The sequence below is a fragment of the Callorhinchus milii genome, unplaced genomic scaffold, assembly GCF_018977255.1.
Source record: "Callorhinchus milii isolate IMCB2004 unplaced genomic scaffold, IMCB_Cmil_1.0 Scaffold14, whole genome shotgun sequence".
Classification (NCBI taxonomy): domain Eukaryota; kingdom Metazoa; phylum Chordata; class Chondrichthyes; order Chimaeriformes; family Callorhinchidae; genus Callorhinchus; species Callorhinchus milii.
The window spans coordinates 3026916-3158272 of NW_024704755.1; the positions used below are offsets into that span (position 1 = coordinate 3026916).

A 131357-nucleotide genomic window follows, 5' to 3' on the forward strand; every position below is an offset into this window, starting at 1 on the left:
TTCATTGGACCTGGCCTTTTCTTGCATTACAGCTTCCTAGTAAAAAATCTAAACACAAAATGCCAAAATAAATGCTGATGTCTGCTGGAAGTTGTGTGGTCAGGTTTAATGAACAAGATGTTGACTTTCACTTGACATCTGCACAGTAAGATATAGAAATGGCTCCAGAATTCAGAGACTACATTTTCCACATTGCACACAAGGAAGCTATTACATCCATTAAGACTATGTGTACTCATTTTCACCATAAGATCACAAATTGGAAACAGTTGAAGACAATAGGATAGTGGTTTGCCAGTTTGAGCAATTTCCGAGCAAATCTTGTTATGTTGGAAAGGGCCAAGTACTTGGTTGTGTGTCAATTGATTAAAGTCTAACTTGCAAGCAACTCTTGGAAGAAATGTCCTATGTTGCCCTTAAAGTAGATGGTAATCATATAAAGCTGTGCTTTACACAAACCCGGCTCGCAATAACGTGTGTTTGGGTGTGAGGGTGAAGAAATAGGATGACTGTGTGAGAAGACTTCATGGCAATCAGAGCGACATCTATGTATAGACAGTTGTGTGGGTTTGATGAATAAAAACAAGTTGAACCACAGTTTTAGGGTCTAGGTTTAGTTATTCTTGGAATCTTTAGCCTGGATTCTCAAGACCAGACATGGCACCATTGGTCCAGAACTAACTAGTTGCATTGCTCATGTGAAGCCATAAATGCAGCCACAAAGTGTACATTGAACATTTATTCAATGGTATGTTTGGAAGGGGATTCAAAACAGAACTGACAACCTCAAGGCTTTGAGCAATGAAAGATGCCTTTTCTTTTTTGGTTGGGTTGTAAACCTTAGCAAGCAAGACAAGATTCAAAATCTTACATGGCTGGACCTAGACATCAGGGTTAACATGTCAAACCTGTACAGTGTTCACTAACTGTTAAACAAAATTAAGCTAATTGGGAAATTTGAGATGGAACCAAAATACTTCTTAATAAAGTGCTGTCATTTTGTCAGATCTGAAGTTCATTAATGGAGTTCTATAAACAATGTGGGGAAATCTTAGTCTGATATAAATGATGTTCGTTATATATTCAATGACTTAATAATTTAATGACTTGAGCATAATCTCTGGCAGATGGTTTTATGGCAATTGGGTTTTAATGGCTGGTTTACGTTGGAAATTCCACCAATACTTTCCACGCTTATTTCCACATTTCCGGCCATTCATCAGTAACGAGCAATTAAAGATGTTATGCAATTGCTTCATGTAATTCAAAGAGTTGGCTTTTATAGTGAATGTCTAAGCCAATCATGCAAATGCAGTCCTCTTAAGAGTTGCCACCACAGAGCGATGCTACCGTGTTCCAACAGGCCTAACTGTCCTCACACTCCACAGCCTCGTGTCTAATATTGCTTCAGATAATAATCATCCTTGAACCTGATGTAGAGCCTTTCACATCGGGAGGATGTCTCGAAGTGCTTCACAGGAGCTATTGTAAAACAACTGTGTATTTTGTAGGCGAAAGCGGCAGTCAGTTTGCACACAGTAACCATCCTATAAACAGTCATGATCAAATTTCTCTGGAGGTTTGCTGGGCAGGACACTGGGAGAAACTCCCTTTTCTTTTGCAATAGTGCAATGGGATCTTTAATTTCCACACGAACAGATAGATGGGACTTTGGCTTAATATCTCATCCAAAGGACGGGACTTCCTACAATGCAGTTTTCACCCCGCCCCCCCAGCAATATATTGGATGTCAACCTGGTCTGTGAGTTCAAAGCCCTGAATGGGGTGGGGGGGCTGAACCCACAACTTTCTGACTTGGAGGCACCTGAGCCAGGCTGGCACCAGAGAAGCGGAGCTCCGTCAATCCAGATGGTTGACCCAGTGCTTGAGAAAAGAAGGCAGCGTGATTAGCCAAGATTAGATCTGTTCGTTTAAGCTTCGAAAAAATTCAGGATCTTTAGTGCAAAACTGATAATCAAAGCTGAATACGTTTGAGTTTCTGATTATTGGGATAGGGCTAAAATGACACTGACCAATTGAGACTATTTGGATTGCATTCCAGCCTTTGATCGCTGGGCTATCTTCAAGCGTTCATCTCGAGTGATTAGTTATTTTTCAAAGAGTCACAACAGCTGCCTCGATACAATGAGACACGTGAGTAACTGAGGAGCGGGGCAGCTTTCTTAGATGTTCTCTCTTTGATTTGCAGACTTCAGCTTGTGAGCGTCTAGCTGCCGGGTTAACTTACAGTAAATTACAAGATACCAAGATTACGAGATAATTACAAGCTACAAAACGTTCAGAATATGCATTGCTCCCACCTGGATGAGAATGTCTGCTGTAACTGAGCTTTTACTGAGATCACCTGCAAACTCGGGTGGGGTTTCCACGTTCTGCCTTAAGGAGACAATTCGGGCATAAAGTGGTCATAGCATTGACACTGCAGAATTCTGTTTTCTCTGCTTCTCCTCCGTTTCCCTTGTATTCAAATCCTCCACTCCTCTGCTCCCTCCTACCTCTCTGACCTCCTCTCGCCTCAAAACAGTACCCGTTGCCTTCGTTCCTTCGGGTCTGGCCTCCTCCTCGTCCCCCGAGTCCTCCACTCCACCCTCGGCGGCCGTGTCTTCAGCCACTACGCCCCGAGGCTCTGGAATTCCTTTCCTCACTCCCTTCGCCTCACCCCCTCTCTTTCCACCCCGGGATCCGTTACTGTAAAGCGCTCTGAGACGCCGCCCGGCGTGGAGGGCGCTATATAAATCCAAGTTGTTGTTGTTCCCAACACGAAAGGATCGAAGGTGGCGCAACCTGGAACACAACAACAACTTGCATGTACGTGGCGCCCTTTCACATACGTAAGATCTTGGAGCTCTTCACAGTGGAAAGAGTTTCATGCCGAGTAAGGGAGAAGGGGCAAGGGTGAGGGATAGGCAGGGGGATAGAGGCGGGCAGTTCCGGAGGTGAGTTGCACAGTGACTGAAAGTTCAGCCACAGATGGAGGCATGGCGGGGACAGGGAAGGCATTAATGTGGGCCTTTCCCCCTGCTTTTTAAATGAATTTCAAGCCCGCGCGCCTGAGGAGATTCCAGGGCTCCGAGCAGATTGAGTAGGTTTGCCGGTGTGTGAGTACACATCAGTGGGTGAATCAGTTGCCTTTTGAGAACCGCTTTGACTGATCTTTGTGCTGCTAATACTGCCCTGATAATCCAGCCAGCAACAGGCTCATTCACTCGCTCCGAATCACCCCTGGTGACCTGCCCACATAGTCCTGATAACCCTTTCGTAACAATCCACCCAACCTGAATTCCACGCTGTAACCTTTACGCTGTTGTGGCAGAACATAGGGGTGAAATCTGCAACATTTCATAACGGATTCGGAGTGCGAAATTATCGTTTCGCATCTGCAGTGAAATGTCACAAATTTTTAACCCGTTGAGAACAGATCCTCCCAGTGCAAAAGGTGCGATATCAAATGCAAGGACTTTTATTATTATTGTCATCATCCAAAAGTGTGTGTATGTGTGTGTGTGTGCGTGTGTGGGTGAGAGAACCAGAGAACATGTATATCTCTGCCAAAAATGTTTTGTACATGTGAAAGATAAACACCAAGGCTGACTCGATGGGAGAAATGGCTTGTTCCTGCGCTGCGGCATTTCATGATGGTTTGAGTGTGAGAAGCGAGGGTGGGCGTTTAAGTTTGTCTTGATCAAAATTTCAGAGCTAAACCTTGCCAGCAAGCAGGGGACAGAGGTAGATATAAACCTTGGAGGACGTCACTCCAAGCCTACATCGTGCTGAGTCAGCAGGCTTTATCTGGTTGTCGTTAAGCATTACTGATTGTCTGGGTTGGGCCACTGATAACGTCAGGAATTGTACAGTGAGTGTCTTTGAACGGGGATATTTTTCTCAGGAAGCTATTTGCTCAGGCAGCAGTTTATTTGCCGTACATACGTCCATAATTTTGTTGTTGTATTTTGTTGTTGTTGTCCAGCACCGCTTACTCTTGCAAACATCGCACAAAGGGCACGCGGTGCTTGACACGGCCCTTACCTTCCTTGTTAAGGGACTTTTACTCCCGTAGCATCGAGTACAGAGGAGGAAGTCCAAACGTAGTTTGTTCTGGGTTTATAAACCAGTGAGGTGGTTTCCATTTGAGTTGCAAAGACAAGTCACGATGAGAAATGAAATGCTTTCGTTTTTTTTAGAAAGAAGGTGGAATGTGGGATTGAAGACAGGATGATGTGCTCTGCGAGGCTGAGAACCAGGTGTGGAAAGTACTTGACTAGTAAAATAATTTCTCCAGTTGCCCAGGCTGTGCAGGAGATGAATAATTCAAATCCACATAACCATCAGATCCAAAGACTTGCCCCTGCTTACTGGTTAGGTTTAGTCCTGAACATCTGACCTGGTTCTGAGGGATCAATTCTCATTGTACCCCAACCCTCCAACTCCTGCATGCACACACACACACACACACACATCCCTATTAATATTCTCCAGCAAAAACAGGAAAGCGAATGTTTGCAGGAGGCAGGGGAATCCTCAGCTCCCTTGAAACAAATGAAAAGGCTCCATTGAAACGGACCTAATTACTGGATCTATTGATTCTATATTTTTCTTTCCCTGTGAGTAAATGCTCTGGATCGTGCTTGGAAAGGTGCCCCCGGCAGCCAGGCTGAATGTCAGGCTTTAATTACAGCCCAGTTTGTACACCTGCCATCAACTGAATTCCTTTTGTCAGCCAGCGCTTGTGTTTTCCTAACTACAGTATTTGAGATGTTGAAGTCCTATTGAGGTGGATGTTTATATTTATGTCTGTGCCCCTCTGGGATTGCGTACAGCTGTTAGGGAAATTCCTTGCTTCCCTGCTCTCTTGTAAGCTGGGAATCATCCCTGTTGCTGCTTCTCGTCCATGGGCAATCTCCTTATGTTGTGATTACCAGAACTGAAACCAATACACCACGTATTTAAAAGAGAGACAGGCAAGTGTTTAGAAAGTAAAGATATTCAAGGACGTGCAGCAAATGTGGAACAACACTCACTATCCAGAGCCATAGGAGGCGGTCGGTTTAATGTCTCCTTAGGTTGAGAGAATGATACCAGGAATGAGGGTCTCCAATTATGTGGAGAGACTAGAGAAGCAGGGATTGTTCTCTTTAGAGCAGAGAAGATAAAGGGAAGATTTGATAGAGGTGGTCAGTTGTTCTGATAGAGGGGAACAAACCAAAGGCAAGCAACCAACTGGGAAAGAAAGAACATAATAATTCACCGCGAAAGAGAAGCACACCAGAGGCAGCGGGGCTGTGATTTGACTGTCGAACGCACGGTTTATTAAAATGAAGTGCAGCACCGCAACTTCTCGAAGAAGCAATTTAACTTGCAAAGGGCCTGAGTGGGAACAAACGGACTCCTTAGAACTCACATGGCCTGGAACAACAGCAAGGGCTTCAGGGCTGCATCCCGAGATTTGAGCCCGAGTCAAATAGAAGTGCAAACTGTATGAGGTAAGTCGGGGCCAGCTGTTTCAGTGCAATGGTAATATTGCTATGCCAATAGTCCTCACAACTGGGTCAGGATCTCAAGTTTACACAAGAGCTTTACAATGCGCCTCTTCTCTGTGCTCTGGAGATCAGCCAGTCTAGAAACAGAACACATCTGTTAAGGTGAAAGTCAAGCCATAGTGTGGGAAGGAGGCCTGGGTTTCTTCGCTGGTGTCTGTGCAGATTTCTAAAGAGGACGTTGTAATAATGAGCAAACGCTTCAGACTTGACGTGCCTCTCTTCGAGCAATCATTTGTGGTGGTTCTCTCACGTCTTTCCCAATTGCTTGTTAAAGTGCTCCTTGCACTGTGCTCACTGGAAAGCTCTGCGGCAATTTAACAGGAATTCGCACTATTTTTCTTTCTACATAAAGGACTTGAGATTCAACTGGAACGCAAACCAACTCATTCTGTTTCAGCATATTTTGCTTCAACGTAATTGAAGACAAATTAGTCTTAAGTAACCCAGGAAGGAATCACAACGTGAAAGGCGTTGTTTGTTTTGTTGTTGTTGCTGTCTGAGCTCTTATTGGTTACTCCCTGGCAATAGTTATTTCAATAACCTGCATTTTGCCCCCAAAATACAACAAACTTGCGTTTCGCCCATAAAATACCCAGTCAATCCACTTGACAGTATATCCTGTGAAGCGGTTTGAGATGTTTCGACGACGGCATAAGACGCTGTATCAAATGAAAGGAATGTTATTATTATTTTGCTCAACTGTTTGACGACCAGCAATCTTCGTGCCTGTGTGTACTACACGTTTGAAGTAAGGCTTAGATAAATAGATACACACACACACACACACACATACATACATACATACATACATACATAAAGTTAAATAAATAATCCTTGCATTTGATTCAGCACCTTTCACTTTGGGGAGGATCACAGGATTTACTGCCAAGTGTAGTGACTGTGATTTTGCAGCCGAATGCGACAGGCACTTTAACACACAGGAGCGTCCCACAAACAGTGATGAAGCAAATGATTGTGTTTATCGGGGGATTGTTAGCCAGGACACAGGAGAAACAACATTCTCTTTCGAGTAGCGCCGTGGCAGATACTGAAGCAGCAAACGGGATCTCGACTTAACGTCTCATTCAAAGGATAGTACCTCCGACAGTGTAGTGCTTCCCCCAGCACTGTGCTGGACTGTCGGCCTCGACTGTGAGTACAAAGTATAGAAGAGAGGTTTAATCCTACAGCCTTTTGACTCAGAAATGGGAGTGTCACAAACTGAGCCAACCTGAAACTTGAGATTGTTAAGGGCATCAGTAGCAAAGGCACAACCAGTACCTGAGAAGAACAAGTTGGTACAAAGCAGCCTGGCACTCGCTACCATCTGACTATTATATCTGTGACTAGTAATATGAACCGCTTTAAGATCACAGCTTTCTGGATGAAATTTAACAGAATTTACATTAATTTGAAATTGAACTGCAGCCCGGCCTATTGCCGGGAATCCGTATTTATGTTTCACTATGAATAAAATATGAGTCACTCTCCATATTAAACACGCAAACAGAACAGTCTGTATATTTAAACTCTGCCCACTGTTCAGAACGCGATGGCCGCTCATCGCAGAGGTCTCTGTTTGGTCTGGCGCGGGTTTGGTTTGTTTGTTATTCTTGTTATTAAACTCCCAAAAGTGAGTGCATCCACTTGGAATCCCGTAGCATAGTGATCAGTGCACTTGCCTTGCAAGCGAGAGAACCTAGGTTTAATTCTGGGATGGGGCAAAATCTTAGGCAAGTTTCCTAATTCACACGTCTCTGTTTAAGTAGCAGTAAGTAGGAACCTGATTGCTAATCAATTGGCGGATTGCTCTTCGGGGGTAATAATCCCTTCAAAAAAAATGGGGTCACTCAGTCGTGGATTGTTTGTGGGACATTTTTGAGACGTGATAATTGTCGGTTACGAATCACCACAAATTTCATCTCACATGTTTATCAAATTGGTAAGGTTTCACCTCTTTAAGCAACCTCCAGATCAAAGACGATTCCTCAGCCAAAAGGGTGTGTAAGTGACTGATGCCAGGGCTCTGCCAAATCCTGGATGTTCTCAGGAGCCAGGGTTTGAGTCACTCTTAGAGATCCTACTCTCTCCCTTAAGGAGATATCTTCAGTTGGCATCTTCCTTCAATGGCCTAGTCTGGGAGTCTTTATTCAACCACACACCGCATTGGTCCATCAGCGTTCTGCACCAGTCAGCCAGCAAGCCACCGAGCCAGCCAGACACCACATACAATAAACAATACTGGCTTCTTGATCCCTCTCAATAATTGGCAGCAATGAAAAAGGAAACATGGACTATTTTTTCGGTTCCTCAAAGTTGGCCTGAATTAGACTGACCCTTTGCTCCTGACCCGTTCCCTGATCACAAGTCGCTTTCGATTTTATTTCAGACTCTCATAACTAATAATTACTAGAATATGCCGGGAATCGAACCTAGGTCCTCTCGCTTGCAAGGCGAGTGCTCTAACCACTGAGCTACAGGACTCCACTATTCCACTTGCCTAATTAGCGGCGGGAAATAATATTTCACAAAGAGAGTAAAGTTCCCTCTCTTCCCTTTCCCTACGCTAATTCGGTAAGTTCCGTGCACAACCCAAAATAAATGCCTGCTCATCAATGACATACTGCTGCTTTCTTTAAATGATGTCCTCATGAGCGATCCTCACTCTGGTCTTCAAATCCCTCCACTCCTCTGCACCTCCCACCCCCCCCCCCGACCTCTCTGACCTCCTCTCTCCTCACAACTGCGCCCGTTGCCTTCGCTCCACAAGGTCTGGCCTCCTCCTTGTCCCGGGAGTCCTCCACTCCATCATCGGCGGCAATGCCTTCAGCCATTACGCCCCAAGGCTGTGGAACTTCCTTCCTCACTCCCTTTGCCTCGTCCCCTCTCTTGTTTTCAGGTCTCGGCTGAAGATCTTTCTTTTCGACCACAATTTTGGTCGCCATCCTTCCCCCCTCCCCCCGGCTCGGCCCCGGGATCCGTTACTGTGAAGCGCTCTGAGACGCCGCCCGGCATGGAGGGCGCTATATAAATCCAAGTTGTTGTTGTTTCACTAATTTAAAGCGGTGTCAGCCTGGCTCAGTCGATAGCACTCTCACCTCTGAGTCTGAAAGTATCAAGCCCTAAACTGAGGACTCTGGTCCAGTGCTGGGGAAACCCTGCTTTGTCGGAGATGTTTCGGATAAGATGTTTAACCAAGCTCCCGTCTGTCTATATAGGGTGAACTTTAAACATCCCATGGCGCTGTTGGAAAAGAGAAGCATGTTTTTCCTGGCCAACAATCCCCCAGATAAAAATCGGTCATTCACTCCATGGGATATTTAATGTTCATGGGATGGGCCTTTGTGCAAATCGGCTGCTGCATTCGCTTATAAAATACAATTAATCCTGTGAAGCACTTTGAGACGTCTTCCTGCTGTGAAAGGCGCTGTATCAAATGGAGTAGGTTGGGGGTGGAAATGATAAAACAACAAACAACACTGTGCTCTGAGTGATAACTAAGAGATGAGTTTTGATTGATTGAACTCTTTGCGCTGGTGACTTTGACGAGAAACTGTGAATAAACACACTGGAATTTTGTCATCTATCGGTGGCCAGCAATCAGTCATCACCGTTATACATCGGAATCGAGCCAAAAAGGAAAATAAAAATTGTCCCTCATCAGAATCCCTGCATTTCTCCACTTCAGCTAAAACAATACTGATTTAATCGGGGTGTAAATTATCTCTATGTAACTGGATGGAGCATGAAACATAATCGTAGTCTTCCTTGCGCTCCATGGAGCAACTTTGCTGCCGTGGTCTGCTCAGCTCCATTCAAAGGCTTCGCACACATGTCCCTGTGCATACATGACGGAGAAGAGAATAGGATGACAACAACTTGGATTTAGGGATTTAGGGATTCATGCAGGGTGGTGTGTCAGAGTGCAAGTTGTTGTTGTTGGATTGTCAAAACATCTTAAAGCGCTGCACGGGTAACTGCTAACCTGGCACTGATATAAAAGTAAATCCTGGTGAATAAACAATAAGTTGAAACATGTTAAAGTTGCGGCAACGAAACGGAGAAACTGCTAAAATCTGAAGTGTTCTCACCAAAGACCTTCTCTCATAATAGACAGGACTTATCCCAAGTCTGCTTTCCTCTGGGACAAGGGAGAAAGCAGAGGACTAAGGATGAGGACTGTGCAGAACCTGTCCCACATCACCTTCAAAAGTTGCTTCCCTCCAAATGGCCTTTCACGTTTAGCACAAAGTGCAATAACAGAGACCACAAAGTGCGTCTATGGCTCCACGTCGTCTTCTCGGCTCATGCAAACTACTCTTGTATCAACCAGGTGGTTTGGATCATGTCCACATTGCCAGCGGCTGCCGAGTGCTGAGTCGGCAAGATTCCAGCTTGTCACTGTGTGTGACTCAGCACCAGCCCACGCTTGTTCAGCCTCGGTCGACCAGTGCTGGGGCTTGTCAGGGGAAATTGACATGGTTTGCTGGATCTACCAGTGTGGAGGGATTTGGGTCGTTGCCTACAACAGCAACCACACTTCCCAAGAGAGGTGTGTACGCTGGAAGCTCAGATAGGCACAAGCAAGGGCAGTGATTTAGTTACGCAACCACACCCTTATCAAATAAAAATAATTCCTTGCACTTGTTAATAGTACCTTTCACGCCGGGAGAATTTCTCAAAGCACTCCACAGGATTTTACTGTAAAGTGCAGTAAATGTGTATGTTGTAGGCAAACCGTGGCAGCCAATTCACCGCAGCAAATGTCCCACAACCAGCCGTGAAATGAAGGACTGATTTGATCTGAAGGGATTGGGAGGAGTTGTTGGCCAGGCCATCAGCAGAAACTCCCATCATAGTCAAAGGCAGGTCAATTGAACCTTGTTTTATTAAGGGGATTAAGTCATTGTGCTTTCTTGTTACCTAACAAAGTAGGGATCCAGGTAAGGTAAGTGTTTGCTCTGAGTTACACTGAAACAAACCTTATAACAGTTTGAATACTTACCGCCCACCCCCACCCCACCCAGTAAGTGAAGGGATAAATACCATCAAATAAAAACTATTTCCAGTACGGAAGGTAAGAAGGGAAATTTCTGATCAGAGTTGAAACGTGCATTTAATAATAAATAATAAGCCCTGCATTTGCTAGAGCGCCTTTCAAAGCGTGTGGCAGGATATGTTGCAAAGCGTAGTGACTGTGCAGTTTGAGGGTAAACGGCTAGATTTTGCGATCTTGTGCTGAGAAAGTGTTGCCAAATATACTTATCCCGGGTTGTGCTGAGCTAAGGGGACTTTTGTGTTGTCCGCATGACTCTCAACTGCTAAATAACCAGATGGAATTTCTAAGAATTCTTGTTTGCTCTTTGAAAGCAGAGCTGGGGGTGGGGTCGTGATGCTGTGCGAGCCCAGGAATAGAGTGTTTTAACGTTGAGCTCTGATAATATAAAATCTCATCAACCTCCTACATTGTAAAAGTGTCTCAAACTTACTGGCGGCCTATCCCTTATCCTCCTCTGCCCACTCCATATCCCTGTGTTTTGTTTCACCGCCGGTAAATCACAATCATTTCTAAGAAACATGCTTACGTTTATTATTCATCCTTTGCAATGCAGTACATTCAGTATCAATAATGGGAGAATTATGCCATGAAGTAAGCATTTTACGAGGACGATTTGAAGATGGCCCCATTCTTCAACAACAACAACTTGCATTTTACACAGCACCCCTCACGCAGGTTAGCGTCCCCAGAGCGCTTAAAGGTGTTCTTTTTAAGAACATAAATTAACACTGTGTCTTTAAGAAGGGGGTGCCCTTAACGAAGGATCTACATTTGGCACGGAAAGCCAGATATAAGGAGTCTGAAGACATAATTCATCCCCCTCGCAAGAAGGCAATGCAAAACTGAATCGTTGTACTTGTTAACCCTGCAAGCCAAAGCCCTAACGGGGGTTGTAGTTGGCCAAGCAGCGGGAAGCTTGTCAGAAACAGGGCTCTCAGTAACAAGCGGTGCATTTTTAGCCAGTTAGGCTCCAGCAGGTACTCTCAACGCACACCTCTGAGGTCTCCCAAGTCTAGGGCTCTCGCCAACCTGCACCCCAATGCTCTCCGGATTCAGGTAGGCAGGGTGCATGCCTCTGGGGAGAGAGGCACAGTTCCAGACCCAGGGGAAATTTCCATGTGTCGGTGGCTTACACATGTGGAACTTCAGTCTGGTTTGGATCTTTGGGAAAATATTTTACTTGACTTTAGAAGGCGAGTCATACTTTACAGAGTGAACCTTTCGATGCGGATTCTCCCACAGGGAATCTGCGGACATTGAACCAATTCAGAAATCTGAGCTGTTCAAATCTCAGCAACGTTTCCTTTTTGAACGTGAACTTTCTTTCACTTGCTTTGCGCTTTGGTTAGAAAGCCAACTTTATTTTTTTTGCAAATCGTGCGTGATATCCAATTCAGATTCTTACAGGTTTCGGGCTGGGATTTAGTTCACAGGTGGCACGCTTGAGGATCGTAAAAACTTAAAAAGAAAAAATAATCCAGCTTCAAACAAAGACTGAGGAACGCACACTTTGCGTGAACGTTAAGATGTGTAGCAAAAGTCAAGACAACATCATTAGTTCAAACAGTGTTAAAATACTTTGCACACAGTGTTGGGAAATTCCACTCAACAACTACAGTAGACTGCAGTGGCTCAACATTCCAGTTTGGGACGGAATGAGACAGCTTGCAAATATCAGCAATGTGTTTATTCCCCCTCTCCCCTTCTTTCACGTCCTTCAGTCGGGTAAAAACTACATTATTTCCATGCTACCTGCTCTTGCTATTGCTGCCGATCTTGAAATAGCCTGTTTCAGTTTTCCCTAAAACCACACACTGGTCTCTTGTTTGTATCAAATGGTGCATTGGATTCCTTCCCTCTCTCTCCCCCCTCCTCCCTTCCTTTTCCTTTAATTGAAATTTAACAAGGTTCATGATGAACGGAAAGTTCACTTAAGTAAATTCGACATCAAATTGTAGTCAGCAACTTTTGGAAAACGTATTTTTTTTCCAGCGTTGATTCTCTAGAAAACTTTCCTTTGAATTCTCCCTACGGCATCTGAGAGCAAACAGAAGGGTAGGTGCCAAATGTAATGCTGAGCTCCACTTTACCTTGAGCGTTTAACTGTTTAACTGGACAGGTCTGTAGTGTGTGTCATTTCAGGCTCTATGAAAAGTTATTTTTAATAGTGCCGTTAGACGCGAGTACGAAATCGGGAATGAGTTACAAGTTGAAATACAATGAGGGAGGTTTGAATATCATACCCTAAACTATGGTAAGAAACCTCAAGGTTTTCACATGGGGGGTTAGTGCATACTACAGCATTTGTTAACTGTGGCCAAGTTTTCATTGAATGCTTATGATGCGAATTATAGCCGTGTACGCGCTGCCAATTACGATTTCTCTTTTTCCAAAGGGGATTTTAGAAAAATAAAAGAGATCAGAAGGCTCATTAAAGGACAATCTTTAAGCCTCATTTACTGAATATCCTTGCCCCACCCCCCCAAAAAAAAGTCTTTTTTCTCTTTTTTTCTTAGAAAGAGAACGAGGAAAGATGAGGTGAGAGACGACTTCACTCAGCTCCAGTGGTAAAGAGTGGGATTGTCGGATAATTGTAAATCAACATGTCGGATTTGTTAAGGAATACCACAAAGATCCATTCCACTCTCTTCGGTTGGCCTGGGACAGCATTTGAGAGTTATAACAGGAGACGAGTCTTACCTATGTGTGTAACGCCAAGCATCATTATTTCATTTAATATTTACAACTGCCCTCTTTTTGCCTCACTTCATACTAAAATGGTCACCGTTTCACCAGGACAACTTGGCTGTGCGGGTGACGAGCCCCTTGGCAAGAAAAACGAGTTATTGAGCGCAACATCCTGACGGTCATTAAACACTGCTTGCACCTTCAGGGCAACAGAAAGCAAGACTCTTGGAGCTTGCGGACATTATAAATTAATAATAAGATTTGTTCCGAGGTACTGTACCGGATAAAGTGTGCGTTTTGCAATTATCGAAGCCAGCCTCCCAAAATGCCTTCATTCTGGTGCAGAGGAAAACAAGCACCAATATGGACCAATGATCAAAAGGTAGCTAAGTTAAGGAGTTAAGAACAGCTTTTAGCTAAGGATAAGGCAGCCTTGGCTTCCAGAGATCTCTTCTGTGCACCCATTTGCTTTTTTTTTTTTATGAATCGTCCTCTTGAACTTGTTCCAGGAATGTACACACGCACAGTGCTCGGGCCAGGTTAAAGGGAAACAAGTCGAATAGGAATGGAGTGACACACACCCTAACACACACTCACAACAAATTTCACCAAAATACACATTGTACAGTGAGTAAATATTGAACTCTCTTTATGCTGAGCAACTTAACTTATAGACTTACCAGCACAGCTGTATGTAACTATACTCTGCATTTAAAACAAAAATATCAAAATATTATGTACAAAATGATGAGGAGGGTTGAGGGGTAATCTTCACACTAGAGGTTTTGCTCGATTTTCTTGACGTATGAGATGTAGGGTTCACGGTCTGAGAAACAAAACGTTGACTGTCCTCTTGGAGTGAAGGTGGTGAAGGCTGTTATCGGACATGCACAGTTAGTTATGTTCATGTTTCTCATCCTAGTGCTTCCTACCCTCGGAAGCCAGTCTGGGAAACCCACTGGAGTTCTGTCAGAATCATTCCCTCACTCAGGCCACAGCAAACACTCTGAAGGCTTTCCCGTCTGGAGGGTTCTTCATACTAGAGGAAAGAATGATAGACATTGTCAGTGTCTCTCTAATGTAACGTGGTCACTCGAAACAAGTGTTAAACCCCCCCTGACAACAATTTGCTTGATCGACCGTACAGACCCCCGCTGAGGCTTTCCTCTCTGACAGTGCCTTCAGTCACACTTGGTGTAAGCATGCAGTCTTAGTAGTAGCAAACCTCCTACTCTTTATCCTCATGAAACACTTAAAACAGATTGAGTTTCAAACATTAAAATCTCCCCCAATTACCATTCCTGGTGTCCTCCCCCATATCGAATGAAGTCATCACTCTGCCAGATTTCACTGAGGGGCAGCAACACATTTTTGGAAGCAGTATCTATTCGCAGAACAATACGTTACTGTTCCGTGGTGTCCCGTCTTTGTTTGGGTCGAATTGCTGAGTGTGTGATTAAACGAGATGTGGTACAAAACATTTGCTCATTGCCTGTTTTATCTGGCGTTCATAAACATTCTGATCCAAACCAAAGAAATTCCTTGGCATATTAGCAATCAGGATTCAGCTGTACTGGAAGATCTTTGCAAGTTCTGAAGTGCGCATGACTGTCCTTCCAAAGCCGATCTTTGACAACTTCATTTAAAAGCAGTTTGGTGGGGATAGATAGGAAGGTGGGTAATCTGGAGGGATCTGGAGATTGGACAGGGTTTTCCTCATTCCAGGCCAATTTCGTGAAATCGTCACAAAGGAAAAAATCTCAAACGACTTCTGAAATGGTTCAAGATTATTTTTCGCCATTGGGGAAAAAAAAACTTCCTAATACTCGAACGCTGTCTTTTATTTTAACCTCCTGCCTTTGTAATGAAGAGTGGAACCCAGTCTCTGCAATCGACCAAATCAGACATTTACCTCTCTGACTGGATCCCGTTTTTGAAAACTGACGGATATTTGTTCTTTTTCTCGACGGACATGACATCTACGAGGCCCCCGATGTGGTTCTTAATGATGCCGGCGTGCACTGCCGATCGGCATATACTGGATCTCTGGAAGCCAATAAAAGAGAGGAAGAAAGATATTAATCCCTCGATGCTGTGTGTGTAAACTCATCCCTTGGCAGTTACTCGTACATAGAAATCCCTTCTATATATGGCAAGGCTAACACCAGCCTTTATATTTAGAATATATTCCTTTGACTCACAAAGAGATTCGCACAGTGTCTTACTTGTAGCTAAGACGTCTCAAAGAGCTTCATGGAATATCTTGTAAAGTAAAGCGGATTGACTGTGTGTTTTACAGGTGAAACCTGGCAGCCAGTGACCCGCCAACAATCATGGATTTTTTTCTGGTTGTTTGTTTTGGAAGGATTATTATCGGAAAGCCATCCGCCAATCAACTAACAACGGGGTGGTCTAGAAGAGTCCTTTTATGGGTTAAAGAAGGATACTGGAACCAGACCAAGAGGGCAAAGTAGTTAAGTACTTTTGCTGAATCTACAAAGTTCTCATTCCATTCTAATGGGATCACACTCCTTCCTCGTGTGGTTTGCCATTAGAAGAGCAGAACACAAGGTTCTCTGGCTTCTACTAACGGGGCGTGTGATGGTGGCAGTGGCTATTGGGTCGTTAATGGACCATGGAATGTCAGAGAGCTGTAAAGTGGGAAAGTGGAAGTGAGTCAAGTGCAGGTGTGGCAGCAGGAGGAAAGTCAGAAATTCCAGTAAAAACGTTTAATAAGAGAGGTCGCTGTGACGGTGGGGAGGGGGGAGAGGAAGCGGTGGGACATGGAACACAAGAAACAAAAAGTGGAGATGCCAGGACGACATCTTTAAAAAAGATACAGGAATGTTGAGCGGATAAATCCTGGAGAAAGAGAGAAAGAGAGAGAGCTGTTTCTCAAGTGAGTCCCAGCATTCTGGCTTCAACCACCTTCCCTGGTAATCTGGTCCACTTGTTAATTACTCTCTAGGTAAATAAATACTTCCTTGGGCAGTCACGCCCTGCAACCCTGAACCTTTGTCTTCTTGTTCGGCTGTCCCAGTGTATTTCAGTGAAAGTCTTTCTCAATCCTAATTAAAACCTTCTTATAAATATCTGGAAGGTGTCTCTCTTTTTTTCCTCCCCCCCCCCACAAGAATAAAGCTTGTCTAATCTGTAAACATTTAACGTACTATAACCAGACTGTCAGCTCAATTTATTTGCTCATTATGATTGCATTAAAATAGTTTCTGCACATCTGGGAACTTTCCACCTACAGTGAACACCAGGCATTGGCTGCAGATGAGAAACCTGGTTACTATTAATACCCATTGATCCATTTATACTGCTTTTATTGCCATATGCTTTTTTGAGTCACAGTGCGTTAGTCACAACTGGTGTTTCACCCACAAAATACACAGTCAATTCACTTTACAGTATATTCTGTGAAACGCTGTTGAGACGTCTCAACGATGTGTTAAGGCGCTATATCAAATGCAAGGATTATTATTATTAAAACAAACTCTTGAAGCCGTATCGTGCAACTATTTAACAGAGACTTGCCTTAAGACAACATAATATTTGAAGCCAAAACCTGACCTTTAGGACAATATGGAATCCTCACGAGATCACTAAGAAAGCTTTTTCTTTGTCTTCCTGCATGTGTAGTGACTGAGGACAGTGCACAGACTTTATTGCTGCCCAGCTCTGCTCTTGGGAACAGACACTCTTTGTCTGATCAGCCCAGCAGTGGCAAGGAAAGCAGATTCATTACAAGACAAGTGTAGCATCTAATATTTTCTCCCTCCTAACACACACTCACACTTTGCACACGCTCACGCACGGGCGCACGCGCACAAACACGAGCCAAGACACATTTAACCACAACAAAACCCCCACCATAGTTTTGTCTAGAAAACACAGTCACAACATTTTGCAGTAAATGCTGAGGTGGGGAAGGAGGAAAAAGTTGTACTCAAGTCACTGGCGTTTTTCCACCCTTCAGCCTCGATTTACTGCCCCCGGGCAGAGGAAAGCACTCTGGAGATGCGCAGGAATGTGTTTACTCTAGCCATAGAGTCTCCGTGCGCAGCGTTTACAGAACCTGGCTTGTTCCCGAGTCACAAGGATTTATAACGCTCCTAACCCTTTCTTTGGGAACTAACTGTATGGCCTTCACATGACAAAATGGAATCCATTTGACTTAAGTTCTAGGCTTACGTGTTCTAAATAAAAGGATTTAAAAAAAAAGGGGGAACATTTTTGATTTTAATCATACGTGGAACTCATCCATTAATCCAAGACTATTAAGAAAATGATCTGTTTATAATGTTACTTTTAGGTGCTTTTTTCTCCTCTTGTCTTCAAGGTTCTGGAGAGCAAGTCACACACAGGTAGTTGTGTTGTATGTGTATATTCGCGGCTGAATTGGCAAATGTGGATAACAAGCCCACTGCCCTCGTAAGAGGGAGTTACATTTTAATTTTAATTAAAAAATTGAATTTTAAGTGAATTGGCTGCTGCGTTTCGCCCACAAAATACCCAGTCACTCCACTTTACGGTATACCCTGTGAAGCGCTTTGAGACGTCTCAACGATGGGATAAGTCGCTGTATCAAATGCAAGGATTACTATTATTATTATTCTCTTTGAAGAGAGCGAGGGAAACCAGCCCGAGCATCTAGCACCCGACCCCGTAGACGATTTAGCAAAAGAAAAGGTCAGGGCGTTCTGACTTTGAGAGTTGTTGGTATCAAGCTTGTCCTAACTCAGCCAGATTACGGGATCTGCCAACAAGTAAAATCACATCGGGCAATTCGGAAACTCAGCCTTTTTTGGTGAGGAGCTTTTCCAGGAATCGGCAAAGCTTCAAAGCTGAATCGCACGAAGATTAACTCGTCCCGGGCAATGCTTCGTGTTCTCACTTGCTCACTTTTCTCTCACTCTCTCTCTCTATTTCAAATATGTGCCTCTGTCAGAATATGGGATGCTCACAAGAAACAGCATCAAAAACTTTTTCGGAGAACCTTATGCATATATATTCCTTCCCCCCACCCCCACCCCAATCATCCTCCCCCACCCCATTCCACCCCCCACCACCCCCCACCCATCCCCCACCCCGAGCTGGGCTCCCGGTCACCTCTGTAAAGCGCTTCGAGAGAAACTTGATGTGAAAGTGTGCTGTGTAAAAGCAAAATTGTTATCGATGCTACTTCATTCTGACTTTATGATTTTCTCTCTCTTTCTGTCTCTCTCACTCTCTCTCTCCCTTGCTACGCATTTCCCCCCCTCGCAGTTTCTAACTCTCGGCCTGTTCTCTGCAACATTAACCCAGTCCCACTTTAAGCTCGTGGTCACGCAGTCTAACATTATTCTGCGGTTCCCGCTTTTCAGTCAAACCACGAATGGCTGTGGTTCCCGCACATAGTTACTCATTCTTTTCATCTCCGCCAGATTCCCTAATGCAGTGCGTCACATCATTAGACCTAACCCTGTGAAGGGTATTCAATAACCCCGGTGGAATCGGGACACACTGGATTTATTTAGGAAATCAGTTCTGAGTTTCTTCGGTTCAAGAGCAGGGCTCGCCCCAGCACAGCGTTCCGCAAGTGGCTTCGCTACGACAACCCTTTTTTTTTTACTGTACAAACTCCCTTTGGCGCTAATTGATCCTGACCCGCTGAACCCTGTGGCTGACAACACCAGAATGTGTGCAGCCCAAAGCTGATTCCGCCTCCAACCAGCAAACCGTACCCGAACACTGGATTTACGTGCGAGCAACACACAGTGGGGAACTCGGGTTTAAAACGGCAGTGGGTGCGGGGCTGGTGTTGACCTGAAACAGTTTGAGTTAAACCGTGGATTCCCTCCCTCTCCCTCCTGTCTCGGGGTCAGGCTCCGGCAATGTTAAGCGCTCCGGGATGCTGCACGGTGTGAAGGGCGCTATATAAATGCGAGTTGTTGTTGTTGTTGCCTAAACGCTGCAAGATTTACTTTAACCCAGCGCGGCTGGACAAGAGACTGCGAAGGGGGCCATTAACTGGCTACATCCACATTGGCAACTGGTGAATCACCTTTTCTGGTCAGACGGTTAAATGAAATTAGTAACGATTTTGAAGTTGGGTTTGTGCGAACTCATTAGGCTCAATGATTAATCCAACCACATCAGGCTCACTGTCTAAAGGAATGCTCATAATATTCTGGAAACCCCACAGTGGAACAGTCACCCCACTGTGGGAGATCTCGTCTGCTAATTATTCTGCGTTTGTCCAAACGAGCTTTGTTCTGCCTTCAAACCTCCCCACAGACCAGGGATGTGATTGCTGAGCCAAAATTACTATAATTGAAAACCGAAGGATACTCAACACAATAAAACACTAGACAATTTCCCTATTGTTTCGGGGGTCGACCTTGCTTGCTCAAACCTTTCTCTGAATGCCCTCGTTCACTCACCGCCCCCTAATTTGGCCCAATCGTCACTCTCTCAGATCCTTTCTGGTGTTTCGCCCACAAAATATGCAGTCAATTCACTTTACAGTATAATCTGTGAAGCGCTTTGAAACGTCTCGAAGACGTGATAAGGCGCTATATACCAAATGCAAGGATTTTTATTATTTTATTATAAATTTCTGTCGAATCTTTTTGGTTACAAATGAAGGATGTTTTGCCAGCGGTAATCTTTAGCTCCCCCCCACCTCCCCCAAAAATCAAACGCTTCAGAAATTTGGATATTTCTTTGTTTGGGGAGAATGTCTGAGGTTCGAATTGAGGCATATTGTAGAGACAGAGCAGAGGGAGATTAACCCACTTGTCTAAACCCAGGCTGTCTCTGATTTGTTATTACTGGGTGATGACAACACATGGAGTTGGGCTGCATTGCTCAATTCCACCACTACAAATAGGCATCAACTGTGAACGTGAACTAAAAGAAGGTTTAACGCTGTGAGTCCTGAGCGTTTAAAGCCCTCCGCGATGCTACCCCACGTGAAGGGCGCTATTTAAATGCAAGTTGTCATTATTATCCTGAAAACATGCAGTTTGCAGGGCAGCTCGAACCGTGTGAATAAACCATTACTGATTTACGCCCAAAGGCTGACGGACTCGGGGTTAGATGTACGACAACCGCAACAGAAGATTCCTCCTCTGCTTCTCATTTTCCCTTCGATCCCTTTTTTTTGAGAAGACGGTTGTGAGATTAATTGTGGCGGGTAACGAGAAGCAGAACACCCCCCCCGATGGATCTTGTGCAGACAAACAATGTCCTTGTCTTCGGGCATGTTGTAACAGATTAATGTCAAACACTGGGTAGCAGCGCAAGATGGACTATTTGCCCGTACAACTCAAACAGGGAGTTGGTGGGGGGTGGGGTCGGGTGGCAGGCAGTGGCATCCACATATGAGACACTTTCAGCAATACCTGCTCCCAGCATTTGGCGCTTTAGTTTGAGCTAAAGGATTGACTCAGTAGCAGCCCTAAGATACACAGCATGCTCCACATCACACTCACCCCTGAGCTTCTCAACTCTGCTGCCTAAATAAATGCCAGTTACATGTTTAATTACTAGCAGCCTGACCGCCTGAGAACTTTACAGGCGTCTGGTTTTACAAAGTTGACTTTGCACCAGCTGCGGTCAGTCAGTCTGCCTGCCCTGAGCCCAGTCCAGTGTTGGTGGGTGGGGTGGGGACTGTGAGACTGAATCCTGGAGGTCAAAACCAGCTCTGGGCTCATGAAACTGTGCTCGCCCCAGTCCTGGCCAACAATACTGCAGATTAAAAGAAAAATAAATAACTTGGCGGCTGTTTGCGGGACATTCCTGCGTGCAAATGGAACGCTGCCTTTGCCTACACAATGCACAGTTTCTACGCTTTGTGGTAGATCTGTTGTGATAAGGTGCAATATCAACTGCAAAAAAAAAATATTATTATTATTATACAGTGGAGTCAGTGCAGAGTCACGTGAAATGGACACAAGTGAGTCTGACTGTCCCTGTTGCTCTAACAGCAAACACGAAGGCGAAAGCAGAAGCAACGAACTTACGTCAGAGTAAATGTTGTTTCCGATGACCCGAGCCCAAAAGGGAAATTCTTCCATACAGTTTGGGGGGCAGTTAATCCTGCGAACGAAACAAATCTCCCCGTGAGTTACGCACGACAGAACACATCAATGGCTATTAATTGTCTAGAATTATTTATAAACCTGCCTGCCCCCTCCAAGTCCTGCCTGCCGATGAGGGCCATCATTAGCTGGGCTCTGGAGTACAGCGGGCACAGGAACTGGCTCTAACGAGACTTGTCACAGAGGCCTGACTCGATTCCGACATACCATTGCCAATTGTGTCACCTTGGTACCAGTGTTGGCTGTCAGCTCTTGGCTCATGCAACGCTGGTTAAATACAACGCTCATTGTACATGCACAATGCATGTCCCCTATGTTACTTTCATTCTCCCAGCATCGGACCAGCACTGTTGGATCACCCCTTACGCTACCCTAATGGCCCGCTCTGAAATGCTTATTAAACACAGCTGTCGAAGAGGAAATGAAACGCATCTGTCGGAACTGAATACAAATCAAAGCCTCGAGAGGTTAAGAGGTATAATTTTAGCAAACGTGGTTTACTAAAATAATACCTATTCGCCATTCAAACCTGCGGGCACTGTTCATTACTTTGAAAGGGTCTTGGTAATAACTTGGTAAGTTGTGTGTGTGTTTGTGTGTGTGGAGGGGGTGGGGGAGCGAAGGTGGAAATGAATGACTAGTAAAAGGATCTCACCTGGGACAGTGAGAAGCCGGCTTTCTGAATGGACACAGTTGAGCAACTGTAGCGTAGCAATCCACTGTCCGTGCTGGTAAAAAAAAAATTACATAACATGTTCAATTGAACCGAGTAAGGATGAGTTAAGTTCCGTTAAGGAACCGTAACTAAAAATGTGCTAGGACTTAAAGGAAAACTAAACTTACTGGTCACTCTGGAAAGACCGAATCCATTGGCCGGCCTGAATTTGCTGTGAAGTAAAAATAAACAAAATCGCTTTCAGGTCAAAGTGAGACAGCTTCATTTTTACACAAGTAATTATGAGCTGATATGCCACAATTGCTGATGTTATTACATCACTTGTATTTGTATGGCCAATCTGTAAAGCAACTGTTTGCTGTGAAATGTGCTGAAACTTGGTACGTGGGTTCTTTCAAAATTCACTAATGCGATTCATTTTTGCTGGAGGAGTGAGGTCAGCTCTGGTAGTTTTATCTTTCTTGTCTAACGGTACGTGAATGTCACAGTGACGGATGAATACGCAGCAGCGAATGTCTCAATCTCTGTCCCGTGACCTCTCAGAGTGAGTTCAGCATCGTTGTTAAACCACATGAAGGGCACTTTTGTACTGAGAGTTAGAATAGTGATGGTGAGGCACATACAAGCTCCCTTCTGTCTCAACAGCATTCATAATTCACAGCCAACAAGGGAACGGCAGGGGTAAGGACGTGTGGGGAGTATAATCGTGGAATAGTTGTTTCCATGCTGGAACGATTTGTGTAAATCTATGCAAGAAGCCCAATCCCTATATTAGTTTTGCTACAATTTTAAGAATTTCTTGCTTTACATTATATTAAAAATAGCGGGAAACTAAAGAGAGAAGCCAAGTGGGAGTTACGCCTCGCCGGATCACAGCCAAAGACAGCAAGCCCTTGCTCATCTTCACACAAAGAACGTTCTCACCTTATGGACTGGATGCCGTATTTTGCCGACTTCACAAAGAATGGGATTTTTCCTTTCCGAGTGATATCCACCAGCCCGCCTTCCTCGTTCCTGATTATTCCGTAGTGAATGGCAGCTCGGCAGATGCTCGATTGCTAGAACGTCACGAAGACAAAATTGTTGTAACGCAGTTTGCTGCTCTACACACGGCTCCATCGCGAGCGGCGTTTTTAAAGTCAAGTGTATGGGGGTGAAATAGATCAGGTTCCTTACCACTTCGTAATAAAGAGTTCCAATCACTTTAGCCTTCGAGCTCTTGCAATACACTGGACATAGGTACCTGCTCAGCGATAAAAAATGTAAGATGTCAGCAAGCCTTTGTACACATATACTGTACATCCGACATGCCCCCTATCAACAGGCACCTTTTAATTCTAAATTGCGAGGAATAGATGGTTCACTTAATTGTTATCTTATCTTGAACTATGTGTGCAGTAAATGGCTCCCACTTGGTGTTTTTATTACCTTCCCGTTGCTTGTTCCAATTCACATTTCCTATGTTTTACACCGATGTGCACAAGGGAATTTGGGAATACTGTGAGTAACTAGCAAACGAAGCCGCACAAAATCCCCTCTATCCCGTTAACATTTAAAAAGGGTTGCTAATAAATTGAAGGAAGATATAAATGGGTATTTCAGGAAAAAGGCAGGGGAGTGGGACTCTTTCGGGAGCTGGTGCAGACATGATGCCTCTTAGAACTACGAAACACAGAAGAGTTTACGCCCACAAAATACATAAATCAATCCAATTTACAATATATTCTGTGAAGCGCTTTGAGACGTCTCAATGACGTGATGAGGCGCTGTATGTAATGCAAGGCTTTTAATTATTATAAGGGGAAATTTGTTGATGATACCTGTTGCATGTTGTCCCCTTGCACTTGTCTCTCATTTTAGTGTCACACTTGATGACTTGAGCTGCAAAGGAAGAAGAGAATCGGTTCGATGCAGCAGTTACAGTGCTCAGTCCTACAATATTGTGATTTTAGGGCTGGGAGCAATGCATTGCAGACGTATTTATACTTTGATGTATTTTATACTTTGATGATTTATACTTCCTGCTCTACAATGTACCGGAGCCATTAAAAATCTCACACCTCATTCTAGATGTAGAGAGACGCCATTTCTGATACGCGTGTGTTACATTCCAGTGGACTGGATGTACAGCTTACTTCACCAGAACTTATTTTACTACAGTAATTATAACTTTACATGTGTCAGGTTTAATCCTGGCCATTACATATTTGTCTTCTTTCAGTTGAACTGGAGGCAAGCCAGATCGCTGCGTTTCAGTGGCCTAGAGAGATGAAATCATTGCACCTTAACACAAGATGCTCTGAAACTTGAGAGGTGGACGAGTTGAATCAATGAGCTATAAGGCTGAATATCAATCGCCAGTACATCAATCAAGGAGAATTCCAGATGCTTCCTTACTCATGTATTTCTTGCTGTTGAGCATCTCCTTTGAACTCGGCTGCATTATCCTTGGCATTATTGTGTCGGGGTTGATCTCATAGGGCTCCACTTCATTGGTTTGCTCAGGCGATTGCTGTCTTGTCAAAATATTTTCTTCGATCAGTGTATTTTCTGCAATCGAATGTTGAAATAATTAAATAATATCCTGCGTCCGTGGGGCACGACATTAAGTTATAATAACAATACCACGAATTGAAAGGCGCGATGCAAATGTGATTTTGCGTTGTATTATTAATAATTCTTAATAGTCATTATGAATAATAGGGATTTGAGAGCCAAAACAGAAGGTGTCATAATAGCAGCACAAGATCACCTGTTATTATGAAAATAAGATTTTGAAGAAAATTATTGGCCTGAAATGTCAAATGTGCCATCAAGCACCAGAAACAGTACAATATATATTGCCATAGCTATTGATCCTTGACTGAAAACCACTTAAAAACTACCCCTGTGGAGCGATCTAAACTGTAATAGTGTAACAACAATAATAATAATACTTGCATTTAATGTCTTTCAAAGGATTTACTGTAAAGCGCTGTAAAGTCACGACTGTGTATTTGGTTGGCAAAATGACCCCTAGATGCCAGCAGGTACCAAGTACCAGTGAGAGCCAGGGACAAGCAACAGCGCTCCAGATTTAATCCTAATCAACATCAGACTGAGTGTGGGGGTATAGAGCGTTCAACCAACCAGTTTCTAGATATCATCACCGGATTAACGTACGTCAGCTAAAACCAGACCCAGAACCTCTTTGACATTGGCGCTTCCAAAGAGCTAGAATTTCCCGCAAAGACACTCACTGTGCCTTTTCCCCAATGCTTTGATTTCGAATCCGTTTCGTTGCATTCGAGACGGGCTCGACTAGTCCTTAATAGGGACATGATTGAGTGCAAAAGTTCAGTGCAAAAGCCGGTGAGGTTCATCTAGTGTAAAATCAACTCTTGTAAGAAAACATCTGGCAGCTTCAAGTGAGTGGAAAGTTCTGTTAGAAACAAGTGACTATTCATTGCCTGAGTGGGTCACGTGAGCCAAGATCAACTGGATTAAGAACTTAGAATTAGTTGAGCGAAAATTGCATTAATTTAGACTAAGTAGTGAGAAGCAAACATTCAAATCTTTCACTTTGCAGCAATTTGCGTTTTTTTGAAGAAAACTGAAAACCACATTATGTGAATACAAATTGCACCAGGAAAAGAAATAAGTCTGGTCACTCAACTACATTTTGAAACCCTACTTAGTACACAAATATTATTGCCGCTGTAAAGCTACCGTTCCAGTGCTGTAAGAGGAAACCTAACAAGAAAATGTAATGAAAACAGGAAAGCTCATTGCAAATGAGTGGCTGAATTCAAACATAGCTGAGTTCTCCTTAAAAAAAAATGATGTGTACCATTGATGGAAGTGACCACAGAGGCTAGTGCTTAACCTTGATTGCCTGTGCATTAAATGGTTCCCTCCATCCTCCTTGTAGTTTTTAATATCATCCTTGTGAGCAGTTCTCAAATGATACCACAAGTGCTGTGTGTTTTGTAATCGTGATACAATTCTATGTAAAGTAACACAGTATGAATATTACGCCCGGTCCCATACCCCTCTGCTTCCCTTCGCATCTAATCTCTTTTTAATGACATTCCCTCCGGCGCTGAGTGTTTGCAGCATTTTCCGCAGTCGACATTTGAACTGTGTGCTACATCCCAACACCTGAGGTCACTTATATTTCTACGCCATAACCTTTCCTCCCATCCTATCACATCATACACATTCCATACAGGTCTCAGCCTTGTCACTCATCTCCTACCCTCCTGATTTGTGATCTCCTCATCTCCTGTCCTCCACCTAATTATTTCCTTTGTCTTTCTTTCCCCGCCCTCTTCTCCGTTTGTCCTTATTATCTGCTCCCTTCCAACATGTCCCCCAATTCTGACTAAAGGTCATCGACTTGAAACGTTAGCTCACTTTCCTCTCTCTCCATAGGTGCTGCCTGACCTGCTGAGTTCCCAGCCACTTCTATTTTTATTTCAGGTTTCCAGCATCTGCAGTATTTTGCCTTCTGTTGTTGTTATTGCTGGCACAGCGCTTTGGGTAGTAGTACAGTAGTTGGACCTACCTTTGTAGCAGAGATTTTCCCTGCAGCCTCCACCGTAGCTTGGCGGGCACTCAGAACACGGGCGTCCATGTTGGTAAGGAGCCTCTCCAATCCAGTTACCCCTGGTTAGTGAAACAGGAAGGAAAATAGATATATATATCACTGATTCCAACTCAGTTTCAATGAGTGTTTGTTTCACTGCAAAATAGCGACGTGCAGGTTCACTTTGATTACTTTGATTACAGAACACTTCTGTTCTGTGAAGCGCTTTGAGACATCTCGTAGACGTGATAAGGCGCTATACCAAAATGCAATGGTTATTAACACTCACACTTCAACCAGAGTAAGAGCCAAATTAACATCCAGCAGGACGTATATATAAAAAAAAGTGCAACCGTTCGGAGAAATCTACAATGCAGTGTTCCACTCTACGATCTCCGCATTGCATGCTGCTTGAGTTTATACTAAAATAAGCATCAAAGTTGATTGAGTCAAGAGATGATCAAGCATATTACTTTGGTGAATAATTGCACACTAAGTAGACGGCGTTCTCCCAGATCTCTCCCCATACGTTCATCCTTCTGCAGACGTTGACAGCACAACCGACTCTGTTAGTTGTCGCCCACACCAGCTGAGAACAAACAAGACAATGTGCGTTAACCTACAAAATACACAGTCGTTTCTCTTTACAGTATATTCTGTGAAGCGCTTTGAGAAGTTCTCGAAGGCGTGAAAAGGCACCATATCAAATGCAAGGATTATTATTATATTTTTATACTTGTTTAACGTGCCACTTGTGCGCAAGTGCTGTGCGGGGAAGAAAGGAGATGCCACCAAAGTGCACGTAAGAATTGGCGATCAACCTGTTGCAATTGAGGGGTGAAAGAAATCTGCAAATCCAACTCTGGAAACCCTCGTTCTTGGCCGTCGAGACAGGTAGAGAGTGTTGAAAAATCATGAGCAACTTCACTTAGTGTTTAGTTTCCAAACAACCGCGGAGCTCGATGACAAATGATGCACGTCTTAATGAACGATTAACACAGTGATACCAAATTGCTCTCAATAGTTTCCAGCTAAGTATCACCTTCCGATGGGACATCGTGGCTATCGAATACATCATTCATGTCTGGCTGAAGGCTGTTGATCCAACTAAAATATTGACAGTAAACCAACCATCCAGAAAATATCCTCCATGTGTCTATTGTATTGAAATGCAGCCATTGTTGGGTGCAGCACCCAAAGAGAAACAGTGGGTCGTTTCATTTTTAGCTGGAAAGCACAGCTGATCAAATCTGGACTGAATTGCAACAATTTCTTCCACATCACCAACAGTGAGTTAACTTGTTGACTGCAATATCTCAAGCGCTCTGGGACACTACCCTGCGTGAGGGGCACTATATATAAACGCAAGTGAAAAGCGCTCTATCAAATGCAAGGATTATTATTATTATTATTATTATTAAAGTTGTTATTGTTGGTGGTGGTACTGTTCCAATGCTATCTTTTGACTTCAAACTGGTGCTTAATGATCAATGTCAAAAATAGCTTTGCACCAAAACCACCTGTCTCCGTGCTCATTCCTTCCTACTCTTCTAAACTCCAATCGTCCTCACGCACAAACCACTTCTCACATTCACGACCATCCAAAAGTCATAATTCATAATAATAATAATAATAATACAGTAATGCCATAATAATCGGTTTGCTTTTACTATATTTGTGTGAGGTTCCAAACACCGATAGCTCAGAACATTTAGACAACAACAACAGCAACAAGAAATGGCATTTGTACAGCGCCGTTCACATCGGGAGGACGTCCCAAGGTGCTGAAACCAGCTGAGCTCTAGACTTCGTAGGCATTGTGTGCTGAATTGCCCTAAACTTGAAGCGCTTTGAGACGTCTCGAAGACGTGATCAGGCGCGGTACCAAATGCAAGGATTATTATGACACAAGGGGAAAGGCAGCCAGGAATCCCGCCTCCTGATCACTGTCCAGTGCCCCCTGCTGGTGGCGAGAGTGTGTACAGAATCGACAAACGTGAGCTTGTCTACGTCACCGCAGCCTAATTGATCTTCTTACCTGTGTGTAATGGGTGCACATTGGACCGGAACATTTTTCAGGACACCAGGGATTGCACTCGTGTGGGTATGGGTAGGTGTAATCCTTCACCTCATCGTACCACGCCTGTACATGGAAAGCTGGTGAGCGATATCTGAAACAACAGAAGTTCTTGTCATGGTCGCTGGCAATCGCTTACGTTGCTACTGGGGAGGTGTTAAGACGGTCTCATCGAATAGTAGCCCAGCTCAGGGGGGGAGAGAATGGAGATGATAAAAGGTTGAATGCTGATAATATTACATTTTCCCTACAAGGAGAGCATGTGCTCTTGTTACCCAGTAACACACCACAGTTGTGTATTGAAATAAGCACAAGTATCATATGATGCTGAATCCACACTGGAGTCTCACCTTCCCCAATGCACTGCCAGGTTCTGACCTATCGATTTGAGCAGCTGCGAAGGACCATGTTCCCACATGCATTCATTGGCCCAGCTTTCCGCAGATCTCTCCAGGTCTTTATCCCACTCCTACAAAACAGAAAGATTTAAAGAGGTCACAGGTGGCAACGGATCACAGCTTAAAAAACACACACACACACACACAACCACCCATCAGAACAACTCTTGTCAGATATATTCTAGTATTTTTTCCATCATAGAACTTGGCACAGTCACTATTCATTCATTCATTCATTCATTCATTCATTCATTCATTCATTCATTCAGGAATGATGTTCTTATTTTATTTCAGAACGGAGAATCAGCACCAACTTGGCTCATCGGGAGTGCTCTCATTTGGGAGTCAGACGCTTGTGGAGAGGAGACAAGGCTCATACAGGGATTTTTAACTCATTGGTGTTGGCTGACACTCTAATAATATGGGGCTGAAGGAGCTCTCCATTGTCAGAGGTGCCTTCCTTAGGATGAGACATTAAAGTCTCGATGGCAGGGATTTACAAGAACAAAACTCAGACATCACACAGCGTGTGAGGTACAGCTCCTGGCTCTCATTGTACACGTTCACTTGGGGGATTTTAATCTTTTCTTTCAACCTTTTTTCATTTGCCGGTAACTCTTGGCTTTACAGACTAACTGTACTAACTGCGTGTGACAGTGACTGTCACAAGGAAGGACCTGATTCCGATGGCCCAGGAGTGACGTGCGAACGTATAGTCAAGGCGGTGATGAACTCACCATGTGTTCCATGTTGGAGGCTGAAGGGTAGACCTGGCCCCTCAGCTTGTTATGAAGTTGTAAAACTTCCTCTTTGTCGATCTGGAGGATGGCTCGCTTGGTTCTCCAGTGGCTTCTGTACTTGAGCAAACTTTCAAAGTGTGAGGCATTCTGCAGAATGAAGCAACACGTTTCCTGCACCATCACTACCAACGCAGCAACAGTGACCCAGGAGGAGAAGGGATTCATCGCTGTAATGTTACGGATCTTGGCTATAGGGTAGAGAGCGGTGCGTATACTCTAATAAACTCAATCTGAAAGCAAGACAGAAAGAATCAGAGGCTTGTTTATTGCTAAAAAGACATTTGTCTCCTTGTTATACATTCTTTGTGTCAATTTTTTGGAGGAGGGAGTGAGGGGATGGTTTTCCTTATTTATACATGAAAAACGCAATTTATAACATACATTATACATTATTTCTGTTATATATTGTATATGTAGATGTCAGTCGCAATGGAATTTCATATCGAATTATCAAGAGAAGCAAAAAAAAAGAAAAATGTAACATTCACGCTTGAATCTTTCAACCTAAAAGTAAGTTTATCCAGTACTAAAAGCCAAATATTATTATATTATTATAAGTCAGGCAGAAACAGACACGGGGGTTAGTTTACAGGCTGTTTCTTGGGTCAGGGACTGGAGCAGGCAAGCGTTGCGCTCTTCTGAAATCATCTTCCTTGAGTTATCTTAGTTAAGTCAAAGCGATCTCAGCATTTCTATCCCCCGCCACCCCCCCCCCGCGCCCCACCACACACACACACACGCACACACACACAACACACACTTTATTTGATTCATATTGTCCTTCGATTTCGACTCCGAGCATTTGTTGTTTAGTTTTTTCCCCCCAAAACACACTGAATTCCTGACTTTGTCTTTAAACTTCAATCCTTCAGTCAGTAAAACCATGGATACATAACTTGTTAAAAATCAGATTGGTGGGAGGTGTGTGTGTGTGTGTGTGTGTGTGTGAAGTGGGGGGTGGGGGTGTATTTTGGTATTTGGTACATTATTATACAACCAAGAGATTTGCAAAGTCGATGCAGTGTTTCCAAAGGGAATTAACCCTTTAACACTTTGCATGCCACAGGTTGGGGAATCCACATCACCAGCGTTTGTGTGTGTGTGTGTGTGTGTGTGGGGGGTGGGGGGGGTGTGTGTATATGGGGGGGGTAGGGGTGGGGGATAGATTGCAAAAGGGAAGCAAGAGAGAGACTGATCCTGGGCTTCACAATGTTAAGGGAGAGCATTAAACAGACTGGTTAACGTGTTTGCTGAACCCAATAAAATTTCTAACACAGTTCTTTTTTAACTGGAAAGCAACTCACCATCGCAAAAGAGGCTTCAACACTCACCTTACTGCAGGCAAATCAGCCCCAACGGAGGAGGAATCCTCTTGTGTTTTCCTAAAACTTTTTTCTTTCTTCCTTTTTCTCTCTCTCTCTCTCTCTCTCTCTTAAAAGTTGCCTTATTTTCTTGGAAAAGCGTATGGGGAACTCACTCAAAACACTGCCCCAACTCAAGTCAAGTCGATCAGATTATGCACAAGAAGCTCACTCTCACTCACACAAAAAAATATATAATATCACTGAGTTTTTTTTTTGGGGTGGGGGTGTTCAGCTGCAAAATATTCTAAGGCAGTCTGTGCTGATTCGATGTCCCCTGTTCTCTCCCCACCAGCAAATACGAGGTGGAGGATTTATATATTTTTTGATCAAAGCAAAAAAAAAAAAAAAGTTGCTCTGGTCACATCCTGCAAACTGATTCTTGGCTCTGACCCTCAGTGACGTTGGGCAGAAGTGACGATGTGTGAAATGTACATTACTTGTGGTTGGATCGACGTAGACAAAAAAAAAACATCTGCCAATTTAGCAACCCAAGGAACCAACTCGGATGAGATCTTTCGGAGTTTTCTGATCCGCACTCGCGCAACTTCTCGGTGTGTGTGTGTGTGTGTGCGCGTGTTTTTAAGTTGAAAGTGAATTTGAAAAGCAGAAGGAAAACGCGCGGAGAAGCCATAGGAAGACGCTTTCTTCAGTAGTCACGACCCGATTACAACGGCGACGATAATAATGATAACAATAACGATCGTGATAATAATCCTTGCAGGCGACACAGCGCTTAAATCGCGTCGTTGAGACGGCTCATAAAGCGTCTCGGCGGAATTTATGGTCAAGTGGACTGACTGGGCACTTTTGTGAGCAAAACACGGCAGCCAATTGCGCAACGCAATGTCCCACAAGCAGTCGGAGGTTGAGTGACCCAATTTTTTTTTTGGGGGGGGGGAGGATTACTCCCGGAAAGCGATGCATCGATTGACTAATGGGGGTGGAGTCCTGTAGCTCAGTGGTTAGAGCACTCGCTTTGCAAGCGAGAGATCTGAGTTCAATTCCAGGCAGAGGGCGAAACCTTGGGCAAGTTTCCTTACTCCACACGCCTACAGTCTATTCTGTGAAGCGCTTTGGGGCGTCCTCCCGACGTGAAAAGCGCTATATCAAATGCAAGGATTATTATTATTATTAACGACCAGATTCCTACTTACTCCTAGGTGAACAGAGTAGGCCGTGGAGTAATGAAACTCGCCTCGGTTTTAGTTCCCACCGGAACTATTCAAACCCAAACAATCTCACTGCACTAATTTCACGCCTGGTTCGTTATACGATATTCCTGTGTCTTACGAGGGTCCGTCAGCCACTTTGGGATATCATTTATAAAGGCAACACGGAATCATTAATAGAACGCAGCGTGTATTCAATGTAGTCCTTTTTCCAATAGCGGCTCAAGCAATGCGTTGCGAGCGTGCACCCGAAACTGGCTGGTGAAAGACTGTACAGCACTTTATTTTCGTGAAGGATTAGATGATAAGAGTTACAACCACATGTTTTCCTTTTCATAAATAATGCGTAGAAATCTTGGTACAAAGTGTCATTGGTATTGTTGCCACACACCTGTTGCCAAACTACTGTTTTTCATCAGCATATAATTTAATAACAGGAAATGTTGCGGCACCTTCGCTGACCAGATCTGAAAACACGTCTTTATCTGTTTAATTCTGTTGCTTATGACTTTTACACACATATATATATATAAAATTTGTAATACATATTATATATAAAACAAGTTATAAAAAAACATTGTATTAGATCTAATCAATCACTCTGTGTTGCAATCTGACAAAAGTCATAAAAGATTAAAAATCATCCCTTGCCTTCACAATGTGCTCATTTCATCAGCAACATATTGGGAATTGCTTCACAGGATTTTACTGCCAAGTGTAGTGACTGTGTATTTGTAGGCAGACGAGGCAGCCAATTTTCACACATCAACGGTCCACAAACAACCACGAAGTAAATGATCAATTTTATTTGGAGGATAGTTAGCCAGGACACTGCCTTTTCCTTTAGAATAACGCCTCGGGCTCTTTAACATCCACCGAAACGGGCAGGTGGGACCTCGGTGTATAACGTCTCACTCATGAAGAACATCTTCAGCAGTGCAGCCTGTCACCCTCCCAGCACTGCACTGAGGCGTCAGCCGAGCATGTGAGCTCAAGGTACCAAGGTGGGTCTATTCAACAAGTAGGAGATATTGAACAAACATTCCCGGTGCAAATGTAGAATATCTGCAGAAGTAACTCGTTCCTTTACGTCTCCGTTGGCAGCGTCGAGTGTGATGCTGGAATGGGATTTTGCAGCCAGGGTTGGGAGTTTAGTGCAGAATTGTCTAATGGTTTGGTTCATTGGAACCCTATGCTTTGGAGTTCAACAATGATTTGACGGAGGGAACTACTCCAGGTCTTAATGGTTTGACTCGCGTCAACGTGCAAGCTGCTGTCGCTACTACCACCTAGTGGTGACAACTTAAACGCACGCTCTCCCCTGTGCATCCGAAGCTCGGCAACTCATCTTGGAATTTGTTTACGCAAAAGCTGAGAAAGGGTAACGAGATCGAAACTGTCGCTTGACAACCTGGAGTGACCAGTAATAATAATCCTGGTGTTTGATATGGCACCCGAGTACAGCGCTCGTCGGGAATTTCTTCCCAAATCCAAAGGAACTGAATAGGATCAGGAAATGTTTATTTTATAAAACAAAATTGAAGAGTGCTTTACCCCCCCCGATACTTGAATACATTTCTGATGTTCAGGTACCTTGACATTGCCTACATGTCTCAAGTTGATTTGCTTAAATTCCATAATTTCAATTAAAGACTGTATACCAAGAATGGAAAACAACTCAAAATTATGTGCACCTCGAAACTGTACTGTGACAAGTTCGGTACTTCGATGCCTTGCAATTGAGATTCGGTGTGGTAATCTAGTAACTAACCATCAATTTTATTTTTGTCTGGTCTCTTGCGAATCTGGAAAACACCTCAATAACTTCCCCGTGAAGTAATGCTTCCACGAATTTAGATTCGACTGCAATCTTGCACTCTTAGTGTTTATTTTACATGTACACAAAATAACAGATCTGAATGTGCGCTTTTAAGGCAGTGGTTTATTCGAGGCCTCAGCACTCTCATCGATTCCTGCCTTTCCCCCACGAGCATTGGGTATGGGCACGAGTAAATTTACAATGTGGTTGTGCATATCTGTAGTTTTGCCAGTATTTTGCCTCCAGTACGTAAGCACAAAGGGACAATTTGCACTCAGCTTAGACTCGCGGGTCAGCCATGTACAAATTAGAAATAAGATACACTACGTGTATTTACACACTACGTTCCAATTGCCTTCACCACTGATCCAGTTGAGTGCAGCCATTGTGTGGGGCCAAATATTTTGAAAGGAGAGCATTTATGAGACAAGTGGGCTTCAATTTACATGAAGTCAAGAATGCAGCTGCTAACTAAACACTTATTAATAATTCCACTCACCAGCTGATCAATAGTAGACCAGACACTTACCCGTTGGAAACTACCTCCAACTCCAGCCAAAACATACACAGAATAAATGTGATCATTGAAACGGCCTAATTAACATGTACCTCAATGCAAGGCTAAAATCATCTTGCTTAATATAAAGCTCTTCAAATGCTTCATAAGTCTTTTCCTTCCTTCGACAGAAGTGGACATCCAAGTTTGAATCAACTGCAACAAAAGGCAAACCCGAGGGCAATGGACCTGGTTGGGATTTGAATCGGTGAGTATAATTTTTGCTTTGCGTTATTTGGATTCTGTGGGTTTCAGTGCCTTGGGACCCTGCTCCCGATGTGAAAGGAGCTATATAAATGTAATTTGTTGTTGTGCAATGCCACCCCATTTCCTCTCGCTCTCTACCCCACAAGTGAAATATTACCAAATGTCAGTTCTAAAAGTTTTTCTTTTGTTTATAGACACTTTTTTCTTTTACAAAACCCTCTACCACCAAACGCATCCACCTGTGACAATGGTAGGGTATTACAATTGGTCTTGGGACTTTGGGGGGGAAAATCAAACAATTAACTTGTGCAGTGGGCTCCTCTGGACCTGATGTATGGAATATGTTATGCTAGATCCCCAAACTGGTCATAGAATTAAACCTTCAAAGTTGCATTTCAAACACTATGTCCTCAAAGCACCACTACCAATACTTTGGTTTATGGTACCCTTGTTTGTGAGTAGAATGAGGTAGAATATAGAATCCGCCAATGAGTAACGCCACTTCTCAGTGAGAAACTTGGAATGGTCCAGAGGTTTGTACATCATATAAATGAGGACTAGAATAGAGGGCTAAACTCTGTTTCAAGTAGAGATTACACTGGGCAATGTTCCATAGTAATAGACTTTTATTCAATGTAGTTCTTCTGCAAGACAACAAATTAACTCATAAGTTCAAGTTCACAGAATCTAGAAGCAAATCATTTAGTTACCACGTATGTATAGTTCTTAAAAAGCTCGGAAAATTATCTCACATTAAAATGTCAGCCATGTTTGGTCATTTAAGAAAGGATTTCGAGGTACTGGGGAAAGTTTTATTAGGGAATGCACAAGTTAGAGAAACCACCGTCTCAATACATAAAAAGTTGGGAAAAGAAATTTCTCAATAATATGAACTCAACAGATTTTTTTGAAAGCAAAAACAGACACTTGTCCATCAATCCCTGGAAACCAAATATGGAAAAAAGGTTTTAAAATCAACGACCAATCCCCAGAACCAACTCCCTCCAGCCCAACAGAAAACTCTATTCTCAAAACCAATAGTTAAAAGTATTTGCCTTAGCCTCTAAGTGGCTCAATATGTGTAATTTCTTACGGCAGTAAAAGTCCAGTCTATTAAAAATGCTGTAGCATTTTACATTCAAACTGTTAGCTTGTGGAAAGTATGGCAATAATAATGCGATCTCTTTTTTGATGTGAAAGTAACTAGTAGTTATTGGTGAACGAGGTGGTAACATTTTGTTGAACCAAACAGGCAACTGATTCCACTGTTTATGAGCATTATGTTTACTGTTTTTTTTTATATACTTTTGGGTGACAGAAGTGGAAAGAGTTGTTAGTTGACTGCAAATTTGTAAGAATGTTACAAAAGCAAAAAAAAAAAGTACTGCATTTGCTAACTACAGGAAAGAAAGATCACAGGCAAGNTTTTTTTTAAAGTTACAGCCCTGCAGAAGTTGCACAAAGAACAAATAAAACCAAAGCCGGTTGAACGATTCTGAATGGGTAACTTCTTACCTTGGAATTCTAGAACTACAGAGGGGTCTTAAAGTTATACCACTTTCTTGCATCGATATAGGACAAACCGAAATAGGTTGCTCTCTTCGCTGGAAATCAGTGTTTCTTTGCACCATTATGACGGCAATTTCAATTCAGCCCCAAACAGCTATTTATTTGAAGAGCCTGCATGAATTTATTGACTGATGGGCGACAACCTCAATTTTTCTATAAATATCACTATGTTGTGTACAGTTCCATTTCAACAATTAGAGAAGAGCAAAACTACGGAAAGTAAACAAAGCCGGACTGAACTGTTAATGGAATTATATCAATCATCTTTTTTTTTTATGAAGTTTCAATTGTGTACACAGAAGCATAATTGCAATTAGAAGTCTTAGTAACTGCATTAAGGTTACAATCACCCATCTATGCAGACTCAACATCTCAACTCAAAAAAAAAAAAATGTGGGTTTGCAGGTTATTTTTGTAACGTGCAGTTTTAAGCTTTTTCATTAAGCATTTTTAAACTGTTGGCATCCTATTGCTACTCAACACCCAGCAATCACACACGCAAGTTTTTCCTCATCAAAACACCAAAGCATTCAGCACGTAGGAACACTTTTCATTCCCCCTCAAAAACATCGGCTCAAGTGTTACCTATTATCAAAAGCAAAAACATTAGCAACTGATCGTTTCGAAGTTAAAGGTTATGAAAGATGTCACATAGAGACATAAAATCTACAAGATTTGCTGCTGGTGCACGTTTCCAGGTTTTTTCCATTTAAATTCTAATCCAAGGTTACCAAGAGTGGATTTGGAAAGTTGCAGTGAGAGAGGGAAGGATTTAAATGACAAGTTGGTGCTCTAGGAAGCAAGATGCCTGCACGACACAGCAGTGACAGTTCACAGCAGATCAACCCGGCGATAGTACAGGAGGTAGGCTGTACGTTCAGCAGAGGGCTTCACAACCTGGTACTGATTTATCACTTTGACTAGCTGATCATCGATGCGCAACCATCCATTAAGACCAATGTGGAAGACATCTGTAGTGTAATGCCCGCCAGTCGCACTGTTTCCGTGGTGATAGACAACTAAAAAAAAAGACAAGGCATTGAAAAACATCGTCTCAAACCATCTTAAACTTTGAAATCGTCAATTTTCTGTAGATATAGTTTTATTTTCCAAATGCACACATACACAGTTAATGTCAATAATAAGTAGAGGTATGAACTTTAAACTTTGTATGCTTAGTGGCAGAAAAAAAAAGTGTCAAATGATTTATACTAGAATTTAACATCCAAACAGTTTATATTCAAGACATTTGGGAGTTAAAATACTACCAGATACTTTATAACAAACAAAGAACTTCACAAACTAGTGGGCATCAATTTTTCACATTCATTTCCACTCATCAATTTTGTATTCCACTTTGAAAAAGATGATTCAACATTAGTCTTACACTCGTTCAACCCACAACACTATTGCTAGCCTTAAACAGCAAACTAATCGGTTTCAGAATAAGCCATTGTGCCATTCTTGTTAACCCCTAAACAATTTACATTTATATAGCATTTTTCACGTAAAAAGACGTCTCAATACTTCACAAAAAATAATCATTTGAAATGAAGTGACTATTATATAGCTTAAATGAGCTAATTTGTGATGGTAATAGCCCACAAACAATGAAATGTGTAGTTTTTTTTTACGCAACAGTCATATTGACCAGCAAAAACACAGGGTATATGTATCCTGTGAAAGTACTGTCCAAGTATTCAAGTTGTACTATGACAAAAACAGATTACCAAGAACTGTCCTGTTGAGAAATGTACTCACAATATGTTCCATTACCACTGTCCAGGATAACAGGGTAAAACAAAATGGAAAAATTCAACTTGCTTGTACTTGGATTGACCCAAGAGATTTCATTGAGAAATGAAAGCACTGATTCACAGAAACCTTATGCAACGACAGACGATTGAAAAGCATATGGGCAAAGTTAGAATAGTTTCAAGGAAACAAAAAAACCTTCAAGACTTCAAAACAAAGGTTCATGTACCGGGGGTGGGACCAATCAGTGCAAACTACCTTATGAAAGTCATTTCCGTTTAGAATGAAAGTCACAAGATTTGCAACAACATAAGCTTTTTTTAAAAACATTTTAGGACCATGACTTTTGGCATGCCCCAATTATTCATTGTACTGCTTTGTGGTTTCTAACCAAACACTGTTGAGCAGATGTAAGGCAGACTGCACAAACATAGAGACTCTGTACTCACCACAGCAAGCTATGTTGACATTGGGACTAATATGCCTTTATCAGCATATGCTATATTATAACCTTCTGTTTCGAAGTCCAAAGCATACTCAATACTTAGTCAAGCACTGAACAGCTGCGTATTAAAACTGGGGTAAAATCCTGATTATATGAAACTGCATATTAAAGCAGTGTGGCTGACAACTAAATGACTAGAAATTAAGATACGCTTCCCAGTTTGACAAATCTCGGGACAATTACCTGCATGCCTGTTTTACACACATTCTATATTAATACAAAGAACTTCTGAACGGAAATTCAAACTCGCCAAAGGACTAGAAAATTGAAGTACCATCACATGCTATAATTTTGTGAAAACTGGCAATTTCAGTGGAATTCAAATCCCAAGTCAATGCCAGTCTTCACAGCTGGAAGACAGTGTGTATAAAAAAAACAGAACTGCAGCTGAAAGAACAAAACAGCAAACCCTGAATACAAACCCATTCTTTCAGTGTTGTGAATAAACGTCACCTCAATGTGCCTAAATGTTCTACAAACTCAAAAAACTCCAGTTGAGGGAAGTGCGTGCCCAGTGCTGTAAATCATTGCTGCCAGTCGTAAATATGATACCAGTCGTATCATAGCTCCAAAACAGAAATATATTTTGTATTTTAGTTCTTTAAAGCAATAGAGAACATGAAATGGTGATCAGGGATCAACGAATATTAATCAGCGGGACTTCTCTCAATGGTTCTGAGAGCAAACACACATAGTGTGGTACCAAGCCATAAAAAAAACAGGACAGCCAGTGGCTAAATTGCTGGATTGTTCTTAGGTTGATCACAGTCAGGACTAAGGTGAGAATAACATAGGAACAGGAGGAGGCTATTCAGCCCTTTGAGCCTGTTCCGCCATTTAATTAGATCATGGCTGATCTGTACCTCAACTAATCCTTTCAATTCCCCAATTTCTCCCCATATCCCTTATGATGACTGGCGGTAAAATTGTTCAGTGTAAATACTGTCACTGTAAGAACAAAGTAAAATGAAAAACTTTACTAAATAAAGTTACCCTATGATAGAAAATATAGGACCGAGTGCCCAGACACATTATTCAAACTTCACAACTGTATGCAGGCTGGTCAGGACATCCTGACCATGACAAACCTCAACCTTCAATTGAGTTAGACCTCTAATAGCTGCACAACCAAACTGCCTACTTATTTCCTTTTTAAATTTATATAAATAACTAAGTCTTCAAGGCATGTAATAGCACCCAGTTTGCTGCCGGCTCATTTCGTGACTCACAGAATCCGTGCCCAGAAGTCTGTACAGGCAGCACCTTTGTGTTGGTATCTAAAAACAGACCTATAGACTATAAGCATTTTTCAGATATATACTAACTTTTCCACGGAGTTTAACCAGCTTTACAAGAAAGGGCAAACACAAAAAAATTATTTTGAAGGCTCCTCAAAAAGTTTCTCACTTGTCCAATATTACCGTTATATTACACTGAAAACACAAATGGTCGAAAGAGATAATAAAAGGGAACGAAAAAATATTTGATTTGATGCCCTTAGAATAAAATGGATTAAAAGAAAGCAGATTTAGTGGCAGACGCTTGCCAGCCTAGGTGACTTGCCTGTCTTCAGTTTTGTTACCAGAATGCACCAGAGGTATTATCTAGCGGACGAAGGGACTAAAGATCAAACAGACTCCTGACTCATCCCAGGAGAAGAAACACTCCTACTTAGAAAGGCAGGCAATTCCATATCAACCGGTGGCTACATTGACACATTGAAGATATGGAATACTTTACTGTACTAATGTACTGTTTTTCTGTGGTCTGGAAACTTTACAGAACACTTTATCCCTTCCACTAGAACTGCAAAAACAAACATTCAGTTATTTCCCCCCCCCATATGAGTTTAATGCACTGAAAATAATTAAAGGGAAAATAAAGTATCTATTATGCAATCGTCCCTTTGTCTTACAGTTCATGGCCTCTAATAAAAAGATAATTCTCTGATTCAAATATTTGACAGGAGCAGGTCTACCTTTTTTATTTGCTGATGAACGTGTCTGGGTCTTGCTTTCTCATAAAACCATCAACTGGCATCCACAATAGAAATACCTATTACACTCCCATCTCAATTTCTTTAGGAAAATCAAGGCTGTTTATGTAAGAATCTCTGATTCAGCTATGGATTTTCCCCTCTACAGCCTCTGCACTCTCACTTCATACAACTTGCAAACGCAACTTCTTGAAAGGTAGACTTTGTACTGTGTGCTCACTGGAACGCAAAATGAAAAGTAACGTAGTCAGATTTGCCAATAAAGCAGCCAGCCCCACAAGTATTGGGGTAAAGTCACCAATCAAGTGTCTCAGGGGAAAGTGCAGCCTCAATTTCATGATAGTTTGGGGAGCAGCAGGAAGGAAGTGAAAAATAAAACAAAACTCTGTGATCTGAGTTTAAGATTGTTTTGTTCCCCTTAAAAATGTTTATCAATTCCAGTACAGGCTGTACAGATTTGTCTCTTAGCTATCAACCCAATGAGGACAACTTGCTTCTGCTGGTAACTACTAAACAATGCTGTAAACCAGTTATAGCAATTAAGTGGTTGTATTGCTTTTACAGTGCTATGGTTTTGGATGAATTATATCTAGTAGACAATCTCCTATTGGCTAAAGATGTGAAATGTGACAAGCAAATTTCATCAAGATCATGGCTGTGTTCCCAGCCATCAGCACAATGAAAATCAAAGCCACGTTTCAATTTTGTGAGGAATGCTTTCACTTGGTTATTTTGCACTTTTTCTCAATTGTGGATAGAAATTCATGTCTGAAAGTAAAGCCCTAATTCCACCCATTAATCCTACATACAATTGCTTGTAAATTAGCACATCCCACTACAAGCTACTGTCGCCAAACAATAACTGTCCAAGTCCAACAGTATGTAAACTACCATCACCACATGCTTTCCGTGCGTAATTCACTTTGAATACCAACAGTACATCCATAAGAAGAATGTAAGAGAAGCTTCGAAAACATATTCTCTGTTAATCATTGTTTTTCCATATGAGCATTGTCAAGAGTCAAGACGGTTCAATAAACTAATGGAAACTAACACATGGAACAAATGAAGAACTAATCCCTTCTTGTTTTGATATATACCTGGGAGTTTCTTTCTTGGAATTGTATAATCAGCCGCCCCCCCCCCCCCCCCCATTGTAGTTCTGCATAGCATGTTGCTCTAAAATGTTTTAAGACATTATGCAACCCAGATTTTATACAAAAAAAAATTAAATGTGAGACAAATTTCTGGGAGACGGAGTATGAATCATGAGGAAGTTTGTTGGAGCTGGTCGTTTGTTTACTGAGGCCTGCTTTTAACTTGCAACTTCACCGTGACCGACTCAACAAATATATGTGATAACTATTACAAGGTTTCACTGATGCAGATAATAAATCAATGAGGACAATTCTTCATTCCATGTGTAGAAAAAGTAAGCGAGTCAAGAAAAAAAGATAATGACTTCTAATCAATATAGGGTTTAGATTGAGATCAGCAGACACCGCAATGGTTGAAGGCAAGCAATACACTTGTAAATATCTCGATTAACCTCAATGCCTGTGTAAGGAAAAGTCAATCTAGAAAGCACTGATCCAGATCTCGATTAGGCAGGGTACTGGAGTCTCAACTTCACCTGTAGGTAAATGTTGTTTTTAAAAAGATTAAGACATTTCAATGAATTAGAGGCAAATAGACCAAAAGAGTTTCCACCTGCATCAGCAAGACTGCACATTTCTGTGTGATGTTTACTATATATTGTTACTCAGTTCATTTCACCCATCAAGGTTACTGCCAAGAATGCACTACTATTTTATTGGTTTGGTTTGGGTTTGAACCAAGGGCTTAACAGCTCAAATCCAATCCAGACAAGGTTACAAGCCACAGTGCTATCAGGTCCCTTTTCTTTTGATTTTGTTCATTCTTGGAGACTGATTTTCCAAAAGAATCAAGTCAGTGAGTGCTCTGGTTTCTGTTCAAACGAGAAACGTGCTACAATAACAATTACTGTAGCTCCTACCACCATCCCACTAAAAACAAACTACATTAAGTAGAAATGGCTATGTGAAGAACTTTGTGAGAGAGCTTCTTCATCTGAAAGGTACCATACAAATGTAAATTGTTGTTGCTAGTTTTTAAAAATGGCAATTTTTTTGATGCACAGGGATTTTGTTGGAACTTTTTCATTGCAATAAATTAACTCCCAGAAGTTTGGATTTTCAATGAGTAACTATCATCCTAATAAAATACTCACTATTCTCAACAATTAACATACCTGCAAAGAGCCTATAGGTTCTTTGGACTTTGAAAATCTTGCTTTTCACGCCAGGAGAAAGGAGATCTGAAATAAAAAGTGTTGATATTAGTGAAGGATAGCTTGTTAGTCTGACTATACTTTATCACGATAGTTTTTAACATTATATCGCAAACGAGAATAAAGAGAGATTTTAAAATCTAGCTGTTAGCGTGAGAAATTCACAACATTCTCAATTAGTTTTCAAGTGAAACTAATCAAGGGAATGTGGAAAAAAACACCTCAATAATGGTTACGCACAATCTAATAAAATGCAAGATTTATTGTACATGATTCAGTTTCAACACTTGGCTTTGTGTTCTGCCAAAACCCACAATTTCACATTAGTGCCCAAATAAAACTGTCAAACAGAACAGACACACGTAAATCCTGAAGCATCAAAACTTCATGCTTAAGCGTCTGAAAACTCTAAGAAACTGAGCCATTAATCATCGACTTCAGTGTGGGTTTTGTGGGACGGAGAACAAAGACAAAACTATATCCGATACTGAAAGAGAAACCATTATAAATGCGAAGCGGTTATGCTTTATTTGTCCCACGATATTTGGTTTGAAACCAAACCCATCGTAAAAAAGGTGAATGGCTCCTTAAACTAGAACCCGGGAAAGTGAAAAATTTCACTGATAACCGACTAAGCGAGTGCCATAAAGCTAGTCCATAATCCAGACCAAGTTGCTCTACGATTATTGTTAAAACATGCATACAGAACAGTTGTACAAACTTAAATCCATTAACAAAAGCAGTACAGTATTTGTGAGTCCCTTTGATTCTATTCAAGCGATGGGAAACGTGGAAATATTTAGGCATTACAGTCAATAAATAGCCTGCTTTCAAACCTACCACATTCAAATACCAATTTCATTTAATATAATGTACTTAAAATACTCTTCCACCACATCAACAAACATCCTGTTTAAAAAAAAATGAAATGGGAGGGCAGTTTATAATTAATCACAATTATGGTTTTCATGGTTTGCATCAGCTCTTAATTTCTCCTATGTGGTTAGGTGCAGACTACCCTTTACTGGCGCCTGCCTGAGAACTCCCTACCCACATAATTTTGAATAACCACTAATCAAGCGTCACTTCTCCACCTTACCTTTACTTATTTCAAGGTCAATGGGGTAATCAATATTTTTGATCAGTTTCTGGCATCCTCCGGTCTTTTCATAAACAAAGCGTTTAAAATGCAAAACGAGAACAGGAGGCACCTCTTCCAAGGTAACACGGCGACAAATCTCAACCTGAAACAAGAGGAAATCAGTGGCCTCACAAAGGTGGCAAATAAAAGGGATATTCCCGCTTTCTTCCTCTTAATTCAAGTTTCATTAAAGCAATGCCAAATCGCAGGCTAATTTGATCTCAAGTGTTTTGGCACAAAAGAGTATTAATTTTATTTTAGTGTCTGCATTCACTCGTTTCTTTGATAACCAATTAATTGCAGGCAAAAGTAGCCTTCGGCCACCATCTAACTTTCCACAAAAGAACTTTATACTTGGAATCCATGTTAATTAAAAAACTCACATATTATTATTAGATTTTATTACCTCTTGCTTGGTTTTAGTGGTGTATCCCTGGACAGACTCCCTAGCCACCAAGCTTTCCAGAGCATCCTGCACTGTACGAATCTTCTCGGACTGTATATCAAGCTGCAGTGAGAAGAACAGCTGGAGGGTGGCAGATTCCTTGGAACTTTGCTGGTATACTACTGACCTGAGGTAAATATAAAAAGTGATCAGATCATCAAAACCATGCAAACCACCATTGGCATCAACTACATGAAGGTCTTAAATGTTTACTTAAAATGGCAAAGGTTAGCTCAACTGCTGCTATTTGTGTCCTAACCATGCTCATAAATTACACCCGATATAAAATAGATTTTTGACAACCTGCCACCTGATCAGAAAAATCACTGGTAGGATAAATTAGGTGGATCAAAGCTGAATATGGACTACAGCATTAAGAACAAACCTTATTCTTAAATATTGAACAATTCATTAACCTGAGGGTTCAATGGTACATGACACAATGTTTAATGGGGTTTTAATACTACAGTGCTAAATAACTTATGGGGAAAGCACTTTGATGTGCTAAGGCTCTATGTCGAAGTATTTATGAGTGTTTATTCTATTATACTGTCTTAGCTACAGTTTGCAATATTAAGTCACACTGTATGAATACAAACTTTAGCAAAGAATGTTACAAAATGAGATGCAAATTAGTGAGCGTTCTGTCAGTAGGTTTAACTCTAGAACTCCAAAACTGAATCTCAGCAACCAAAATCCTATTGCTGAATTCATACATTTCAAGCCGCATAGGAATGACAAATGGTAGTCAGTACACATAATACAATGCATACACTCCATCTTGAGACAGGCTAGTGGATTAATACAGAATATGGGAAAACAACAAGCCGGACTAGAATTGACCAACAACAGCTTAGTAACTAGTGCCTCTATTCTTTAGAAATGTGATCATGTTCAAAACGCCATCGTCTTTTAAGCTCACTGGGCAAACCAAATCAATTGTCAGATATTTCAACTGATTAACGAACTGTATGAATGCAAAGGAGTCGCTGTACATGTAATTGGTAAGCGACATGAAATGCTACATATCCACGGTCAAAAACATTAAACATTTATCTCACTTTACATAACCTGATAGTCAAAAATAGACAGTCGTTATGAACTACCTGATATGCCCACCAAAGACGTCGGTGATGGGGGTTCGGATAAAGTCAGCCTGGCGAGTAACAGAGATTTTATTTCGGGGGCCAACTTGTTCCCATTCATCTTCACTACCTTCCCCTTGCTCCTCCTGGTTTTCCTCAGTACCTTGTTGTAGCTCAGGGCCATTCAAAACAGCATTTTCTGTAACAGAAAAGGATTTTAGAGAAAGACATTCCAGTTGCGTTTTACCATTCACAGGACAGCACGATTAGAAAATTTATGAATGTTTAAATAGCTCTGTACAACCTCATAATGCATTCATTCAGATTTTAGTGACAAGTTAATATTGAGATCAGGCTGGTAACAGAATATTTATCAGCAGAAAAACGAACTTTAGCAAAAAAAAATCAAAGGTTGACAGATTTAAACAAGTGTTTTTTAAAAAACACATACAAATATCAGATTTTACAAAACCCCAAATAAATCACCATTTAATATTTGATTTTCCAGCTATATTTTTAAAAGCCATTCATATTCAGCAACATACCCGATGTTATGAGTTGCCCTGGCTGGCTACAGCATGAGTAACCATTCAACTTATAGTAATTTAGATGAATCTGAATTAAATTAAATGCACTAAAGACACTTTCGCAACCAGCTTCAAAGTTTTCAGACTTGGAAATCATTTCAGTATTGCTGTAACTCCACAAACACACAGGGAGAAAATACTAAAGAACACTTACTTTCATCCTGAGGAGTAATTAGTTTTTTCAAAGATAACATTTCTTCATGAAGACCGTTTAGGATAAATCCAAGGTACTCCTCGGCATCCTCTTGTCGGCCCTGGCAAGAAATGTAACCCATCAACTAACAGTACAGACTTAAATTAAGAAAAGTAGACAGATAAATTAAGTGAAAACTGTTCATAAAGGTAAGATAAGTAAAATAGGTAAAATTCAAATAAAAAAGGACTTAGGTACAGAAGAGAAAGGGAAATAAAAGAAAACTAATTTGGTTCCACAAAAACGCTTTTTGTATTTGTTTTAGTGAGGGTAGGGTACTGTTACAGTAAGTTAGTGGATATCTGAGCAACAACAAAAAAATACCAAAATTATATTTGTACAACGCCTTTCACGTCACTGGGACGTCCAAGGAGCAGGTTTATTACTACACGAACAGGGACTGTACTGAAACTGTTAGTCCACAGGGCTTTGTGTCTCCAAAACCGTAACAAAAGAGTCAAGTGTGATCATTTTTAGAACCAGCAAATACATAGAACTAGAAAATTACACTCACAAGCACAATTAATACGCTAACTTACCTTTTCAGATAGACTCGACTTGTTAACCGTCAGCAGTCTATAAATGTAGCTAGGTTCGAAGGGAATCCCAGTGCGAATATCTTTAACAATTTTATCGCCAATGCCTTACAAAAAATAGGAATGATTAGAAGTCTTAATGTACAACGTAGGAAAATTAAAACAAATTTCCTTCAAGGCTGTATACTGCAACCTAAATTGCAGGTTCAAAAATACTAAAGAACTTCTGCATTCCAATCTGACGCCATTTACAAACAAGGAACATAGTTCTAATTTAGGAACCCAAATAGTAACTAAATAGTCCCAACTTAACTTACTCAACTACATTTTATCGTACAACTCAGAAATTGAGCTTTCATTAGCTCACTTTCAATCCAGACTTATCTTAGAAAACATATACCTGGTTTTGCCTTGGAAGGTACGGGCATTGTATTGAATTCATTCATCAGTCGAACACTGTAAAAGGCAACACATTTTCAGGTTTAATTTTAAAAAACAGTTGACGACGGTTAAATACACACAAATCAATTTCACCCCAATAAGAAGTAAGCTTGGGTAAAGGTTACTTATTGTTTTGTACTGTATGTGTGACAATTTATTTATTCAAGAATCACGCCCACTTTTTTCTTCCATTTCTCCTCGTGGCGATGACCAAGCTAGAGTGAAGTTTTACATAGTTACAAAGCCTCACACGTTTCATTATACATTACAACAGAGATCACCGCCTAATGGTACCCTGTCCAAAACATTTAGCTGGATATGAGGAGGTTTCACATCAGTAGGTTTCACACTGAGCTCTCAGAGAACTCATTTCACCGTGTTTATATATAATGTTTACAAACGCAACGCTAACTGCCAAAATATTTTGCTCCGCACAATTTTTTCAATTGAATATAAACGTGTGGGATACATACAAGCTGTCAATCATTGGCGTAGAGCTGCGGGGTCTCTGCGTCTCATTAAATATCGGAATGGCCTTCATCAGGTGAAACATGGGTGGGCAAGCAACCAAAGCTTGCAGAGTCTGTCCCACCAGTTAAGGAAAAAGTTGACTGATCACAATGTCAGATATATAGGTAATATTTTCTAAAGGAAGGGTCAAAATACATACTGCATTTATGCCACACTTTTAAACACACACAAACTTATTCCCCCTTTTAATGGCATAATTGTTACACAATGGCCTTTCAAGTTATTTTCAGGGCTATTTAAAAGGATACAGCATTTATGTAGCACCAGTTGCCTTTGTTGATCAGACCTCGCGGTTGCAGAGACACTGGTTTATGTACCAGTTTCACAATCTCCAAAAGTTCTGCAGATTTGAAAAAAGAATGGTAAGATTCTGTGCTCGGACTTGTACTGGAATGTCCCTTACTAATGTGGTCCTTAAATCGAATGTTTTGCATCTTATATCCACGTAGCTCCTTAAAAAAAAAACTAGAGGTTTGATTTGATAAACTTTTGATTTTTGAATAAACTTTTGAATAAACTTCAGGTTTGATTAGGAAATGGCTAAACGAAATTGCGATTTCACACTCCCCTATAATCGACATGTGCCCGCTCCATAGATTTTGTTTCTCGAGATCATTAACTGGTCCAGGGGATGGGAAAGATGCCAACTTCCAGCCCTGACATTGTATTTCAGTAACTCACCACAATGGGAGCAAAAGCAGTACAGAATGCCTTTCACATTCTCATTTTCTTTCTCCACTGCATTCTCTAAAGGGGTGGGGAAACTAAAAGAAAAGCAACAAAGTCCATGACAAGCGGACATAAGTATAAGATAGCCACCAGCAGATAGATCTCAAAGGGTTTAGGCGGAACTCCATTACATTACACAGAGGGTGGTGAGAATGTGGAGCAAACCGCCAGAAGCTGTGACTGAAGTATAAGAGCATCAATATATTTAAGAGGAAACTCAAAAGTATTCCGAAGGGATAAGAATAGGGAAATAGGATACGTGGAGGAACAGCATATCCTGTTTCAGCGCTGTAGTCTTTGTAATTCTATGTAAAATACATCAATGTGGCCAAACATTGCAGATGAAAAAAGGCACTCCCACTCCAAAAACATTGGTTCAGTATATTGAGGGACCACACCTTTTAAGCAGGGTTGGATAAAGTCACTGATAAAAAAAAAATCTTTCAAGCACAGAATATTTAGTTGCAGCATCTGAAGCACTGATATTTACCAACAAATCTAACTTACAAACACAGCCTACAAACAATTGGGAAGGAAATTACTTTTTCAATTGTCACAAAGACGGTGAAACCAACTTCTATGCATTTAGATTCACACGAGTCTTCCTCCTGACAGCCTCCAATTCGTTCAAGACTTAGCCAGGCAACACATTGCTAGGCAACTTAACTGATTTCTTGGTCTCCCAAGGCCATTTTATAGCGAGGTAAGCAGTTATCACAATAACATAGTAACATCATCTCCACAGTTCATTTCGATAAAACGATTTTGCAGTGAAGAATTCAAGGCGACATTTAATTTACTACAAACATAGTAGCCGCTGATGCTTCAGATTTGCCTCAAGTCCATGACATACAATATACTACAATGCATTGCTAAACCCAGCAATTGAACATTGGAGATTCTACTTAATACAAAAACCTGTATTTATATAGTGTCCTTCACACAAGATAGTGTCTCAAGAGTACCGATCTCGATAGGATTCAAATGAAAATAACATTTTACAACAGAAATATACAGCGTCTCTGGTGGTTGAGTGGGTAAAGCTCCTGCTGGTGGCGGTATACAGACCAATATATGCGGTACGTTTCCCAGTCTGTGCTGAGTTAGTTCATCTCAGCCAGTATTTGGTGCCTAAAATTGGCTTCAGAACACCTTGCAAAGTGGAGGGAAAAAAAGGTTCTGCTCCTGAAAGCTATCCAATGACCCCTGGTGGAAACTGTGCACGTGTACGAACACTGAGCGAGAAATGGATTATGCTGATCTGTGATCGCTTTCTCACAGTTGAACAATCTCCTAACACTCACAGAGAGAGCACATACATGAATAGCCACTTGGAGGAGGTAGCGAAGGAACATACTGGAGCATTGAGGACACGAAAACACGGGGGAGGGGGAGGTTCAAGAAACAAACAAACTACACATTTATCTATTTAAAGCACTGCTGGAAATGGTACCATTTCAGACTAAGAATGGATTAAGGATGGAATAAAAGTCTGTTCCCCATTAAGATACAAGAGGTTTAAATGAAGAGTTTGCCGTGGTTCATAATGCAAGAACAACCTTAGTTGCACAGAATTTGGCAGTCTCACTTAAGAGATCAACATGGATGGATAGGGTGGGAAGCGGAGGCTGCTTTCTTCTCCAGCACTGGTGGCTCACATCCATAAAACAAATATTCGGGTTCCTTTTTTTTTTGAAACCTAAACATCTCTGAGGTTTCGATCAGCAGACATTTAACACAACACAGTGGAGCGGAACAACAATAACTTGCATTTATAAAGCACCCTTCAAGCGGGGTAGCATCCCAGAGCGGGACAGCGGTTGTAAGAGAGAAATTGGAGCAGTAAGATCATAGGTGACAAAGGAGGATTAATGAACACCATCGCGCACTAACTGGAGGAAGAAAACGGTACCTCAAATAAAAAAACGTTTAAAAATCAGTGCCGACAAGACAGGCTATAGGGAGTAATCATGAATGTCTAGCATCACCTTGTGGCGATAGTCATTTATTGCAATTCAATCCTTTAATTAAAAAGCATTTGAATTTTACAATATAAACGCAATTGCTATAGTGCAATAGGAGCAGTTAAATCCACTGCCGGCTACCCTTTGAAAACACCACAGGCTAGTGTCTCAAGTCCTCTATTCCAACTCAAAATTATATCTTTATAACAGAACTGAATGGTCCAGATCTTCATGAACAGGGGCAAGAAATGATCCCACAACTTAAATACTTGACTAATTCAGATGGATAAGAGACAGACACTTCTCCCATCGGCTTCGATGGTTTCCTTTGACAGTACTTGTTAAGTACTTGTTAAGAATGCACAGAGAATGGAGATGTTTTTCAAAAAAACGTATTTGCACAACAATGACATTTCACTTTGAATGACAACAATTAAATGCATCGAACATAACTATCAAACATAAAATCTCCCTCTAGGAGACTAGAGATGGTTGAATTCTTAACTACCATGCAATTCATAGTTATTATTACCTGCAATCTTTGGAGCTGCAGCATCCTCAGACACTGGGACAGGTATATCCATTCTGGCTTCAGGCTGTTTCTCAGGGGCCTGAACAGGAACACTGGTAGGTACACACTTCACTTCAACATAGGCCACAGGTCCTGTTGAAGAGGGCTTTGAATTGTGGAAGAGACTAGCCCATGATTTGGCAGGCAAAGGAGCAGAAGCAGCAGAGGGAGCCAAGGCAGTCTGCTCTGGCTCAGTTGAACATACATCCTCAGGCTTGTCCTGCTCAGATTCTGTACTGTCATCAGTATGCAATCCTTCCCCATCAGCAGCACTAGGAAGTGTCACAGCATTGCTATCACCAGAGGATTCCAGTGTTTGTCCATTGTCGATTTTACCATCAACGGTAATATCTGTGCCTGCACATGACTGTGCAACAGCTGTCCTTACTGGGCTACTCTTTCCAGTCTCCGAGAGCAGAACAGGCTGTTCAATGGAGTTAACCTCAGCGTTAGCCTCATTATTGTTAATCTCAGTGTTGGCATCAAGCTCAAGTCCAGGCTGCTCAGCAGTCCTGGCTTCATCTACTGCACTGGAGACAGTGTCATTACATAAGGCTCCACTAATGAAGTCCGCATTATTCTCAGGGCTTTCACAAGTCCTCTGAATAGCCTTTGAAGAAACAGCTCCTGGAGATTCAGAAATCTCCTTCTCACTGATTAATTCAACCTCCTCTGGGCTGATAGTGTTCAGCCCTGAATTCAGTACATGTCCATTAACAAGGCCCAAAGTCTCAGAAGGGCCACCGGCATCACTCGCACCTTCTTGATAGTTGTAATAACCAGGGGGTCTTTTCTTCTTGTTCCTGCGTTCCCTTTGGCCTTGCCCACGGTAGACCAGATCATCATTCCCCTGGCAATTGCCACTATCCAGAGAAAGATTACCCTCTCCAAACTGGCAGTCAATGGAGCTGTAGGCAGTTTCTTCAGGCAAGCTGTCTAAGGATTTCTGTGCCGGTTGATATCCCAGTATAAATTCTGGTGCCTGCGGATTCAGCGTACTGGAGACTTTGTAAACGTTGTCCCGCAATTCAGCTTGCTCCGACTCGTTCTCTTCAGTGTCAGAATCATTCCGGTCTCCTGTTTAAACAAAACGTTAGCCTTTAAAGTGCCTTCTCTAGATTTAAATTTTTTTAAAAAACTGGAACAAAAGATTTTTAATTACCTTACCCCTGCACCCTGAAAAAAGTCACATCAATATGAAGTAATAGAACCAAATGCAAGTTTGCATTGTACATTAAGGATACGAGTGATTGTAAAAGGTTTCATGACCAGATGCGGTGAAAAATTGGGGCATATCCATTTTGGACCCAGAAGTATTGGTGAAATTCAGCCAAAAGCACTGAGTGCAAAAAAAAGTTACACAATCACAAAACAGATGAATTCTAATTAGTTTGTCAAGAAGTCTGCTCGGATCAAGATTTGCAGAAACCATCTTGGTCAAGTTAAATAATCTATTCACCAAATCAATGAAATGTGGTAATTTAGTCTGCACGTTAAAAAAGCTAAACATTTATTTCCATGTCATTCAATGGGAGTGAATAGAATGCAGTTAATGAAGGAAAGTGAAAACAGTACTAAGAACAGAGAAGGACATATGATCAATGATCTTCCTTTAACTTACAGCAAATGAGAAAATACTACAAAGAATATTTAGCAATTCTATCACAGTGCTCCCGCATAAGCAAATTGTGCTTTAACTGGTTCCATTCCTATTTAACTTTGTAAGGCAAAGAAATACACTGAAATAACACTTACCGCCGGTTGAATGGCTGACATGCAAGACTCTGTCATTATAAGGGGGGAGCTGTGCCAAAAACAAACAAAAAATCAGTACCAAAACAATAAACACAATTATGAATAAATCTATTAATGTGAAGACCAACAAACAATGTAGAAATACTTTTAATACTTTTGAGCAAGCAAAAATAGTAAAAAAAGCAGATTAAAAATTAGCAATAAAGTAACCATTTTAAAAAGATGCTGGCATGAGAAATAAATCCTTTGCTTTGACTTAATTGGTCCAATTAGTTCAGATGCACTACAGTGATGTTAGAACGTCAGCCATCAATAGCATGCTGAATTAATTTGGGACTTGGATGAGAAAAATAAGAGGAAGCAGATTAATCTGCATTCTTTACAAGGGTCCAAACATTCAGGCCTCAAGGAAAATGTGTAGGTCCATCCAATAGTGTGGAAACATTGGATAGTCAGTTACCTCGGACTCTAAAGTCATAATTGATGGCACCATAAGGATTAAAAACTTCAAATACATTAAAATGAAGTATTTAAAGGGCTACTCAATATATTTATAACGCACATGCGCCAGTTCTACCGAACTTTGGCACTTTCCCCGAGCGGAATCGCTAATTACTAACTGCACTCAGACTGGCTAACGCTTTTTACACTCACGAACTTCAGAAAACACATTTTAAACAACAGACAGGTTAGAAAAACAAAGGGGTGACCATACCACACTTACTTCCAAATAAGACAGCTGCTAATCCACATAGTTTTATCTATGGTACCCAGTGATATGTTTGTAAAGGAAACTGCTGTGTTGTACTCAAAAACGTTTTGTAAGGTCTAAGTATGCAACATTATATTCCCATTGTCAAACTGGTGCTAATGCAAGTCAGTGTCACAGAAAGCAAAAGGTAAGTCTTGTTTTGATACAGAGCACACATCTAAAAAACTTTATCAAACATGGTGCAGCAAGTCTTCTGTCTATTTTCAGCAATTGAAAAGAGGTCCCTGTCCCATCACCTCTTCTCTATCACAATAATATGCCTATAGAGTCAGAGGCTGTGGAGCAGCACGTCATGCGGACATTAAGTACACATGTGCGGCTCTGGGTCTGCCTTCACAAATCCATACTAATGCAAACAGACAGTAAAGGCAGTATTCAGGCTGAAAGTAGGTTTATATTACTAACCACAGCCTCTTGAGAAAGCACTGAATGATGCATCAGGCACTACAAGCACTGGGCTTTGCAATGAAACAGAACTCAGAACTTGCTACCCAAGCTTGCTTGTGCATACATAGGCAAATCATGTGATGAGTACATTACAACCCAAATCATGTGATGAGTACATTACAACCCACCCCACACTCAGTTTGGGCAGCAGTTTGTTATACAATATAAATCCCAGCAGCCAAAATGCCCACCTGAAAATGAATGCCAAGTGGTAAATGAACCAAAACAGGTTACATTCATCAAAAAAAAACACACACTTACCTCAACAGAGCTGCGCGATGTTACAAAGAATTGATTGAATTCATCAGGGCTGAACTCCCCAAAGATACACTGAAAGAAAAATAAATAATTTAACTTAGATTGATCAATTGTGAGCGTACTGTATCCATTTAGGGTGTGATTTATCCGTTCAATTTTTAAACCATTCATTCAGAGTCCCAACCATGTCGCCCAGGATTCTGTGCATGTATTCTCTGGATGATTAAATAACTTCAAAGTGTACAATGCAATAAGTTTGATCAAATTGAGGAAATTATTGTATTTCTCTGCAGCATCTGGACAATGGACTACAATTTTTCACTTCCTTCAAATGAATACTCAAATTCTTTATGTGTGATTGCAATCACAGAAGATTGTGTTTCAATAGTAAAACATTGAAATACTGACAAATAATATTATCCATATCAACTTTGTGTGTGTCTAACCTAATTGGGTTATGTAAAACCTCAATAGCCAGAATCAACAACAACAAAATTACATTTATAGAGCGCCGAGCCGGCGGGGGGGGGGGGGGGGGTGGAAGGTGACCAAAGGCGCGGTCAAAAAGAAAGGTCTTCAATAGAGACCTGAAAATAGGAAGGGAGGGAGCGAGGCGAAGGGAGTGAGGAAGGCAGTTCCAGAGCCTCGGGGCATAGTGGCTGAAGGTATGGCACCTCACAATGCAGAGCACCAATGACAATATATATATAAAAATATAAAATAAGATGCTATATCAAATGCAAGTATTTTTATTGAGGTACTACCTGAATAGAATTTACCCAGAATAATGATTGACCAAGCTGAGATAACTAAATTAAAAATGCTGTATTGCATGAAAGTTTTTTTTTAAAAAATCCATGTAACTTGTAAAAAATGTATTGATCACTGGTAAAACATTAAGTCTAATCATATACTTCAGATATCCTTTTTATTATTCAACATAAACCTGTTATACACACTGGATTGACGGACTAAACAAACAGGCGTTTATGACCAGACACATATGGCGGTGGCAAAACAGATGGTGCCTCAAAACACAACAGCCTGAAGAAAAAGTTTAACTCAACCCTCGCTGGTCTTCAGGAACTCATAATTGGCAATTGCAAATAACATCACATTAAACTAAACTGAGGCAGAGTATTACAACAACTTTTTTCAAGTATAAAAGTGAAAAGAGTAGTCATCAAAGGCTGTGGGCAAGTGTACTAGATGGTGTAGCAATGAGCTATACAGGTCAATAAGCCCCTTTTTAATTGTTGGCCTATGTTGAATTGACCTGTCTTAGTCAGCACACAACTTAGATGAAGTGCTGGAGACTGGTTGTTCCTACTAAACAGTACCGCACTTTCAGATGAGTGTCAAAAAGAAGAATTTGCAGAAAAATAAGAAAAAAACATTTCAGAGGCAAGAGAATCACATTTTCAGGTGGCATTAATCCAAGCTACTTGCTATGGCTTCACTGGTAACCAAATTCGAATAGCAATCTGAATTACCCTTGGTATCCACTAGGCTAAAGGCAAGATTACAAATAACGGACCGGCTAAAATTATGGATCAGCAACAACAGAGGATGAAACAACTGAACAGATAAATTGGTTTTATTTTCCCTCTTGAATCAAGCTAAACAGCTCTTGTGGTCATCTTGAATAGTATGACTGCCATCTTGAGTTATGGCAGCTATTACATTGAATTTCCTAACATAGACGATGTGTTTGCCTTGGCCATGGCCATTTTAAAAGTGTTATCTCAGGAGTTTCAAATTCCTACTAATTTCAAAGCCCAGGAGTCAGCCTGGTTCAGTCGATAGCACTCTCGGCTCAAAGTCCTCAAGTCTAAGGTCAGGACTTTCAGTTCATAGGCTAGAGGAGCACTGCAATGTCCATCGAATAAGATGTTAAACCGAGGTCCCATTGGCCTGACATTTATGGTCCCATGGCACTGTTCAAAAACAGTTTTTCTCAGTGAAACTCCCAGTCAACAATCTGCTAGATAAAAATCTTGGTATTCACAGTGCCTTTATCTACAAGTCACATCACTTCACAGAAAAGTCTGAAACGCTCTCAGTTGCACAGCAAAGTTTAAGGAGTTTTTTTTAAAAAAAAAGTGGAATTGTTCACCCAAGAGGTAGTGGAAAGCTGGAACGCTCTCGCTCAAAAGGTTGTGGATGCTGCATCCATTTGCATTTTTACGACTGAGGTGCATAAATATTTGTTAAGTCCGGATACTAAGGGATACGGGGCAAGAGCAGATAATTGGAGTTGACATACAGATCAGCCAGATCTGTCCGGTGCCCTCGCCACCTGATCAGATCAGGTGGCTAGGGCACCGGACAGATTTTTTTTAAAAAAAATCAGAGGTTATAGTTTCAAGTAAAATGGTGATTGACATGTGGAACTCTCAGTACAGGTAATGGAACAAGGAATGTTAAAGAGCTTCCAAACGTAATAAGTCACTTAAAATGGAAACGATTCAAGGTTATTAAAATATGAGAGCTGGGCAGAAAGTTGGATAAAGTAGGCTAGATAAACCAACAGTGTATTGCTGCCTGAAAATTACTAATCACTGGGATTCTAACCACAGCGAGTACACTCTTAACTGTAATACATCTTAACTTGCAGAATAAGGGTTTCATTTGGCCTATTTTCCCCAGCTTACACCGTCTTTTAGATGCCTGGTACACAGATGGTTGCAGATCACAGCTGAAACCACCGCAAGATGCAGTAGTGAAGCACACCAGCATATGTGCCACGTCATTCAGTTTACAGCAATGTTGTCAGCAATAGGGCTAAACTTGACATGCTCAACAAACCCCAGGGATGGAATTTGATATCCTATGGCTTAAATAGCTGAATGCTACGACTCCCAACTAGAATATTAGGGAAGCACGCACACTCCATTAACTTGTCTGCATTCTTCCCAGTTCATATGCCATATAGACAAAACAGGACAATGTTTACTCCACAAACTATTCTAATGTATTGTAAGACTGGAAACGTGGTTAAGAGAGAATAAAGTTGAGGGATACGGTGGGAAAGCTGGGATATGATCTAGGATAGGTGCTTGTGTGCAACATAAATACCAACCGAACTGGATGGGCCAAATGACCTGTTTCTGAGCTGTACCTTCCTATGAATCAAATCAAAGAACTATAAAGATGTCCTGATGTAAAAACAAAACATTTATCCCCTGCAGATATACATGCTAATTTGCAGCTACCTTCTGTAAAAGTAATCTTGAACGACCAAACCTAACTATACAGTGCCTTTATTAGCCAACTGTACTAGTTTAATCCATGCAATCACATGATTAGCAATTGCTTCCATGCCCTAATGCACGTGAATCTGTAAACTATATCAAACATTTACTGGTGCCCAAGGGGAGGTAAAGAAAATAATCTATACTCAAGAGTCATCAACATTAGTACATCAATCTCCAACTTAGTACAGTATGTTGCAACTGCACAGGAAATCTAGTTGCCAGCAACAATTAGATTTCACAATTGAACTACCAAGATTTATATAAATTCTCTACCCATGACCCATTTCATTTTGCTTTTATTAGCCTTTATGCGCTCATGCTCAAATATTTCTTCCTGGTTCTACAGTTCTGAGCAAATATATAGCTACCTAAGGGGCTTTTCACCAAATTGTGAATATACTTACAGGGATGAGCGTAATTAGAATTAGAGCAAAGTCTCAGACTTCAGAGTAATAAATAGCAAAACAAAATACAAGCAGGCAGAATACAGTCATCATATCTAGGCAATCTTATACAAGCTAAGCTGTAGCCAATACTGTTGGTGTCATGCATTCATTCATAGATAATTTGGAAATACCCTTCTCTTCCTACGACTTGCAATTTCAGTAGTTCAATTGTGCCAGTAAACTTGGAGAACATCCAATTGCTCTTTGAGTAACTGCTATTTGAGTAGTGTAACGCTCCTGCAGAAAGGCCATCACCTAAAAAGGAACTTTCCTGGCCCGAAAGCACATAATACTCTACACCTTCTAGCACAGGAGTTCCTAGAAGGAATTTCTCTCTACCGTCTTCTTCCCTGGCTCTTACTGGTCCTTGTAATCTCAACGGAATATCTCAAACCAGAAGATGCCATTTCAAAAACAGCCCTCCAATATTTTATTCAAATGGTTGTTTGCACAAGTCCAACCAACGAATGGCAACTGGTTGTTTGACTGATTGACGAAGGTGCCATTACACAAAATCTGACCTCCCCCACCGCCCCCCCCCCACCCAATTAACATTTATACAGCTTCAAAAGCAATTGCTAGACATAGAAATTGTGACAATCCACATTTACCCCCTCTGCTGGAGAACTTGAGGGCTGCATCTAAAAAAAGGAGTGGTTAAATCATCATCTCGTCTGTCATAGAGAGAACTTTTTTTTAACTACAATTTCATCCTTCTGCACACACTGTTAATGTGGTCTTATCAAGTTTTCACTACAGAATATATCAGCGATTCATACAGCACAGAAGGAGGCCATTCGGCCCATCGTGCCGGCTCTTTGAAAGAGCTATTCAAATGAATCCCACTCCCCCGCTCACTCCCCATAGCCTTGTAAACTTGTCCTCGTTTCGCCAAATTTTCTATGAATGCAAAATGTTATAATTTTGTAATCTAGTGCGTTTCACCTCACTGGGAAAGGTCAAGATTGAGGATGTAATGAATGTACTTCTTTCTCTCAATCAGAACAAAGTTACTCCCTATGTCCCTACGATGGCAAACTTCTGGAAGCAACCATTACACTCGGAGCATAAATAAAATCCACATGCAGTAAAATGACACAACATGTCTAAATGTGGAATAAACCTTCACGGAAGTATCGCAGCAAACATGTGCAAAGAGCAGCACTGGCATAGCTTATCATCACATTTGCATTCACAAGTTCATACTTGTCTAAAGTTGCTAGGTTTTCAAGAACTGGAAGCATTACTCTACGTGCGCATTCACAGCAGCGTTCCGAGTTAGAGGAACCCAAAGTGCCCGCTCAACCGATCACACACACATTCAACTTATTGGCAAGTATCTATTGGCTGTGCAAAGGCATGGGGCGATTCATGCCGGTAAGTCTAAAGACCAGAGTTTATTCATATTGCTGCTTCCAGCTGTTATGTTGGAGCAGACAACATGAATCAGCAGTCTGAGGATCTGGCACCAATGCCAGATCAGCATACAGTTTGGTGCAGTATTTAGACCAGCACAAACAAATCAGTCACTAAATTGGACTGGAACACTTCAGTATTGAAATTGTACTCACGTGCTTAGAATCTAATACTGGGTTTAATCAGAGCTTGCGACAGTGCAAGTGATATTGAACAAATAGAGGCCTTGACAGGGGGTGATGCACATTTCAAACATCTTTGCATTTTGTGTGTATGCAGATCCCTGGTAGCTCAAGAAATGAACTAAATAATCCTTGCACTTTTTAACGCCTTGAAACGTTTCAAAAGCAAGTGACAAAAGATAATCACTATGCACCTGTAGATAGGCAAAGCAGCCATTTTGCACACAGCAACATCCCACAAACCATGAATTGCACGACAAATTTATCTGGGGAACTGTTAGCCAGGACACTGGGAAAAACTCCCTTTTCTTTTTCAAATAGTAGGCACAGACATAGTCGGATATTTGACCTCTACGTGCACTGGCAGACAGCATTCTCCCATCGCTGAACTGGATTGTCAACCTGGACTGTGAACAAAGACTGAATGCAAAGTTCTAATGTGTGGCCACCAATCATCAGCGACAGACAGGAGATTATGGGATCTTAAAACTAGGAAGTCTCTTAGAATGCAGTCTGCCTGAGATGGAAGTCTAAACCGAATTGAAAAAGCTATAGTTAACGGAAACATTTTCAAAACACTTTGCATTCCACCATTAACAGCTGTTTAGCTGCAATGCTAATGGCATTAGAATATAATGAAAACTGTCACAGGTGTTAAAAACCTTTGCACAAATGTGAAAGGAACATTATTAACGACGCATTTATTGGCATCATCATAAACAACTGCTGTAAATTCAACAAGGTTGAGGGCATGTCACCAATATACTTGACCGCCATTCACCAATAGTGGAGGAGTTTGGGGGAGTGATATCATGAAAAGACAACAACTTGCATTTATATAGCTCCCCTCATGCAGGGTAGTGTCCCAGAGCGCTTTACAGCGACGGAGCATGACGTGCAAAGATGTAGGCATGTGCAGTTAATCAAGTAAACTATATATCATCTCATTGGCGTATAACTCCCATATTGAAGGCACAAAACAGAGGCTGTATAACTGCATTTTGTGATTGAAGTTATTCTCCGAACCTCTACTATATTTATTTTGCCTTCTGGTTCTGTGATGATTTCAGTGTAGTGCACCAAGCAATAAAATCAAGTGTTAGACAATGGCATCACTCCAATCATGACATGCTGGTTCTATGCAGGAACCCACATGTGTTCAACAACAACAACAAGATTCCATTTATTGAGCGCCTTTCACGTCGGGAGGACGTCCCAAGGCGCTGTACATTGGGTCAGGACCCGAGCAGGGGGGAAATGGTCAGGGTGAGGGAAGGGAGAGAGCGAGGAGGGGGTAGAGAGTCGACGGGGGAGCTGAAGGCACGTTCAAAGAGAAAGGTCTTGAGACCGGCCTTGAAGGAGGAAAGGGAGGAGGCGTCGAAGGCACTGGGGGATAGAGTTCCAGAGCCTCGGGGCTGAGAGGCTGAAGGCCCGGCCACCGATGGTAGGGCGGTTGGGGCGGGGAATGTGGAGCAAACCGGAGCCGGAGGAAAGGAGGGTACGGGCAGGTAGGTAGGGGGATAGTAGGCCGGAGAGGTAGGAGGGAGCGAGGCCGTAAATGGCATTGTAGGTGAGGATGAGGATCTTGAATTCGAAAGCAGAACTAGGAAACAACTCCCATGATGCCCAATGACGCTGTCGCAATTGCAACTTTCATTGAAACTTTACCGAGCCTCTGGAGTATAAGCTAATCGTAGCATTAATTTAGCTGCCGATTTTATGGAACCTACCTGCATACAGAACTAGACTGATTCCAGAGCAGCAACGCCAATAAGAGATACTGCAAAGGAGATCATGGTAGTTGTTTAAAAGTTAGGTTTGAAATTTTCATTTTCATCCCAGAAATCTCCCTCATGTTTAGAGAAGGTCAATAAAGGCCATGCATGACTAGTCTGCCCTGGGCAGCTTAAACATCCACTCAGCCAATGGCTACAGAAAATGGAGGCCAATAACACCAGAGGCAGTATTTAAAATTGCTGCCTCTCAAGGCGCATATGAAACCACCTCATGGTTGGCCTTTGTGTTCTCCTAACACAGCTTCATTTACATTGTAGGCAGAAAGATACGCACTTAAGCATACATTAAAATATCAGAATTAGCCAATAAAGGAACTTGTATACCATTTTCCGGTAGCTGTTTTTGCTTGCGAGAATTGCCTCTTCTCACTCCCCACCTTGTTTGATTACCCATTTGCACCTCAGATGAATTTACAAAAGTATTAAAATGATGTTCTAATGTTTTTTGAGTAGCTTAGAGAGAAAAAAAACTACAAATAAATCTATTCACAACTAGGTTTATAGGAAGAAATATTCGGGAAAGAAAGTATTTAAACTTAGTCCAAAAGGGTGATAAAAAGGGAAAGTGCGGTTCTGAAGAATTGCCAAGCAGAAAACAGAAGGTTTACAGTTAAACTGGTTCATTAGACAGAGATTAAAACATTTTAATATGTTTTGTGACAAATACTTTGCAGTTCTAAATTGTGTTCACTGATCTATGCTCCCTACAACAAGCACATCACTTTTTATTATGGTGGTAGGTCAGTGACAAATCAACAACTAGTCTTACGAGCTTAACGCTAAATCCTGCTATGACAATTCTTACACATATATGCTAAAATTTGGAACTTCCTCCTTTCAGCCCAAATTAAAATAATAAAAAGAAACTCCAGAATTTACACTTTTAATACATAGTTACCACTAAAATTTCCTATCCCTCTACCAACCTGCTTGCTCTCTCCGCTCAGCGGGCTCCGGTCTGCCTCAAGCTCCCACCTCACGCGCTCCACCATTGGCGAGTGGGCCTTCAGCCACTCAGCGCCCACCCTGTGGAACTCCATCCCGCATTCCCTCCACCTCACTCCCTCCCTTGCTTCCTTCAAACCCCTCCTCTTCGACCGTACCTTCAATCACCCTCCTCCCCCACCCTCCACACTCCCCGATCCCAACCCCCAGCTCGGGTCCGAAACACTGATTGTCCAGTGCCTTGGGACATCCTCCCGCTGTGAAAGGCGCTATAAAAATTAAATTTTGTTGTTGTTGTTGTACATCTTCAACCATTCCCTTGACCTAATCAATATTTTCCCATTCAGGCAGAACTCCTGTCCTTTTCTATGTTCCTGAGGGCATGGTTCCATCTCACCATTATTAAGTGCCAAACCTTGACACGAAATGTCAATAGCCAAATGGACTGTACAGATATTGCAACCAAGTCCTATTCAATCCTCACCTGATATTCACCTCCTGTAGGAACCCAGGCTCAATTTCCCTTCCCAAACCCTCATGCTGAAACCAATGTTAGTACTTTGGCTAAGATCAACTAACCCAGCTCAGTACGATCCTCCAAGCCTCTGCTACTCATTCTCTAAATTAACCAAATCATCAGGGGAGCAAGACTAATCAATTTTATCATTTTGGTGTAAAAGTTTCAAAGTTAGAAGGGTGCAAATTTAACCGAATTTCTGGCATAAAACTACTTGGGAAATATGAGCCTTTGGTCATCAGAAGATGTCATGACACCCCGCTAGCAGCTAACGTATAAAGGAAACTAAAGACAGCACAGTATTAACCTTAGTTTTTTTGTAAAAAAGATATGTTCATAGTTGAGTGCTAATTAAGTAGATGGGGATTTTAGTTTAAAAGAAACACTATTTCAACCATGATAATTAAAGTGCTCTATCTGTTTAAATATTTTCTACTCACCAAAATAGATGAGAATTTACAGAATTCTTGTTTTTCTATATTTCCGAAAACAATTTAGACTCCAATTATGTGTGGTCAGTTTCACCACACTGCTACTGCAGACTGACACTGGCCAAGTGGACAAAGTGACTATCTATAAAGGCCACAGAACAGAAGGTTGTGACATGTGCCAAGCTATCTGATAAGCAAGACTGGATTAAGACACCAATTGGATTTCATGCCCTTGGGCTATGTGGGGTGGATAGAAAATCGGTCTAGGCTAGTACTTCTGATCAATACCAGTGGCCCAAACTGGGAAGGACATTGAGGGGGAAGATGAGACTGATTTTTTTTTGGACAGCCGGGTGTCTTGACAGACGTGGAAACCCATCACCATGTTACAGTATTCAAACCAGAGTTGAATGCATCCTGCCTATACATAGAATGTTTGCCTACAAACTACAGTAATGACATAAATCGTGTGATGCACTCTGTGACAATGTCCTCATGTGAAAGGTACTACATCAAATACAAGGATTATTATTATTATGTTGCCAGAAGTTCACGCAAATTAGAAATGTTACTGCGTGGGTTTTTCACTTATAAATTCTAATAACTAATTACAAAGTGGACTGTGCACAAATAAAGATCCAGTTTATTTTACAAGTGGAAAGTCATACTTGTTGCACAATATTTTTTTAGTTACATTGTTCAAACTGCCCGCCTCTTGATTATCGGATTTACCTTTAACTGAAAAGCAGAAGATTCCCACCAGGCTGCGAGCAAAATCCTACTGAAATGCTATTTTCTGTGGAAAAGAACCCAGCGCACACTTTTGGCTGACGATTTCCCACCATCCATGTGCAGGCACTAAACGGCAGAAGCATGAAGCGCAATCGCAGATACTCGGTTCAAAAAATTCTAACCGACAGCCTAAATATGCTTGGGTTTGGATCTGCAGAACCAAGTTTGAATGAAACACTTCACCAAAATCGCACACACTGTGAATTTTACAAACAGAAAAAAAAAACAATTCACCTCAAGACCAGGTAAAACGTGCAAACCTGTATATCCGTTCAGACCGCTCCTTTTCTTAACGTTTAAATACACTTTACCAGCCATCGATTCTTGTTGCAATGATCTCTCAGGTAACTCACTCGAGAACTGGATTGTCGACTTAAAATTTACCCTTCCAAAATCCAGACAAGTCGTGACCGGGCGGGTTCCCACACACAGCTGATGTTCTCTTCATCTTATTTTTGCTTTTAAAGAGATGGCTTCCCATACATAATATAGTAGTAGTAGTTTTTTTTTTGGGGGGGGGGTCAGATTGAGCATGCTGCACGTTACAAATCGCATGGTAAGCATTTTCATCTCTTTTGCCTTTTTTCTTCCCCCCCCCACCCCAACATGTATAAAATCAACCTCTTCCCACTTTTTTTTGGGGGGGTGGGGATATAAAATACCAAACAACAGGGGAGGGGGGGGGGGAAGGCAGTCGAACTGTTTTCGTGTTTGAGGCCGATAAGAAACTTAGGGGCGGTGAAAGGAACTTCCCAGTCACCACAAACCAGGGCAGATAAGCGGGTGACCGTGCAAACCCGCATTGATAATACCGATTGGAGACTTTGAACCCACCCCCTCCCACACTGAAAAAACACACACACACACACACACAAATACACACACACACAAAACTTATTCGTGATCCTGGGTCCCCGACAGCAGCGTCAATAAGTAACTGCCCTCACACCACGTGCAGGACGATCTGCTGCTGCTCCCCCTCCCCACCACCACCACCCCCCAAGCTCTCTGGCCGCCATACTACTGACCATCCGCCGTCCATATTAAATATGCAACGGACCACACGTACGCCTCTTGACGCTTTCGATGTTTCCAAATTGGGGGGGAAAGGGGGAGGACAGAGATAGAGAGGGGGGGAGGGAGAGGGGAGGGAGTGTCGCTTGTCGCTGCCGTGGGGAGGGATGGGGGAGAGGGAGAGGGGAGGGGGGGAGAGCGTGGCGTGTTGCCCTTGTTCTTCTTCAGAGCTTCAGTCCAATTCCATGTGACAACCCACTCAATCTGCGGCACCACCCGCCCGCCCGGTAAATGCAGAGGCTGCAATGAATCATCAACCGGTTCGTCCCCTCCTCAAACAGACATCACCTCCACCCCTTCTCTCTCTCTCTCTCTCCCCCTTATCCCAATTATATATATATATATATATATGTGGCTATAAAGGGTGCCATTTTTTTGTTATAATGTGTTATACAGCGGCCTGTAACAGGAGGGGGAGGGGGGAGAACCCTCGTTGCATCGAACACTAGAAATCTTACAAATGTGTATATTATAATTACCAGAGATATATTATATTTATATATATATATAGAGAGAGAGAGAGAGAGGAATAAATGCTGAGAGCCAACGAGGGGAGGACATCTTAGGAGAAACACCCATAGAAGGAGGGAGGGAGAGAGAGAGAGAGTGGGTGGTGGTGGGGGGAGGGGAAGCAGCGTGGTGTCGGTGCGGGGATGCGAGAGAGAGAGAGAGAGAGAGCGAGCGGGTGGTGGGGGGGGGGGGGCGAGAGAGAGAGAGAGAGAGAGACTCCGGGCCTCTCGGGGAGGGGAGGGGGGCAGTCAGGCCCGGAGGGGCCCCAGACGTGGACCTCACTGTACGTGTGTACTTTACTCCCCGCGTGAAGAAGGCGGAGAGAGAGAGAGAGGGAGAGGGAGAGAGAGAGAAGGAAAAAAAAACCACACACATTAAAGTCTCCCCTCTCTCTCTCTCTCTCTCCCCCACACACAACCCCTCACCTCCCCGCCCCCCCCCCCCCCCTCTCTCTCTCCCTACCTCCCCCCCTTTTTTTTACCTTTAAATTGTCACTAGCCATTTTCGCTGCCTTTGAATGAGATAACTCATGCTTCCCCGTTTGCCGCCATGTTGTCTCGGACGTGAGGCCCGTCCGTCCGTCCGTCGCCCGCCCGCCGCCGCCGCGCCTGCGCGCAGGGGCGGGGTGGGCAACCCCTCGCCTCGCTCCCATTGGTCCGTCCCGCCCCACCGCCGCCAACACCCGCAGCTCTCATTGGCCGGTTTCCCCACCGCCCAGCGCTCCGACACGCCCACCCCCCTCCCCACCCCGAGCTGCTATTGGCTGACCCGCCCGCCCGCTCTCCGCTGATTGGTCGGTTCATCGTGCGGCTCAGCCATTGGCGGGGGAGAGAGGAGGCGGCATCCGATTGGCCGCTTTGGACGCCGGTCTCTCCTATTGGTCGTTTCCCGGGTGGAAGCTGATACCTGGCGTGAGGATGACCAACCAGCGAAGTGGGGGTGGGATTGGGGAGGGGGGGGGGGGGGGGAGGGGGAGGGAAGTGGTGAAGAAGAATGGGGGGGGGGAGGGAGGGAATAGGGGGGCGATACACTCTTGAGCGATGGCGATCCCCCCCCCCCAAAAAAAAATGACAATATTAATAATAATAATAATAATCCGAATGCCTTTGCGACGGCGCCTTCATTCCCGTCTCCCGGACGTCTCACGCGGTGGTGACCGTGTGCCTTGTGGGCGACCCGCGGCGGCCAATGGCCCCCTGGGCGGCCTCGCACCGGCGGCCGCGGGTGGAAGTGACCAAACCCTTACTGTTATTTGTTGCTGTTATTAAAAATTTTGGAAGTCGCTTATGGTTCCCACTGCCGCGCATTTTCTCCTGGAAGTGGGATGGATGTTGGGTTCAGATACTCGGTCACTTCTCCCCCACCCACGGCTCGGCGTCAGGTTCCGCCAATGTTAAGGGCTCCGAGAAACTGCTACCCACCCCCCCGTGTGAAGGAAGCTATATAAATGCAAGTTGTTGTTGTTATAATAATAATAATAATAATCCTTGCATTTGATATAGCGCTTTTCACGGCGGGAGGACGTCCCAAAGCGCTTCACAGAACACACTGTAAAGTGAATTGACTGTATATTTGTGGGCGAACGCGGCAGCCAATTGCGCACAGCAATGTCCCACAAACAGTCGTAGATTGAAAATGTTGTTGGGTTTCCTCCCAGTGTGGCAGACCCCCCCCAGCCGGCAAAACTCCGGCGGTTGCGCCCACAAATATACCGTCAATTCGCTTTGCAGTCTATTCTGTGAGGCGCTTTGAGACGTCCAGAAGACGTGAAAAGCGCTATATCAAATGCAAGGATTATTATTAGTAGTGTATCTCAGAATACTCATCCCACGACATTACAGCGTTGATCTGTTTCTTAAACGAGAACAGCAACCTGATATCATCCACCCTTCCAACTGTTAATTACCTTCTAGTAAAATAAATATTTCCTGCTGTCCCACTCTTTGCTACCCTGAACCTGTGCCCTGCTTTCATTTTCTGCTGCCCTTGGCAAAGCAACGCATTGTTTTGGGTTTACTTTCGATGTTTTTGGCACTGTATGGATTGCAGACTCAGAAGATTGTACATAAAAGGGCCAAATGGACTTGTCGCTTTCCATGCTTGATGCTTGTTGAGGTTCTCCTCTAGATAGTTTGGGACCACAGATATTTTCACAATAAACTTTAGGGAGTATTTGGAACATAAACAGTAAGGAGTTATTTGTTGCCAGCAAAGCAGGAAGAGAACAGCACATGGTCAATGACCATATTCTCAAGCATGATAGAATACCAACAACTATGATGGTCATCCAACCTTGGTGTGCAGGGCGATGAAAGGCATGAATTAAAGGATCATCCAGTCCTGTAAACATGATTTACCTTTTACAAAATAAATTGGGGTCTTTCCACTTTTAAAATTGGATGCCTAGATCCCTTTACAGTATCCAGCTTAGTCTTGGAGACCGAATGAAATAAGATTTTCCTTTTCATTTCCACCCCTTAAATAAATTTTGTTTAATCCTGAAACTACATTTTCATGTTTTTTTTCCAGCTACCACCAAAATATTCAATTCTTATGTTCGTTGGTGATATTTGATAAATTGAACTTAATGTTATCCTTACGTGATGTGAATATGAATTTTGTAATAATTTGTATATGCTACATCTGTTACATTGCTTATCAACCTTACACATAAATTAATATCCAAAATTGCAGTCATAATAATAATCCTTGCATTTGATGTAGCGCTTTTCACATCTTCTAAACGTCTCAAAGCGCTTCACAGAATATACTGCAAGGTGAATTGACTGTATATTTGTGGGCGAACGCGGCAGCCAATTGCGCACAGCAATGTCCCACAAACAGTCGTGGATTGAAAATGACCAATTTATTATTGTTTTGTTTTGGAGGGATTATTATTAGGCTCTGTGTGGAGTAAGGAAACTTGCTCAAGGTTTCACCCTGCTGGGAATCGAACCCAGGTCTCTCGCTTGCGAGGCAACTGCTCTAACCACTGAGCTATAGGACTCTACAACCTCATCACTAAATTTCAAATAGTATCTGCGGTCTTCGGTGGTGTTGAGGTGGAGAGGCGAGAGGGAGGAAAGGGAAAGCTAAGTAAAACAAAGTGGTCATTATGTCCAGAGTCCCTTCCCCTACAAACTAATATCTGGTTATGCCAGATAAGCAATACCACGAACTAGAAAGACAGCGGACACACCTAAGAGGCCTTGGTTAGTCAGCTATCAGAGCTAACACCATATCATTTCGGAGACCAATGTTCTTGTATATGTTGGCAATGTTCGAACTGCTTCAATATAGTGCACTCCACTTAATTGCGTATTGGATAATTGTGTACTTCATTTAATTGTTCAGCTATTAGTTTGCAGTGTTGCACGCCGCTCAAATGCATATCGGATAATTGCAAAATTCACTTAATTGCATGAATGATAATCAGTTGATTTCATATAATAGTTTGGAAATAATAGTATGAGTTTTGATAATTCCAATGGTTGACGAGTAAACCGGGAAAGATGTATATGTGGTGGAGAGGCAGTGTGGAGAGCGATGGTAAGAGAGCCAGACGGGGGGTATAAAGAGAGGCAGCACGGAGAGCAGTGGAAAGGTGGAGCCACAAATGAACTTTGGGTTATTAAATATCCTGATAATTGCATGGCGTCTGTCTGTCCCGACTCTGTAATTATACGCAGTACACTGTAGATACTAAAAAGAACGCAATTTGCACCAATATAAATGGAAAGACTGTTGACCCAGCTCTTTTCACTTGATTTTGGCACTGGGCTGTTCTCCATAATTAAAGTGTTCTTTAAAACTAAATAGAAATCAAGTTCTAGCTACCCACATTGTGGTAAATAATAGAATAACTGGTTCTTGGTAATTCTTCTTTCCAATAAAAAAAATGAACATGATGTTCACTTGTTTGAAGCAGTTCCTAACTGATACGACGTGAGGCTCATTATGGGTGCAAATGTAGGTTCATTTATTTATAATACAGTCCTTTGTATTCTGAAATGTAAATAAGAATTCATAAAACACACAACACATTCATCTATTACAGCCTCTCTCCTCCAGATTACCCTTCATTCTTCGTAGTGAAGTCCCACTTTTCTACTGTGCACTTAATTTTTCTACAGTTAAAATAAGTATGTAGTTATTCAAGCATAAAAATGGGAAGATTTAAGGGTTGATAGTTGATACTCTACAAATGGACTGATCTTATGAATTTTTCTTCCATTGTTAAAAATTAATAAGTTGATTCCAATACTGTAGTTGAAATTTTGTTTATTAATTTGACTGTTTAATATCTAGAATTTAAATACCTGCATATTTGAATAATTTCTGAACAGTAAAATTCAAATGAACAGAAAGTGCATCTTAGTCTTTCAGTAAGATTGTTATAATCAATATTATTTCAGATACAACCACAAATTACATTTGTATATCGCCTTTCACATCGGGAGGAAGTCCCAAGGCGCCAAATTTTCATTACAAATTTTAAATACAAAGAACTCTGATTTCCCGGTCGTTCCTTTGCAAACAAAAATATTTCATACACTGCAAGATGACAATTTTAAGAAGTGTTTATTGAGACTTTTGAGAGTTTTAGTAATCACTGTATTTTGTACAACACGACCATCACATAGCACGACAAGATACATTTTTAAAATACTACATTATCTGGATGGAACTAAAATCTCTCCAGTGATCTTACTTAGCTAAAAGGTGCACATGCCAAAATACAGTATACTGTGTGCTATGTATGTTCCAGCGTCAGAATGCTGCTGTTACTTATTAACGTTTGCATTCGATATAGCGTCTTTCACATCGGGAAGACAGCAATGTCACACAAACAGCCGTGAAGAGAATGACCAACTTTATCTGGGGATTGTTAGCCAAGACACAGGTGAAACTCTCTCTTCACTTTCCGAATCGTGCTGTGGTGGGATCTTTAGTATCGGGCAGACAGAATCTGTTTTAATTGTCCCATCAGAAAGGCACCACCTCTCACAATGCATTGCAACCCCCAGCACTGCGTTTGGAATGTCAGCCTCGACTATGGGGCTTGAACCCACAAGCTGCTAACTCAGGGACGAGAATGCTACCAGCCGAGCCAGGCTGATCTACCTAATTTAATATACAGTATTTACAAATGACGCAGTACTAATTCAGGATGACTGAAACCTGCTCAATCGTTTACATCGAGAATTGTCTGCACCAGAGAACTTCAAAACAGATTTCCCAAGAGGGACCGTAAAAAAAAATAAAAACAGATCATTCTCGGAATCCCAATAATTAATAAACTGGCTACGGAGACTGATTTTCAAACTCAAGTCTTATTCTGTGCTTATTGCGCCCGAAGTGGTGCTTGTTGGATGCTTTTATTCCCATTTTCATCTCAATACAGTGTGTGAAAGATCATCAAGCAACAGACCAGGAGAGAAATACAAAGTAACCACATAATCCCCATTGCTAGGACTTTCAGTTATCCGATGTGCTTTGTCATCAAACTGCGATGTGCAACTACTATTGGCAAAGTCCAAACTCAGCATTTTAAAAGAACGCAAGTTACTTTCCAAACATCGTTCGCTCGTAACCAACCCTTTTTTTTGGGTGTGTGACGTTCTCATCTGCCAGCCAATTTTTTTCTAATATGAAGGAACGATTACAAAATCCTAAATAAAGAATTTGTTCCAGTGAATAATGGGGTTTGTTAACGGATTACTGGGCCCTCCCATGGCCGTACCGAGTTCTAAAGTTTGCTATTTAAAGGCAGCGGAAACAAAAACAAAGTCTAAGGCAAGCCGAGGAAAACGACTTTCAAAGGATCAACTCAATGGTCAGAATTCACTCACATGTTAATGCAGTTGTGGGATAACAATCGAGTGAATGTAGGTGGTTGACGATGACACATTTAAGTCGTAAAGGAAGAACAGATGGCATTGAGGGGCTTGAGCTCAAAAATGACTCGATTTACATTGAAAAACGTGTTAAACTTGTTTCTTTGTAAACTAGATAACAGAAGATTTTTTTTTAAATGCAGAAATACACACATTCTGGCATTTGTCAGTCTTCACAATATCGGCTGCAACTCAATCTCTTGAAATCAGATCTGACCATGAAGCTGTAAAATCTTGCATAAACAAAATTTGGTAATTAAGTCTCCAGCATTTATCAGCATCCTGAGGAGAATCCATTCTCCTTTCCTGAATCAACCAATTTCGAATCACCACTTTAAACAAGATAATCACATGGTACATGTACACATGCAATGAACCTACCTTAGATCTTTGACGTGAAGACTTGGGGACTAGTCTCTATACCTCTCAGCACTCAGCAGTCATTCACACTGGTCAATCAAGAATACGTCAGCTTACTGTACACCTTTGAAAGAGTTCATCTAGCAAAGCAATTGTGAAAACATTTGCATCTATTGAATTTGAGTACAGTAAGTTTATTTATTGTATTCCAGCTTTCAGCAAACAGGGCCACTTGGTGATGGAAAGCTTAGTCACCTGGTTTTATTTGGTACAAAGAATGGAGAATACAATTTGGAAAGATATTTGGAGGGCAGCGAGTCAGCGAGCTCCCATACGTTTACATACTTGTAGATTTGACACTCGTGGTTCATGAGGACGAGCTGAGTTATAACAGATCAAATTAAAATGATTAAATAGGAATAAATAGGCAGTTGTGTGGCATTTTAGAATTCTATTTTTGTGGACAATGTAAATTGGTACAGTAGAAAGTGAGCTTTTTTAAACAATTAGTGATTTCATGAGTTGTGCATACGATTTAATTATATTATTAGTTTACCATAAATTGTTAATTTCAAGAAATACATACCTCATAAGCCACATATTTTAATTACAACTTGTGTGTGTGTATATATACACACATATATATATATACTGCATATACACACACACATCAAAGCAGCCTTGCCTGCAAAGCAAACTGCAGGTTAAACACAATTCTTGTAGTCTATATTTCAAATGTCTGTTAAGACTTTGGAAACAAAACACCGGTCTCTTAAAATTATAGCACATGCAATCATGCTTAATTTAAGTCCATTTTTCTTTCAGGACACAATTTAGCACCAAATGTTTGTAAAAGAAAATACTGCATATTTTTAATTGCCAGTACAAAGCACACATTCAAATGGGAAACATAACTCCCCTCCTTTTTATGCCCTTGTTATCTACACACCTGTTATATATATATAATATATTTATAAGTAACTGACAGCACCTGCACTGCAGAAATATACCAAGTATACAAGAAGATGTCAATGACAAGTCTACAGCTATCATTTGATTGCATTTTACTGCTTTGTTCTATAAAACATATATAAGACTGTGCTGTGATATCCCCGCAGGCTTCTGGTGCATGGTCCAAGATTTATGTGCTACAGTAACCACTAAATTGAAAGCTGCAGTATTCCCAGGTTCAAGAATTAGTCAAAACCAATATTCTCTGCACATTTCGATTCAACTACTGCAGATGGAGTGATACAGAACAAATGAAAATTGGGATTGAATGAATCATATTTCCAAGTATATGGGCCTTGAGGTCCAGGTAACCACAGCAGACTGCTGTCGACATCATTCCAAGAAAGGAACCAGGATTTGTAAATGGTGCTGGGGAGCCTATTGATTTTACCTGCACAGACGAGAGAGATGGATGAACAGAACATGGCCACATTATCCAAGCTTGCGCTGATTAAAAGAGTACAGCCTGAGGAAGGGGTAAAAAGATGGAAGGAGAAGAAGGAACACAAGTGTTTACATCAAAAATAATTCCCATAAGAATCCAAATGAACAATAATATCACTGTTATAGATAATGGTCATTTTCTTCTTCCATTAAAAATCCTAACGTGCTGCAATAATTACTTTAAATTACCGGGGGTGGGGAGGGGAGTAGGGGATATACAATTTAAATAAAAATCTATGAACCAAAGAGATAAATCTGTGCTTTAGTCCTCAGTTATATTCTGAATTGTAATAATTGTGAAAAATTACAGCAAAAATTCTTAACTGTACATTATTGCTATATTCCACAATCAAGGTTTGGAGCTCATGGTCAGTCGCAAAACATGCTTTAATTGTTTCAGAATAAATAAAATAATCATTTGGGCACATAATTACATTCGTTTGTGCTGTTATTGTTCTGCTAAATGTGATTATTAGATTCCAGCTGAATCATGATGTGCTGATATAAGCCATTTTTGGTTAAAAAATATTGCTCACATTTTACTGCCGTCCACAATAATGGAAAACATCAGGATGGCAACTACAAATTAAGACACAATCCAAATTTACACCTTAAAATTGTATGAATTTCTTTATAGGTTGTCCTTAGTTCTCACTGCAGGAGAGCACTTTTGAAACATAACCACAAAGCTGCCCTGAGCTAGTTTTCCAAATACAAACACAGAATTCCTTCTAAATGGGAGACTGCTAGTTTTTAGGTACGTAGAGCGGAGGGGTTAACGTAAGGTGGGGGGGGTTAGAGGGGGTGGAATGGCCTCTTAGCCCTACATTACGAGCTTAAGAGCATCATTGCTGAGGGCTGAACGGGTACCATGTGCCCCCACCACCACCCCTCGCCTGGAGAAGCACAGAGGCCGAATGTAAAATCTATGTCAATAATAAATGATAAATGCACTTTGTCAAACCTTGGTATTCCTTCTGTGCTGGTGTGCTATTGTTACTAACAGAACCCTATATACCTTAACATCTCAGCTGAAGCAACCAAACAATTCCCTGATAAACATGGTCTGTCTTTGCAGTTCAACTAATTAATCTATAAAATAGTAAACCGTTGCATTAATATTTCAATTATACTTTCGAATAGATTAAAATTATGATAAGCACATAATTACTGTTGTCACTTTCTCCACCACAATCACAACTTGGACTTATATAACACCCTCCACGCAGGGTAGCATCTCAGAGCGACAATACAACAATATAGAGCACATTAACTGCTCGTTGTTCAACTCCTTTTAAGAGAACCTTGCAACTGTTATTGTCAGATAGTGATTAACTTGCAATGCTCATTCTTTCAACCTAAAACTTTTACACAGCTCAATCGCAACATCTTTCTATTTCAACAACCATTTGCATACTACATCTTAGTAAAACTACTGAGTTTGGACACATGAAAAATGGTACATATGCACGTGATAACTGTGGTTAGGATGTAAAGCGGCAGGTTATCTACCTTGTTTCAGACTATATACACAAATAATCTTAGGACCGAGTATGACTTTCATGTATGTTACTGTATCTCTTCCTGTACACGCTTGCAATTGATGATTAACTAGTAAATCTACCCTCTTTCTACAGAGAAAACAATAATGCTAGGTTGCTTTTTCACAATATTTCAATAACACTGCAATAACCATCTTTGCTCATACACTGTGGGATGATGTGTTGTGTGCAGGAACAGAACAGTACATCCATTTACTATAAATAAAGAGAATAGGTTGTATTTCACAAATCTACACGAGAGCAACTTGCCAGCATGATCATTTTCGCATACTTACTCTAGGCCCATAGAATTACACAAAACAGATATCCTTAGCTTCTGTGGGACTTAGTCAGTTATTATGTGTTGCAGTTCTTTTAATGATTTTCTTCAGTTTTTTCTCTGACGATCTCGGCTTCAGTAAACAAGTACAAGCTGAGACGCCTGCAATCGCTTTTGGCAGGTCTGAGTCACGGAACCACTTATTTTTCTCTCGATCGTATACCTGCACAGCCTTTGAGAACACCGTGTTCTCCCAACTGTAACCACCGAGAATGTAAATTTTTTTATTCAGAACTGCGACTCCCGACTCGCTATTGGGCTGTAACAGAGGGGAAACTCTGGTCCACTGATTACAATGTGGACTGTAACATTCCACCCTCAAAATATCAAACCTCTCCATAGACTCGATGTGATCATCACTGCCGCCTATAGCGTAGATATGGTCCCCCAGTGTGCACATACTGTGCCACCCTCGAGAAGTTATCATCGGCCTCTTTTCTTCCCAAACGTCAGTTCGATAGTCATAGCAAAGGAGGTTTTTTCGATAAGGTCCTATTTGATAATCGTGACCTCCTGAGATGTACACAAATTCCTTATGTATTGTCCCAGCATGTCCATATGTAAATCTGTGACAAAGAAAAATAGAAGATCACATGAATAAAACAGTGAATTACAGCATGTATCTTGCATAAATTGGTGTAGGCGTGGGAGAGAACCTATGGCTATAATTCAATCAAATGATGATGGGCTGGTTTATAAATATCTAATTTTTTCAAATGTACAAGTGCACTTCATCAGTAGTTACTGTGCAAGATCAGATGGAACACACGGCAGAACAATGAAGGAGAAATGGTGCAATCACGCATTAGGTTTGATTCAAAGAAAAATCAGGAATTAATTAGTGAGAGGCGCAGGAGATTTCATGACCATAAGAGTAGTGGAGGGCAAGGGTAGGGTTACAGAATTAACACAACGCAGGCGTTCTGAGCAGTTGGACATCTAAATCCTCGTGTCGTGCTGGTATTAAAACACACTCGCACTTACTGTCGCATATGCTCGCAATATTATATTTTTACCCATTTAGCCATATAGGTTTGCCTTTGGAGTTGTACCTTCATTCCCTCCATCTTGCCTCACTATATTGATGCCTATCTTTCAGTATCAAACTGTATTGGAAATACTACACAGAATCACATTGAACGATACAGCGTGGAAATAGGCCATTCGGCCCAACCAGTCGGTGCCGGTTTTTATACTCCGCATAAGCCTCCACCTGGTTCATTTGGTAGCGCTCTTGCCTCTGAGTCAGAAGGTTGTGGGTTCAAGCCCACGTCAGGATTTGGAACACATATTAGTCTAGGCTGACATTCCAATGCAGTGCTGGGGGTGTGCTGCATTGTCAGAGGTGTTGTCCTTCGGATGAGATGTTAAACCGAGATCCCGTCTGTCTGTTCAGGTGGATGTTAAAGATCCCATGGCACTATTCAAAAAGAGAAGGGAGTTTATCCCGGTGTCCTGGCCAACAATCCTCCAAATAAAATTGGTCACTCACTCCAACGCTGTTTGTGGGACATTGCTGTGCACAAATTGGCTGTCATTTCTCCTTCATATAGTCACATCACTTTATAGCCTGTGAAGTGTTCGGCGATGTGATATGGAGCAATATCAAATGCAACAATTATTATTATTATTGCCCTCTCCCTGAGTTGCAAAACAAGTAGAGGGCAGGAAAGGTCACTTTTACAGGAAAAACAGTCATTTCAGTTCCAGAATCTTCATCGAAGGGGAACTAAAGTCTGGGGAACAGAAGTATTTCAACATGTTTGGTGAAAGTATTCTTTCATTTTACAGAAGGAATAGTAACGCCAGGGGATTTTTATGAAAAGTGTACATTTTTATAACTGCTATGTGAATCTCAAGTTGGCTTTTCCTTACCGCTAGTCCCCTTTAGTGATGTCACTACCTGGAGCAGATCCACAGCAAGTTATGGGAAGACACATTGTCAAAAATGCCTGAAAACTGATAAGTGTCACAAGGTCCAAGAAAACATTCTACGAGCAGGCTACTCTACATCCACAACCACCAGTCTACCGCACAGAACAGGAATCAGAGCAACATTCTTCTCTGTGCAGTGAGGAGAGTGGCTTCCAGACGAACATAATAATCGCCAGACGAAAGAAGACCAAGGTCCATCCAGTTTGTCTTCCACCATTCTGGCAGTCGCATGAACATGTCATGTTCCAAACTATATGCTGTATCCTGAGATATTAGATATTCCAACTCTGCCTTAGTGCTACAATGGGCCGTGCCTTTATCGACGAGGCTGCAGGGGAGCAAAATGAAAATTTCATGAGGTACGATACCTTGGTAGACCAGCAACGTAGAACCAGGTATCTTTATTTGGGTTGTAGATCTCAACAGAGGAAAGAGCACCGTTCTCATTCCTGCCCCCAACGGCGATTAGAAAGTCTGCAAAGGCACCCAAGTAAAAATCCACTCGCCTCTGATTCATGGAAGCAACCTAAGAAAACACACAAGACAATCTAAGAAATGTAAAATATTGTGAAATTATTATAATAATTATATTTATTTTGGAAGAAAAAAAAAGGTTGGCCAAAAAAGGTTGGCCATCACTGCTCTAGAACTCTCTCTCTAAATCCATCCACCTAGCACACGCCTGCTTCGCTTTCAAAACCCTTCTAAAAAAAAACTACCACTCACTGCGTCTTTAGTCACCTCACTCCTGAACCCGCCACGGTTTCCCATCCTATTCTGTCTCAACATCTGTGGCCTATGAAAGAGGGAAGGGACCAAAAAGATGGATGTGTGTGGGGGGGGGGGGGGGAATTCATCTAAGGTTCCTGATCATTATCCAGTAACTGCTGAAGTGCGTCAGAGTGGGACTGGTGCTTGGCTGTAATTTATGAGTAGAATTATATTTACTACGTGATCAAATACTGTAGCCTGCCAGCATTTACCAGCTGGACTGACACATGAAAGATGATCGCTTAGGCACTAGAGGGTAGCTGAGTCGCAGGTTACAAGTGAGACTCTTTTGGAATGACGAAACAGAACACAAATCTCCATGTTACTTTCTAGAATACATGTTTTTGTAGGATTTTCCCCAGCAGTTAGGGTCTTTATCAACAGCGATTGTGACCAATCTCTTCTGTGCTGATCAGCATTTCACACACCGACTGTCCCACCCCCAGCTCAGTTTGCAAAATCCTTCCCTGCCCTCCTTCTCATGTAATAAATATCAGTACGATAATCGTAAAATCCTCAACATGTGTCGAGGTAATTCATGGGTTGAACGTGTTAAAATGATTAGGATACAAATTATTTATGATTTTACAACTGAAGATTCATGTCAATTCATTCATTATTCACAACACTTTTTTTGTTACCATTGTATTTAAGCGTTCCAGGACGCTACCCCGCTTGAAGGGTGCTATATATCAAATCAATACACAAATAACTTTAACTATTCCTTTAAAATTGAGGTTTGATGAGAACCACAGGAATTTTGTGGTCCTCAATTGAATTTAAGCTCCTTAGTGTAGTGGTTAATGCGCTCTCCTCGCAAGCGAGGATCTGGGTTTGATTCCCGGGCAGGGCGAAACGTTAGGCAAGTTTCCTAGCGGTAAGTAGAAACCCAGTTGTTTGTCGATAGGCGGATCACTTTCTAGGGATAATAATCCCAAGAAACAGTGGTCACTCAATCAACGATTGTTTGTGGGACACTCAATTGGCTGCTACGTTTTGTCCACAAAATATATAGTCAATTAATTTTATATAATATATTCTGTGAAGCACTTTGAGATGTCACAACGAGATGATAAGGCGCTATATCAAATGCAAGGATTATTATTATTTAAAAGAGCAGGAATCAGCTAACAGCAGATTCCCTTGGGAGGTGCTGCAACATGCGACAGTGTCAGGCCGTCAGTCACCTCCTTCAGCACATTATCGGCTCCAGTGAAGGGCCTTTTGCTATTTATGGATCGTTTGAACTAGAGATGTGCTAAATCTGTGACTCACTTATGCAGGGAAGGAGAGGGGAGGGGAAGGAGAGATAGAAAGAGAGAGAGAGCGAGAGGCCGAAATACTCAGAAGGCTTGAAGCATAAACAATCACAACACTTAAATGGGGATTAACTGCAAATGTGCATTGGAATTGTGCATATACACAAGTAGGCAGCTTTCACTTTTGGGTCTCTGCATGATAGTGGTAACAAGACCGTAGACTTTATAATCTCTTAAGCTTGGCAAGAAACATGAGTGGTGCCCAGGCACTTCCCCAGCAGGTGGGCCAAAACTATGGTGAGTGTCAATCATGTTGAGCTGCTTTTCCGAACTTCCTATAGGCCAGTGTTAGTGGAAGCCCTGCAGCCCATCTCCAGCCTGACGGCCCGTTCGTTTTGCCAATGCAGAGAAGCCGCAGGGTGAATTAGTGAAGTAAGTAGAAGAAAAAAAAACTTGGTTCCCAGAAATGAGACACCAATTTCTCTTTCATTCCAAATGTCGGCTTTGCAAACGGATCCAGTTCACTGGTGTTGCAAGACACTAAGACATTCTGAACACAATCCATACTTGAGTTGTCTGGACCAGATGTTAAAATTGCCAGTGTTACAGTGGGGGGTAAACACTTTTGGGGGAGAAATTCTACCCGGGTCTTGATTTGCTCCCCGTAGCATTTTAAAACTGTGCCTTAATTTGAAGCCCATTTTCTGCAAATTTATTTTAAGAACTGCAGAAGAACGACTTGAAAGTTAAAACTGAATACAACGATTTGCCAAATTCTGCACGCTATATAGGTCAATGCCTTGGGAAACAGTAACATTATCTATAACTTTCTTCCTATGTATGCAGTACGGTAACATTGCCAGACTCCGCCACCGCCTCACCCCTCAGGCTGCCGAGTGCCTCACCCACCCATTCAGCACATCAAGGCTCAATTATAGAAACTCCCTCCTCATCGGTCTCTTCCTTTCACAAGCTGCAGATCATCCAAAACTCTGCAGTTCGGGTGTATTCTCACGCACCAGGCTCCGTGACCACATCACTCTCACCCTCGCCCGACTCCACTGACTCCCCATCCCTCAGAGGATCGGGTTCACGATCCTCGTCCTCACTTTCAAGGCCACCCATGGCCTTGCCCCCTCCTACCTCTCTGACCTGCTGACTCCCTACCAACCTGCCCGCTCCCTGTTTCAGCGGGCTCCAGTCTGCTCCATGTCTCCCGCCCGACCCGCCCTACCATCGGTGGCTGAGCTTTCAGCCTCTCTGCCCCCACACTCTGGAACTCCATCCTACAGTCCCTTGGCCTCGCTTCCTCCCTCGCCTCCTTCAAGGCCGGTCTCAAAACCCTCCTCTTCGATCGTGCCTTCAGTCACCCGCCCACCTCTCTGCCTTCCCTCACCCCTACCCCACCCCGCCCCCATGCTCTGGTCCTGACCCCTGACTGCCTAGCCTCTTGGGATGTCCTCCCGGCGTGAAACGCGCTCTATAAATGTAATTTTGTTGTTGTTGTTTGTACGGTATTGCAGTGCTGCTGGATTCTCTCCAGATTTCACCTGCAGTCATTTGTTCTGCATGCTATTCAGGGACTGCACGAAGTTGCAGAATAAACTGTTGCTAATGCTCAGGTAAGTTGTTAATTAGTCAGTAAATAAGTCTTTTAGTGATTTGTTACAAGCTTCAATTGAGTTAGCAACTCTCCCCTAAAAAGCACGTGCACAGATTAATCTGGTTTATTCTACAAAAGCTCCACTGAAAGTCTGAACAAATCTGCATAACATTTCCACACCAGACATACTGGCAATAAGAAAATCAATTTATATTGCAAATTCACTGCAACTTCACTCAGCCTTCTCTGCTGTTAAAGGATCAGGTGCAGCTTATAAATGACTATATTTTGACTTGTCACACAGTCCGTGGTATAGAAGAATGCATCCATCGATTGCCAAGTAATCCTGCCTGAATATCAAGAATGTTTGCTTGTGAAATATCCCAGGACTCTCGAACTAAAGAGACAATGCATTTAAAAGCACACGTGACAGCAGTCAAATGGATTCTGAATTAAAATCCTGGCTAGCTCTGATAGATCCTGGCACTGAGCCTGACTCCTAAATAATTTATAAACATGCTATTACATTGAATGACAGAGTGGTTACTTAAAATGTCAACGAAGCAGAACCACCAGGCATTTTTTACGGGTCCGCTCACCCTTGCGAAGTAATCGGAAGTGGAATAACACGCTATTTTAACATTATGTTTACAAAAATGAAAATGCTGCAGTGTTTAGCTGGGCCCAAACCGTGACTGATTACGAACAGTCAGTCGAAAACTGCAGGTGCAGAATTCTACACACATGCGTGTTATTTCCGCCACAGGTTACCATTGCTTGGATACCATTACCGCTAATTTATAAAAGAGGAGGGGGTGGAGGGGGGCTGCGGGAAATCACCTTTATCCACTGGTTACACCGAGGATCGTATCTATGAAGGAGGTTGGAAGCTGCATCTCCTCCGTTGTCTCGAGATGAACTTCCACCAGCCACAAAGATAAACCCTCCAAAAACGGTGGCACAGTGGTGGCTCCGTCTTGAGGGCAACATGGTTTCAGACGACCACTGTCCTTTTGCAGGATCCAGGAAGCACAGGTCGTCGCTCAGCTCCTCTCCTCGCTCAGACACCTCGCCCCCAACAAACAGCAGCCTCTCGGTGTCTGAGCGGAGCATAGAGCGCTTGTTCTGGAGGAATGGTTGCCTCACTGGGTTGTTGTGATAATACACCGCTTCTTCCAAGAAACTTTCACAATTGGACTCTTTGGGCAGGAGGGAACACACAGCGGGTTTGACTCGGTGCAACAGGTCACTTTTTGGTATCAGCGGGAAGTGGATGTTGGTGAGGACGAGTCGTGCTTCCCGCTCTCGTTCGGGGCTTTGGGTCAGCCACTGGAGTGCAGCCTGCAGCAAATCGTGTTCACATTCATGCTGTACGTTGTTGCTTTCCAAATAGAGGCAGAGTTTCTCGACCGTGACGTTCTGCAGAAAATCGGGCGTGAACGAAAGAGTACCAAATTTCTGCAGGATAAAGCTATCGATGAAAGAGTCCAGTCGCTCCAGGCTATAGATTGAGGCCAGCTCTTGAAGGTAAAGGTAATTCTCTTCGCTCACTTCATTTTCTAAATACTCGCAACAAAAATCAACCACTTTCCAGATTTGTAGAAGGTGGGCCGTCTCCAGAACGTAGTCAATGTTTCCACCATCCAAAGGGAGCTCGCTGCTGTAAAGGAAGTCGATCACAGCTTTCAGGCCGATGTAGGAGGCTCCGATCAATTCAACTTCCTTCTGGTAAGCTTCCCGCATTCCAATGGTAAACATGGAGTTAAAATAGTCGCTGTAGACAGCCAACAGGTTCCTGTGAGCTGACACACTCTGTTCGTCTGCCATAAGCACTATGTCACAGAACAGTCCTCTCTGTCTCTGCTCATTCAGCCCCTGAAGGACCTCATTAGCATGATCCGCCCACCTGAACACCTGCAATGACAGTATATCTAAGAGTTACCATATTGATCTGACACTTAATTTTTGTAGTAAAATAATAGAGGCATAATCTAATCAATTCGAAATTGACATTATCAATCCACAATTTTAATAACACAAAAAAGAAATTAAAGTTTAAATAAAACAGTTGATTGAGACTCAGAATTGTTTGCAGGTACACGCATAGAACTGTAGAGACAAAATTACATGTGTATAGCGCCTTTCACGTCGGGAGACATACCGAGGCGCTAGACAGACATAGTTTCGGACCCAAGCTGGGGGTTAGGATCAGGGAGGGTGGAGGGCAATATATACATATATATATATATACACACATATGGAATGAGAGGTTTGAGATTGTTGGCAGGAGGCTATGTTGGTTGGGCTCAGGGGTTAAATGAAGTCACTGTGCTTTACCTACAGTATTGATGTGAGCAGCATCTTTAGTAATCTTTAAGTGGGCTGTGTGGGATATCGATTCATCTGATTCCTTGCAGACTATTGCGTTGAGAGTAGAGACTTGTTGTGCCTCAGCTAAGGCAGATGCAACTTCCCTCTGCTAGTAGCGAGAGTAGGGAAGACCTCTCTTGACATTTGTTAATTTTAAACCGAGCTTATCAAGTCGTGTAGTCAAAGTCCACATAATCTGCTTACAGCTACATCTCTCGGCATTTTAAAGGCATAGATCACATAGAATAAGAGTATTCGATAATCTTTGAATTTGATATAGCAATTTCTGGCACCAAAATGTCTCAAATCGCTTCATAGGACTTTTTCTGTAAAGTGATGTGTGAGCCTTGACATTGAATGTTACAGGGCAATTCAACAGGGACAGGCTTTGATCACAACTGTGCCTGATATCATCCTGACAGGTGTCCATAAACGCACATTTCCAACAGCAATTGGACAGCAATCCTGGATGATTCCCTCCTCCTTCACCCCCACCAAAAATGCTCATATGTGCCTTCATTACAACCAGGCATGACTATGCCAATGCCCTCCTTGTCAGGCTTACTAACAATTCCCACCACAAGCTGCAGATCATCCAGAACTTTGCAGCTCGTGTCCTCTCCTGCACCAGTGACTCCATCACACCCACCCTTGCCCGGCTCCACTGGCTCCCCATCCCTCAGAGGATCAAGTTGATCATCCTCACCCTTCCATGGCCTTGCCCCTCCTACCTCTCCGACCTGCTAATCCCTTATCAACCTGTCCGCTACTTCCGCTCAGCAGGCTCCGGCCTGCTCCATGTCCCCCGCCCGGCCCACCCTATCATGGCAGTCCTTCAGCCTCCCTGCCCCCCACCCTCTGGAATTCCATCGCCTTGCTCCCTCCCTTGCCTCCTTCAAGGCACGCCTCAAGACCCTCCTCTTCGACCGTGCCTTTGGCCACCCTCCTATCTGCCACCCTCCCTGATCCCACCCCAACCTCCCTCCGTACAAGTCCTAATCCCTGACTGTTCAGCGCCTTGGGACGTCCTCCCGACGTGAAAGGCGCTTTACAAATATAATTTGGGATTGCATTGTATGCTCAGGTGCATATAGTGGCATTCCAGCTAAAATCAGCTGATACTGCACAGGCTGGGGATCTCCCCAAAACACAAGCTCAGTTACTCATGTGAATTATGCTCAATTACTTATCCAACAAAGATACATCCGTCACATGGTAACGCATACTGGTACCCGATATTCTCCCCAGGTCGATCCTTGTGAGGTCTCTCAAGCGACTCAAGGATCATTATGTGGCTGACAGTTACAGCTAAATAATAATATAATAATAAACCTTTCATTTGATGTAGCGCCTTATCACGTCCTCAAGACGTCTCAAAGCGCTTCACGGATTATACTGTATAGTGAATTGACTGTATATTTTGTGGGCAAAACGAAAGTTATGTAACATGAAGGAACCATCTTCAACAATCATACTAGCAGCTGTACCAACCAGGTTGCTCTTTCTTTTTGCTGTCAGGTGCCGTCATTACACTAACCTTGGATGACTCACTGATCTTGTGCGGACGAGACACTCTTGGCTGCCTGGACCCCTCCATTACGACTTGCCTGGCTGCACCTAATGAAGGAATGGTTAATTAGTTATCGTTGCAAAGACAAAGCCTTGTGCTAGATCGCAGGCTGCACTGAAAGGTAATACTGTCCATGACAGCTTGAAGCAGACATTTTGCTGTCTGGCCACCTGCTGGTCACTCTTAGTAAATGGTGTAATGAAAGCCAAGGCAGCCTTCACTTAAATGTTACTCGTTAATAAATTAAAAAGCAACGTAAATCAAAAATCTCAGATGCAATGTGCAATGAGTCCAAAACACAAGCACTACTGAAATTCTTCCATTTGATGGGCAGTTTCTTAAGCTAAATCAGATGGCTACCTGACTGTGTTTCTGAATCTAAATACCGCCAAAAAAGCAGGCTCAGCCTCTGGTGGTTTTCAATGTGATTTCCAAACGAATAAAACAGATGCTGAAGCCGCAGTAAACACACAATGTGAGAGCAAAGTGACAATAGTAATAGTTTAGGCCTGGCCGACGTTCAGAGACTGGAAGCTGACTCTTCACAACGTAACATTTTAATTTTCTTTATGCAATTGCTGACACACTTTCAAAGGTTCATGAACCCATTACCAGATATGGTTTCCGGGCATTTCACATTTTAGTTTTATTACCTCTGTTATTATTCCCCGCCTCCCCCACCCCCACGCGTAATTGGGACCCAGGACAGGCAGGCAATGTGTTCCTAACCTTACGTTTGCACCTTAACCAAGGAACAATTGACCAAAGTAATCCTATTTGAGAATTTTCCAATCCGGCGGAGGGATTTCTTTTGCCTCCTGTCCATCTCGTGCAAACTCCTTGCACGTGCTTAATTAACAGTGTCCAGTTCCAGCAACCAAGAATGCACGGAAACAGTTTTCAACTGCCAATGTGTTCACTCGCTGGATTATGCACAAGCTGAATGCAAATACTCCCAACACCCAGTGACATGTTGACCCCTCCAACGCTCAGTGATCAGCTAGACTAGTTGGTCAATCACCACCAGTACTCCAGAGTACTATGGACCTGTCTAACTCGGGTACTAGACTCCCACCAAGGAGCCCACCGCCGAGAACAGAGCTGATTCAGCTACGGTACCTGTCTCCCAAAAGGTCAATGCCATGCACAGACTCAATAGGCAGAATGGCCTCTTTCTGTGCTGAAACATACCCCTAGTTGGTTCGATGGGGAGGGTGGGGGGGGGGAAATAGTGCCTAATCCCTGCAGGACGCTGCAGGAACTCCCGACGGTACGTTGGTAAAGGTAGGGACGTGTCCGAGACACCACGCGCGGCCACACTTTTTCCGCCCGCACCTCCCTTCGGGCGACGAAGCCCCTCGGGCCGCCTACAGGCATTCGTTTGCTTGCAACATAAAACGCAATTGGCCGTTGTTTGCGTGTGGGTGGATCAACAGTGCGTCGGTGGGGGTGGGGTGGGGGGGGGGTCGGGGGGGGACGGACACACCTGCCCCCCAACTCACTCCTGCCCACCACACCCCCCCCCCTCACTCCTCGAGGCGCAAATTATTATCAATAACCAATCATGACAACAAGGACGGCGACCGCGATCGATCGGCTCGGTCACTCCGCCGGTGCCGACTGATGGGGTGGTTGGGGGGGGGGTTGGGGGGGTCCCCATTTGATTTGATTGACAGGTGCCCCACCCCCCCTCCTCCTCCTCCTCCACACGCGCGCACAGCCAAGTGCGCATGTGCGGCACCGCTCCCGCGGGGCGGGTTCGCGCCCAATTGGGCGAGTTTTTTTTTGAGCGGGGGGGGGGGGAAAAGCCTTTCTTTTAAATTAAATGAATTCAAACGTTACCCCCCCCCCTCCCCCACCGCATCCCCTCCCCCCAACGTTTAAAGCCCTTTCCCGAGGCAAACCTGGAGGGTTGGGGGCTACTTTTGGGCTATTGTTGGGCGGGAAAGCGGGCGGGCGGGTGGTCTTTGGGCTACAAACGTACGCACACTCGGTTCATCTCCGGCCGAGGCCGCGCTTCCCGGGGGCGGGGAGTTGAACGGGGGGCGACGCCGCGCGCGAAACCCCCCCCACACACCCAACCAGAACAACAACAACACCGGGTGGCCCTGAGTTACCGGTCCGGGATGTTTCGACGGGGCTCTGGTCCCGGGGTCGCCGTCTACACTGACGTTGGCCTCGCCATCGCCGGCGCCCGGCATTTCCTCGGCGCTTCCGTCTCCCGTGAGGTCATCGCCGGAAGCGCCGCGTTGCTGCTCCCGCCCCCCCTCCTCCCGCGCGCGGGGATTGACGCGCCGCCCGACCAATGGCGAAGCGGCTAGCGCCGGACGCCTGGTCCGGCCGACCAATCCGACGCCGCGGCGCATCCGCGGCCGCCGCGGTGCCCGCCCCCACCCCCGCCGTTGCTATCGCAACTCTTAAAGCGGTACCCGCCCCATCTCATGTCCATTTAAAGGGCAATGCGACATGGCTTTCTTAGCAATAATATGTCAGTGTGAGTGTCAGTCAGTGTCAGTGCGTGTGTGTCAGTCAGTATGTCAGTCAGTCAGTGTGTGTGTCAGTGCATGTGTGTGTGTTGTCAGTGTGTGTCAGTGTGTGTGTGTGTGTGTCGTCAGTCAGTGTCAGTGGGTGTGTGTCAGTGTATGTCAGTCAGTGTGTGTCAGTGTGTGTGTGTGTGTGTCGTCAGTCAGTGTCAGTGGGTGTGTGTCAGTGTATGTCAGTCAGTGTGTGTCAGTGTGTGTGTGTCAGTCAGTGTGTGTGTGTCAGTCAGTGTCAGTGGGTGTGTGTCAGTGTGTGTGTCAGTGTCAGTGTGTGTGTGTTGTCAGTGTGTGTCAGTGTGTGTGTGTGTTAGTCAGTGTCAGTGGGTGTGTGTCAGTGTGTGTGTCAGTGTCAGTGTGTGTGTGTCAGTGTGTGTGTCAGTGTGTGTGTCAGTGTCAGTGTGTGTGTGTCAGTCAGTGTGTGTGTGTCAGTCAGTGTCAGTGCGAGTGTGTCAGTGCGTGTGTCAGTCAGTCAGTGTATGTCAGTGTGTGTGTGTCAGTCAGTCAGTGTGTGTGTCAGTGTGTGTGTCAGTGCGCGTGTGTCAGTGCGCGTGTGTCAGTGCGCGTGTGTCAGTGTGTGTGTCAGTGTGTGTGTCAGTCGGCCTGGCTCAGTTGGTAGGGTTTTTGCTTCTTGATCTTGAGTCAGAAGGTTACGGGTTCGAGTCCCCACATCCGGACTTTAACTCATACAGTCTAAGCTGACACTCCAATCCGGCGCTGGGGGGGTGTTGAGTTGTCGGAAGTGCCGTCCTTCCGATGAGACATTAAACCAAGGACCTGTCTGCTTGTTATGGTGGATGTTAAAGATAATAATAATAATAATAATTAATAATAATAATCCTTGCATTTGATATAGCGCTTTTCACGTCGAGAGGACGTCCCAAAGCGCTTCACAGAACACACTGTAAAGTGAATTGACTGTATATTTGTGGGCGAACGCGGCAGCCAATTGCGCACAGCAATGTCCCACAAACAGTCGTAGATTGAAAATGACCAATTTATTATTGTTTTGGTTTTGGAGGATTATTATTAGGCTCTGTGTGGAGTAAGGAAACTTGCCCAAGGTTTCACCCTCTGCCTGGAATTGAACTCAGGTCTCTCACTTGCAAAGCGAGTGCTCTAACCACTGAGCTACAGGACTCCAAGATCCCACGCCAAGGGAGTTTATCCCGGTGTCCTAGCCAGTAATCCTCCAAATAAAGATAAATAAAATCAAAAACAACCTTCTTGGTTTTTCTGCTGGTTCAGTGGGTTGTGTATTGCAATGACACATTGAGGTGTCTCACAGTGCTTCCAAGTAATTGCTGTCCATTTACACACAGCAAGGTCAAATAAATGGTCAATATTATCGGGAGGATTGTTAGCCGGGAAACCCGGTGAGGAATTCTGTTGTCTGCAGCAGTAATGGGATCTTTAACACTCGTCTTGAAAAGGCAGATAGACGTCAGGAGCTCAGTTTAATCCAAAGGAATGATGTGTGACAATGCATCACTTTCCCCCCACCCACTACCCTCACTGTGCCCTCAAATCTTCACCTGGGGCTTTAAACCACAAAGCCACCTGACGAAGAGGGGCGAGCGAGCCAAGACGTATTGGTTAGAGGACACGCCTTGCAAGCAAGAGTACCTGGGTCCGATTCCCGGGTGGAGAGAAGCGAAACATTAGGCGAGTTTCCTTACTCCCGCAAACCTCTATTGACCGAGCAGTAAGTAAGGAACTCGGTTTTTAGTCGATCGGCAGATCGCTTTTCCGGTGGAGGGGTGCAATAAATCCCTTAAAAACATAATTGGGTCACTCAATCCACGACAAAGCAGGGTCGCAATCGGTCGCCGTGTTTGGGCCCCCCCCCCCCCCAAAAAAAAATATATATATATACAGCCACTCCACGTTACAGTATATTTCTGCGAAGCGCTTCGAGAAAGTCTTGGGAGGAAGGATTGACAGTCTTATTGTTTCTCCCCGCTGAATGCCAACAGGGGGAGACACAAATTGTCAGTCAGTGGGGTATTTTTTTTCCCTTATTAACAGAGACCAGTTTTGCAGATCAGTCGTTTGAGTTAGAAGGCAAGAAAAAAAAAGAGAAAGCTGCTGCTGGTGCTGCTGGTGGTGGTGGTGGTGGTGATGATGATGATGATGGGGGAGGGAGTGGAATGGGTTGGTGGTGGTTGGATATAAACGATTGACGGAAATACGACATCACCAACGCCCCCAATAAGGGGGAAAAAAAAGTCTGTGTGTGTTTAAAAAAAAAGCCAAGAGCTGAAATGCATTCGTTGGAGACGATCGCATTCTCATAGCAGCAGCTTCTCCATCACCACTGTCCCTCCCAACACTGTGTGTGTTGCAATCAGCATCAGTCTCTCTGTCTGTCTCTCTGTCTGTCTGTCTGTATCTCTCTCTCTCTCTCTGTCTGTCTGTCCCACAGCATCAGGCAAAGCTCTCCATCCATCCATCCATCCATCCCTCCCTTTGCTCTTCTTGTTGTTACTCTTATTGCTACCGTCGATCTTTTGCCATCAGTGTGTGTGTGGGGGGAGTGGGTTCATTCTGCCCAAGTTTTACTGTTTAATTTAGTGTGTGGTGTGTGTGTGTGTGTGGAGGGGGTGGGGAGGGGGTGTGGGGAGAGAGAAAGAGGAGGATTTTTTTTTCCATTGCTTGTGTGCTCTGCATTCCATCCATCCACCCATCCATCCATCCATCTATTTATCCATCCATCTATCCCATCTTCTCTACCTCTTTATTCTTTCTGTCCTACTCTCCATCCATCGCCCCCCCAAATGGCTACGAAGATTAAGAAGGAATTGTGCAGAGAAGCGTACAACCGTGTGCGAGACGACAGCAGTGGGATTAGCTGGTCAGTCCCTGTGTGTGTGTGTGTGTGAAAAAAAATATAGATTATATAGATATATATATAGAGAGAGAGAGAAAGAAAAAGAGAGAGAGAAAAAGAGAGAGAGAGAGAGAGATAAAGCCTGAACTTCGTTCCCTTTCTCATCTAAAACTGCGTCTGATATGTCAGTGCCTCTCTTTCCCCCAATTTTCCAGGACGACCTTCAAATACGAAGGGAATACCATTGTACCTGATTCCGAAGGGCCACAGTATGACGAGTTTAAAACCAGATGCTCAGGTAATGGATGGATGGAGGGATGTGGATGGATAGATCGCTGGATGGAGGGATGGAGGGATGGGATGGGATGGAGGGATGGGATGGAGATGGAGGGATGGGATGGAGATGGAGGGATGGGATGGAGATGGAGGGATGGGATGGAGATGGAGGGATGGGATGGAGATGATGGGATGGAGATGGAGGGATGGGATGGAGATGGAGGGATGGGATGGAGATGGAGGGATGGGATGGAGATGGAGGGATGGGATGGGATGGGGTTGGCCAAACCCCTTGTGTTCTCTTGCCTTTGCTGTGGGAGGGGAGGCATTCCCCTCCCTGCTGTCTGGGTGTTTGTAAAGGCAACTGGCAATCTGTTCAGATCTTTTTTTTTGCTGGTTTATCCTGCTGGGAGGGAGGGAGGGAGGGAGGGAAGGAGGGAGAGAGGGATGGGATGGGGATAGGAGGGAGAGAGGTACAGGGAGAAGAGAGAGAGAACCTCTATACATTGTCATCATGTGATGGTTTGGTTTGTAAAACTCTTACCCCACCCCACCCCCCCCCAAAAAAAGAAACATTGGATGGATTAGTATTAAATCCTATGGAGGAAATTATAGGGTGTGTGTGTGTGGGGGGGGGGGGGGGTGTTGGTGTTTAGGGGGGGGACACAATTATTAAATAGGGTTGAGTTAAATACCAGAAATCTATGTGTGTGTGTGTGTGTGTGTTTGGGTGGTGGGGGGGGTGTGGGGGGGAAGAGAACACTTTTGACAGACCATTGCATGAAGGTGGGTGGGGGGGGGAAGCTGTTTGATTGAGACAGTTTACGAGCTACAAGCCATATTTTGGTATCTCCAGGGTTTCGAAGGAAGTATAACGCTGCACCCGGTCTTTAGTTTGTGTTTCATTGATCCAGTGATCCGTTTAATAAAAGTATAAATCACTAAAGCTGAACTTGTTTTCGGGGGGCGGGGGCGTGGGGGCGAGAGAGGGAAGGGTTTAAGTTAGCATTTTAGACGCTTCTCTCAGGACTGCACCAAAGTTGATTCCTTGCGAAATAAGAATCTCCCGTTGACCACATACAATCGATTTGCCCACGAAATACAGTCATTTCACTTTACCGTATATTCTGTGAAGCGCTTTGAGACATCTCAAAGACACGATAAGGCACTGTATTTAAATGCAAGGATTATACTAATTACCAATTGCATTTGCTTTTTGTCACTTAATATAATTTTCCGTGCGAATCTCTTTCTCTCTGCCCGCCCTCCCCCCCCCCCACCCCCAAAAAAAATACCTCCTGCACGAGTTGAAATATTATGTCAAAGCAGCCGTCCGTGACCAGCTGTAAAATTGCGAATTTCTTAAGGTGTGGCACTTAATTGAGTGGGAAAAAAAGTGTTGGGTTCAACCCAGAATTGCAAAACAAAGTGTTCCTCTCACTGCGCAATGTGCGACTGGAGGCAGTTTGCAAACTCGGAGTTGAAAACTTTGAAAGTTAATGGTGTCAGGTTATAACAGATCTGGATTTGAAGAGAATTGATCTTTCAGCATTTCCTAATGAGGCGTCTGTCCGCTTGCCATTTGAAACCAATACGTCCCGTACATATACTTCTCTCCAAGCAAGGAATTTGTAATGGTCACAGCCATAGATTCGGCCTCTTGTATAGGAGGCAGATGTAAAGGAGGGAGGGGAAAGCCTTTTTTTTTAGGAATACTCTTACAGAAAGACAACTCTACGTAATTTATCCACCTCAATTACTCTATAAGGGGCAGAGTTTAACCATTCTGCACGGTGATATCTCTTGGTTAGCGCTATGCTTAATAATAAATAATAATAATCCTTGCATTTGATATAGTGCCTTATCTCTCTTCAAGATGTCTCAAAGTGTAGTGATTGGATCTGGGGTGAAAGACACTGTGTAAATGTCATTCTAATAATACTAATCCTTGGATTTGATATAGTGCCTTATCACAAATAGTGTGCAATAGGCTGAAAACTGGGTTGTTTCTGTGTTTTTTTTAAAAAAATGGTTTAAGACCTTCCTCCTTTTTGACACCCCCACCCACCCACCTACTTGCTTACCTGTGGGGTGGAATGGGATGATGTCTTATCATTACTCTGTCACCAGCAGGTGGTGAGTGAGTGCAATGCCTCCCTCTTGTTTTCCTCACCTTGTACCATATGCAAAGGTGATCCTGCGGTAGAAATTGTTAACCCATCACCTTGTGCTAGCACCCGATTTCCAGAGAGCAGTTTTAACTCAATGCAGTAGATGATTATCTTAGCATGCAATCTCCCCCCCCCCCCCCCCCCCCGCACTTCCTACCATCGCTTTAAAATAAGCTCTTTCATTATGTTTCAAAATGCTATATGAATATATAAATTTGCAAATATGGCATAACTGTTTAGTGTATTGTAAGTTGACTAGTTCTGCCTCCTTCCCTGTGTGTGTGTGTGTGATTTCTAAATCAATGGGGCACCTAATAACACTGAAAATGATGGTTTTGGTGATGTTATTAATAATAATAATAATCCTTGCATTTGATATAGCGCTTTTCACGTCGGGAGGACGTCCCAAAGCGTTTATTTGGAGCACTGCTCTGCTTTGAGTATCTATACGTATATATTTTTTTTGCCCGATTTATTGGTAGAATCAAAACTCCCATTGAGTTCTAAACGTGCGCTGAAATATGTCCTGTGGTTGTGTCTCTGTCTCTAACATTCTGGTTGGTGGCCAGATGACAATAGATTATTTGCATTTGTACGGATTACCACTGGAGATGAGATGAGCAAACGATACAAGTTTGCCCTGATCACCTGGATCGGAGACAACGTCAGCGGACTACAAAGAGCCAAAGTGGGCCCCGACAAGAGTTTAATAAAAGACGTGGTTCAGGTACGTTCTTCAAGTTTGCTGAATCGTTTGCTTTTCGAAGCTTATTCAGTAACATTTAGATTTATACAACGTTTTATAGCACTTCTCACTTCGGGTGCACATCGCACTCAAATCACGTCACACAGGTGACTGGGCAGCCAAGCTTTTGGGGGTAGGATGGGGAAACTGAGGCCAGGAAAGTACTGTCAGAAAATAATCCCCATTTTTGTTCTTGGAAACAACTTCAAACATTTTCATTATTAACCCGTGGTTGTAAATATTGATTCAATTTTCCTGAGTGAACCGTGCAAACTATGGGGAAGTTCTCATTAGTCTATCTGACAATGGCTGTTAGCCATTTCCAATGATTATTTGGTGTTGCAAGCCATCCCATCTCCCATTGGAAAGGCTAAAATACGGAGTTAACTTTGTTTTTTGTAAAAAAGGGTTTTAGGCCTATTTAAAGGGCTATGTGCAAAGTAATAGCTAAACAGTTGATAATAAATAGTCCTTGCATTTGACACAGCACCCCATCACGTTGTCGAGACGTCTATCTTGTCACCTTCCTTGTCTGCACTCTTTCCACCCCCCCACCCCCACCTCACATATTCTTTGAGTTATGCCAATATATTTTATTCTCACTTGTGTTGGTTTGTTTAATTTTCACGACGTTATTTATTCACCAACATAACAGCGCTGCAATTTCCCGTGCACTTGTGCTCCTGAAGTGAAAGGAGCTCATCTCAAATGCAAGGATTATTATTATTAATATTAACATTAATTATTAATGTCTTCAGAGCTACAGACCAGGCCAGGAATGCTTTGCAGCAGGCATGACCCATTGAGCCTGGAGTAGATTTTCACCCAAACAAAAGTGAGCTGTTGGTGATTTGACTGGCTCAATAATGAGTTAATTGCTGATAAATCAAATAGTTTTTACGGTATTTGTGCTCAGCAGTCAGCCCAACCCATTCTTGTTGTACCCAATGTTACTCATGTGCCAGCTTGGCTCCAATTGAAGCACTCTCGCCTCTGGGTCAGACAACATTTAGTGGGTATCACCTTCACTTTACTTGAATTATATGTGCTTCTATTTGTGAATCACATATCGAATTCTAAGCACTTTAAAACAGTGTGACTGTGTGTGTATTCTGTGGGTGAATGCGGCAGCCAATTTCCATGTAATGTCCTAGTAATTAATCCACAGCCACTTTGAAGACTGAATTTGTCTGAGTATGGCTTCCATAATGCCATATGAGCCAAAGATAGGCCATATTATTAAAATATATATATCGCATTTGGGAAGAGTTTAACTGGGGATTGTTTTGAACTTTACCGTAGCCTTGGAGGAACATTTGGGGGTTTGATGGTCGAACATAGTGGAAGTTGTAGCTTTTAAACATCATTGTCTTAATAACAGAAGTTTATTTTTACATACGTGTATCATCTGGAGCATGCAGGATGTCAAGGCATTGTAAGCTCCAGGGTCTGTCTGTTGTACTTTGTGAAATGTAAATCTAACATCCTGTATTTTCTTGCTCTGAGACGGGCCTGATTTTTTTTCAATTATTAATTTCCTTTTTTTTAATAACAAAGCAAAGTAACAGTAAGAACTTGCTGTGATGTCGTCTTGACTACTGCCTATGAAAATTTGACTTGAGATATTCCCAACAACAAGTTGAATTAGAATGGCACCCTTCACATGGGGTAATGTCTCAGAGCGCTGAAACATGCAATGATCTGATCCACATTTATTTGTATTGCAGTTTGTGAGGTGAGCTCTATTGTACAGGATACACTCACTCACAGGCTGGGCTTGTTGAAGTATAAATGAGCAATAACGTCCAACATAGACTGAACGGTTTTATTAGCAGTACAGCTTAAATGGCAGAACCACTCTTCTCTTAATATTCCTGCAGCCCCCCCCTTGATTGCCATTCTGTGTTTTCATTGTAATTTGAAACTAAATTAATGGCACTCTTGAAGCTACGGTAATGGCAGTGTTTGCAGTCTGCAGTAGACAAGTAGAACACTCCCAATTAGGAAATTACAACAACTGGCTGGAATCTAGTCATCCGTGTTAAAGCTTGTTTAGTACTGTGAATTTTATATGGTAAACTGAGTTTCGATTTGGCGTACAAACTAACTGTGCATAGCAGCAGCAGGACACAACCTGCTTCGTACTGTCAGGGAAAAATCTGTACTCTGTGAATTAGCATGAGTGTCAGGCCTCAGCAGAAAGCAAACCAGGTTGGATCACACAATGCAGCTTTTGTACCATATGATAAACTGGTTTTAAATACAGCTGGTGTGAAATTTCGAATTGGTAGACAGACAGACAGACGGGCTTGGTCATTTTCTTTCAGTGAAGAGCCTTATTGAGTTTTCAAGCACTCCATCTACGCTCTCAAAGCTTTTTATTAATTCTTCCATTTTGATTCTGAGTGTTCATGTTTCTATTTTGAGTGAACCTTCGTGCACTCCTCTTTTGATCCCTCTGTCCAACACCCCCCCACCCACCACCCCCATAAAAAATTTGCAGTACTTCGCAAAGTTTTCCTCTGTGCTCTATGCAAAGTTTATAAATTAGATACCTCGAAATCACAGATTTGGTTCACTTCTAATATGGCTTTATAAATAATAATACTTGCGTTTGATATAAAAATTATATAATTGCTATAAAAGGATAATTTACCCTTATTTTCGTCTCTTTTCCCCCCCAGGCCCCCAGCATCTGGGAATAAATAATTCCCCTTCCTTGTAGTTTTTCCCAAGGGGTGAATAGCGATGTGATCATGCGGAAGTTTTCAAACGGATTACCTTTTGGTTAGAGGGGAACTGGAACAAATGTCCATTAATAGTGTATCTTCATGCTTGAGAGAATGAATGCGTTCTCCTGTCAGATCGCTCTTCTGGTGTTGGAGCCTTGGGTGTGGAAGAAGTTATTTCCACACAAAGAATAGTGTTTCAATGCTTTCTTCATTCTCACTATTTAGATTTGTGCAGGAGCTAAAGTGTTATTCCAAACAGTTTTTGGATTTGAATGTTACCGAGTGAAGTAAGCAATGAAGGGAGCTCTCAAAATCTTAATAAACTTATCAGTCGGGGTTCTCTACTTAAGAGCAGGGAAGCAAATAACTTTGAAAGCTAGTATTCCGTCACTTAACGCAGGATGTGGACTGAATGGCAAATAACTGAATAGAAGCAGAAAATGCATTCATTCAAACCACAACTTTGACAATTGTAACCATTCAGTTGTTTTCAGTCACCACGAAAATTGCACAGTTTCGTGTAACAATCATCCCCATTTCCATGTGGCGCTTTATCATGTCTTCGAGACGTCTCAAAGCACTTCACAGAACATACTGTAAAGCGAATTGACCGTATATTTTGTGGGCGCAACGTGGCAGCCACTTGCGCATCAATGATTTTGCATTTCACTGTTGTAAGTGAGTTTGGTGTGTGTGTGTGTGTGTGTTGCAGAACTTTGCAAAGGAGTTTGTCATCTGCGACCAACGAGAACTGGATGAGGACTACATTAAACAGGAGCTGAAGAAGGCTGGAGGAGCCAACTATGATGGACAGGCTGCCTACGGTGAATGACGTGTGTGAGCAGCGGTGCATCTGCTGTGGCTATGGGGTGTGGAGGAAGTCGGAAATCCTGTATAACTGCCCCTCCACTCATATCAAGCTCCAAAGGACTTGTACTCATTCAGCTTCGTGAATACCCTTTAAATTTAGTTTGGAGGTGCATGTGGCAGTCTGGCAGGCACAATCAAAAGCTTTTCATTGATATTGTTCGGTCCTGTTTTTTTTCTTAACCCCAATTGTTAAGCCTGTTTTTCTTTCCAATTAAACGGCCCAAGGAGAAGGTTTCTAGTTTTTGTTTCAACTTTTCTATGCAAGTTTTCCGAGGCTCCTTGTCTGGGATGGGGGTGGGAGGGAGTGGGGAGGGAGAGGAATGTATGTGGTGGGCTTAAGGAACAAAAGCAAAAGATTATTTAAACCACTGCAGAATAAACTTTTTGAAAAATAGAAGCAAGAGCCTGCGTTTTATTTAAAGCAAACCAGTCTCCTCTTAGCTCTTGATTTTGTTTTCCAGACAGGGGACTCTTTAAGTAGCACATTGCAGCCCTGTGATATCACAAGATTGGTTTGGATGAAGAAGGCCCTTCAGCCCATCTGATATCATCCCTCTAGAATACTCACCTCTGTCGGTCTCCCATCAAGCTGCTTTTAAATGAGTCCCAGTGTCCTGGTCTCAACTACCCCTTCCTGGCTATGTGTTCCAGTTGTTAATCACTCTCTGGGTAAAGGAAAAACGTCAAGGTGTCTATCCTGAAATGAGAACATCTGTTAGTGATATTTATCTATTCCTGTATATTCAAAGCTGCACCACTGCAACTACATGAAAACTGCATTTGTTCCCTTGATGTATCTTGCAATGAGATCTAAGAGGCATGTGGGGTAACTCAATTCTTCACGGGTAACCTCCAGGCAAAAGTAGCTAATATCTTGCACCTCTGGTTTGCACACATACTGGGCTATTGGAGGTAATCGGTTTACCTACAACTAAGGTACAGGAAGCAATTAGATGGAGTGCTTTTTGCTTCTGTAATAAAATCCACTGTGTTTTGAAGGTATAATAATTATTTGAATTTCTTCAAGGCTGAAGTGCATTAGCCTTCAGTATTCCTGCCTGCCCAGTTAATTTGTGCATTTTGGTAATGATAATCTGATCCCCTCGGGACAATTCTATGTTGCATGCGATTTATAATCCTTGAAGGAGCTGCACTAATTAAACCGATTACAAATTATCTTGTATCAATCCTTTCGCACAGTGTCAACTAAGCTGACACGAGAACGTTTCCATTTTATTTATGAACAGTTGATGAAGTCCAAGCAGATCCTTTTAGGTTTTTTTTTACTATGTGGGGAAGGGAAGGGGAATTGATCCAAGTTTTGTTTGATATGCAGAGTTGATAGGATGTAGAATGTGTGTGTGTGTGTTGGTGTGTAGACAAAGATAGAATCCATATTAGCTTCCAAGGGGGAACTAGATAAATAGCTAAAAAGGAGTCATTTATGGGGGAAAAACATGGACTGAATGGACTGTTCTTTCCAATAGGCAGCACAGACACGATGAGTCAAATAGCCTTCTGTGCTGTAAACTTCTATTCTTGTTGCATTTTGCCCACAAAATATACAGTTAATTCTCTTTACAATTCTCTTTGAAGCTCTTTGAGAGGTCTCCAAGACGTGATACCGTGCTATTATTATTATTAATAATTGTCATTTCACAGCATATTGCTTTTGAGTGTTTTCTAACGGGGAAAAATATATTGTTTTCATATAAACATAGGCAAACGAGTAGAGGGAAACGGTTGCAAGTGACATCTCTTCCTTTGAGAGATTTCCTCTCAGCAGCACAGTATCCTCTTTCCACATCTGGCAACTTGGCTTCAGCTCTGGCTGATCAACCGGGCAGCAGAAGGTCAAATAAGAAAACCAGTGGAGGCTTTTCTCTCTGGCGTTTTGTGCTTGATTCATTTGAGAAATCGAAACTGTTCCAATAACTTTATAAACGTCCAACGAAGAATTCTGCATGTTAACCTCAGAACCGAAATGGAATGTTTTATTGAAAAAAGGCACTAACGTGACCATGATGATATGACTTTAATTAAACGGAAGGATAATTCCACCAGTAAATATTCTAAATGATTGGGCATTTAGCCATAGGCTTTTGCCTTTACCCTGTCTATACGATTTTGGTGCGGTTAGTAACTATCTGCGTCTATCCATGGTTGGGTCTGGGGTGATGTCACCTAAGGGGAATCTTTCCGTGGACCCGCTCCTTTGAGTGTCTGTTAAATATTAGTTCTGGACCCAGGGGATCTGTGCGTGCGTGCTTACAGGGCTGCACGGAGAAACTTTGTGCCAAGTAATAAGCCGAGAGCAGCACTGAAATCCGTGGGTAAATACACATCAGTGACACCTAGTCAAGAAAGCATGCTCTCCTTTTAACTCACAAAACAATAGTGAGTGCCTGCAAAGGTGGGTTAGCAGTAGGGCTATTACATTTGCCTTTGAGAACCCATTCCAATTCTCTCTCAGTGAATTGGCTGGGTCTCTTCCTAGCCTGGGTATAAGGGTAGCGGTTGATATTACAGGACGATGAAGCAGCAGGGAAACCTATTCCATAAGACACGTAGCTTCCACTGTCCAATACTAAATATCCTTGGTAGTAGACTGCCTTGGCTTACCAGCCCATTGTGGTCAGAGAGGAGATGGTAAACCAGAGAAAGGGACTTATAATGGGTTGAATCCAGAATCAGCGAATAAAATCCAGAATTGGGCTCCAATGCCCTGGAATACTATTTCCCATCACATCCACACGCTCGCTCCTTGAGTGTTGGGACAATCAACATCTCTGCAGTTGATGCCAATGATGTTGCTAAGATCCTCGTGGAGGTACAATTCTGTCCTAGTAATAATAATAACACGTGCCTTTGATACCACGCCTTTCACATCAGGTGGACATCTCAAAGCGCTTCACAGGATTTACTGTAAAGTGTAGCGACTGTATTTTGTAGGCAAACGCGACAGTCAATTTGCGTAATCACCCACAAGCAGCCATGAAGTGAATGCTCGATTTTATCTGGGGGATTGTTGGCCAGGAAACCGGAAGAAACACCCTGCTCTCTTTGAATAGCGCAAAAGGACCTTTAATGTCCACATGAATAGGCACAGACGGGACCTTGGTTTAACGTCCACCCGAGTAGGCAAACTCCCACTGGCTCATGCCAACTAGTGGAAAGCTCACTGTTCTCCTGGCCTCGGGCAGATGGAAGGAGCTTGATCAGTTGAGCGTCCTCTTCAGTTTCCATGTTTTTCTCTTACTGTTCTGTTCCCAGAGGTTTGTGCAGCTCGGCAGCTCATGTTGTCGTGGCAACATATTCTTCCGAGTTGTCTTCACAGCGGCCGAGATGGGGCTGAGTGCAGGCAAACCTGGATTTCGCTTCAAGGTTATATAAAAATGAACATTAAAAATAAAAGCAGCCTTGGGAGAAACGAAGTCAGGTCACCACTGACTGAATTGATGCCGACACACAAAGGGAACAGGACAAGAGGTGATAGATTCAGGGATACGGAGAGCAACTTTTGGGCAGTATTTCTTTACACAGAGGGTGATAAACACACCATATCACCACTAGCAGAGTAGGAATTTGTGAGACCAGCCAGGGCAGGGGAAGTGGCCTTCATTACTATGAATGGGAGTCTCTCCTAGTATCCGAGCCAGCAGTCCCCCAGATAAAATTGGGCATTCGTTTCGTGGCTGCTCGTGGGAGATTGACTGCAAGTTGACTGTCGTGGTTGCTTTCAACACCACCCTTTTCTCATTCCGACATGTCACCTCTTAAGCTACAAGAGGGTACAAGATCCCCGCATGACAACGCTCTACATGGGTTCTCTTCCGCAATCTGTTTGCTGGTGGAGCCCAACAACAAAGCATTGTTATTGCTTCCCAGGCCACAGATGGTGCGGAGAATAACAGAAGTTCATTAAATAAGACTGGAATCCGCGAGCAAATAACAGTCAACGTCGAGCACTGTCTGGAAACAGGGAATGGGGAACTGTTGTTTAGTTTAGCGTCGATACGACTAATTCACATGCTTTCCTGGAGGACACAGTGGCATGACCAGAGTTCTGTAACAATTAGAGAGTGTTTGAACTTAATTTTTTGTAGAGCGTTACCACAACTTAATACATTCAGAACAACATTTTTTCTGTTAAACATTAGTACTATATTCAGTGGAAATCTAATGAAGATAGTTTGGCTACTTTGTTAAGATCTGATGGCACAATAGTTGACTTGAAACAACCGCTCATCCCTTGTGACCGCATTAGAGTCAGCCTTGGTGGAAAATAAAGAGTTTTTATGTGAAGTCAACGTAACGGGCANTTTTTTTTCAAGGCAATAAAACCGGGGGAACCTTGCTCGACTATCGTCATAGTGAGGAGAGCAGCTCACTCTTTTAAATGTTCGTTTCTAATTTTCTCAATCTCTGAAGGGAACTGGAATAATTGTTTTCACCAATCTGGGGCAGCAAGCTCTGAAATGATAATAAGTTTCCAGGGGACTTCAAACCTCACAGTAAAACACCGCTCGCAACCTGGTACACTGAGACCGGAACAGGAGCAGAATTAATTGCACTGTACCCTTTAAACGCTTTGTGGTTTGATGCCCACAAAGGAATGGCAAAGGAGTTTCATCAGCCAGCTACTTCAAAGAAGCAGAGTAAGAGTCAACAAATTCACGATAGTTAAAGGGAATTTCAAGACAGTCAAGAAGAAAATATTTCTTTATTTACAAGGGCAATTGGCAGCTGGAACTCAGTGAGGCCAGACCATTTAAAAACAGCTTGTTGCTATAGAAGATAGTAGGTTTGGTATCCTGGAAGGATGAGACTGCATGGGCCCCAGATAGCTACTTTATCCAAACCTCTCTTGCGATTACTGCCTCGCCCTGAAAATCAACGTGTGCAAAGTGTTAGGACTAAATTTGGCACTTTGCTCTATTTCATTTTCTGATTGCTTTACAATAAAAGCCGTGAATCGCTTTTAGACATCTTGCCTACATGAGAGATGCTATACCAGATGCAAGGATGATTAATTCATTATTATTATTATTGTGAAGAATAACAAAAGCAAAATCTATGCAGGAGGACATTTTCTCGAATGCGCCTCCATTTAATTCATTGTCACTTAAAAATGGCAGTTACGTCAAGGAAGAAACAGCAACAACTTGCATTTATATAGCATCCTTCACGCAGGGTAGCGTCCCAGAGCAACACCCCTTATGCTCTTATGCTCATGAGTCACAAACCCTGTAGATTGATCACTGGGACCTGATCGGATGAGCTATAAGCAAAGGAAAACAAGGAAACTGCTAACAAAAGCTTCTTCCAGTGACATTAAAGGCTCCTGTATTGATCACTGCAGTAGAAAACTACAAAGGAGCCCAGGGAATGTATTGATCACTGTTCAACAACACTGCTCAAAGCTTCTCTGCAGTGTACTGACTGTAATATTAACCACTAATGAAAAATTAAGTTGAATCAATTGATTCTGCTGATCACATTTGTCATATCCTACATCCTACAGACACTACAACTTGAGAGCAATTACTTGCAAACGCTTTAAGATGTTTTTTGACATACCAAATGGAGGGATTATTACTGTTATTGAGTGAGAAAATATGGATTGTCCAGGAAAGTTCTATCCTGGAATGCAGAGAAGATAAATGTTGGCATAAAATGACACTAGTAGGAACATAAAGAAGAATACTACAGATCCTGGGAGGTGCTATCATTGGATGGAGAGCAAGCAGAAGAATACAAGACCTTCTATACATTGATTTCTTACACAGGAAATGGTTCTTCTGAGAAGCTAAGGGGAGGTGCAACTTTATAGCCTGACACAAATTTGGAGCTAAATAAGGTCACAAATGTGCACACAGTGCATTCAGTGAGTCTTGAATTTTCTTTTACTGTAGTTGTTGAAGACGTAAGAGTAAAAGGATTTTGTTTAATTTTTTTTCAATTACAGCACAGTAACTGTCTTTTTCAGCGAGATGAAATGCTGTTTGTTCAAAGAGATGAGAGAAACGCAATGAGTAAGGTTAACCCCACATTTCCCCCAACCCGTACCCTTCTTGAGACGTGTTAGACGCTGCTCAAAGGGAACCAAACTTGGCCTAAGTCACTGTGCTTGAAAGAAGCATGACAATCATGTCGTAAGGACGTATGGTGAGTGGGTGCAGAGGAGGGGAGGAGGAAGGAAGAGAGAGAAGATAATTTCTTCCTCTACAGTGTTCATGCATCATGTCCACAGCATGTGGCCTACCCTAGCATAGAGAGTTAGAATACATTAGTAATGAACCTGAAATATCTTGTTAGAGATCTGTAAATTGAGCTTAAACAAAGACTGGCGTTTTTTACCAGCTATTCCAATTGGCAGAATATCGAGTGCATTCCCTGTAGCTCAGTGGTTAGAGCACTCGCCTTGCAAGAGAGAGGCCTGGGTTTGCTTGCCGGCAGGGCGAAAACCGTGGGCAAGTTTCTTTACATGCCTAATACTTCAAGAAAAATAAATAAATAAAAAAAATTAGTCACTTCAGTCCACGACTGTTTGTGGGACGCTGCTGTGGGGATTTGGCTGCCGCGTTTTGCCCACAAATGTACAGTCAATTCACTTTACTATATATTCTGCGAAGCGCTTTGAGACGTCTCGAAGAGGTGAAAGGGTCACAGGAAGCGATTTGAGATGTCTAGAAGACGTCTAGATGTCTAGAAGAAAAGCGCTATAGCAAATGCGAGGATTATTATTATTGTTCCCTAATAAGGATGAACACACGCTCGAATAAGGAACCTCTGCATTGCACAATTTGAATTTTGGTTGGAGACTTCCTGTTTGGTTAGGGCACGGTTTTGCACTTTGCTTAGTGATGTGCATTTTCAAGTCAAGTCTTGTTTTGAGTTCCAGTTCTTCATATATTTCTTCCTCCTCCAACGAGAGGGTCAATATTGTTCAAGCTGACATTGCCTTTCCTGCGAACTTAGTGAAAAGCAGAAAAAAGCAGCAATGGACCTGATCAGCTCGGGTGACCAGCCTTGGGAGTAAAGCGTCTTTGGATGTTCTCCCGACTTGAGAGACACTGTATAATTGTAAATTGTATTGTATTTGGGTAAAAACAAGCCCGAGTTGCACATGAGGAGGAATATTGTGAAATATTCTTGTGATTCAGACAAATACAGACAAAATCTTGAACTGATAAATGCAGGGTTTTATAACAGGATCCTTTCTTACAAAATATTATACGTAGATAAATGGGTTATCCTATATAAAATATAATAAAGGAGCTATACAAATGTCATAATATATTGTATTGACTTCATGGCTGTTTGTGGGACATTACTATGCATCCACTGGCTGCCACAGTTGCCAACAAATACACAAGCACTAACCTTTACCTAAGGTAAAATAAAACTCCTGTGGAGGTTAGCACTATAATATATAATGGAATGTTTTCATAATATCAGTCATATACTGTAGTTAACAATGGGAAATCCTGTCTACATCCTAAAGGCAGCTGGCATGCCCTGTAACACCTATTTTGCATCACATTCAGCATGTGCCTTCTGTCGGGAGTGGATCTGACAATATTATTACAATGGTGTGGTCATTTGACAAAATGTTGAAGTTAACAGGACATAACCAAGCAGAAAAAAAAAACCTGCTAATTTTGCCCTTCCTTTCTTTGTAAACGTTATCTGTTTATGCCTTTAAACTGGCAAGCATTTAACCCCTTAGTCCTTAGCATTTTTCCCCCTTTGACAAGCATCGTTTTGGGTCAATGGGGGTTAAATTTTACGATATTCCTAAACACATTCCTAGTGGGATTAAGAGAAATACAATTTTGACCCCATTGCATTTGCTGAACTTTGCTTCGGATACATATTTCACAATAATAGTGTTTTTTTTATTATATTCCCAGTTTACTGGCTCTTATCCAGCTCTATTTCAAGTCTTGGCTTCATTGCCCGCAGTAGATTATTGTTGCCTGGATTTTTTTTTTGTGAGGAGACTTTTGAGCATCTTTAAAATTTCAAAATGCAAAATGTGAATTTCTCATACTGCACTTTACACTGTGGTAACTCACCAGAGATAGGAGGATGTCTGTCAATTTCCGTGTGTTAGTGAGGCATCGCCAGATCAGTTTAGTTTCGTATCCTGTGCACATTTATACTTCATACATTGCCAAACTTGTCAGCAGAGAGGGAGAAGAATTGCATTTAATTAATTCCATGTCATTCTTTCGGCTTCTTGCTTGTTTAAGCAACCATTTGGATGGTCTACTACAATAAAAGTTGGATCTAAACCCATTCTTTCTGTAAATCTAAATTTCGCAGAATAAAAAATTAACCTCTCAACTGCTAAATTTAATAGAGGCGAATGGAACTTTGCTCTCAACGGGACACTTCAGTACCATCAATCAGTATTACATTGACCATGAAGATGGCTGGTGTTGGGACTGAAGGTGGGGTGGAGCTTCCTCTCCGACTGTGCTTATACTCACTTCCTTCCTCTCCCCGGCTTGGAGTCAGGCTCCGCCACTGCTAAGCTACCCCAAGACCCTGCACCTGCATGAAGAGTGCTGTATGAATGCAAGTTGTTATTGTTGTTGTTGAGAGGAAGGTGTGAGTGTCTTTTTGGAGAAGAACAGAAGGGGCTTTGGAGTGAATGCTGAACTGACTTGTTGTACTGTAGCATTCCTGGGATATATACGCTGAGGAAATGAGCAAATAACTAGAGTGAGGTTTACGGCTGGATCCTTCATGCCACCTTCCTTCTGTTAAAATGCAACTGCTCCACGCCAATATCTCACCTTTCAAAAGAAACCACATCCTGCTGAAAGTGATAGACTGTTTGAGTGTTTTACAGACCCACCTCTTGGCAGCAGCAAAACTTACGTGAATAACATGAAATAGGACTAGAGCTGCATAGAACATTACAGCACGCACACAGGCCATTTGTTCCAACTAGTCCCCACCAATCTACACTGTATACTCCATATGAGGCTCCACCTCTCCTCCACCCCTCTATTCCTTTCTCCCTCATGTATGCTTAGTTTCCTCTTAAACATGTTGACACTCTTTGCTGAAACCTATTTTTGTACAGTTAGTTTGCTTTAATAGAGGTTCCTAGCGCCATGTGGCAGTGCGTCCGCAATCGATTGATCTGAGAAAAGTGACAGAGACTTCACAAAATGTCATTTAACCCTTTCCCAGCTGGTGATTTTTCCTGATTTTTATCGGGGTGGGGGGGTGGGCGTCTTCGGCCAGGACACCAGGAGGAACTCCCATAAAGCCATTCTTTCCAACTCCACGACAAACTACAGCCAGCACTCGGGGCAACGTTGCAAACAACTACAAGATACAGCTGCCACAGTGAGCAAAACGAATGCCTGACAAAAAGCGTCAGCTACATTAAACCTTGCGCATAAACAAACACTGGACATCTTATCCCCAGGTCTGTAACACCACAATGCTGGACCTGGGATCTATTCCCGGGATGGCGAAATGATGGGCAAGTTTCCTTACTCCACACGCCTCTGTTGACCTAGCAAACAGGAACCCGGTTGTTAGTCGATTGGTGGATCGCTTTTCCGGGAATAATAATCCCTGAAAAAGATAATAATTTGGTCACTCAATCCACGACTTTTGTGGGACACTGCTGTGTGCAATTGGTTGCCACCAATTAGGATTGAGATATAATTCCCTCCCTCCCTTTCCCCTCAGTCAACTTTTCTTCCTACCTTTCGCATGAAGGAGTTTGACTTCCAATCTATAATAATTATAATCTGCTGCTGTTTTAATGAACTGTGGAGATTGAACACTTTATGTTGGGCTTGAAGACTAACCTTCTTCGATGCAAATGCAATTGCTCCAGCATATTAAACAGGATTTGAGTTGGTCATTAAATTTTATGAAGTCATTCTGCATAAAGGCAACAAAAAAAAAGCCCAACAAGACCCATCTGCCAAGTTGCAGTGATTTGTTTCTTGACCCTGAGTAATGCCAATTACTATCACTCTCAATGACATTTAATCTCACGCACATCTGGTAATGAAATAAGTCGTTGTTCGAGACAGAGTCTGACATGAAACCGATATCAACAGATTTCATTAGACTGAATGAATAAAATGTTGGTGACTATATTGCTGCCGACTATTTGATGATCAACCATTTGTTTTTCAAATGATGGGAAATTTAAGTTGCCACCATCCTATTCTATTACAACATGTACAGGAAATCAGAGGTGAACTGTCTACATTAACATCTCTCCTGAGAACACTGCTGCACTAAAGTGACTGGACTGGCAGAGCTCAATACTCCACAGGTAAAAGCTGGGATGTTCTCAATCAAAGTCATAAATGATAAATGTAATATAGAAATAGACATTATCGGCATTACAGTAAACACGTTAATGTCAGAGCTGAACTCGCTCATTTTGTTCAAATTGAGCTGTATTGAACTAAATTGAGGTAAAATGGACAATTAGGAATGTGCTATGAAATACTAAATAATAATCCTTGCATTTGATGCAGCGCCTTATCACGTCTTCGAGATGTTCCAAAGCACTTCACAGAATATACTATAAAGCATAGTGACTGTGTATTCTGTGGGTGAAACACAGCAGCCAATTGTGCACAGCAGTGACCCACAAACAGTCATGGATTGAATGACGACATTATTATTATTATTATTACCGCAAGTTTCCCCCGAGTAGTTGAAAAGATCTGAGGGAGAGGTAGTGATCAGGGTGAGGGGAGTAGGAAAAGAGGGGGAGGGGATATAAGCATTGATATAGGCCAAATATCTCTGACATATAAAATATAATAAATAATATATAATAAAAGTTGTATCCAATCTCTCGTGACAACCTTATCTCCCTCTACTCCCTATTAATGTATTCATTTTAACAAAGGAAGAAAATTGCCTCAAAGTTACAAAAAATTTGCATTCCTATGCAATGCAACACTAAATTAGTATTAAATACTAATGTGCTAAATACCATGCAATACTAAATTAGATAATTAACTGCCCGTTTGATTTGGCTAGTGTTTTAATATTAATATTTAATGCATTTTTAAAGAAAATGTGCACTGGACAATGTTCTCCCTAAAAGCCAAAAGGGAAGTTTGAGGACCTCGGATGGAAATCCTGATGAAAAATTCATAGGCCCATCACATGGATTACCAGATGTCCTTGACAAAGTGATTCAGTGGAGATACTGGCGAGTCTCCAAAGGCTCTTTTGGATTAAGGCCTCGTCGTGTCATTGAGGAACATTGGTGTCTAAGTAAGAGGAACTTAGTTCAAGTCCAGAAATAAGTAGACACCAATATCAGACACAGAAGCAATGCTTACACCAGTCTGCGTAGGTAGCTTCAAAAATTCTCTGCAAAATTAGTGGCAGATCCATGTTTCTCACTTACCACCTCTCACTTGTGACGGTGGTGATGTTACTATGGGAACACAAATCGGCTGCTATAATCCATTCCCCATAACCACGCTAACACCTTCACTCTGGAGGAAATCAGCACCGAGCCAGACTGAGATTGTTTGGTTCAGAAGTGACTGAGTCAAAGAATTCAGAACAAAATGCCAAACACTCTCGCTTTTTTGTAATTTCACATGAGTTTTTGAGCACAACAATAATATTAATAATAATAATCCTTGCATTTGATATAGCGCCTTGTCGGGTTGCTGAGACGTCTCAAAGCGCTTCACAGAATATATTATTAATTTTAGAGACCGCGTCTTTTGTGAGCGAAACCCGGCAGCCAATTGCGCACAGTACAAGTGCAAAAGTAGCAATATATTTACCTTTAGCCTGTTCGTTCACTAAAAATGATCAGGTTTTCAATTAGATGTCTGGTAAAATGATTAATTTCGGGTTCATTTCCTGAAGCTTCCCTCACAAAAGCACCAGGTGCAAAGCATGTTTGGCCAACATTCATTTATTCCCAGTTTGATTTATATCATGCCACAATGCTTATTTGTCCATCAACCTAACCCCTCACTACACAGCTTAAAACATATATTGGAAAGCAATACAGTAAATAACAAATATATTTGCCTCGCCTTCGATATACTACAGCACCTTTCGGGTCAGGGGGATGTTTCAAAGTGCTTGGATTTACTGTAAAGTGTATTGATTGGGTATTTTGTAGGGGATTACAATGTCAAAAATAGTACCTTTGCATTTGATGTGCTGCTTTATCAAAGTGTCTCAATTCATTACTATTCAAGTCGAGCAACCATGTATTTGAAGGACATTGATAGTGTACAGAAACACCCTTTATAATCTTCACAATTACAGGGCGGTTCATCAGAATACCCATCGACCCCTTCAATATTTCCAGACAGCTTGATCCGAAAGGCATGAGGAGTTAAAACTCAGCTTCAAACTATGTTGAAAAATAATATTATCTCTACCCAGGCTCAAAAAAACAACAACTTTGAAAGCTTGATGGATGCTTTTCAGCCGAAGTTGAGAGGAATGTTTACAGAATTCCGATTAATTAGACACAGCACCAGTTAACTTTGAATCAGCGTTCTCCAGTAGCTCCTGAATTTAACCTCCTAAGATAGGTTAACGCTCCAATTCTTGTCTTCATATTTATGCCCATTTTTTCCCCCTTTTCCTTTCCCTTCTCTGTGTCTGAAGGCGACAACATTTATTGGGGTTCAGTCCCAAAGTTGGTGTCAGCCACCCTTTGGGTCCTGACCAAATACATTGCCAATCATTGATGAACTGAGGAAGTAAGTTTCATAACCTTAAAAAGAGACACGAACAGCAAAATTTCAGACTGCAAAGAAGGCACTATTGAAGTGCAACCACTGTTTGCCTTTGACCCAGACAGATATTACCCGTGTAAAATATGTTCAGAAAGGCATTATCTTGTTGGCAAAAAAATAAATTGAACCAATAAATATTTCTCGAATTCAAATGCAAGAGGGCGTACGAACGAGACAAGCCTCCTCACTGGTGTTCGTGTTGCAATAACTGGAGCCCACAAGTACAACTTTCATGCGTCAACCATTGGAGACACACACATTGAATTCAAGTACACTAGACGCCCAGTGACTGACTCACTGCTGGTCAACTCTAGTCACTAACGGAGAGCAATTGCAATACGGATGAAATGTTGAATCACTTGAAATACCATAAACAGCCTTGCTGCAGCACCGAGGATGGCTGATTGATGCAGCAATGATGACAAGGCCTCAACAGTGATCGGATTTCCTGCAGCAAACAACCTTTTACAGAGGACATGAGATCAGTGGCAAAGCTTTATTCAAACAAAACTCGCTATTTTAATCTTCTCATCTCTATTGTGTCTCCATTGTGACATTGTGACTCCACTGCGCTTTTCAGTTTGGGTCGCCAAGCAGCCAATACCCGAATGATGTTGATTCTTGGGTTAACAAACGATGACGACAATTTGCCTTTAAGTTGCGCCCCTCACGCAGGGTAGCGACTCGGAGCTCCTGATACACTGCAAGTCTCGGTGTCTGAGACACGCAGTCTGCGTAGGTCAGTGCAGAGGACGCATTGAGGCCTTCAATCTATTTGTATACAAGCCCACTGGCAAATGTAGCACAGTATAGCTTGAACAATATTGCCAACTGTGAAGAGTAATTGATATGTCATTGTCGCAGTGATTAAGCTGCAGCAGAATAAGATGTTTCAGCATTTGTCTCTGGTTTGGCTGAAGCAGCAAAGCCCTGCCACCAGAAACACAACATCCTCAGTTGTCAGAGATGTATTTTGACTCGGTCTATTAAGTGGATTGGTGCAAGTGCACAGCACTCAAGTCAGGTATTCAGGCTTGAGACGCAGTTGCAAAGTGTCTGAAGAGGAAGAGAGAAGAAATAGGGACATCTCCATACAACGGAACTGCTGGAGCAAGCAGAACTACACCCTCTTCGATGTCAGAGGTGTCCAGCGGACTGAAAAGTCCTTCTTTAGTGGTGAAGCACGTGCAGAAAAGGTGCACAAGAGGGTATAATATAATAATAATCCTTGCATTTGACATAGCACCTCATCACGTCTTCTAATAATAATAATCCTTGCATTCGATATAGCGCTTTTCACACCTTCTAGACGTCTCAAAGCGCATCACAGAATAGACTGCAAAGTGAATTGACTGTATGTTTTGTGGGCGAAACGCGGCAGCCAATTGCGCACAGCAGCGTCCAACAAACAGTCATGACCAAATTATTATTATGATTATCTTTTTTCTTACCGCGCACACTGAAGCCTGTGCCTCTTGAGCAAATAAATGGGAGAGCAAAGCGAAGCGAACTATTGCGATTGGACCAGAACCTGTCAACCGCTGGAGAATCACTCCCTCTCACACTCCCACTTCCACTCTCTCTGCCTCGAAACCAGAAAAGTCCTGAGGCATCAGCCTCCCTCCCTGCTTGAATCCCGGCTACAGGCCAGCGGTGAAGTGCTTATACTTCAGAACTGTCTGGCCTGCCCTGCTTTCATTGATTACTCCCACCATGGCTCATCTTCTGTTGCTGTTGTTGCTGGAGCCAGAACATGAGCTCAGATTTTTATTGAGTTTCCAGGCCAGAGCTTGCTTTGCGCTTGCTGAGCACCAACAAAACAGGAGGATTTGGCAGGATTCGGACCCAATCAGTCTAAGATGTAACTGCAATAGCAATCTTGTGCCACAATAAAGAGAACGCACAGTGTCCTTTCAGCTCTGAAACCCTCCACCCCTGACTGATGGAAAGTAATGATGATAACAATCGTAATAATTTTTTCCTATAATAATAATGCTTACATTTGATATAGTGCCTTTCACACCAGATGGACGTCTCAAAGAGCTTCACCGGACATACTGTAAAGTGCAGTGACTGTATGTGTTTTGCAGATATGACATCTAATAAGCTGAATCTTCCCAAAGCGCCTCACACCCATAATTGCTGTCACATGTAGTGACTGTGTATTGGTCGGCAAATGCAGCAGGTCCCAAAACAGCAATGAAGTGAGTTATCGTCTCTTTTTGAACAGTGTTATGGGAGCATTAGCATAGGGTTTAACGTCTCACCTATGACAGGGAAGGGCTCTGCCCAGATTGCTCTATAGCGTTAATGTGCATGTTTTCTCGCCCTGCAAAATGTGTGAGATGAGTTTGGTAAATTCTTTGCTTCTTGGTGGCAGGTTTGAAGCGTAAAAAGCATCTTAGGATTCAGCATAAATTGTTATTGCTAAAACGGCAACTTTTCCTTTCTGGGGAAGTCTATATATAAGTCACCCAGGTTGGAATAAGTGGAATAAAATCCGAAATTGGAGTTAGTCCAACTAAAGCAGCAATTTGGAATTTTCTTAAGAAAAAAAAGGTTCATGAAAATCAATAAGTTAAACATGACAAGATGCCGCCCTGTGCGACTGGTGCAATATAAATGCAAATTATTGTTGGTCTTGTCGTCAGTTTGGAGCAGGTCAATGAGGGAAGTGTTAGCCAATATCCAAAGTTGAATGCATCACTTGCACATTCCGTTAATGCAGTGCCTTATCTCTCAATCTCGTACCATCTAGTAACTGTTACTGAATCACAGCTTCATTAACTGGCTGACCTGATTAATACAGTAACAGTCTTCCTCTCTTCCAGGGTTAGACAGCAAAGAGAATATTGCTTTTCGCTTCCATTTCTTCCTCCCCTCCACACTGCATACCACCCCAACCCAACCCTCCTCGTTGGGGAGATAATATTCTCTCAGCTGATTAAATCTGGTCAGGAATGAAGTGCTGTCTAGTCTGCTCCCAGTGCAAATGAAAAACAATGGTAAACCTGACATTGATGGTACCCACAACGAGTAACCTACATTTGCAAGAGGTCCCTTTGCTTCCAGCTGCATCTCTCTAAACATCCACCCTCACTTCAAAAGAATCCTACTGCTGAGTTCTAACAGTGGGACAATACCTTGACAAGTTGGATATTTTATCACACATTTATCAAATCTCTCATTAATTTCCTTCATTCCCAAGGCCTCCAGATGTTTTCAGGCTCCATCCAGCAGGTGTACAGTGTTTGTGCGTACAAACTCATTTCAACGGTTGCAGATGTTGACTGGTTAATTATTAATAACTTGGATTGAAGCACAGCCAGGCGGGGTTAATGTGTTCTCGTGTTCATGGCCTTCGCCGTTCCTGGATCACGCAAGTAACCGCAAAGTCACTGGAATCTCAGCATGGGGGCGGCGGGGGAGAAGAGGGAGTCACTTCCTCCATACATTCACCATATAAATGATCTATTGATCATTAATACCATTCAATGGATTTTAAACAGATCGGCTAAAAGTATAACAATGAGTCATGAATCAGGGACAACAGTGATGTTAGTTATTAAGCTGAAGGTCAACACGGGCAGCATTTCCGTCTTCCTTAAGAGCATGTACAAAGTCACTCCACTGTGCGCAATTGGCTGCCGCGTTTCACCCACAAATACACAGTCCATTCACTTTACAGTATATTCCATGAAGCGCTATGAGACGTCGCGAAGGCGCGATAAGGCGCTATCTCAAATGCAACGATTATTAGTATTATTATTATTTTTATTTCTGTGTACAAATGCTTCCGTTTCTTCTATTGACTTGTAAACGTTAAGAATGTCGCAGCCCAAGAACATTGCAGTCTCCCAGTTCTGCTCATTTTATTTTCCCCAATTTTCTGTTCAAATACAATACTATACTACATAACAACAACTAATATTCAAATGATGACAATATTCAAATGCTGGGATTATATTTATCGCTGTTAATATTACCACTTTAGAACTAAACTCAAGCTCACTGCGGTCACTTCTGATCAACGCACCCCATCAGTTCTCTACTTCTTTTTTTAGAAAAAAGGAATTTCATGTAAAAGTCTTCTTTTTCACTTCATGTTCTGCACCTTGTGGGCCCCACCAACCAGAGAGAAGGGCTGAGTGAACCAATTTTGCTGTGCTTCGTGCAACTGTCACATGCGATATCTTCACGGTGTGGGGGTGGGGGGGGGGGGGGGGGGTGGAATGATAAGTCGTGGCACACATACGACTCATCGCCGTGTACCTGTGTCTGGAAAAGAAACAAGAAAAGACAATTGCAAAATGCTATGTGGTAAAGACTTTGTCCTTTTAAGAAAAAAACATTTCACCTCCTTCGGAAAGCAGGTTACAGCTTGTGGCCCAACTTCCCTTATTTGGTACCTTTTAATTTATATTCCTGCCTTATAACTCACTCCCTGAAAGACAATAAAGGCCTGGCAATCCTAACAGCCAGGGCAAAGAATTGAAAGCACAAAAAGTCCTAGATTTTACCACCTGATGCATTAGTTACAAGGATACAAGACCAGGAACCGGATTGTTTGAGTGAAATATTACTGCAGCGAGGGGGGAGTTTTGAAGGCTGGATTTCTAGCTACAATAACAATTTGGATTTATAGAGCATCCCTCGTGCAGGGTAGCGTCCCAGAGCACTTGGCATTAGCTATGCAAAATGAATTGGCTCTGCGTTGTAACAATATTTCAATGGGAACTACTTAAGAGTTTCCCACCACCATTTATAACTCTGAGACTTCGTTCGAAGTCCCAGCCAACAAGACCGAGGCTCTCCTGATTGGTTCCCGTCAGCGCCTCCTCACCTCAGGCGCTGACAGCATCACCGTCCATGGTTGCACACTCCACCTTGCTAAGCCAGTCCAGAACCTTGGGGTCTTGTTCGACCCTCAACTATCCTTTCTACTCCACATCTGCGCCATGACCCGTTCTGCCTTCCCCCATCTCCACAACGTCGCCCGGCTCCGACACTGTCTCACACCGCAGGCCCCCAAAACCCTCATACACGCCTTCATTACATCAAGGCTCGACTATGCAAACTCATTGCTTGTCGGCCTCCCCAACTCCTCCCTCCACAGGCTACTGATCATCCAGAACTCTGCAGCCGTATCCTCTCGCTCACCAGCTCCATGACCACCCCAATCCTTGCACAACTCCACTGGTTTCCCATCGCACAGAGGATACAGTTCAAGATCCTAGTCCTCAATTTCAAAGCCCTCCACGGTCTTGCTTCCCCCCCATCTCTGCAACCTCCTAACCCCCGACCATCCTGCTTACTCCCTCCGCTCAGCGGGCTCTGGCCTGCTTTATGAATCAAGGGCTCCTACTCCTATTAATTGCAATTCTTATTCAGTATATTAGCTCAAAATTCGCTGGAGTCCTGGTTCCCACCCCTCTCCCAGGCAAACATTGTTCCCAAGATGAACATAACAATAATAATCCTTGCATTTGGTATAGCACCTTATCACGTCGAAGAGACGGCTCAAAGCAGATCTACAGAACAGACCGTAAAGTGAATAGACTGTGTATTTTGTGGGTGAAATGTGGCAGACAATTGCGCACAGCAGTGTCCCACAAAAAGTTGTGGATTGAGTGACCAAATTATTATTATTACTATTTTTATTTGGGTTTGGATGAAGAAAGCCTTTCGGCCCTCTGATCTCATCGCTCCAGAAAAGCCACCCTATTATTACAAACCTATCTTGTGGTCAACCTTCCATAATCCTCATCCTACCATCTTTTCTTTAGTACATTGAGTTACTTTATAAATGAATCCAGCATCTTGGCCTTATCACCCTTCCTGGTAACCCAGTCCAGTTGTTAATTAACTTTGATGTAAAGAAATACTATCTGGTGTCAGTTCCCAATATCAATGCTTAACACACGCCCTTCTAGTCCTGCTGCCCTGATGTATCTGATAGTATTTTTCTGGATTTACTTCCTCAATCCCTTCAGTGCAGCACTTGAGGCTTAATGATTGCATTGACACAGGTCAACACAGCTCCAGGTTCTCTAAATTCCGCCTCCCACATGCCCTGCTAACACGCTGGTATTGAGACAGGTCTTTCATAACAAATCTAGAGGAAACTGACTCCATTTAGTCATCGGAATGACACTTTTAGGCTAATTACCCAATTCAGGTTTCAAGCATCTCTTAACACATCGTATCCTGTCTAAGGTCGAGAGTAACAAAGTGAGTTACAATCTTGCCGTGTAATCTTCTGTGTAACTCATGTTTTCCACTGTGACTCGAGATCTTCAGTGTAATGTTTGCTTTAAGAGCTCTGGGACGCTATCCTGAACGAGGGGCACTGTATAAACACAAGTTGTTGTTGCTTGATTATAATGTGCGTCACATAAATAATTTTGCACTCAGCTGCGCTCCAATCTCAACCTTGGAAAAATAACCAGCAGCTTTACACAGTGTACCAGCTGTCTGTCCTCAGGCAATGAAAGAAAAAAAACCTAATCTGGGAGATTAGTGCTTCGGTTTCACATGTAGATTGCAGATCACGCTAGACAGACCCCATACTCGGGCACTTTAATGGGCAGGCAACACGAGGCAAGAAACATACCAGATCTTTTGTCTCCGTAAAATCAACCATTGCTTTAGTTTCTGCCCATCAGACAGAAGCTGACCAGACACCGAGTTATTAGGAGCCGAGGGAGCAAATAGGGTTGGTAGAGGTTGGGGGGGCAGAGGGATTGGATCAGAGAGAGAAAGTGGATAATAAAGAGATGACTAATGAAGTAATGAGTGAATTAGTAAATGAGGCCAAGGCAGGTGTCCTGGAAGGATGAGATCAAAAGGGTCGAAAGGGCCTTCTTCATCCGAACTGATCTTGTGAAATCTGCAAGTCCACGATTTAGAGAAACCTGCTGGTTTGCAACCAGCGTACATAACAACAACAACTTGCATTTATATAGGGCGCTTGACAGTAGCGGAGCGCACAGTCAATGAGTACTCCTCGCTGGCTTTTATTCAGAGCTGTTGCCCCCCCCCCACCCCACCCCCCGAACAGCTTCACTAGTGGTACAGTGGAAAATTTTGTCTACCATTAAGCTAACACTGGGGAGAACAAGCAGCTCGGAAGAGCACAGAAAAATAATCGCATCCTTCAGCTTCGGTCTGCGTTGCTTGATTATCCACGGAAAAAAAATACCCCTCGGTATGAGTTAGTATTGGCTTTGATCACTCGTTCATATTTAAAATGTGCTGCACAGAAGTGTTCGGAGTCTCAGCTGGGGCCAGTCAAGTATAATATAATAATAGTCCTTGCGTTCGATAAAGCACTTTATCTCGTCGTCGAAACGTCTCGCAGGACAGGAGCTCTGGGATGTTACCCTGCATGACAGGCCCTACATAAATGCACGCTGTTGTCGTCGTTGTCGTCGTCGTTGTTGTTGCTGTATATAATGTAATAAAGCAAAAGATCTTGTCTGCTCTAAACAGCTCTTGAATATTCAATAAAATGACCGCACCTCATTCCCCGTCGGCACTGGCTGAAAGGAACAGTGTAGGTGGTAGCGAGACCCTTGATTTGCGGTATAAACGACGTGCAAAGAGGAGGGGTTTTGTCCTGTAAACAACAACAACAAAATTGCATTTATAGAGTCGGGAGGACATCCCAAGGTGCTGGACAGTTGGGTCGGGACAGGGGGGAACTGGTCAGGGTGAGGGAGGGAGCGAGGAGGGGGGTAGAGAGTCGAGGGGGGAGCTGAAGGCACAGTTGAAGAGAAAACAGAAGCAGTGTCCGTCATTCTGACCTGCAGACCTCTTGCTCCAATGCGACGGACACCAGAGCAGGATTTCCGATGGTCGATGCTGATAATCGAGTGAGATTCCAATCCCTTTAACCAATACAGCGCAGTAAACTGTGCCCCAGTATCGAAACACCATTGCATTCCTTTGCATTTGTGAGGCTGAATGGGTCTACGTCACCTAATTAATTAACTGGGTCAGCTATAATTGCTAAGCACATATTTCAAACTTCATCCATTCTACGTATGAAGCTTTTCTTAACTGCCATGTTGCCTCATAGGATCCCTTCAGCAAATGCAGCCATTAACGCCTCTTTTAATTGCACATTTAACTAGAAATAAAATCAATACAATATCACCGTAAGGCTCTTCGGCTAATACCACCACGGCAGACGCAACGATCATTTTAATCCAATTGTTTCTGTTCAGCAAGCCTTGTGCAATATATTGGGAATTAGTTAAATTGAGAGCAAATAAACCTCTTTAAATACCGGGCTTCTCCCAGGAGTGTAGAGAAGTGGAGTGTTTGGGACACACTGGCAGCGCATATTCTGGACAGACATGCAGTTTGTGTGCAGAATTTGTGACACAGAGAGATCCAAGTCTCAGCTGGGCCAGTGAAATACAATAGAATAATCCTCGCATTTGATATGGCGCCTTATCGCATTGTCGAAACCTCTCAAAGCGCTTCACAGGGTTTATTGTTAAGATTAGTGACCATATGTTTGTGGGCGAAGGCAGCAGCAATTTGTGCACAGCGATGTCTCACAGATTAGTCATGAATCACCGCCTTGGGACGTCCTCCCGGCGTGAAAGGCGCTCAATAAATGGAATCTTGTTGTTGTTGTTGAATCTACCCCCATCGTGCAAATTAACTTAGGTCTTCCTTGCAGACATCCTCTCGTCTGGTTACACAACAGCAAGTCAGAGGCCTGGGAGCAAGCCCCAGGGAAACTTCTTTTCGACAAGATAATCGTACAAACTTTTTATGAAACAGCTTTTAAATTTAGGCACATAAATTCCGACGCTGAGACTCAGTCTTGGGTCTTCAGAGACGAGTCCGTATAATTTACGGTTCCTTCAACAAAATATCCGCCATGTTTGGCATGTGTGTTTCGTCCCACAAAACACACAGTCAATTCACTTTGCAGCATATCCTGTGAAGCGCTTTAGACGTCTCGAAGGCACAATAAGGCGCTGTATCCAACGCAAGGATTATTATTATTATTAGTATGCAAGATGTCATTGAGAACAGCTGAATACAGAGACTCACAAACAGTGGAGACTGACAGAGATCAAATAAATACAAGTGGTGTTTTTTTTTACCCACAGGTTAAACAAGTGGCCGCAGAGAATCGTACGTTGTCATTACCATCTATTAGAATGTCTCCAACCCAGATAAATAGTCAGGCGAGAAGTGATTTGGCTGTAGACCCACTGCTGTGCTGCCATTTTGCATTTGTCACTGCGGAAATTCACCCGCAATTTACAGCCACCCCCCCCCCCCCCCACCTCCCTCCGTGTTGTGCATTGAAGGAGTCATTCTCTCGTCATTTATTGCAACCTTTTTAACAGATGACCGACTGATCACGATAAATGCTACGGAACAGACTCTCGAGTTAGAAGGTCACAGGCTCGATGGATGACACCAAATTAACTCGTGGAAATTAACAGTAAATAAGGTTTTTTTTATGAGTCAATTGACTTTTTCCGTTTTCAGTCAGTCACAATACCAAGGAAGGAGCTTTGGAAGCCGGAGAGATTGGATATTAGCAGAATTGATAGCGCTCAGAGTATTTATAGGCAAAACGCTACCGTCTTCTGATCTGTCAACTGAAACAACTGTAAATACTTGCAAAACAAAGCATCGGTGCCTGAAGCAATGAACTTGCTTAACTTTAGAAGGTAGCAACCTGATTGCCTCTACATCAATCACTCATTACATGGCTGTTTGGGGGACATTGCTTTGCAAATTGGCCCTACATTCACCCACAAAATACAGTCACACCATCCTATCCTGTGCAATGCTTTGAGCTGATGTACAATGATGAGGAGACTATATCGAATGTAAGGATTATCCTTTGTATATTATTATTATCTATTGTTCAAGGCAAAGCTTAAAACAGAAACCTTAAGACGTTGACGAGATAGGAGTAGCTGGAGAAGATTGATGGCCAGGGCACCAGGAGAAACTCCACCCTGCTCTTTTCCGACTAATGCAATGGGATCTTTCCGTGTCTGAACTCTGAACATAAGTTGCCAGCTGTAAACAGACACGTTACGAGTGAGTCGTATCTCCCTCAGAGTTAGACAGAAGCACATTCCTCGCTCGCGCTGGATGGAATAGAGGCATCCACAGCACATGCTGAAACAGGTTTGCCAACAGATACGATAGCTCCCCTCCTCACCCTCACCGATTACACACACACACGGTGTGAAGTCTCGCCATGTCTGCATTTTAACAGAGATGCTTTACATTTTTGGTTCGGTCAAGCCCAAGTGTCTTGACATAAGCAAAAGCATTTATTCTTTTGGAATCAACAGGCCTGAAATTCCGCTCATTCTTAACTTGTGTCTCGAAACTTAAGGGAGAATCATAGAAATTTACAGCACAGAAGGAGGCCATTCGACCCATGGAATCTTTACCGGCTATCCATTCGATCACACTGCCTCACTCTATCGTCATACTCCTTCAAGCCTCCTTATATCTTTCATATACCTGTCTACTTCCCACTTGAAACCCACAATGGAACTCTGCTTCTACCACCTTAACTTCTTTTTAACTATTCATCCGGTACATTGGTCAAAACTGGTTTATGTATAAAGCAAAAATAAAAAACTCTGACAGAACAATTATTGTGCGGGAACATATCTACTGTAGAACATAACTGCTTGGAATACAGAGCACTTGCTCTTAATCAGGAACTGCTCAAAGTTTATTGGATATTTATTGATTTCTTTGATAATAAGTTTACAGAACTTGGGAGAGGGATGTGATCCCTGAAAGAGGATGTGGTGCGCACACTGGTGTTTGTTGGGTGTAAAATGCAATGACCATAAAAACTGTCAGTCACTGATAGATGATTGATTGCGAAAGTAAGACTTCTGCAAAACATACTGCCGCACTGGCAACGCGAGAGGCGATGTTGGGCAAAGCTACGGGGCTTCTATTGGGCAAGAGTTTTGGCAATCAAATCTTCTCGCTCTGCGGTTATCCAAATACTTAAATAATAATAATCCTTGCATTTGATACAGCGCCTTAACAACCCATTATAACGTTTCAAAAAATATACTGTAAAGTGAAATTGGCTGTATATTTTGTGGGCCAAATGCGGCAGCCGATTGTGCACAGCAGAGTCCCACAAACAGCCGTGGATTGAGTGACCAATTTTATTTTGGCAGGATTATTACTCCCGGAAAGCGATCAGCAATTGATTAACAACCGGGTTTCTACTTACTGCTGGGTAAGCAGAGGCGTGTGGAGTAAGGAAACTTGCCTAGGTTTCGCCCTGGCCGGGAATCGAACTCGGATCCTCTCACTTGTGAGGCGAGCGCTCAAACCTCTACTCTATGTGACTCCGCAAATATTTAAACTCACTTAAAGGAGAAGGTAAGTTGTCCGGTAGGTAACAACACTCAGTGCTCACCAGGAGATCAATTGCATTTTTTTATATACTAGAAAATCTAAATCTACTTTTCAAACGTGTTCGTACAAACAGTAACTCTCTGTTGGGTTGGGGGTGAGATTGGTTTACAATACAGTACAAATTTACATCATACAGTGCCTTTCGCATTGGTAGGATGTTGCAGGGTGCCACGTTCACCTACAAAAATGCAGTCACTACACTTTACAGTAAAAGTTACAGCAAAGCACTTTGAGATGTCTTGATGACACATTGTTATTAGTATTATTAATCTACCCATTGAGTCTGTTCCACAGGACTTCTGCTACTGGTAATAGGTGAGACCACAGGAAACATGTTACAATAACACCCCATGTAGTTACAGAGAATTAAATCAAACAGGAAACAAGAGGTCTGTTTCCTGGTCTGTTTGGATCAGTTGCTCTTTATGATTGTATCTTCCACAATGCGCTTCTTTGGCCAATTATGATCTTTCGAAGTCTTTAGTTTCTGTCAATGTCTCCTTCTCTCGCTGCTGTTAGTCAAGTACAGCTGTTATAATTCAGCAAATCGCACTCCGTTCATTAATTGTAGCCCGCAGTGTGAGAAGACATGCTAAATCTAGTCAAAAGCACTTTGAATCTCACGTGTGCTTTTCTCTCTCTCTCTCTCTCTCTCTCTCTCCGTTCCCTCCTTGACTGCCTTCCATCCTGCCAAGGGCCTCACTCTGCAACCACTCTCCTCCCTCTTACTCTGACCTGCTCAATCCTGGCACCTTTCGTCCCAGCCCGCCTACCTACTGATGGTCAACTCGTTCTACTAACATGACCCCCTCCATCTCACCGCTTTGCTGCCTCCATTCTATCGCCCAAATCTCTGCCTCGCTTTCCTTCTCAGCCTTAGTCCCTCTCTACGTCACTGCTCTGCCTGTTTGTCTCCTTGGCACAATAGCATCTCGCTCTGTGAGACACATAACGACAAATGAAATGACATTGGTAATAACACCCGATCACACTTTGGCTCCGTTAATTGACTGTGTTGCGGCTCACGCTACGCAAAGGGTTGGATTATTGGAAGAACGAGCAGGTGGATGTTGTCGAGGGCTATTGTCGCGTTACCTTTTCTTTGAGAACATATTTTCCGAACCAGCCGAGGTGTCAGCAAACAAACAAAAAAAACCACTGCGAAGAAGTCAGCCCTAAAAATGCCGACTTTACAATCTTTAATAATAATCATAATTTTTAATAATCATCATCCTTTCACTTGACACGGCGCTGTTTCGATAGGGGAAGGACGCCTCAAAGCACTGGACGGGATTTGTTTGAAACGTGTCTGTAGGCAAACCTTTCGATCCAAAAGCCTAGGGAAATATTCGCATGAGCTTGCAGATTTGTGCGTACGGCCAGGAAAAAAAACACCGCGGCGCCGCAGGATATATTGGAAGTTGCATTGCATTGAGTTGGATAGCGAAACAAACAAGTAGTGACTTGGGTTATGATTCTAACCCTATTATATGGCGAACATTCCTGTCACCTGACTGGCATATACTGTTACCATGGCACTGAGCTGCTTGCGGACTATCCACAAGAGGCTTCTAACTAAAATAAGCTATGATTCAAGAGGCTGATGTCTCATGTGAAGTGCCAGGGGCTCAATTTGTCCGTTATAAATATTAAGACTCTGACCTGTCAAAGGCCACATGTGTGGGTGAGTGAGGGAAAGAGAAGCCTCTTAAATACTGGTTCAAGCTTTTTGTCTGTGCTTTACACATACCTTATCCTCTCCCCTCCACCCCCCACACACACAGCCCCTCTACTGTGCTTGTGGCTGACTTGGAAGCTCCTTACTTGATGGGATATTCCAAAGGCTCATATACAAGGGGTAAGTGTATTGCAAACTGTCAGGTTAACTTCAGTGTTGATCATAACATGAATATTTGTACATCTAGGTTAAGGTTCAGATAATTCCCGGGAGTTACTCTGAAATGCCCTGAGGGGCCCTGCGGTGTATCTGGAGGGTAGTGTCAGGTGTGACAGCTATTTAAGCAATGGCCATTCAGCACAGCTCCAGCCAAACAACAGGAGACAAACACGGAAAGCTTTTGCGTATTGTTATTCATGTCGGGAGGCACACTGTGGCCGGCTTAGTAAATGGCAATGGGAAGGTTTGTCTCAGTGCATTGACTTTGTGAAGGACGTAAAGTGTTTCATTCAACACATTTCATTCTGGCCTTCTGCACGTCCCTCGCCCCCTCCGCTCCACCATCGGTGGCCGTGCTCTCAGCCACTACGCCCTGAGACTGTGGAACTCCCTGCCTCGATCCCTCCACCTTGCCCCCCCTCCTGGCCCGTCTTCAGATCCTACCTGAAGACTATCCTCTTTGGTTGTGCCTACGGTCATCAACCCCCTTTCTCCCAGGCTTGTCATCAAGCTTCACCACTGTTAAGCGCTCTAACCTGTGTGCAGGGCGCTAAACACACATATATATATATATATATATGTGTGTGTGTGTGCAAGTTGTTGGCATAGTTGTGATAATTATTATCTCCATTAACCCAAATCAAATCCGTTTACATTTCTCCAGTTCCAGATTTGTAGTTCCCCGAGACACGGACCGGATTTAGGGAGAAGCTCACGACAGGCAGCAGGAAAACTTGCCACGCAGCGCGATCGATGGCAGGCTATACGGTTTAAGCTGGTTAAGCTGTAAGGTTAAGCTGGGGTCCAGCAGTTACCCCAAGGCACACTCTGGGGTCTCCCTGAGCCTTGGCTCTTGCCAACCTGCACCTAATACGTTCTGGAATTAAGTAAATAAGTAGTGGGGGGGGGGGCGTCCCTCCAGGTTGAGAGACAGAGAGAGAGGGGGAGCGCATGCATCAGGTCAGAACAAAAAAAAAACACCCGTGCATGAATTTAACCAGAACAAGACAAAACCAGGTCACTTCGCATCGATACTGTGGAAACTGACAATCTGTGGCTGCAAGGTTTGAATGAAAGCTTCCGTGCGATCAGCTGCTTTCATGTGCACAAGAAATGTGCGTGCCTCGTGAGCTCAGAGCCAGTTTAAGTCATTGCCATATATGGCAATCAGTTGTAAACCGCTGGGCAGGTAGGTGGCTGCGACTGCAATCAGGAGACACCTCACCACACGCCTTGGCCGCAAGAGAGGGAGAGAGAGAGAGAGAGAGAGATGAATGAAACAGAGGCCGACATCATCATCAGCCTTAGACGCAATGCCCTGACTGAGCTCTTTATTCCTAATAAGGTAAAAGTCACATTTTTTTTGGTGCAATGCAAACTCAGGGAGCAGAGTTCAAGTAATAAAGCAAGCCGAGCGCACATTAGGTACTCACTCGCCGCACAAAAACAAGCTCGTCTAATAGGTTAGGCATCAGACAACGCAGAATCCCCCACATGACGAGATAATAGGCTGGTTCTGTAAACTGCTGGAATGTTTTTCTTGCAATTTATTGATGCTTCTGGTCAGACTGCCTGCCTTTCTGACGAGCACTGTTCAGAGCTACAACAGTGCGCCTGGTTACCGCGAACTAACAGGTTGTGATGATTAACAAGCTGCTTGCTCGCCACTGGTCCAGTCTGTTATTCCAACATGACCAGAGAGAGAGAGAGAGAGAGAGAGAGAGAAAACATAGGAATAAAATAGAGCTTTGGTACATTGTGCTTCATAAAAATAATGATAATAATAACATACAGATACAGAGCTTTTTTCGTTGGAGGTTGTGAGAGCCTTCATTCTCTCTGCCCCTAATCTCTGGAAGTAAAACAACCAATTATCAGCCACAGCCCTTTTCCAGGCCACTAACTTCAGACATAACAAGGTGCTGTGCAGTTGAGGAGAAGCTGGAATCCCACACAATTAACAAAGGCTGTGGCTGTGAGGCGATCGAGGTCATCAATGTTAGTTAAATCATCAGTGCACTTCCTGCATGTGCTGCCACCCTGTTGTACCATCCCCATGTATGGAGATAGAGGTCTCTGGTCAACAGATCACACACCCGATAGTCCACGCCTCTAGCACTGTGAAGCCTGACTCGCTCATTCAAGCCAAGCTCTCTTTCCTCCAAGCCTTCAAGGAGGGAAACACCGCAATAAAAACATATTTCTTGCTCGTCTTCAAAGGCACTTTTCCCTTCGCCTTTCTTGCAAGTCTGAACAACAGATTCCAACCTCTTATCAACGGTTACCTTTCGTATCTCGTCTGATCTTAAGTGGAATGCAATGCTCAAAGCTTCTCCAGAACCACGAAGAGGTCTGGTTTCTCTCTCATGGCTACAGAACAACTTGACTCACTCCCTCAGTCTCCCCTTCCTCCTACGATCTACTAAACCGTAAAAGGCTGAACCCAAGCCTTGGGGTGGCCTGACATCCTGTGTTATATATTGTGACCACGTACGCAAATTGTCATTGGTAAAATTCTCACTCTGCGCTCTACACCAGTTTGTTAGTGTGTAGGATATACAGAGAAGCCATCGCTCAAGAAGGATACAGTCACGAATAAATGCGCTGTTTATGTACAACAACTTGCGTTGATATAGCGCCATTCACTCGGGGTAGCGTCTCGGAGGCTTTAGGGGAACATGGATGGGGGGAGATGGCTGAAAGTACAGTCAAAAGAGATAATAATTTAGGAGGGGTCTTGAAACCAGAGAGGTAGGGGGCGAGACAGAGGAGTATTGGAAGAGTTCCTATTTATGTTCCTGTGGATGGGGGGCAAAGTGGCTAAAAGCTCACCTGCCGACTGGGGTGGGGAGGGAGAACGGACAGATGGAGGGATGGATGGATGAGAGGGGAGTGGGCGGGGGGGGAGTGTGGGGGTGGGCGAGGAAGGGGCACGAAGCGGCCGGAGTTCGCAGGGTTTACAGGAACGGCTGGGGAGACATTTCGATGGTGAGGACAAGAGTTTTGAGGGCTTGACGGTACAGGGAACCCCTTTCTCTCGGGGGAGGCGTCTCCGCGTTCCTCTGTGTGACGGGGTCAGCGTTTCGCGCCGATGTCACATGGCGTTCGCTCAGCACCCGAGCCTGAGTGAGGCAAAGCCCGAGGCTGGAGTGAAGTTTTTTTTTATCTCCATAAAAGGCCTGTTTATTGCTCCACTCGCCAATAGGAAAAAAGCAACAGAAACGAGAGCCACACGGGGCGGTGGGGGGAGGCGGTGGGGTGGTGGTCACTGGTGACTCACTGACTAGCAGCTCCCTCCTGTGGCCGTTGCCCCGAGTACATTGCATCTCACCGAGTTCGGCGAACAACTGGTTTAACAACTTATCCCGCGTCCGCCTTTCCATCTGTTTTGGAAAATCCTGTCATACGATGACGACGACTTGCACTTGCGGAGCGATTCATTGCAGGCTCGAGCGTAGGCGTGCAACTGAACCGAAAAAGTACGCCGCGGAGGGCAGACCCGGAACTCGGTTGAAGCTTCGCCTGAACCACGCCACCTCCGACGATGCAGCGCTTGCTCCCGGTTGTGAGCTCAAAGTCCCCCTACGCGGTGCTTGAGTCCACAACCTTCTAGCCCCAGAGGCCCGATGTCTCTCCCACAGTTTATTTGACGGTTTTTCGACGTCGTCTACTTTTCGGGGACCGTCGTCTCATTAATGCTGCCCAGAGTCTGGGCACGAATCCAGGAAAGTCAGGCAATGGACGATAAGTCTCTCGGATTTCAATCTCTCTCTCTCTCTCTCTCGCTCTCTCTGACATGATTTAAATGAGGCCTTTGTCATTTTTATCTTATAAGTAAGCCTCGGCATTCAAATGTTAACCGATACCAGGGAGGGAGGTGCAGAGAAAGAGCAATTACAAGCACAACAACAACACAACTCGCATTTATTTAGAGCCCTTCACGGAGGATCAGGTCTCGGAGCGCTTTACAAAGACGGGGTTGGATGCTGAGCAAAGGAAAGGAGTGAGTGAGTGGGGTGGGTGGGGTGGGGGGGAAGTTCGGGGAGTGAAGGGAGGTAAATAATCCTTGCATTTGATATAGCGTCTCATCAAGTCGTCGAGACGTCTCATAGCCCTTCACAGAATACACTGTGGAGTCCTGTAGCTCAGTGGTTAGAGCACTCGCTTTGCAAGTGAGAGACCGGAGTTCAATTCCAGGCAGAGGGCGAAACCTTGGGCAAGTTTCCTTACTCCACACAGAGCCTAATAATAATCCCTCCAAAACCAAAAACAATAATAAATTGGTCATTTTCAATCTACGGCTGTTTGTGGGACATTGCTGTGCGCAATTGGCTGCCGCGTTCGCCCACAAATATACAGTCAATTCACTTTACAGTGTGTTCCGTGAAGCGCTTTGGGACGTCCTCCCGACGTGAAAAGCGCTATATCAAATGCAAGGACTATTATTATTATTAGTAGTATTACACTGTAAAGTGAATTGACTGTGTGTTTTGCGGGCGAAAAAATTAAAAGAAGGAAAAATGCAGTGAAGAGGAATGATCTGAGGCCACATTCCAGCTAAGCTGCAAACCGGGAATGATTGAATTCGTACCGGAAACGAAGCCGTTTTGCCAACACGTTAACAGCATAGGAAGCTTGCCGTGCCAAGGCCTGAGCCACGTCAAGAATAATAAAGTCCTTTTCAGCTGCGGTTTTGGGAGGTTTTTATTTGAAAGACACGGAGTCCCTTTCTGGAGCTATCGCACGTGTCTCCACCGACAGCGGGTTGAGTCCTGAGGCCAAGTAACCCTCTGATTCCTTGTATTATTCCTTGTACAATGTTCTACATTTGCTTCATTTCTCCTTCTGCAATTTTTTTTTTTACAATTCATCAGCTTCTGTTTCAAGGCGATGTCTGCCACTTCTGACGTGACTTCCTCATTCCCTGGTAATCAGTCTGGCTCGGGTTAACAGCACTTCCACCCCCAGGTCTCCTCTGAGCTCAGGCTCCACGTGGACACTTTAAGCTCACACTCTCTCAGCCATCCCTGCAGTGCAGCATTATTGGTGCATTGCACTCTCAGAGGTGACGTCCTCCAGATGAGAGCTTAAATAATCTGCCTGCTCAGGTGGAAGCGAAAGATCCTACGGCTTTATCTGAAACGAAAGGGAGTTTCTCCGGAGCTCCGGCCAAAAATCCTCCAGTTAAAACTGTGCATTCATTTATAATAAATAATAATAACAATAATCCTTGCGTTTGACGTAGCGCCTTATCACCTCTTCGAGACGTCTCAAAGCGCTTCACGGAATATACCGTCAAGTGAATTGCCTGTAGATTTTGCGACGTAACTTCATGGCTGTTTTGTGGGACATAAAAGTCCCTACTCCTTCCAGTAAAATCCTGCGAAGCTCTTTGAGATGTTTCGACCACTTGATAAGGTTGTGCATCAAATGCAAGGATTATGTTATATTACAATAAAATGACTTGACGGTGAGATTTTCTGCATTGTTTCATTTGGTGAGCAAAGATAATTGCCTCTAATTGCACCGAACAAGCCAACACCAAAGGGGGCAAATGGTCAAATGGGACCTTTCATCTGTGTTTCAGGCACACAGCCCACACTATGAGTCTCTTCAGCCCGAGCTATTGCGTATTGCCAAAACTAAAATCACACATTACACAGGACCTCCAATGCTTTCATAGACTGCAGCCCTGCAAATCACTTCCCTTTGAAAAGCTTTAAGCAGTATTTTCTGTAGACTGGCTCAGCCTTTGTTCACAGCGCTGAATAAGCAACTTCTCATCAACTCCATAGGAAAACGCCATTGAATACCAACTACCGGATAATAAGGCACTGTCACTTCTGCTAAATAGCTGGTCTGTGTGGCACGGAATAGCAAATGCGAATTTGCCGATCAGTCGAACACTAACAGGAAGCTTAGGATTGCGAGATAGGCCAAGAGCCATGTTGATTTTCTGGGGAAAAAAGCTGAAGTGTAAAATACTGAACTTTTTCGCCAAGAGGTCGAACGCTTCAGGAATCGGGTGCTTTGCGCCAACACGTGGATAAAGATTAACCGTGCACTTTCTTCGCTCAATGTCACTGGGAAATCATTATCCTGCATCCACTGCTGTGCGCAATCGGCTGCCGCGTTCGCCCACAAATATACAGTCAATTCACTTTACAGTGTGTTCTGTGAAGCGCTTTGGGACGTCCTCCCGACGTGAAAAGCCCTATATCAAACGCAAGGATTATTATCATTATTATTATTTAAAGTAACAGGAAAGCCCACTTGGAATGACATAAAAAGATACAGCGCAGAAACAGGCCATTCAGCCCAAATAGTCGGTGCCAGTGTTTATGCTCCGCACGAGCCTCCCCACTCCTGTTCCCCTTTCCTATCCCGCTCTATTCCCTCACGTACACATCAGGTTTCCTCCGCAATACGTTGACGCTTCCAGCCCGCGAGTTCCGCGTTCTCAACACCCTCTGCGTGAAGTTCCTCCTCAACTGCTTTTTTAGATATTTTTTTTGTTCTTTTAAGTTACCGTTGGGCGCTGGCTGGCTTTGAGACGTGCTACAGAGATGAAAGGCACTGTACTGAATGCGATGATTGCTTTGTGCGGATCAGACTTTTGTTTTGTCTGTTTAACAGATTCACAAAGTTTTCCCAATGTAACCCAATGCACATTACTGCCGCCTCGTGGACAAAAGGCGCAACTGCAGGCAAACCCCCTTTGTATGTAATATTAACTGAACCTATAACTGCTTGGAATATAATAATAATAATAATAATAATCCTTACATTTGATATAGCGCTTTTCACGTCGGGAGGACGTCCCAAAGCGCTTCACAGAACACACTGTAAAGTGAATTGACTGTATATTTGTGGGCGAACGCGGCAGCCAATTGCGCACAGCAATGTCCCACAAACAGTCATATGGATTGAAAATGGCCAATTTTATGATTGTTTTTTTTTTCGGAGGGACTATTATTAGGCGTGTGGAGTAAGGAAACTTGCCCAAGGTTATTCCCCTTAATGTTTCGTTTAGTTCAGCACAAAACCGCAGTGCATTTGTTCTTATGGACCTGTTTATCATTACGCAACACGGACTTCTCAAAAGAAGAAACCTTTTCCAATTCAAAGGTTTGATATTAAAAGCGAATTAGTTGATGGGAGTCCCCGTACTGTTGTGGGCTCAAAAAACAATAAGTCCTTTCATGATAACAATTTGGTCACTCAACCCACCACTGTTTGTGGAGACGCTGCTGTGCGCAATTGGCTGCCGTGTTTCTCCCACAAAATATACAGTCAATTCACTCTACAATATATTCTGTGAAGCGCTTTGAGACGTCGTTCTCTTCGACCGTGCCTTCAGCTCCCCTCTCGACTCTCTACCCCTTCCTCGCTCCCTCCCTCCCCTCACCCTGACCATTTGCCCCCTGTTCGGGTCCCGACCCAACTGTCCAGCGCCTTGGGACGTCCTCCCGACGTGAAAGGCGCTCTATAAATGCAATCTTGTTGTTGTTGTTGTTGTGGTCTCAATGACGTGATAAGGCGCTGTATCAAATGCAAGGATTATTATTATTATGCAAGATGTCCTTGAGACCAACTGTCAAATGCAACTGTCAATATTCTGGCTATGATAGACGCTCTCTTATTCCACGTTAATTCATCTCAATCGAAGCGAGCTGCAGCTCTGGTGCGAAGATGACATTCGCGTGGCGTCAGACCCAGCGAGGACACGCTGCGTCGGGAAATCCACGTCGGCTTGAATTCGCAAGCACTTGCGCCTCGTTGCGAACGGCACAGCATAATAATAATCCCTCCAAAAACAATAATAAATCGGTCATTTTCAATCTACGGCTGTTTGTGGGACATTGCTGTGCGCCATTGGCTGCCGCGTTCGCCCACAAATATACAGTCAGTTCACTTTACAGTGTGTTCCGTGAAGCGCTTTGGGACGTCCTCCCGACGTGAAAAGCGCTATATCGAATGCAA

The 131357-nt window shown here is 42.9% G+C and overlaps 4 protein-coding genes across 4 annotated transcripts; 1 reads left to right on the forward strand and 3 right to left on the reverse strand.

The window, feature by feature from the left end:
- Positions 1-11127: 11127 nt before the first annotated feature.
- LOC103175938 (cysteine-rich secretory protein LCCL domain-containing 2) lies at positions 11128-31604 on the reverse strand. Its single transcript, XM_007889246.2, has 15 exons — positions 31245-31604; positions 29851-30143; positions 29066-29184; positions 28677-28809; positions 27112-27227; positions 26618-26718; positions 24469-24621; positions 23892-23952; positions 23248-23314; positions 22996-23129; positions 22239-22282; positions 22051-22123; positions 21318-21393; positions 15218-15351; positions 11128-14344 (listed from the first exon to the last, which is right to left on the reverse strand). The coding sequence occupies exons 2-15, from the start codon at positions 30076-30078 to the stop codon at positions 14293-14295; spliced, it is 1491 nt and encodes a 496-aa protein (XP_007887437.1). The 5' UTR covers positions 30079-30143; positions 31245-31604; the 3' UTR covers positions 11128-14292.
- Positions 31605-35639: 4035 nt separating this feature from the next.
- usp10 (ubiquitin specific peptidase 10) lies at positions 35640-66616 on the reverse strand. Its single transcript, XM_042340278.1, has 14 exons — positions 66467-66616; positions 54623-54691; positions 53143-53191; positions 51349-52464; positions 48372-48463; positions 48066-48175; positions 47552-47607; positions 47155-47258; positions 46577-46676; positions 45857-46034; positions 44712-44877; positions 44264-44408; positions 43126-43191; positions 35640-37616 (listed from the first exon to the last, which is right to left on the reverse strand). The coding sequence occupies exons 1-14, from the start codon at positions 66485-66487 to the stop codon at positions 37429-37431; spliced, it is 2460 nt and encodes an 819-aa protein (XP_042196212.1). The 5' UTR covers positions 66488-66616; the 3' UTR covers positions 35640-37428.
- Positions 66617-73958: 7342 nt separating this feature from the next.
- Positions 73959-87303, reverse strand: klhl36 (kelch-like family member 36). The gene is made up of 5 exons (XM_042340332.1): positions 87204-87303; positions 85054-85133; positions 81987-83060; positions 77882-78039; positions 73959-76144 (listed from the first exon to the last, which is right to left on the reverse strand). Exons 2-5 carry the CDS (start codon positions 85111-85113, stop codon positions 75589-75591), a joined length of 1848 nt encoding a protein of 615 aa, XP_042196266.1. The 5' UTR covers positions 85114-85133; positions 87204-87303; the 3' UTR covers positions 73959-75588.
- Positions 87304-90278: 2975 nt separating this feature from the next.
- cotl1 (coactosin-like F-actin binding protein 1) lies at positions 90279-97641 on the forward strand. The gene is made up of 4 exons (XM_042340509.1): positions 90279-90477; positions 90669-90751; positions 93470-93627; positions 97090-97641. Exons 1-4 carry the CDS (start codon positions 90401-90403, stop codon positions 97207-97209), a joined length of 438 nt encoding a protein of 145 aa, XP_042196443.1. The 5' UTR covers positions 90279-90400; the 3' UTR covers positions 97210-97641.
- The last annotated feature ends 33716 nt before the right edge of the window (positions 97642-131357 follow it).

Bases quoted from the DNA above. Each gene is read 5' to 3' on its own strand.
- LOC103175938 (XM_007889246.2), bottom strand. From the start codon at position 30,078: ATGAATCCCTTCTCCTCCTGGGTCACTGTTGCTGCGTTGGTAGTGATG. The intron at 29,185-29,850 runs GTGAGTTCATCA...TCTGTTTTGTAG, and splicing joins CCTCCAACATGGAACACATG to GAGTGGGATAAAGACCTGGA. The intron at 26,719-27,111 runs GTAATATGCTTG...TTCACTAACCAG, and splicing joins GTGTGCAATTATTCACCAAA to GGGTAACTGGATTGGAGAGG.
- usp10 (XM_042340278.1), bottom strand. From the start codon at position 66,487: ATGGCTAGTGACAATTTAAAG. The intron at 54,692-66,466 runs GTAAAAAAAAGG...TTTTTCTTTCAG, and splicing joins TGGCTAGTGACAATTTAAAG to TGTATCTTTGGGGAGTTCAG. The intron at 43,192-44,263 runs GTAAGGTGGAGA...TTTTTATTTCAG, and splicing joins TGACCTTGAAATAAGTAAAG to ATCTCCTTTCTCCTGGCGTG.
- klhl36 (XM_042340332.1), bottom strand. From the start codon at position 85,113: ATGGAGGGGTCCAGGCAGCCAAGAGTGTCTCGTCCGCACAAGATCAGT. The intron at 78,040-81,986 runs GTGATTTCCCGC...GTGTTTTCTTAG, and splicing joins GGTGTAACCAGTGGATAAAG to GTTGCTTCCATGAATCAGAG. The intron at 76,145-77,881 runs GTATCGTACCTC...TCTTTGTCACAG, and splicing joins TACGTTGCTGGTCTACCAAG to ATTTACATATGGACATGCTG.
- cotl1 (XM_042340509.1), top strand. From the start codon at position 90,401: ATGGCTACGAAGATTAAGAAGGAATTGTGCAGAGAAGCGTACAACCGT. The intron at 90,752-93,469 runs GTAATGGATGGA...GTTGGTGGCCAG, and splicing joins GTTTAAAACCAGATGCTCAG to ATGACAATAGATTATTTGCA. The intron at 93,628-97,089 runs GTACGTTCTTCA...TGTGTGTTGCAG, and splicing joins TAATAAAAGACGTGGTTCAG to AACTTTGCAAAGGAGTTTGT.